Genomic DNA, 113,080 nt, shown 5'->3' on the forward strand with positions numbered 1-113,080 from the left:
ATTGCACCAAGGATGGATGTAATTTCTTGGAGTTGGATACTACTTTTAGTTGGAGAATATGCTAAATATGTCGCCATCTGGCTCAAAGAGGCTACAGCTGTAGTAAATAAGAAGTGCTTCATAAAAACAGCCTAAGGGGAGTTTGAGATATACTGCAAATGACTGACATGACCAAAGCTGACAACCACTGAAATCACTTAGATTTCCTGTCATTAACTACTCTGTAAACTTTTTACAACAGCTGAGCCATGATTGCAGAGATTTTGTTGTTCATTCAGAAAATGTCTTCTTTCCTCCAGATGCCAGTCTATAGGGGCCATTCAACTGTAATGTTGTATGCATTTCCTTACAAATGACTGCTTCATTCTTTTTCCTTTACAGACCTGTTTCTGAAATTGAAAAGCTGCATTTGATTTGAAATGATGTCTCAAGCTACAAGGCTTTGCAAGGAAGTTACAGCCTTGGGCAAATAATAATCACATCACATCCCAAGGGAATGCAAACCTGGAAGAAGTAAGCAGGTGATTGACGGGACTAAATGCACGTACTGTGCAGTGATGCTGGATTTAGATATAAGGACACACACATATAATGCCTTTAAGTGCCAATCTGCTTGTGAGGACAGATGTATTGATTAAGGAATCGCTGTATGCCTCCATTACTGTATAGTCAGCCATAGGGCTGTACAGTCTGCACACAGGACTAATGGAAATGCTTTCACCTCACACTTTTGCTCTTGCACCATCTCTCTCATAAAGAGCTGGCAGACCACAAAATATAACTACGTCAGTGATAACAAAATAAAGCCGAGTGATACATTTGGACTCAAAAGCCCTCTGCCTTGACACTGTCAGAAGTTACCAGACACATCCAAACATGTTCACACCCAGACCGTGTTGGAAAGTAACTGAATACACGTGGGCTACTGAAAATACGTATTCTGAATACTAATTTTGAGTAACTATTCTAGTATTGTTAAAAATACATAATTTCATCATGTAATTTTGGCTTTGAACTGCATGGTATTGGTGAGAAAAAACACATGCATGAATGATTTTCGCATCTCAAATTAGACGTAAATAAATGCATAACAAACAGTACAACAATATTAAAGCAGTTCATAATTATATGTCATTTTTTACACTTATCATATAATACAACTTGGTGTAGAAGTAATCCAAGTATTCAGAATATAGTACTCTGATTGGCCCATATAGCATAAAATACATTTCAATCCAGGTATTCAGTATTCTGTAACTAAATACATTTTCAAAGTATTCGTCCCATTACTGTGTGCAGCGTGGATAGTGACTGTGGGGTGAAGAATTTGTGCAGCCACATTTATTATTCTTCATGTGGACATCTTAAGTGGCTCTGGAGCTCGAGCCACTCACCTGGAAGTTGGCTGATTGACCCCCACTCCACCCGGTTAAATCTGTTGTGTTCTTGGGCAAGACACTGCAACCAGCTTGCCCCCAGTATTGGAGGACTGGGTGCTTGCAGGCTGCTGCAGGGCACTCTCTGTACCTGTGTGGAATAATGGATTCATGGGCTTTGTCTGCATCTAAAAGCATGAATACATTCACATGAAGGCCACTCACGACCAAGACCCAGCATAATACAAACATATATGACTTCAGTATGCCTTAACTGACAGATCTGAATATTGTACTCCAGTATCTCTAAAAAGTATTTATTTTAAGCTTGTGTCTCTCCTTGACAGGTTTGACGCTAGATGTGATGTGGGAGTGAGAAGGAGCAAACCAGCCCAAGGCAATAACTGAACCAAAACTGCTGCTGTTTGTGGCCTTGTGCAGCCTCTGCTCCTCTAACAATAACATTCTTAGAACAATTAGCACACTACATGCACATGCCCCATTTAGCAACGTGGAGAGTAATATTTCTACTCAAGTGCACATAAAAATACTACTCAAAGTATTAGTTACTTTTTACACAATTTAGTACTAGTCATTCCTTTGTACAAAACTGGATTAAACAGTTTAAAGCTAAAAAAACCCCACACACACACACAATCTGCATATTATTTTTCAGTGCATAGACTGTATGAAGAAGTATTTGTAACATCCCAGCTCGTGTGGGGAAGGGAAGTAACAAAAAAGACAACCAAGATGGAAAAATGGTAAAATAAGAGGTAATTGAATTTACAGGAATGTAAAGGTGAACTAAACAAAAGGGAACTAAACATATATATGCTTATATGGAATTACAATAGCCTACAAGTGTCCATGTTTTAAAATCTACTCACAAAAGAACAAAATTTGCCTTGAGTGACATGAGTATTTGTAGTTACCAGTAGTAGAAGAAGTACTCAATTGTGTTACTTAACCTCCTGAGACCCCACTCTTGCATGACGTGGCATTATTAATTTCTCTTTGTTATTTGGGCTGATTGGGACCAGATGAGTGCAAAAGAATTATCTTTTTACATTATGTAGTTTTTGAGAAAAAAATATGTAAATCAAATGTCCTCATATCTGGACATTTTAATCATTTTGATAAAACATTTAAATAATGATTTGCAAAAACTATTTATTAAGACCCTGAAAACAGCAACATTTGTCCTGAATGTAAAAACAAAATGAAAAAAAAAACAACTATTGTGCCTCTTGGAACAATTTGTCTTGTGTGAAGAGACAGGAGCAGGAAGAAAAAAAAAATTCTAAGCATTCTAAACTGTTAAACAATGAATATATATAATATATTTGCATTGTTGCTGTTCTTGTTGCTGTTATTCTTCTTCTAAAAATTTGCATTGTGGCCTTGATAACCCAAAATGTGTTGTCCACATATGAGGACGCCAGGTCTCAGGAGGTTAAGTAAAAGTACACATACTAGGACAAAAAAATACTCAAGTCAAAGTAGAAGGATCCCATAAAAAAATGTACTTACGGTAAGTAAAAGTACCCATTTAAAGATGTACTTAAAGAGTAAAAAGTAAAAGTATTTCATGCAGAGTTTGTGGCCCTGTAAAGCTTCAGATGTAGTGATTTTGATAAAGATTTGTACAGAAACAATTGAATCTATTGTTTTTTCCTAGCTGTTTTTATTTGTATGATTTTGTTTACTCAAATTATGACCAATAAAACTAATCCTTTTAACAATTATAAATAAATATGTTTACTTTTCAGTCCTGTTCAAAAAATGTAGTAGAGTAAAAAGTACAGATACAGCTCTCAAATGTTCAAATGTAGTGAAGTAAAAGTAAAAAGTACCAACTGTAAAATGTACTGAAGTAAAGTACAGATACCTAAAATGTTTACTTAAGTGCAGTACTTTACTACTTTCCTTTGTTACATTCCACCACTGGTAATTACTACCACTATTTTCCACCCGAGCCATTTAAAAAGTACATCTATTTAATTATTATAGACATAGCCTTCATTATAGCTTACATAGTTTACTTTTTCAATATAAAATGTTTCTACTTTGTTCCTGAACAATGTGCGACATGTGATCAAAAGATGCCACTACATTTTACTTCACAAATATGCTTCAGGGACTCAACACAGGTAGAAACAAACATGGTCATAAAAGGCGCCATTGTGTGAGGCTTTACTTCTTAGTGACTTCTGCAGAAAAACATGTGGGCCTATTGTCAGAACTCGTTATTTCGCAGAAAGCAAAATGTTGTGTTTTCTTTGAGTTATTCAGCTGCACATATCCTTTGTCTGTCGCCTCCGTCTCTTTACACGCTGCTCACCTTTAAACAACAAATACAAAGAAAAAGCCCATAAAGCGCCAGCTCCAGCCGCGGGGCGTGAGGACACCAGGTGTGAAGAGCACCCATGTCACTCCCTCACACCTCCCCGTGGGCTCTCCAGACCTCAGACCGCCGTTCACCTTGAAAACACGTGGCAAGATGTACACCGCCCATGGCCATGACAACAGCTTCCTCCAAGTCTAATTAGGAACATCTTTTATTTCATTTTCACAACATGACAAACACAACGGGGCATTTTGCACCTACCAGCGGAAGGAAGTGTCACGAGTGGAGCTATTTCAAGAACAATACAAGCTGGTGGTCACGGTGGCAGGTGGTTGCAACGTGTCTAATTACACATATACATACAGTAGGAGCAGTATTTTGTGAGGGCATAATATCATTGTGGTAGAATATCAGAAAATGGCTTTGTCTGTGATGCGCAAAGATGGATTTCACGGTTGTTTGTGGGCAAGAGAATGAGATGAGTCAATTCATCCGCTCCAAAGTATAAATGTTATTTCCAGGTCAGCATGTGGAGTGGAAAGAAATCAAGCCCTATGACAGACTCAAAATAGGTCCAAAAGTGCATTTCTGCCTCTGCTTTGTCCAAAAGAAGCTACACTCTCTTTACAGTGTTGTGTAACAGTGGCACCTATGAGATCCTAAGTTGCATTTGATAAATCCACACATCTGCTGTTATTGATGTATTATTCCCATTTATTTGTGATGCAGCATGTTCCCCAAACAAAAGACTGAGATCAATTTACACTGAAAATCCAAGGGGAACTCAACCCTTCCCACTTTCTTCATTTTAGGTAGTACTGACACACGTAGTTTAGTTCATTTTAAAGAGCAATCTACTCTCTATTAGTTATGAAGATCTGATCCAAGAGGTTGAGGGGGATGACCACTAATCACAAAGATGATGGTTTGAATCCTACTCCAACTTGTTGATGCTGTTTTTGTGCAAGACATTTGACCCACAATACCTCCTTCATTCACTCGCAGTATGTGGCTGATGGCAGTAAGAGCAGTAAAAGTGGATACTTTGATAAAAAGATTGAATGATATATGAGATAAATGAACTGCTGTAAGAACACTTGAGAAAGAAAATGTTTTATACATTATATAATCTCTCTTTATGATAGGCTTTGCTTTTTACCTTTACAGATTACAGATGTTTTGACCTAATTTCTGGTTAATATCTTTGTAATTACCTATCCACGTGTAGACAATCTTTAACAAATAATAAGGTTTGACATTTGTGGGCACTTCTTACAAAAATACACAATCTCCAACAGTATTATACTATTGGAGAAAGGAAAAAACAGCCTCAAATTATACAAAGTGCATGCAACCTATTGTAAAGTTTTAAGGAACATCTGCAAAGCATTGATTATAACCCTGGAAACATAGATGATGTCACAGGCAGGGAATGAATATAGTTATATAGTTCTCAGTTTCTCCAGTCAACAAGTTTTATTCTGAACTGTTGCATTGTAACTTGATTTGCACAGTACTGTTAGCAAACCGTGCTCACTCTGTCTCCTTTCGATATGCAGAGTGCAGATGTGGATGATGTGCACTGGACATCTGTACAATTCACTATGTCAGCGAATAACTGTGTGAATCGTTTTATATCAAAGTAATGGCACATTGATTCATCGCAAATCCAATGTTTAATGTATAAACTGTAGACAAAAATCAATTATGATAATATGGAAATTATGGAAATATGGAAAAGACCAAGTTTTTCAGCAGTGTCTACCTGTAAAAGTGGTTTCCAATTGTTGTTCTGCTAAACTTTCAGTTTGTACATGGGATTTTTGTGTGAGCAAACTCAAATTGCTCCTTTGAATGAGTAACCCCGAGTTACTGAAGACTCTTCAGTGTCCATCAGGCTCCTCTGCTTTGGTGCTTTGTTCCACGTTTGTTCCAGGTCCATAAAGAAACCTTTGAAATGCCAAGGCTGGATTTCTGTTTAACATGTGTGCTGAAGAAACTATGAAACTGCCAACTATCCAATAGGATTTTACTTGTATCCTTTGATTTTGTGATGCACATATTTGAAAGAAACAATTTTTGAAACTAGTTTGTGCTTTTCACTGTTGTTGCAGTCTGTTTATGAGCTAAAGGTGAATGACTTTTTTCCATGCATTTTTCCCTTTTGAAACCATCATTATGAGCAGCCTGTTCTGCTGCAGTCTGGGAGGGCAGGCGCTGAACATTCCTTTGTCATGGGCCACTTTCCACTCGGAAAAGTCTGTGCTGTTGCATTTTCCCCTCTCCCGGGCTCTGCACTGTTGTTTGGTCTGAACTGCTTTGCACTTGGAGATTCAAGTTTTCTACAAGATGGCAAACCCACAGCTCTATCTGAGGTTCATGTGGTTGGCTCTGTTGTTCACAATGCTGGCTTTTCAAGGTGAGTTCAAAATGTTATACTGTTGATGTTTTATGAAAGAAATATTTGAAATCAAATGCAAAGTTTGAAGTTGAGGCATTTAATCTCTCACACTGTTACTGTGCACCTAATGTTGCTCGGAATACATTTATTATGATTTAATAAGGTGCAGAAAAATAACCTTAATGGCAAAAAATAACACAATTGAAAACAAAGAATCTTACCATTCCTGTTATTCACGCTGGCTCATTAACTCTACAGATGTGTTGTGCATCTGACCCTGCATATACCATATGGGAAAGGTTTAATATTTAACATATGGTAACATACAGGGCATCTGATTTTGTGCCTAAGCTACAGTACAGATCTACCCTGCCCCTACGGGAGGGAGTAGAAGGCAAATATTTGCACTCTGAATGTATGTGAGAAACAGCTGAGGCCTCAGATTTCAAAGAGATGAACTAAACTAACAGTGTGCTCAGGTTATAAGCCATTTAAGTAATAGGTCGCTTTAGGTTTCTGAATTGCCTTTTTCTGTGGTGAAGACACTGCTCTGACAAATTCTTTTCATCAGATGTATCCAGTGACCACTCGACATTGCACAAGATCTTAAAAAGAAGTGATGGTAAGAACGTTTTGTGCAGTGGATCCTGTTTGTTGTGTCATTTCTAATCTCTGATCTCTGATCTCTGGCAGGATCTGACAGTAGCCATCCTGCAGCCTCCCAGTCCGTCGTGATGGCTCCGTCCAGGGCTCAGGAGTTTCTGTTGAAGCTGCGGCGCCCCAAGAGGCAGGTTTGGGACCGCAGTCGAGCAGACGTGCAGCAGTGGATTCAACAGTTCATGTACATGGGCTTTGATGAGCAGGTATGAGCTGCCTAAATTTCTGAGGGAAGTGATGTTTTATAAATGCTTGAGATAATATATAAATAATTCAAAATAGAAAAGATTTCACAATAACCAATAGAAAAAATAAGTTCAAGCAGCAATTATAAAAACATCACTTCAACCAACAATCATTTCAAACATAACAAACACATGATCATGTTTTAGGAACTTATATTTGTGGTAGGCAGAAAATCCTTGACAAATGTCTACATAGTACATAATCTCTAAAAGGCACAGATTGAATGAATAAATACAAAAGGGAACATTACATGTCACTTCCCTTTAATACAAATTCTCCACTTCCTCTGGGTCAAAGGGTGTTTTCAGCAGATGAAAAACCATGAAAAGGCTGATAAGAGCAGAGGAAGCCTTGTGCTCACACAAGGATATGGTTTTGTACTTTGTACATTTCTCCATCAGCTCCACGCTCCATGCAGGCAGTATCCACATCTGTTGCTTTTCTAGTCACAGACCTAAAGCCATCTGGGTGAAGGCATATTCAGCATTTACCTGTCTCACAGCAGGTGCACCACATCCTCCATCTGATCTTATCTGCAGAATCCCACTATACACTAACTAATGCTTTTTCCTCAACAGAGGCTGGAGGCAGACCTGTCCTATTGGATGGACCACGCTCGCTCACATGACCAGGGGCGGCAGCACCATTATGATGAGAACTCCCCTGTGGGCCCTCGTGACCACACCTCCTACAGACACGGGGCCAATGTGAACTATGACTACTACTGACCCAATACTGACCTACCAAGAGCAACCCTGCACCTCCGATCATTAGCCCCGCAGCACAAACAGCTTAAACATACAACATTCTGTATTTGTATTCTTGTAGTAGTGGCACTAATTAGACATCAGAAATGTAAATAAACAAATGTGTATTTGTACCACTGAGTCTTCTTTTTTACCTACAGTTACAAGTATGTAAATTACAAGTATCACTTTTGCCCTATATTACAAAACATTAAATACTTTAATAAAATATCAAACATCTCATTCACCTGAAACTAAATCCATCCATTTAATTCTTCAACAGTCTTTTGGATCACTTTGCAGTAGTGCAATGTCTGCTTTTTAAATAGCAAAAGCACAAAAAGTTGGCTTGACTGGGTTTAGTCTCAATCCTTCACGCTTTAGTGAGGGAGCTACAGTGCAGCTAGGGTTCTGTTTTTAAAGAGTCACAGTTTTCATTGATGTAAAGAGAACCCTGCACTGCTCCTTCACAGCTGTTGGACGACTCTGAGCACAAGAATCTCCGTCAGTGTTTACAGATGTTGTAGAGTCAGTTGTGCCGTGGCCGGCCTTTCTTCATTCGTGCAGCTTTAGGTTTGGGGATGTACTGGTTGTTGGCCTGGTGCTCCAGTTCTCGGTTGAAGTACTGAATGGTTTTATTCAAGCCTTCCTCCAGTGGCACCTATCCACACAGAGAAGACGTCATTCATAGGAAACATTTATATTTGTCCTAAACTGTCAGTGTAAAGCGCCACCTACCACAGGCTCCCAGCCCAGCAGCATCTTTGCTTTGCGGATGTCAGGTCTTCGCCTCTGTGGGTCGTCCTGAGCCTCTGGAAGAAACTGAATCCGACTGCGACTCACTGCCCACACAGAGCAAAAGCAGGTTATAAAAGAAGTCTGCAGTTTTTCCAATTGGGGATTTCACTGTAGAAAGAACTGAATAAATTCACTTTACCAACAAGGCTTTTGATAAGCTGAGCAAACTCCAATATAGTGTGCTCTTCTGGGTTACCCTAAAACAACACATTTGAGACTTCACAAGAGCTAACACTGTTTAGATTAATTTTCACTTTTGGTTTATTATACAACTCACCAGGTTGACAGGGCTACTGATGTTACTGTTCATCAACAGCACCAGCCCATTCACCAGATCACTGTATCACAAAGCAGGGAGATGCATTTGAAAATGTACAAGAAATAGTCTATACGTGTGTGTATAATATGTCTTTGCTTTCATATCTCATGCAGTCTGACGACCATACAAGCACATTGGCTGTTGTCAAACTCATTTAAGAACTTCCACAAAGGGTAAAGGGTGATTACCACACAGATAATGAATCACACAGACAGCATATTCTGTGCCCTCACTCTCTCTAGATTTTCTTTGGATGGAGTTGGTTTGTATGTGAAATAATGTTATAGTTTAAATTTTTTTAAATTTTATTTTTTTATGGGCACCCAGACATTGTTCATGGCACTAAAACCTGGTACAAATCAAAAAATGGTGCTAAAGGTTGAACTGTAATGCCTTTGCAGAAGTTCCTAAATGAGTATTGACACCCTAATGGTAAACTCAAGCCTATGTGCCACTGTATCACGTGTTTCCACGATGGACTCTGCATAGACAGACAGATGACCGACAAAGACAGGCTTGTGTCTTGTGCGCGGTCAGAAGAAGACCTTGGCTTTTAACAGCAGTGCATGCGAGTGAAAGGGGCAGAAGGTGAATGCTTTGAAGAGACAGGAGACCTTTAAATTATGCATCGCTGCTCTCTTTTCTTCTTACTGCCGAAATTAATGTCGTTATCACTGGCACCAAACCTGATACACATTCTTTTATCCTGCCACATTTACATATTTCTGCTCGTCTAGATAAATATACATGCATTTGCTGGTATTTAATAACAACCTTTTAAAAGACCAGTGGAATGCCTTTTTGTGGTCTATTTATCTCATTGTACAGAGTGCTAAAGGTTGGACATCAGACTTGCTGAGTGAGAAGCATTTTATATTATTGTATTACATGATTTAGCCAAATTAAGAGAAATTCAATACAAAATTAAACAGGAGGATTCATTTTTTTAATTGATGTCTTACCTTACATACTGGAACGCTCTCGTTTGGGAGCCAGTACCATACACCTAGAAAGGAAGATATATTATTTATTTATTAGTATTTGCATTAGTATTAATAGTAGTAGTAAGTTTCATGTAGTAGTAGTTTCATGCCCCAGTGGAATGTTATATGCATAAAATTAAGTATTAAGTAAGATGTACATGTTTAATGGAGAGGCGGGTCGACAAGGTACTCATTGAATAGAATAGAATACATTTATTGTCACTATACACATGTACAACACCATACACATGCACAGCGAGATTAAAAACAACCCTCCAATACAGACATAGGACACTTACAACAAAGTACAACTAAAATAAATGAGTAAGTGCTAGTGCCAGACATTAAAACATTAAAACACCCCAGAATACTACTCATCTCAGTATTATCACCACCTCCTCATTAGGTCTATTCCCATTATTCTCATGGATTTAGTTTTCAATGCAGACCAGTTGAAAAATGAATAATCTTACTTGACACTAATGGTTGCCCAGAAGCAGCAAATGAATGAAAAGGAACTTGAAATATTTACAGTGAGTGGTTCTCCCTGCAGAGCCTGCAGGATGAAGTTGCTGACCACGCGGCCGTCGTTCATGTGCATTCGAGAGCCAAAAGTGTTGAAAATCCTGGCCACCCTCACCTCCACTCCCTCCTGTGGACACAACGATTTAAGGCATAGGTAGAAAATTCATATCTAAAAAGTGAGAAAACTGACAAATCCACTTTTCTTTCCAGAACATCCACATAAACTAATAAAAGATAACAAGTGCATTATTGTTATGTCTTTCTTCTGCGCTGGAGCTTAGATACAACAATATGAAGGACACATCCAGTAAAGCTTGGATTCTGTGTGTAGGACTATTTGCGCCACAATTGTTTGTTATATATAAAACAAAAACTTAGATATTGAACACAAAGCCAGGCCTGAAAGGTCAGTGACATAACGAAAAGTGTATTGAGACAAATCTGTTTACTACAGCTCTAATCAACTGTGTGTTCTGAAAATCAAGTCTTTAGGGCCAGTGGTTCAGAGAAAATGAAGGTACATTTTTTGGCAACTATTGCTTAACATAAAAACATGTACCGCATTCAACAGCAATCGTTAAAATAATTTTCAAATGTTCAATAGTAGTTTGTTTTTTGTGGTACCAGGCTGCCTCTGAAGTTTCAGTAGATAAATCTATGAATGGTTTTGTCCCTTTTGGGTTAACCATTATTTAGAAGTACTTTGCCAATGATTTTACACATTTTAGACACCTCATAACCCTCATAACGAACCTGGAGCTCTGACTTGTGAAATTCCTGCTTGGCCCTCTGGCACTGTTTTCTATGCCATGACCAGATCATTACTCCTTCACAGCACTTTCTGCTTATCTTTACACATTGTAACCATTTCACTGGTGCACTGTTCAAAATACAGAAAAAATACAAATGATAAATGGTCACTTTTTATATAGAGCTTTTCCACCTTCAAGGCACTCAAAGCGCTTTAAATTAAGGAACCATTCAACTATTCACACACACATTCATACACCAGTGGACACAGACACTAGGGGCAAAGTGGGTTAAGTGTCTTGCCCAAGGACACAACGACAACAGTCATTGGTGGGAGCTGGGTTCGCACTGCCAACCTAAGGGTCAGTGGATCTAACACTCTACCAACTGAGCTACTGTCTCAAACAAAATAAGCATATTAGACTATTTAAAATATTAAAAATAGGTGAAGTAGCATAAGTATCAACTTTTGTTTGTCCTTGAAATATATTCCATTCCAAGAGTCAAAAGCCCTTTATCTCATCTCAGTTCTGGCGCGACTAGTCCCTAGTTTTATACAACCATGTGACCTTGTATTAAATGTTCCTATATCAATGATTAACAAGCCAAGTGAGATTCAAATGAGAATTTAGGTCTGATAAGTCGGTACATCTGGTGCTACTCTGAAAGCCGTGGTGGTGCTTGGTGTGAAAAATTCTATAGCCATCTTTGGTCATCTAGAAAAGCCCAATTTAAGTCTCAGAGGCAGTTTCTACATTAATTTTACAAGCCCTAGTTTAGCATAATGGCTCTAAAAAGGAAGATTGCAATGGGTGAACTCAGAATGGACCGATATTGCCACCTCCTGAGTACAGCTACCGAACTCCTGACTGACAGTGCCACTGATTCTAACCAGTGCCCGTTTAAAATCAATGGCCTCTGCTTGACACGTATGCAAGGCCCAATTCAAAGTCCGATAACATGAATAAAAACATGAATATTATGGAGATCCTACTCATGGAAATGCACAACATGAAATTCAATGGACAAAGCTTGGGCATATTCAGTGGGTTTGGTGGAACAAGGACAAACTGGGGACAGTATGATGAAGAACTCCTGTGGGCAGAGTGTGTGCTAAGCTATTGTCAATAGAGCAGGTTAGAGAGGATCAAAGTATGACCACTAATACTAATTTGATCATAACACAGCTTACTTTAGTCTTATTGCTCATTCCACCAGTCCCATGTTCGTAGTTTATATGTTAACTGTAATTTGCTTTAGTGATTTTTGCCTTGGGAAAATACATTAGAACATGAGTCAGGAAGCTATGGCAAAAGAAAATGTGCTGGAGGTTTGCACCTGCTACAGGATTCTTAGAGATACAAGCTTTAACATATATAGATCATTTCCCATGTTGTTCATAGTGAGCTGCAATATTGTCCTAAAACTGTTTCATAATAGAAATAGGTCAAAGCTGTACATGTATGAGCTGGAGTCTACACGTTTTGTATAATTAAAACTACAGAGCTGTGCAGGATGAAAGGATGACAGGTGAAAATCTGTGAGCATTCAAGCCTCAAATGCAGGCTTACTCAAACATGCATGAATCAAACAAAACAACTCCAAGTTATTGCTGAGGGAACACCATTATAACATAGTTAAAATCTCACAAAGTAAATATTACATGTCTCATTGAGCATTTGTAGCAGGAGTAGTGTCATTGAAAAAGGAGGTGAGGATTATATGAAGCCCCACATCAGTATGTGTTAACACGTGTGTGAGAAGTGTCAGATTGAAGACCAGCTACACCAGACTAAGATGTTGTTCTGGTGTTCACAGACAGAAGCGAAAACAGTTCAGTGTGGCTGAAGTTATAACAGGTATACAAGAGAGGTCAGAAACAAATAGAGTTATTCTATATAGTTAGTCTGTGCAGACAACACGAGCAAAACAAGGAAGTCTGGATGGTTTCTAGTATTAGTAGCAGAAAGCAATCAGATCAGAAGCATCACCACTGAGTCAGTAGAACAAGTCAGTAGTAACACCACCAACTCCACCTTCCCTAGCGAAAGATTCATCAACAGTGTCAGCAGAGATTTCAGACCCAGCAGCACCTCCATCACCTCCCTTGGGTCCTGGGTCCCCTTTGCTACATCTACTCCATCTAGGGACTCTTCACTTTCCTTTTCCTCTCCACCTTCAAACATGGCCCTTCCCAGCCATCTAGAAAGCCTCATCAAAAAATTAAAATGGCTCCCCTTACACCTAATGTAGCACGATCATGAGTTCTGGCATAAACTAAGGAGGACTCTCCCCCGTCCAAAGCTGTGCCCATTTCACCTTCAAAGACCCCTCTAGCAATCCCCTCTCCAACTCCACCTGCTCCGCCTCCTCAGCCCTCAACTGATCCCTCATACAAACCTCCCCTGCTCATCCTACCCTGCCTTCCCCCAGACCTGTTATCACCAAGAGCTAGGACACGCAGCCTCTGCTGTCCCAGGACATAGAGTCATGATAAAGGCAATATCTGGCTGGGGCCCTGTGATGAAGCTCTATCTGCAGTTACGCCATATAGACTGAAATGCGCTGTGCACAATGTCAGAGCTTTATATAATAAATAATTTTAAATTAATAATTGTATTTCTTTTTTTCATCTTGACTTTATGGTTTTAACTGAAATATGGTTGGAGTTGGATCTGCATTACCTGTTTTTGTCAAACTAACTTCAAATTTTAATCTCAAACATGAGCGAACAAAAAGGCTGGAGATGTGTAAGGAGTTTTTAAAGATAATTTAGTTATTCACGGGTTGTCATTGTGGTGTTTTCATCATTTGAGTAGGTTTCCTTTAAAATGGAGGCACAACAATCACCCTCCACACTCTACTCCACACTCCTCAGTGCGGTCAAAGTTTTATTGATGATTTTACTGAGATGCTTTTTAGTCATACACAGCATAATGTGTGTGACAGAAACACTAAAGAGCTCAGTATGGTCCTTGAAATTTTTGGTCTCAGCATTCTGGTCTGACTCAGCAGGGGCCACACTCTGGACCTGCTCATCACAAGAAGAGTAAATATTTCAAATGTCAATGTAGTGGATGTTGCTCTGTCTGATCATTTCTGTGTTTTCTTTGACCTGTCTGTTATTCCCATACCAGCAACTGGTCCTACAGTTGTTTGAAGACACAAGTTATAACACAGGTGCACTGTTCATGGAAAAGATACACTTTGAAAATGCCTCATGTTCTAATGTTGATGATTTGTTGAACTCTGACCTCTAGTGTTTAGAATGTTCTGCACACAAGATTAAAGATAATCGGAGACTGTGGCTGAAAAGTCTGTGCTCAACAGTTTACTACCACCACCCTGTGGTTATCAAGCCTCTCCTAAAGAAGAGCAGACTTGGTGCCACAATACTGAACAATTACTGACCCATCTCAAATCTGCCACTTTTTAGGCAAAGGCCTAAAAAGAAAAGGTTGTTTGAAAAGGTTGTTTACCAACAGCTTACTAACTTCCTCCAAATGAGCACCTCCTTTGACGTTTTCAGTTAGGTTTTAGACCCACCACAGCACTGAGACTGCTCTTACCAATGTGAGAAATGACATCCGCATGAACACAGACCTAACAGAAACGAGACAGAGACTTTTCCTGCAACAGAGTACTGCCTTTGACAGTGTCGATCATGGGATCCTCTTACAGAGACTAAAGGACTGGGTGGGCATCTGATACTGCCCAAAATTGGTTCAAGTCCTATCTAGAAGACAGGAAGTGCTTTCCTGATCTGTCTCAGATCACATGGTCTTGACATGTGGGGTGCCCCACGGGTCAATCCTGTGAAACCTTTTGTATATTCTTTACATGACCTATGTCTCACTGGCAGTAGGTGAATATGGATCAGTGGATTCTCTCTGCAACTGCATTCAATCAGATAGATGTGTGGATACAAAACAACTTTCTCCAGCTAAACTCAGACAAGACTGAAGTCATAGTCTTTGCTGACATTTTCTCTTTGTTTCTTTGGGCCAGTCACCTCCAGTCACAAGAAATCTGGGGTAATAATGGACTCAGTCTTGAACTTTAAAAGCCAATTCAAATCAATAACATCTGCAGCTTTTTACTACTAAAATACATCTAAAATACGTAGCTCTAAACTCTGTGGCATATTGTCTAAACCGGACTTGGAGAATCCTTGCATTTGTCTCCAGTAGGTTAGACTATTGTAACAGCCTCCTCACTGGACTCTCCAAACAAGTGTTAAGACAACTGCAATACATCCAGAACGCTGCTGCTCGGGTCCTGACTAGAACCAGAAAGTACAAGCTCAGGTCTCTGCACTGACCTCAGGGGCTGGCCTCCTGCCGGTACCTGGAGTCAGGACTAAACATGGAGAGTCAGTGTTTCATTTTAATGCAGCTAAAATCTGGAACTGTCTTCATGAAGATGTGAGACAGGTCTCTTCTTTGACAATGTTTAAATCCAGGCTCTTTATCTGTGCATATGACTGAAAGTTTTTTATTCTGCACTCTTCTTTGATTTGTTTGTATTGTGATTTTAATGCCTTTCTTATTCTGTAAAGCACTTTTAATTACTTGTGTACAAATTGTGCTATACAAATAAACTTGCCTTGCCTCTCCCTGTCCAGTAATAAATGTGTCATTATATACTAAGTAAAGGGTGCAGTGACATCAGATGGCTTGTACAACATCTTAAAATTTATATTCCTGGCTGTTGTCTAGTCGGAAAGGTTTTAAATTTAAGTGTAATCAAGAATCATTCTTCAGAGAAGTATGAAACATTTTTGGCCCAGTGTATAAAACCTACACTCATCACTTTTAAATGTTAATGAAGTATAATTACATGACTGAGCAGTTGATATAACACAAGAGATTTCAGTCTTTTTGCATCACTGCCTGACAGTCAAACACTGAGAGACGTCCATTTCAGAAGATTATAAGATAAATAATGACCGGCGATGAAGCGGATGAAGCGGATAAATAAATATCACCTGTCCTACAAGAAAATCAGAGCTATCTGTTCATCAAAGGCTGGCATCAATCACACCACAACATAAAATGATTTGTAAAGGATTACATAAAGGGTCTCACAATACTGCATGCCCAGTTTCACTGCAGTTTTACCAAGTATACAAGAGAGTGACCATTTTAATGTCTAATAAAGCAGCTTGCATTCCCTACATATGTATTAACCAAGACGAATATTTCTCGGTGCTCATTAGTGTAATATATAATAATGTAATGTTTAATGTATATTACCTGCTTCATGTATGCGTAGCACATGGTCTCTGCAACACGCTTTCCCTCGTCATAGCAAGCCCGAGGGCCAATCGGGTTCACATGACCCCAGTATTCTTCATTCTGTGGATGCACCTCTGGGTCTGAAACACAAACCAGGATTTTTCATCCAAAAACAGCAGAGCATATTCAAGCGTCTTTAGCAGAAACCTTTGCAACATGAGAGCAGTTTGATTGGTTAAATGGCCTGCAGGCAGGAATAGCACAGGAGATATGCTGTTCACAGGTTATTAAATAGATCTGTATGTTTCCAGCTTATAACATTAAAACTGCATACAGGATGAAGCAGTAAGATTCAGTTTAAGAAATCATGTCATTCACGTATTTTATACATTTATTTATACAACATTAGTCTTTAAGTTTGCTGATCACATAAGAAAAGGGTCTTTCTTTTGTTTCTTTTCCTTGCAAGATCCGTTAAGCTGGTGCATAATAATTCTCATGGCGCCAAGTGTGTGACATAATATTTGAAAAACGAAAAGGACAGGTGCACTTACCACCATACACCTCAGAGGTTGAAGCGAGGAGGAGTCTTGCACCAACACGTTTCGCTAAACCTATCATCAGCGAACAAGAAGAACTATAGTGTTATACCAAATACACAACACATGTTTCTACTACTAAAGTTATTATTGCTTTTTTTTATGGAATAGGAACACCATGTGCTTAGGGCTCAGGTGTCTTGTTGCCTTAAAAGGAGTACTATGTAACTTTACTGATGGGCGTCCACCACCTGCTGTCATCATGGAGGTGTTATTGCTTCGTCTCAGATGTTCCACCTTGTACCATTAAACTTATCTACCCCATTTTCATTGCCGAAAAAAAACTTCTGTAAAACACACATTCCTTCTGTGAGTGGAACACCCTCTCCACAAACCTGGAGTCTCATTTATAATAGGCTGCGTGAAAACCTACTTGAATGAGTTTGTATGGACAAAATGCAAATTTCACATACGTGAAAAAATATTGAGATTTATAAAAGCATCCAATGAGTCGGTAAAGAGTCTATAATGAGTGGGTTTCATTGATGCATGTGGCAAAAATGGAGGGGCTCAGGGGCAAAGCTGTAGTGGACACAGGTGTGTTGAACTTAAGTGAAAAGTGAACTCTGCTTCCTTGACCCAACATTTTGCTACACTGACTTAGCCTGTCCTTTAAACATTTAGAAATAAATGCTTTATTGAAACACTGAATATTTTGAAGCGCCTATAAAAAGTGGGAAACACAAGCGGAAAAGGTCATTTAATTCTCATATCACTTTGTGCACCCTCATGCATGCATAAGTTTTAGTGCACAACGACGTTTCAGCGCTGCAGTTTGCAAGTGTGTGTGGAGGGGGCATGGAGAATACATGGATATGTTTAGTTTTGGCCACTCTGTAGCCACACACACGGAGGTCCACAGGTTTTTAGAGAGCTTCCTCCATAGATTAGCAGTAGAAGAGGGTCAGACGGGTGTCCAGTGATCATATCATAAAAGGACACAGTGATGCTGTGATAAATTATGATACTAAAATAAATTGTGTATGTTTCAATCATGGTTGTGACTAAATGCTCAGAGTTCAAATAGATTCTGTGTCTTTCTGGGAAAATAGATTCCAAATGAAGTTTCAAACTTCCACCAAACACCCAACATTCCCCTCATGGCTCCCTCTCTGCTCTCCACACCTACACTCACCTAAAGGGTTATTAGGAACACCTGTTCAATTTCTCCTTAATGCAATTATCTAATCAACCAATCACATGACAGTTGCTTCAATGCATTTAGGGGTGTGGTCCTGGTCAAGACAATCTCCTGAACTCCAAACTGAATGTCAGAATGGGAAAGAAAGGTGATTTAAGCAATTTTGAGCGTGGCATGGTTGTTGGTGCCAGACAGGCTGGTCTGAGTATTTCACAATCTGCTCAGTTACTGGGATTTTCACGCACAACCATTTCTAGGGCTTATAAAGAATGGTGTGAAAAGGGAAAAACATCCAGTATGCGGCAGTCCTGTGGGCGAAAATGCCTTGTTGATGCTAGAGGTCAGAGGAGAATGGGCCGAGTGATTCAAGCTGATAGAAGAGCAACGTTGACTGAAATAACCACTCGTTACAACCGAGGAATGCAGCAAAGCATTTGTGAAGCCACAACACGCACAACCTTGAGGCGGATGGGCTACAACAGCAGAAGACCCCACCGGTTACCACTCATCTCCACTACAAATAGGAAAAAGAGGCTACAATTTGCACGAGCTCACCAAAATTGGACAGTTGAAGACTGTAAAAATGTTGCCTGGTCTGATGAGTCTCAATTTCTGTTGAGACATTCAAATGGCAGAGTCAGAATTTGGCGTAAACAGAATGAGAACATGGATCCATCATGCCTTGTTACCATTGTACAGGCTGGTGGTGGTGGTGTAATGGTGTGGGGAATGTTTTCTTGGCACACTTTAGGTCCCTTAGTGCCAATTGGGCATCGTTTAAATGCCACGGGCTACCTGAACATTGTTTCTGACCATGTCCATCCCTTCATGACCACCATGTACCATCCTCTGATGGCTACTTCCAGCAGGATAATGCACCATGTCATAAAGCTCGAATCATTTCAAATTGGTTTCTTGAACATGACAATGTGTTCACTGTACTACAATGGCCCTCACAGTCACCAGATCTCAACCCCATAGAGCATCTTTGGGATGTGGTGGAACGGGAGCTTCGTGCCCTGGATGTACATCCCACAAATCTCCATCTGCAAGATGCTCCTATGAATATGGGCCAACATTTCTAAAGAATTCTTTCAGCACCTTGTTGAATCAATGCCCCGTAGAATTAAGGCAGTTCTGAAGGCGAAAGGGGGTCAAACACCGTACTAGTATGGTGTTCCTAATAATCCTTCAGGTGAGTGTATATCTCTAGAAAGTGAGCAACACGTACGCCAGCTCCAAACTTTGTGTGGAGTTGCTTCACGTTAACGGTGGGGGGTTTTTTTTGTTTTTTTTTATAAATACCAACTTTGATGTGACGAGCTGTGTGCTCATATTTCTTAAGTCATTTTGTGCATGCGAAAGCTTTATAAACGTCCCTGATCTGTAACTGGGGCCTGATGGGGTCATCTGATGGGTTTCAAAGTTTTAATATCTCCAAGGAGACAAGCAGGTGGTAAGCCCTCCACAGTGCAAGTCTGAGAAATTGTTTAAAAATCTTCAAGATGAATGTACAGTGGCTTGCAAAAGTATTCATTCCCCTGAAACTTTTTCACATATTGTCACGTCACAACCACAAATTTAAATACATTTTCTTAGCATTTTATGTGAATGAGCAGTATAAAATGGCACACAAGCCTGAAGTGGAAGGAAATATTTTAGAAGATTTCCAAATAAAAAATAAAAAAAAAACTTAAAAGTGCAGCATGCAAAAGTATTCAGCCCCCTTTTTCTTGAATGCAACCAATTGCTTTTGGAAGTTGGCTGATGATTTGCCTCAGTATAAATGCAGCTGTGCTGTGAAGGCCACAGAAGTTTGTCAAGAGAGTGTTGGGGAGTAAACCACAAAATGAAGTCAAAAGGAGCACACCAAACAGATCAGAGAAAAAGTTGAGGTGAAGTTTAAAGCGGGGCTTGGATCTAAAAATATTTCCCAAACGTTGAACATCTCAAGGAGCACTGTTCAATCCATCATCCGAAAATGGAAAGACTATGGCACAACTGCAAACCTACCCAGACATGGCTGTCCACCAAAACCTACAGAACAAACAAGAAGAGCACTCATCAGAGATGCAGCCAGGAGGCCCATGGTGACTCTGGAAGAGCAGCATAGATCCACAGCTCAGGTGGGGGAATCTGTTCACAGGACAACTATTATTCATGCACTGCACAAATCTGGCCTTTATGAAAGAGTGGCAAGAAGAAAGCAATCCATAAGAAGAACCATCCATTTACAGTTCACTAGAAGTCATTTGGAGGACACAGCAAACATGTTGCAGCTCTGGTCTGATTTTTGGCCTAAAAGCAAAACGCCACATGTAGAGGAAAACTAACACTGCACATCACTCTGAACACACCATCCCCACAGTCAAACACAGTGGTTGCAGCATCATGCTGTGGGGGTGCTTTTCTCCAGCTGGAACAGGGAAGCTGGTCAGAGTTGATGGGAAGATGGATGGAGCTAAATACAGGGCAATCTTGGAAGAAAACCTGTTGGAGTCTGCAAAAGACTTGAGACTGGGGCAGAGGTTCACCTTCCAGCAGGAGAACGATCCTATCCTAAACATAAAGCCAAAGCGACAATGGAATGGTTTAAAGCAAAACATATTGTGTTAGACTGGCCCAGTCAAAGTCAGGACTTAAATCCAATTGAGAATCTGTGGCAAGATCTGTTCACAAATGGTCTCCATCAAATCTGACAGAGCTTGAACTGTTTTGACAGGAAGAATGGACAACAATTTCAGTCTGTAGGTGTGCAAAGCTGGTGGAGACATACCCCAAAAGACTTGCAGCTGTAACTGCAGCAAAAGGCAGTTCCACAAAGTATTGACTTAGGGGGCTGAATACTTTTGCATGCTGCACTTTTCAGTTTTGTTTTGTTTTAATCTGGAAATTATCTATAATTTTCTTTCTACTTCACACTTATGTACCATTTGCTGTTACTTATTCACATAAAATAGAAATAAAAAAAAAATTTAAATTTGTGGTTGTGACTTGACTAAATTTGAAAAAGTTCCAGGGGGATGAATACTTTGCAAGCCACTGTAAATGGACCACTTACCCAGCATGTTCAGAGTGCCAATAGTGTTTGTCTTGAGTGTTTTGATGGGGTTGTACATGTAGTTAGGAGGTGATGCGGGAGAGGCCAAGTGATAAATCTGGTCCACTGTAAGAAAGGTAAAAGATAATTTCATATTTAAAATAAAGATGACTTGAAGGTTGCACCAGCAAAGAAAATTGTCCCGTGTCCTTGTAACCTCTGCCTGGGAAGGCTCATTTCATACAATCCTTCCAGTTCCTTCCAGTTTAGTATCACCTTTTGAACCAAATCGCGATGTCAAATTGACCAAGACTTCCTCTAATCCATGTCTATTCAATATAAAGCCTATTTCCTGAGTTTCTAATCTCACTGTAGCCAAGGGGGGTAGGAAAACAGCACCTTAAGATTCTTATTGTGAGTGGAGTGACCTAAATATACCTAAATAGTCTCAGCAGACTACCGTTTCAGAAAGAGTTAGTAACCAAGAAACTAAATAATCAGTAATATTTGCAATTAATTAGGAGCTCTGTATTTCATAATACTGCAATTTAAATGCAACCTAGATTGTTGCTCTACAAGACTCCAAGCCAGACACAAAAACATAATTTTACTAAGAATCTACTGATTAGGTATAAGAATAATATGAATGTTGACATTGTACGTCAGTACTTTTGTGCAATGAATCAGCATTTAAAATAAATCACACAACGAGCCAACACTGATCCGATGCATAAAAAATCCATCCAAATGACAGCTCAAGTACACAGTCAAGAGCCAGTGACACTATCCACAGAAGGGCAAAGAAGGCTCCATTTCTAAGCGTCCTTCAACAATAAAATAGAAAAAAAGATCTTATAAACAACTGTCAACAATTTTTGTAAATTTTTGAGTCAACATTTTGTGGGTTAAACTTGGCAGAGTATGCCATTTGATCCTTTTCCTTTTCATAATTTCCCATAAAATCGTCTGTGCTGCATGTTCACCCATTTTACATACAACTGGCAAAATCCTGTGTAATTATCCACTGTAGATCAAATTATAACCATTTCTGTGTGTGTAAGTAAGACTATTATAGAGCACCTTTCACACATAACATTTTTAAATCTAATTTGTTGACACTGCAAGCATTATGGTATTGTCCATTATTTTCATGACTGGTTTGTCAATGAGTGTTTTCGTCACCTGCTGGGCCATCAATTTCATATAAACATTTTGTGGATGAGCTGCTAGCGGAGCTTTTCATGTGTAAAAGTGAGAAGTGGCCTGCTGTGCTCAGACTTCCCCATCAGCACGGCTGCCTAACACCTTTCATTTTGATAGATCAACACCGCTTTTGGCTCCAACTTTTCAGAAACACAATTAACTGACAATAACAAAACTGACTGTTATCTGCAAATGATATGCATATGCTTCAACACTGTTTGGTTCTTGTAGCGGCTTCCCTCAGCAAACCTTGAGGCCGCGGTGAGAGCCAGTGTGGGTCCTGGGTTGTAGTTTCGTGACACGCTGGTAGTTTATTGCGAACAAATACGCTAAGTTCCAACATGCGTTTTGGTGGCGATTTATTTAGCAAACACACACACAGCTATCAGCAGCGCAGCAGAGAGAATGAACATGGATGGACATAACAGGCTATGGTCTGGTAAGTAAATGGAGGTAAAACTGGTGGTCAAAAAAATTACGGCTACCCAGCCCTGACCCTCAACACCCTGTGCCCCAGGCGAATGCCGCCTTTTCACACATACGTGCACGCGCACCTGCCCATGTGAGCCCTGCCTCCTTGGCTCTCAACCAATCAAATACACACACAGCAAACACACAGCACACCATGCATTTCAGTAAAAAGATATGAACTATTTTAGAATCCTTACCCTCAATATAAAGAGGCTCCACCACATCATGATTGATCAGTTCAAAGTTTTCGTGGCCGATCCAGTGCTCCACGTTGCGTTTTCTGCCAGTGAAGAAATTGTCCACCACAGTCACCTCATGTCCGTCCATCATCAGTTTGTCCGTCAGGTGTGACCCAACAAACCCTGCGCCTCCAGTGATCTAGTACAAGTATTCCAAAACATTCAGTTTGTGCCCATGTAAGGCTGACATTGACACCACTGTATAGAAAACTTATACTATAAAAGTGAACTCAACTTTTTAAACAGTTGAAGAGCTATTCAAGGCTTGCAAATTTGAGGATTAAATATTTTGATTACATACCAAAATCCGTTTTCGATCTTTTTCTGACAAGAATTTCACTGGAGGATATTTTTGAGAAAAACTGAAAAGAAAACATAAATATTACACATTGTTTGACATAAATCTTAATTGATGCACAAACAAACAGCAATGCCGCTAACCTCTGTTCGAGATCACGTATCTTGTCTCTCAGAGGAGCCACAACCTTAAGAGGAAGATGAGAGCAAAATAAAGTGAGTACTACACTGATCCTGAATGTCCCAAAGGCCGACTTATTCTCACACAGGCATGTTTTGAATGCTGAATCAGTTCAAGTTTCCACTTTTAATAAAATATGCTGACTCTGGTGTGTATAGATTTTACATATATTATGCATTTGTCATTATTTTAACATGAACTCTTAAAGATAGCTCTGTCACTTAAACACATCTAAATATTCATGAGAAGTAGAGCTAATATCACATCATGGCAAAATTATAACCAATAAGAGAGAACTGTACATCATCTATAGCATGACATGACCTCTATTTGCACTTGGTACCGTTTCTGACCTGCATGAAGAAACTCATAGTGCTAAATATTACAAGAAAGTAAGGAACATACTATGGCTTTCTGAGTAAAGAAAACAAATATGACTACCATAGGTGCAAATAATATTCTGAAATTCTAATCTGGGCATGGACAATACTTACAAAAACAAATGTTTTTTTTTTTTTATTGCCACCTTACCATCTGTTTTTTTTTTTTAAAGGACTCCTAAAAACAATTAACTCACTTCTTCAATTCGCTGCTCAATCTTGATCTCTCCATTTTCTTGTATTGATCTATGAATGAAGGAAGAAGCAGCAAAAGAACAGGAATGAAATTACACAATCATAAAACCGCCAACAACACACACCCTTCTCAGACACCATTAAAACATTATACGCTTTATGAGTAATGATGACAAGCCCAAAAACTCACTGGGCACAACATTTAATAATGCATCATTTCAACTGTTTCCTATACTTGTTTTACTACTCGATCTCCAATCAAAAAGAGAATTTATTAAAGATGACCTACCTCATGTTTGTGTATGTCCCCCAAACAGCTAAAAAAGACAAATAAAAACTTTACAAAATCTGGCATAAATCATTAAAAGAGTAAACATAAAAGAAAAGAGGAAAACGGCATGATTTGTCTTTACATTAAGATGGGACAACTAAAAATGTAAATAATTTCTGACGACCTTTTGATTCAATAGATGATAACATCCTCTTAAAGTGCCTATTGATTTGACAATACTACATGTAATTGGTTCCAAAATTATTTTTCAAACAGGACGCAGGCAGTAGTAGCCAATGTGTTTAAATCAAATGCTTTAACTTTAAACCAAGTTTTTAAACAAAGAGTGCCTCAAGACTCAATTTGAGGCCCACTATTTTACTATATTAATTAAGTCCACTGGTTGCAATTTAAAAGAAAGCCTCATACATTTATATGCAGATGATGCTGTTTTGTATGCAAGTGCTCCCTCTGCCAATCAGGCAATTTTAAAACTGCAGCAAGATTTTAATGAAACATGTAAAATTATCATTGAACAAAACAAACAAAACAAAGTATATGATTTTTTTTCTAAAACACATGGAATCTTTACACACTAAAAGAGACATAACTTATAAATATCTTGGGTTTTGGCTTGACAAAAACATATTCTTTAAAATGTGTAGCTCTGAATTATTTAACTGTTTAAAAATCAAAATGATAATTTTATTATAGAAATAAATATTGTATCTCACTGAATTAATCTAATGGATTATGGAAATATAGTATACATGCTGGCTTCAGCCTCTACTTTGAAACCTTTAGACTCACTCTTTAACTCAGCCCTTTGTTTTTATAACAAGTGATGAATTTAAATCACTGTTCACTCTATGAAAAAGCAGGTTGGCCTTTGCCATCTGTCAGAAGAAAACAACACTGTGTAAAATGTATTCATAAAGGGACTACTTGAGACTGCCTGAATGTCTCACTTGTCTGTTTAACGTTTAATACAAGATCTGATTGTCTAAATCTAAAAACTGGCAGCACTTATTTGTTTTGTCATGAAAACGAGTCTGTTGCTCTCCTTAGGCTCTAAACATGGGCTCATAACTGAATTAAAACATATCCGAAGAGAAACAACAAACATCATGTTGCGTAGAAGTGTGTAAAAACATTTGCCACAGAACTTACAGGCAATGTAGGCGATCAGGGCGAGAGCAAAAAGGAGCTTCATAATTCTTCTGTTTATTCCTGTTATGAGCCAGAAGACCCGCTTCATTCTCTGCTCATACAACTGGACCAGCTCGCCAACACGCTTCACGTCCAACTAGTACATTTTGTCGTCGGCCCGGTGTCCCAACTACAAACGTAAAACCAGCACAATGTTCAATGACACGTTAATCTAGTTGCGATTTGACATATGCAGCATGTTGCTACGTCAACACAGGCGCAGATTAGTTTACGTGGCTAGCAACGTGCGCACAGGTAACCCGCTAATGTTAGCCGCATCCTGTGATAACCTGACTGTTTACACCACTGTCTTTTATTTGCAGTCCCACAGTGTTGTCAGCACATTCATAGATCCTCTAACTTTATCTTCTGTAGATTGCTAAGCGTTAGTTCTATTCTTATAATAGCCGGTACGGATGTAAATGTAAATAGTTAGCTTCTTTTAGCATTCAGAATAGCATTTAGCAATATATCGAGCTATGCTACATGACAGGGATGTTCCTGTCGTCTAAAGCGTCTAAATGGACAAAGACTGGTCTGATTCACGTGTTAAGTATATCATCGCTACAAACCAGAAAATGGAATTGAAGCTCATTTTAGCAGCATTCAACAGGATGTGGCACAGCTCCTCTGAGCAGGATGAACAGCAGAGGAGCGACTGCTCTGGGTTTGATTGATGCGCCTGGAAACTAACTACAAACATGTAAATAACTTTACAGCGTGAGTTTTTATCAACTGTATACTGTTGTTTATATTCGGTGTTCCTCTTCTTACAATTGTATGTGTATCTCTTGTATAATGCCAATTAATAGAATGTAATACAAGGGCTCTTTCATCCATTCATAAAGATTGTCACCGTGCTCACTGTGCAGAAAGAGAAGAGACACGAGGGATATTTCTCAGTTCCCAGGATCCTTCCTCCAAAGACCACAGTGTAGCTCTTCTCCAGAGTCCTCCGAAACAGAGCTGAGTGTCCTGCTCACAGCCCCTGCAGCACGTGGAACCAGGTCACGTTATTTAATAAACATCTATGCTTGTATAAATCAAAAGTATTCAGAAAGGTCTTTTTGTGTTAACGTGCATTAAAACATGTGAATAATGAACGCTAAGTGAATTATCTGTTATCAAGTCATTCAGGCTGATCATTAGGCTAAATAAATAAATAAATGCAGAGCCTAAAACTTATCATTTTATCCCCAGTTCCTTTCTTTAAATGATTTTGCTCAGTTTGCTGCAATTGTCCTGATTTGAATTTATTAGATCATATAATAGTGTTATCTGCACCAATGTGGCAAAAATAGCTAAATACTTATTATTCTTTATTATATATTTTATTAAAATGCATGTTACTACTTAAATAAAGTTCTTAAAAAAATGAAAGCTGCAGTGCACTATGGGCAATTCCAGGCTCTCCGATGTGGCCAAAGATCCACAGGTGCATTATTGATAAATGAGCCACGCGGAGGAGCACGCGTGGAGGACGTGGGGGGTTTGCGTGCGTTGAAACACCACTTGGCGGGGCTCTGATGACGTGGATCTCACCAAAGTGGTAAAGAAGCAGAGGATCCTGATAATTGGGAAACACACGAGGAGAGGCTGCATCATCTAGCTGCTGATCTCCAAACGCTCTTGAACAGTGTTGCTCAGGCTGTATATAGTATAGCTAAAATAGACTATAATATTGTTACTTCATCAAAAACATATCTGGAGCTGTGTTTTGTTTCATTCACACATGTCTGAATAATCCTGGTTTATTAGTCTACATCTCCACTATGCTCTGTTCCACCTTGTGATGTCATGAAGTGATAGTTTTCAAATTAACAACTCCTTTTACATTTTGTTCAGTAGAGATTGACAATTCCAGGAATGAAATCATCCAAATTATTATAATGAAGCAGGATTTGTGTGTTAAACATGTGTGAATGAAACAAAACACAACTCCAGGTATGTTTGTTATGAGGAAACAACATTGTAACACAGATCAGCAAATAGCCTAACGTGAGCCCATTAAGTGCCGCTTAATCCAACATGTTTAAGAAGCACGTCTGCTCTTGTGTGTCTCCATCTCGTTTAAATGCACATGTAATAATCAGCCTAATTTTTGGCAACAATAGCAAACAACTCAGCCTCTGAATTTGTTTTTGATACATTTGAACATGTTTCTGCATTTAAACAAGTGGTTTTATGAGTATGTTTTGTTCAAGTGCCATTTAAACATGTCAAAACATACTTTATTTTGACAAATATAGGCCTACATATTAATATTATTTCACACGAGACAGCCTACAGTATGCTCAGAAAAAAGCAAACAGTAACTCTTGTATCAAAATCAATTCCCATGTTTTGTCATAAAAGTTGCAATAGAAGAGGCATTTATTTATTACAATTCCCATAGCACATGAAGGCAGCATAAGCTACATATGTCAAACTCAAGGCCCTTGGGCCAAATGTGGCCCACAAAAAGGTAAATTAAAAGGTGTGACTGTCATTTCAAAATAAGTCCATGCATTGACCATTAACTGAATGAGATTTTCCCTAACAGGTGGAATTGAGAAATAATGATCCCAAAATGTTCAGAAAGAGGTAAATTGATGCAGATGGAAGGCAGTTGCAAGAAAGATGGGAAGGTCAATACATGTTTTCAAGGAGGAAAACCTGTATGTCTTTTGTGTTATGAGGCAGTATCGTTTGTCAAAGAGCATAACCTACATGGGCATTTTGACACCAAACGCAGAGCTAAATATGCAAAAGTTAGCCTTCATGAAACATAACAAATTGTCCAGGAATTAAAAGGAAAACTGCGATCAAGGCAGAATATTTTCACAAAAGCCACGACCAAAAACCATGCGGCAGTGAAACTACCTTCATTATGGCTGAGTCTGTTTCAGAGGGTGAGTTTTTGAAGTAGTGCTGAAGGTCTGTGAGCAGGTGTGCCCCGACCAGATACACACTTTTAAAAATGTCAGTTTATCAGGAGCAGTTACACAGACATATTTTTTACATCTATGCAAATACATATGTCATATTTGTAATTTGAATAAGTCATACAGAAACAGTTATTTACAGCCCTTTGAGTACAACCATTTTGCTGATGTGGCCTTCAGTGAAAATTACTTTGTTACAGCAGATATGGACAGGACAGGGCCTGGTAGCCCAAAGTCATGCAACTCAAGTCTCCATTCTAGTATTTATACCAGAATGATAAAACATCATACATTATAAGGCAGAGTGGCTTTTGTTTCATAGTCATGTGTTAATCAACTTTTACAACTGAGGACAGATAAAAAGGGTTTCCTGAAGGACAAGCCTCGAGTAGAAATGACTTTCATTTACACACAGAGACGATGACAGAAACCTTTTCTTCACAACATAAACACTCATAAATTTCCATCACAGTTGTGTTGACATGATGTCAAATTATTCTAGAAAGAGTTTAACAGTTGGAGTTGGAGGGCAGAATTCTATGGTGAAATTTGCTGTATATGTGAGATACAGGTATGTTGACTTGGTTTATGGTTAAAATATCTGTAATTATGGACCCATCTACATAAGACAAAAGCATTCACAAAGTTTACTGTCTTCTCTGTCATCTTAAATGAACATTTTTACAATAGATTCTGAAAGTGGTGCCATTATTCAACATCAAAGACGTGATTGTTGTCAGCTGAAAGGATTTAAAGCCATAAAATTAATATAGCAAGTCTGTGGAGCCAATGTACAAATATAATGCCCTGTATTTATATAGGCCCCTGCCCTCCACCTGAAATAATCACATAATCAAAAGAACATGAATGTAACCTACACAGACTAGCCTGCCAAAGTCCACACTTCTCAAAGAACTGAACATACACATTACATATATTAATAGTCTTGTCAAAGGCTACTAGGCAATTACAAGACTATTATGTATGTAGAGGAATTAGCAGGCCCATCAATAAAAAATAATTAGTTCACTTAAAAAACATCACATAGGTTATGATCTTTGTCATTTGCTCTGTTCACACCTATACGATCATCCTTGTCAACAGTACAACCGTTTTCTTGGCTGTTATTGTCCCACACAAAGAAATTTATATTTTCAAAAAACTATATTCTTAAAATTAAAAACAATATTCTTAAATTTTAAATATTCAACTGAATACTTCTGTGGAGCGATGCAACAATGTTTTGGTCCTGAGGTAGAGCTTGTTTTTCAATTCAGTTTTCAAGTGTCTTTATATGGCACATTTAAAACAACTTCAGCTTCCCAAAGTGCTTCACATAAAAGTTAACAAAAAACTAATATACAGAACACAATCCATGGGAAAAGAACAATGAAACACCAAGATATCCTGTATTAGTATTAATTTGTATTATTAGAATGATAGTATTAAATGCCAGAGCGAAGAGGTGAGTTTTCAGTTTAGTCTTAAACTGTTTGAGACTGAGAGGTTCTGACAGGCAGAAGGAGGCTGGTCCATAGTCTGGGCTCTGCCACAGAAAAGGCTCTGTCACCTCTGGTCTTGAGTCTGGCTTTGGCCACAGCCGGCAGGAGCTGGTCAGCTGACCTCAGGGCTCTTGCACCCAATATGAAATAGGAGCCAGTGCAAGCTGCACAGCACAGGCTCTCATCTCTTAGTTTGTGTCAGCAGATAAGCTGCAACATTCTGGACATTCTGTAAGCGCTGCAGGGAGCCCTGGTCCAGCCCCACATACAAGGAATTACAATAACCCAGACACGACATTACAAATGCCTGGATTGCTTTTTGAAAGCCCGCCTGTGGAAGGCGGGGCTTTACTTTAGCAAGGAGCCTCAACTGAATGAAGCTGGACTTTATGACAGAGCTAATGTGCTTGTCCAGTTTGAACATAGAGTCCACAATTTTCAAGATTCCTCACTGCAGAGCAGGACCAATCACAGCACCAATCACACTGTCATGTCTGAGCAGTGGGTTAGTTACACCAAACACCACAATCTCAGTTTTATTTTTATTTAAATTCACAAAGTTTGTGCCCAGCCAAGTCTGCACATCCCTGAGACAGAGCTTTGATTGTGGTCTAGCTGTCTTTGGCGTTATTGGCAGATATATTTGACTTCAAACCAATGAAATGCCACATTGTGCTTTCTAAAAACATCACCTAGGGAAAGCATGTACAGAGCAAAAAGGGCCTCCGCTAATGTCTAACCCTGGGACAGACTGTATTCTAAGGAAGACACAGAGGAGGAGTACTGTCCTAGGCTTACAGAAAAACTCCTGTCTGACAGATAGAATCGAAACCAACAGAGTGCTGTACCCTTAATGCCCATAATGTCTCTAGGCAGGGCAGGAGGATCCACTGATAAGTCTGAAAGCAAAAGAACTGTGGATTTCAAGCAGGTCATTAACAACATATAGAAGAGCTGCTGGAATTTAAAGCCAGACTGGAATTCTTAAGACAAGACTAGAGTCATAGACATAGAAACAAAGTGAAAATGTCAGCAGTCGCCTTCTCTCTCTCTCGCTAAAACCTTCAAACCAGGCTAGAAATCCAGGGTTAATAATAGACTCAGACTTGAACTTTAACAGCCACATCAAGTCAATAACATCTGCAGCTTTTTACAATCTAAAAACATTGCAAAAATCAGTGGTATAGTGTCTAAACCAGACTTGTAGAGAGTTATTCATGCATTTGTCTACAGTAGACTGCTGTTATGGCCTGCTCACTGGCCTCTCCAAACGAGCGTTAAAACAGCTGCAGTACATCCAGAACGCTGCTGCTCGGGTCCTGACTAGAACCAGGAAGTATTTCACACATAAGTCCTGTGCTCAGGTCTCTGCACTGGCTCCCGTGGATCAGAGAATAGACTTTGAAGCAGTTCTGCTTTTGTCTCTCCATGGCCCAGCACCAAAGTACATCTTCCACATGTCAGAGCCATATGAACCATGTCACGTTGTGAGGACTTCAGGGACCGGCCTCCTGCTGGTGTCCAGAGTCAGGACTAAACATGGGGAATCAGTGTTTCAGTTTTATGCAGCTAAAACCTGGAACAGTCTTCATGAAGATATGAGACAAGGTTTAAATCCAGGCTCATGTTTTGAACTTAGAATTACGGATTGTGCAATACAAATACACTTCTGACTCCGCGCATCACAGAGAACTCATGGAACTTACACCAATTATTGCATTACATTACTATGACTAATATTGATGCAGTAGTAAACAGGTTTACATAAATTATACACTAAAATTAAAAGGAGTTTATACTTTTTGTAGTATGTACATGTTAGATTTAACAACACAAATATAGTATGCTCCACAAGTGAATTATTGACTCTAGTGACAAATGATTCTGCTGGGACGTTTGACTCATATGTTTATTGACTTTTGCATAGTATGTGCTCTTATTGGCACATGATTAACAGATCTGTATCTCCTAATTACATTATGTAGGAGGGGACAAATCATCTCAACTGTTCCCTCACCAAAACTAAAGAAATACATCTGGGAAAATGTAATGTGCAAGAAAAACATAATTGAATTGAATATTGCTTTCTATTTTATGCACAGCAGGGGGCGTATTTAAATAATAGAGAATTAGGCCTGGTGGAGTTCATGCTGTGGCCCAGGGCAAAAATGCCAATAATGAAAGAACGTTACAGAGCCCATTTCTGGGCTAGGGTTAGGGTTGTTGTTTCTCTCTCCTGTCTTGTACTTCAACAAGCATTCAACTAGCAAGAATTAGTTGGAGTAAAATACCATAACATGCATAAAACCCAAAATCCCCACTTAGAGTCTGCATAAGATCAAAACTCTGCCACTGTGCCAGCCACCAGTTGTATTTATGTATTTTGTTTAAGATAATCTGTCTCATAACGACATCTCCAAATGCTGGCCACACCAAATATACCTTAGAGGTTTAAACCATCATTTACATTTTTGTCCAATAGCCTGGAACTCTGATGAAAGAGGCTGATTATTCTTTCATCCTGTGGAGCATTGCTTGCAGCCTCAATTTTGACTTTCAAATTGAACGAAACGGTTAGGTACAGTTGCAGGATATGGGAGACTTAGGGAGAAAAGCAATATGGCATCAGTGCGCTGCTTACCCATCAATAATTCCCTTAATCAAGACCAGTTTCTTGCAGGCTAATTCATAATTCTGCTTAGTGCTGGGTTGATACTTTGAGCCCACTCTACCAGTTGACACACAATTTAGGCTATTCGTCTTTTTTTTTTTTTTTTTTTTTTTTTTTTTTGTAATTACCGTATGTCGAATAAGAGCTGTCCAATGTATAGCGCAGGACTGGAGCACACAAACCCATGTGCGCACACGCTCGTGACGTAGACTGTCGCCTTTAAAAGCCTCTGAGTGAATCCGCGCGCGTCTGACTCCAGTGTGGACGGAGCGCACGGACTATACGCTTCTCCTAAATCTGCTGCGAAGATGACTACACCTTTAACAGTTAATGGGCTACAGTAAACAAAGAGACAAAAAATGGTTACGTTTTGAAAAAAGCTCATTTGCACTTGAATACGGCGATGGAGACGCACGACGCCTTTAGGTAACAGGAGCTATCTAAGGGTGACAAAGTGAGTTATAGAGAGCTTGTCAGTCAATACAACTGAATACGTGATGCGAATGTATTTCAGAACAATGTGTTTAATTACAGTAAAATTACGCACGGGAGATGCGCGTCCCCCAGAAACGATCAGATCCACTCAAGTGCGGACACGAATCTAAACTTTCTCAAGCTGTGATCGACGCTACACAAGGGTCAGATGAATGGCCCGCAGGATGTTTTTTGGTCAGGCTGCCATGAACTATAGCCTCAACCTCAGCGAGGAGCAGGGTCACACGGACTTCACCCCGGGCGCAGAAAGGCTCACTCCCACCGGCTTCATCGTGCTGTCCGTGTTTCTGGGCTTCATCATGACTTTCGGCTTCCTCAACAACTTCATTGTGCTCATTTTGTTTTGTAAGTTTAAGAAGCTGAGGACTCCGGTGAACATGCTCCTGTTGAACATCAGTGTGAGCGACATGCTCGTGTGTCTCTTTGGCACCACGCTCAGCTTCGCCTCCAGCATCAGAGGTCACTGGCTGCTCGGGACCAGCGGCTGCAGCTGGTACGGCTTCATCAACTCCTGTTTCGGTAAGTTTAGTGAAGACTAGAATCTGCATGGATGGAGAGTCAGAGCTCTATGTTTCTCCCCAGGTTTATTTTAGCGCAACCAAAAATGACACTAAAAAAGATAACAAAGAGATGAAATTAATTTAAATTTTTGCAAACTGTTCACAACATTTGATCCCATGATCAGGTGCTTGTATCCTAATTGTTTTCATATAAGACCTTAATCTTAAGTTAGGCCTTTAACTACACATTATTAGAATCATTCTGTAGGTTATTGGTTCACATTTTCACAATATTTGGACAAACCTATTTTACCATGACAAACAACTGACTTTTATAATGAGAATTTATGCAATACTTTCCCTGTACATTATCATCATTCATGTGTCAGTAGTTCACTGTGACATAAAAAGTGTTGCACCTGAGACACTTTGTGTTATGGCCTTGAGAAAAACCCATTTACTGAGACAAAAGCCTGTTTACACTTGCACCATTAGAATCCATTTGTAAAGATGGTCTTGTCTGTTGACTTCCACTTGGTGTGAGTTTCCATCGGATCTAACCATGCCATGACATTCAAATGTTTCCCCATTACACACACAGACCCCTGTTATAACAGAAAACACCTGTATTAAATCTCTCCCTGTTTGTTTTATTTTCTCCATAAATCCCATGCTGTCAAGTCTTTCCTGCCATGTATCCCATCGGAAACCAAGCTTTCATAACATACTTGACGCACATTTACAAACAGCATACCGAGATGACACTGTTTACTGTCCTGATAAGTTGTTTATCATATATATTTGTTTATGACATGTGTGATGCCTCTAAGTAGTTCACTGACACAAATCTATCACAAGTTGAATGATCTGTTTTCACAGAAACTGTATGATTTGTCATTCTTTTTAAAGAGCTTTGTACATCTGTAGGTTGAGCCATTCATATATATTATGACCTCATTCACTTCATTAAATATTGTGATTAATTTAAACTGATGGAAGCTACAAACAAGTCACTTATCACAGCAGCTGATAACAAAACAGTAAGTTAACTACATCACAAGTCATGCAGTCCCATGCAGAGGAGAATGAAAGCATGTTTGAAATGTAATGAGTCGAAGTGCTGCCAACCCATTTATTTTCAATGACAACTTTGTGAGTGGAATAAAGGGGTCCCCAAAGATGATTTCTCTTCTTATCATGCTTCTCTTAGCAAATATGCTGTCAAAAACGTGCATGAGATCATGGTTTTATATAATAACTAGCAATATTTATCCCACTGAAGTACATTAAAGAATGTATGATTCCACATTTTGTGGAAATCAAGAGCTAAACTATAGATGGCTCTACAAAGCTTAAGTATCTACACAGTTTTGGTGAAGATATGAACCACTCCATAAATCTGGCTTTACAAATATGGTACTGCCTGGGCTTAATCCTGCCTTAATAGATCATGTTTATTGTGCTGCCCTGTTTCCATTCATAGGTATTGTGTCTCTGATCTCCCTGGTCATCCTCTCCTATGATCGCTACAGCACTCTCACAGTGTACAACAAACGGGGACCCAGCTACAGGAGGCCTATAGTAGCTGTGGGGGGCTCCTGGCTCTACTCCTTATTTTGGACAGTGCCCCCTCTTCTGGGCTGGAGTAGCTATGACATAGAGGGAGCAGGGACCAGCTGCTCTGTGTCCTGGACCATGAACTCAAGACAGTCTCACGCCTACATCATCTGCCTCTTCATTTTCTGCCTGGGCCTGCCCATCCTGGTTATGGCCTACTGCTATGGCCGCCTGCTGTTTGCTGTTAAACAGGTACGCTAACATATTCAGAAATATAAAGGAAATTGTTCAAATTGAATGAAAAACATAATTGTAAAACCGCTTCCATATGTATGTATAAAATAGATCGTTTATAGCCTGAGAGTTATAATGCATCTAAGCCTTGAAATCATGTTGTGATAAATGTAAAGCAAAAGGTGGTTGTGTGTGGGCGGATGTGAAGGAATGATTCAAATTGCCTTTCTAAAGCACTGTGGGCTACATCTAATATATGAAAAGTACTTTGTAAATAAAGTATAATTTGAATAATATTAAGTGATACATCTAAAGTAAAACATCCATTACTGTGGGTTTTTACAAGGTCATAATTAGAAGCTCCTCAGCCTATAAAAACAGATTTTGGAATGGAAAGAGAAAAGAGAAGTAACTTTTATACAGTGAGGTTTTATACATCAACAAATGTTGCAGATCAGTACTGTTTTATAGGCCTCTGGTAAACAGTACATCCTTTGAATACTAATATACAGAAGCCAATGAGTAATGCATTTATAAACATCTGTCAAAGGAGCACAAGTTAAGTGTTCTCTGGAGTATCCACATTGACATGGGACTGAGAGGTTTCCTCACCTTTGACTGTACAATCTACATCTTCATTAGAATTTATCGGCTAATGCTTGACTAGTGTGCACCATATACGCTTTATGTTGTATAGATTAAAGTGACTGATGTACTAATATATATATATATATATATATATATATATATATATATATATATATATATATATATATATATATATATATATATATATATATATATATATATATATATGTAATGTTATTTTGACTTGAAAAGCTGTTGCTTTGTCTGATTCAGACAGTTGAGACGTTTGAGTTCGCAGGGCAGGATTACAACAGGATTATGTCATTAAATCTGCTGCTATTGCAATGCTTTGGTCCCTTTAAGGTTAAAAGAATTTAACATGATTTAACACAATTTCTGCCACATGACCTCATTTCTAGAAAAGTTCACTAGGAAATCCACCAATATCCTTTTTATTTACTATTATATTTAGCCTGTGTTTTAGAAGATGCTTTACAAGTGCATGCAGTGTGATTGTCTTTATGCAAGACAACTTTCTTTGTATATAATCCCAGCTTTAGTGGCTTAAATGGCTTAACTGTGGTGGTACGAACTATGGTGTAAAAAGCAATGTGAAAGAAATATCAAGATTACTGTACTAGTGTTGTCACAGTGTACACTCAAAATATTTGACTTGATACAGATCTTTGCAATAAAATATGATAAGATAAGTATTTGTAATTGTAGAAATAGGTATTCAGTTCCGATAATATTTTTAGTATCAATCTGTATCTGATATTTTGACAATCCAATTTTATACGTATAAACCATGATGAACTGAGTAAAAAAAGTGGCATGCTATCAAAGCAATTAGGGGGCAGAGGGCAGAGGGCAGAGGGCAAAGGGCAAAGGGCAAAGGGTAGAGGGCAGAGGGCTTCCAGTCAAGATTCAATGAAAAGTGGTACAAACTGAACAATTCCTCCTGTGCGAGTGTTGTTGATTATTTTGCATGGTTAAAGTGATACTAATCAGAACACAAAGCACTTCCTTATAAGCGGGCACCAGGATAAATAAATATATAAATAAAGATATATATATACTAAATATATACTTTTTATATTTGTTACATCTTCTCATAGGTGGGAAAATTTCGTAAAACCGCAGCCCGTAAGAGAGAGTACCACATTTTGTTCATGGTACTGACCACGGCAGCATGCTATTTGCTGTGCTGGATGCCTTATGGTGTGGTAGCAATGATGGCAACATTCGGACCACCTAATATCATCTCCCCAGTGGCCAGTGTGGTGCCCTCTCTGTTGGCCAAGAGCAGCACTGTGATCAACCCAGTCATCTATATCCTCATGAACAAACAGGTAAGGCAAGACAAGACAACATCTTTATTTACACAGTAGAAAAGACACTTACAGTTTACAAATATTTAAATAACAGTTCAAGTGTTATAAGAAGAGTTAAGTCATAAACTCAGGCATGGCAGAGATAATCACTCTCTGTTCAATACATTTTAAAACCGCAACAGCAGAAGTGTCAAATAAACAAGAGTCTTCAGTTCTTACGGGCAACTGCAACAATTCTGAATAAAATCAAGTCCGGAAAATGATTTGATTAAAAAAACAACCCCCCCCCCCCCCCTAACTTTTTTGTCACTTTTCCTTTTCCCATACAATAAGTTTAATAAATTCTACTCTTTGTCAGAGCACCATGAGTCTCGCGATGAGACTGTATCCCTCATTAAGCTCTCCAAAATGACACAATTAAAAAGGAGTTTGGCACAAGTATATTGAGATGCACAGATAAGACTTCCCTCAGGCGTTGCACTTTATTAAGAGCTCCCAGGGAACAAGGAGCCCCACACTAGATGCTCAGGACTTCAGCTGTAACCACTGTAGCACAGCAGCAGACAGTTTAGACTCTAAGCCCTAATGTAGTCTGACATGCTGTGTGCACTGGAAAGTCAGCATCTAAATGTACATAAAATATACAGTGTTACAATCACAACCAAGAAAACAATGATTTCATTTCTCAATAGTCTAAAACACACTGTTCAAACAAAACAAAATCAACAAAAAGTCAACGCTGAATTTCATCGTTGATCTTCGTAATACCCATTTTACTGCAGTTATCATTTATTTTAAACTCATTGAACCAAACATAAACAAATCACATAAAACTAGAATGGAAATTGTTTAGTAGCTTATGCATCTACAACTAAATGCATCTATAACGAATGGCATCATAAACAGCTATGATTCAAGTCTTCAATAAGGATTAAAGACAGCACGGTTAGGTTCAAATCAGTGAGCAGTCATGTTAAAATAGGATTTAGCTCAGCTTGCATCAATGTGATGAAGTACCAGGATTAGTTCATGTTTAATTCACTGAATTACACAACAGAATCAATTCCATTTAATGTCTCACTTTAATTAAGAGCTATAGACAATTGGAGTAATGCTATTATTGTGTTGGTTCTTATAGTTGTCTAATATTAAACAAAAAGCATTTTAGTTCAACTAACACATACTTTATGTTTTATTAAAACTACGTCCCTCCTTTTCCCGCACATTATAATAGATAAGACATGTCCATTACGTTATTTACGCTCTTTACCAGCACAGCCATGAAAATATCTTAAAAAAAGACTCAACAAGTATGATACAAGATGATTTTCTGCAAAACTGAAAAAAACTTATTCTGTCTTCCATGCACAACCATTACCTTTCAAGCGGGAGATGTGGCACTGCTTGTAAACAGAAATAAAATAAGAAATAAGACAATAAGTTCAACCGTAGACTGTATAAAGAAGAATTATACATACAGTCTATGCCAGAGACTGAACAAGTGGCTCGTCTCTGAGCTGAAGACACTACAGACCAATATTAAAAGGTTATCGCTGTAGGAAATGAGCTTCGTGCTGTTACATAGCTAAAGAATGACCCTGCAGTGGTACACACATGCTCGGGACTGTGCGCTAAGAACCAGGCAGGAATTACATTCAATGAAGTCATCTGGCCATCAATTAAAATCACTGAGGTCCATACAGCAGGTCTCCCATAGCAAGTCATCCCAAGTGCCGTACTCCTGGCCCCACTGTTTTGGGGTTCAAGTGTGGTCCACTGGTCTGAGCACTTGTTGATCTTTGAAACTATTTGGCCCCATTTTGCAAACTACATAATGAAAACCAGTGCCCTAAAACAACGGCAAATGATTCAACTAACGCTATAAATGTGTTTGACTGACATGCCCCAGGCTAGTTTTAAATATCACAGGAATAACAATCCAGCAAAAAAAGTGAAGTCACCTCCTTATAAAAGTGTGTATGTACTTAAGACATTCAGCAGAGATGACGTAATGATTGTACTGTATGTAAAAAAACAAAAAACAAACCAATACATCCACTGTAACAATCAGAAAACATGGCATTTATTAAAATCACACTCTTATCATAGTCTAAAAACTTGTCCTACCCTAAGCTCCAAATCTAAGTTGGCTCAGCTAAAGCATCACAGAAACATCTTTACATCCCATTGCTTTGTCCTATTGGTGCAGGAAACAGCTTGATGATGACAGCATGGTCCAGTTAATGTCTCATCGTGGGACAACCTATGGCTTACTTTGTTTATGTAAGCCGCATATTCCAGGCCTTTTTGCACCATGCCCTTCTTCAGCCCCCCCACAGGCCAGAGTGCGCGACGTCTGGGAGTGTGGAATGCAGTATTCAGACGCCACAGTCTATGGTGCTGAGCCCAGGCAGAGTGACCCTGCCCTTCCTACGCAGGTCGCTCTCTGGGCCAGTGTTGAGCCTCTGTATCAGGCTCTTCTCGTACAGCAGAGGGTGGTAGGCCCCCAGAGTGCAAGCTGCATCGAAGTAGCGCTCATGGTAGTGGCAAAGGTCTGATTGCCGCATGGACGGAATGTACTCATAGACATGCACCTTTTCACACAGCGCCATCATCAGGAGGATACCTGGAACAACACAAAATTTCAATTAAGTATTGCAGAGTGAAATGAGCATGATTACAGTGGGTACATGTACATAGTAAAATGAGATAACTAGAATGACCAGATAACCCAATAATTAGATCTGATCTTTGGTGATTACGTGCAGAATAGAAATCCAATCAAAAACATCTGGACATGTGCCATTAATCAATGGCAATTTCGAAACAGACAGTTTTATTTGTGCCAGAAAAAAGTAAACGTAGAAAAATAATTTGAACCTCACTCAAGAAAGAACCACTTGTTCCTTCTGGGAAAACCTTTTGTTTGTTTTTTTTCCATCCTTGGACCATTCAAGTTAGATTGGTGTAAATAAATTCTCCTTTGACACAGAACAGCCTTATCTGTAGTGCTCTTGATCATTGAGAGGTCAATTTTATCTGTTTGTAACCGCCAAATGTGTTTGTGTTTAGAGCTTTGTTGATCTAAACCTGACCAGAATGCATAATGCAAGAGCATGTGGAGTGCTCCTGCTGCAGCCACCACAGCTCTGTGTAAAAAGACCTCATGTTGGTCCAAAGATACAAAGCACAGTCAGCTCCCATAGATTATGTTGCCTTGGTGCTTTTCATTCTCTCATTTTTTCTTGGCTTCGGCAGCTGTTGGTCTGTTGATCATTTACTCAATGAGAAAGTGCAGGGCTGTTTTCCACCTGGCTTACAGTGAGACAAGATAACAACCTATAGTTCCCAGTTTATCTCTGCTTTGTGAGTAACTTCATAAAAATCTAACCTCCACAGGCTTGAGTTGGAAATGTGCTACAGTCAGGTAGGTATGTAAAGACAACAATACTGCAGTGTAAAGACAACAATACTGCAGTGTAAAGACAACAATACTGCAGTGTAAAGACAACAATACTGCAGTCTTAAGGATGAACATTCATCATAAGAAAGACCATTTGATTCTTTTGCAATCCACACAAAAACTGCAATAAACACATTTTTCTACAGCATTTAATATCATCATACTCTCTGAAACTGCCAATCAGAGTTAGTACAGTGCCAATGCCACAGGCCATTAGGACCCACTCTCTATCCCCAGGTGAGTTTAACAGCTGCAGCTTTTCCAACTCTGTAGGCTTGTAGGCACTATTCTCACAGAAAGTACAAACCCAAGGTCAATCCACTTCACATAACTCTGACAGCTTTTGATATACTTCCCCCTCCCCCTCTCTCTTCCCTTCTCTTATCCCAGTTCTACAGGTGTTTCTTGGCTCTGTTCCACTGTGATCACTTGTCTGTGGAGAATGGAAATACCTCGATGCCCTCCAAAACCACCATGATCCAGCTGAACCGCAGAGTCTACAGCAACACAGTGGCGTGCACAGCCCAGCTCTCCACCGAGACCCTGAACCAGTGCAGCACCACCCCCCACATGAAGCACACCAACCCCCCTGTGGCCACCACCTAGAGACACCCCCCACCACACTGCAGGGTCTTACCACAAAGTATCCAACTGAGCAAGATCCATTTTTATGTTACGATGACGTGTTATGTCATATAGATGATTCTGAAGATAACGTGATCTATTTTCTCACTGTTAGTGTACTATTCAAATATGGCTGCCTGTACGAAGTTTCACACACTCATGCACATACATTGCACAGTGAGCAGACTTCCTGTCCTTAGATTGTGCTGGTGAATCATTCATCTATAAACATAGGTGCCCAGTGATCATCACAATAATAACTGCAGGTGGCAATTGGGGTCATCTCTGTATAGTCATTTGCTGCTACATCAATCCTCACCCTTCTTCAACGTGTCCCTACAGAGTCATGCGGCACAGAAAATCAAAACTGTTACATTTTCGGCAAGGACCAAGAAATACTGTTATGTGTTGTTTGAAAAATATGGTTTAAAAATTGAACAGAAATAGGACAACTTTTGGACATCACACTTGGCTGTGTAACTGTGTTGTCAACACATGTGACCATCCTATTTCCTGAATTGTTGTTGGACCATTTGCATTGTATTGCTCACACTGTCGGGTGAATGCTGTGCTGAAAATCAGGATACAATTAAAATGTTTCAGGTTTACACTTCAAAGCTAATGTCATTCATGAGCAGGACATTTACTTTACTGTATGACTTTTAGCCAGTCTCACATTCCCATTTGTCATTTTGTTAATGTACATCTGTGAATTGTGCTTGTGGATAGTAAGAATCAACTACCAGCCAGTCTATTCTGCTGTCACTTCCTAAACAAACAAAATCTGCCAAACGTAAAATCTGTCAACTGGACAAAGAGTTGTAGGAGTGAAGACGTTTCGCTGCTCATCCAAGCCTTGGCAGTTGACAGATTTTACTTTTGGCTTTTACTATGGATCGGACCTAGACGGCAGGGATTACACAGATGTCTTTCTTTAAAAAAAAAAAATCAGCATGTAAGTTTTTTTTAACTACTTGTGAGTCAAAGTGATATTTTGTCTTTGCATGTTTTTACAGTAAATGTTGACACTGACTGAAGTCCCAATTGTCTGTGCCGAGTGGTTGCTGATGGGGTGAACAAAAGAAGATAAAAAGACGCACATTATCTTTTGACAGAACCTCCAACTGATCAATAATTGTTTGTTTTAATAATGTCTAAGGTTAAGTTTGACTGCCGGGGACGTAAAGCACAATGACAGTAGACCTTTTAAATTGGCTGTAACCTTTCCAGACCAATCATGTAAAAAGTGATAATAAGGTGACAGATAATAGACCACCCAAAGCAACTTAACAATGCAAGTAAAACAGTACGCAGCTGGTCTATCACTAATTAAGTACTTACAGATGGCTTTACACACATTTCCAGATTGCAAAGTGGCATTTTGCTACAGGCTGCAGAAAACCTATTGTGAGTGCTATATGACGATATATGGAGAAGCCACGTCTGATCATTACAGCTGTCTATCACACAAGAGCCCCTATATATCTCCCCCGTCAATGGCAAAGGTTCTACCAAAGCTAAAAATAAAACTTTTTTGATATCAAGGACGGTCGAATTGCTGAAACGTTACATTAAATTCAATATAAACCATGCATGTAACTAATATACCAAGGCTAACAGAAAAATGAGACAACAAAACTGCATTAACAAAAACCTTCTGCCAAATAGCCATTTCTTTAAGATTAAGCATTTAAATCCTGAAGCATTGCTGGTTTCTATCAAATTATTACAAAGCAGCAATGTAATTAAAATACCAGCATGTTGTGTTCAGTAATTGTATGAACTAGTGCAAGAAAATATACCAAAAGTAATAAACTAGCGAATTGGTGAGATGGAGTCTGTATTTGTAAATTTCTTATCAGCGGTAGGTATGAGCAAGTGTTAGACAATTAGAAATAATTAGGACCAAAACCTGTTCTGCCACAGAGTAAACAGTTCCACAAGCCAACTATACAAAAGCATTACACACACTGAATACTGATTTCTAAAGAGGTGTACTCAAAATAAATACTGCAAACATTGAACCGTTTTCCAAGAACAGTTTAAAGCAGCTACAACTTATGGGAAATGCAATACACGTGTAGTTCATTTTTCCATGACCTTTACTGCAACCTTGAAGGTGTATTTTACAATTCTTTTTGTACACGTGGAGCTCATGATTTTCACATCAGCTGTGTTTCACATCAGCTGTGTTGTACTATAGTATCAGTACTCACTGTTCAGGAACATCTCAACTAGTTGTAGACTGTAGTGATGGGACTGTAGTAGGGAGGGGACAGAGACAGAGATGGGACTGCGCTAGGGTAGGGACAGGACTGCAATAGGCATGAGACTGCAGTAGACATGGGTCCACGATAGGCATGGGACCGCAGTAGGGAGCGTACAGTCCTAGGGATGGGAAGCGGTACTACTGTCCCTACTGGGACAGTAGGTATGGGACTGTGGTAGTTATGGGGTAGGGACGGGACTGTGGTATGGATGGGACCGCGGTAGGGAGTGTACAGTGCTAGGGATGGGACCGCAGTAGGCATGGGACATCAAACAAGAATATTACAATAATCATTTGTGGGACATTTTGTAATTGTAAAAATTACCAACTACCAACCACCAAAGAAAAGATTTGGCTTTCCAAGTGCCACCAGATCAAGTATCAAGTATAACAAAACTATTCTAGGTCTAATCTAGGGCCAAACATGGACTATATCATTTCTATTGTAATTCTAAACAAAAAAAATATTCAAAGAAGAACAAAAAAGCAGATAAAATTAACTCTACATGAAGCAAACCCACAAACTGAAGACTTGTCCAAGTACCACCTGAAGGAGCTGCGCCTCTGCTTTAAATCATTACTGAACCTAGGCCTATCACGATAACATATTTTCAAGAGCGAAATATTGCTCTATGAGCTGCAATAAATAAATAAATAACAGAATGCAACACTTAAGTAGTTTTTGTATCAATAATAAAGACAGAAGCTACAGCTCAGATCTCATTGTAGTACAGTAACCAACAACCACGGTAAATATTGAGCCCCAAAAATTATTGTGTCGTCATCATGTACTGAACAATGAGAATGCTTCAATAAGACAGGCTTAACTGATACATTTTTATGTAGCGCTTTTCCACCTTCAAGACACTCGAACTGCTTTACATCAAGGAACCACTCGCGGTCAGTGGATCTGACACTTAACCAGTGAGTTTTGGTTTTTTTTTATGCGAGAGCAGGAATACTGAGCTTAAACAGCCTCACAGCCTTCACCACAAAGGTGACAGCATGGTTATTAGCAAACCAAACATGTGCGCACATTTAGCTAAAAGAATGAATCGTTGATGTAAATGAATGAAAGTATGCATATGAATGTGTTACTAGCTGTGCTCTTCTCACTACCGGACACAGAAGGGTGAGTGTGAATAGGATTATATCGGTATGGATGTTAATTGGATTAAGTTCCTACATGGACAGGTTTGCATTTTAAATCATATTGTGGATATGTAAATTTTAATGTTGTACAGGTGTGCATTTTAAATTGTATTGGGTATGTGTGTGTCCCCCCCGAGGACTACAGAAACAGAGGACTACTGGAAATTAGCTATTAAGCTAGAATCTGGTACAAGCATCTCGCCCTTGCGCTTATTGTAATTTTACATTGTTCTATTAAATATTAAAAAATAAATGAAATGAAATTAAATTATTTTGGCAATGATAATTGCTATACAAAATTTCAATAATTTCCCATCTAGACTGTAGAGAGCAAATTTCCATCTACTTTGCCATGATTTCTCGCTACCACTGAATTGACAAAGCTGCATTGAAAGCCACAGCACAGACAGTTTAAAATCTGTTGTTTATACTAATTACTGTTGCTATAGAACCTTAATTACATTTACACCGTAGCTTACATTGTGTCCATTTCAGAAGAAGCTGAAGAAGAAGTGACCCCCCCCCCTTTCACTTATTAGACTTCCCCATAATTAATGTTGTCTAGTGTTTGGTGTCAAGGAAACGAATAAACTCTTGACAAGTATATTTACCGGGGAATTGTGGGGCACACATAAATTTGTCTGCTTCTTGGTGATAAACAAAAACTTAAGTCGTTATTGTGCAGCTGTGCGATTGACCAGGGCCATATTGAAACGTCCAAGTGCCGGAGTGCTATATATTGACATGCCAGGGGGTGTTATTTCTACACAGGGGAGTGTCCAATATTTCCCATGATTCCCCGTGCCTCCTGCATAGATGTGTGCTGCTTCACAGAGCGCCGCTGCATACTGATAATGTTATTGTGTATTGCTGAGATAAGAATTCCATCATGCCTTTTGTGTGGCAGGTTGTGTGTGGTGGGTAGATTTCCTCCCCCTCTCCAGCACCAAGAGGAGGGAAAGATAACAGGACAGAAAGGGTAGAACAGAAAAGGGAATGCCAGATGTAGACAGCACGAGTCAGGGCTTAGTCTATGTACACATATGCCTTACCTATAAAACCCGACGAGGGGGGATTGGGCTGGATGTTCTCTTTAGTGTTGCTCTGGATCACATCCCAGAGACGCCACACAAAGCTGGGGTGTAAGATGTAGAAGGGCTGGTCTGGGTGGAGCTTGCGGTGCTCCGTGTAGGGGCCGAACAGGTTGTAGTCCGGGTTGACGTACCACTGGAGAAGACAAAAGATGATTTATATTTGAGGTTATGCAGGTGACATCATAACCTTTGGAAGTTTATTAGAGAGTGGCAACATTATATGAGTGTCAACGGCAGTCACGATAAATACTATGGGCATGGGACTGCAGTAGGCATGTTAGATTTGTCTTTGCACTACTGGAGAATGTTTTGTAAATTCTTGTGACTTTTCTGAAGATTTGAGATGTAGAAGGTCGAATTTATTTCATTTATTTCTTGGAGCTCATGGTTTTTAAGAATACTGTACATAGAGAATAGTTTTATGAGAGAAATGCTGCTTTAGGGTCGTTGTGCCAGGGGTATAATGGCATTCAATATTATCGTTTATGGTCTATATTTTGTTTATATTGTACTTCAAAATGTGTTATCGTGACAAGCCTATTGGCAGTAAAGATCAGTGGTGGATGAAGTACTCAGTTTTGTTACTTAAGTAAAACTACAGACACAGAGGTAAAAAGTTACTCAAGTTAAAGCATCACATGAAAAAATCTACTTGATTAAAAGTATTTAAGTACCTGTTTAAACATGTAAAATGTAAAAGTATTTCACACAAGCATCGTTAATTTGTTAAAGTGTAAATCTAGTGATATTGATTCAAAATTATACATATTTTGGTTAACAGCAGCAATACGAATCAATTTCTTAATTTTTCTTACGAATTTTGTGTATTTATTTTTGTTTGGTCAAAATCGAAGCTTGAACTCAAAAACTTTAGTCAGGATGTTAACACAAACATGGTAAAAATAACTCCTCAAATCATGTAAAAAGTTCTTTTTACTTTTCAGTCCAGTTCAAAAATGTAGGGGAGTAGAAAGTACAGATACTGCTCTCAAATGTAGTCAAATCAAGTAAAAAGCATCCACTGTAAAATGTACTAGTAAAATACAGATACATAAAAATTCTACTTAAGTACAGTACTTTACTATTTTTACTTCCCCCACTGGTAATGACATTTTCTCCTGTAAAAGCTCAAAACACATCTAAAATGTGAAAGAGCTGCTACAGTTTAATAACGCACATAAAAGTCTATAACTGCCTGAAAATCAAGTTAACAGTAGAAAACTAGTTAAGACAACAGGACACTGCAGACAAACTCACATCACACACAGCTCAACTGAACCTTTGAACCTTTCTCTCCTTAAATAAGATGTTTCTGAGGTGTGGGGCAACAACAGTGAGACAAAATGACAAAATGAAGCAATAAAAAAGACCAAATTGAGGTCAGAATTCTATGTTGTAATTGGATTGTCCGCGCTCACTTCTTACTCATGGCGTAAACAAAAGAAGAGAAAAATACGCAGATTATCTTTTGACAAATACCAATAACTGTTTATAATAAGTGTTATGGCTTTCTTTTCCCTAAATCTTGACTTGTATTGTTATGGATTTCTTTGACCTAACCTTCGTAATACTATCTGTTGTTATGTACACGTGTATCTCTTGTTTGTGCGTCCAGCGTCCTCCAGCCACTTGGACGATATGATTGTTTTAGGGTATAAAGACACTGTATGTATTTTCATTTGTCAGCAGAGGGCGAGACGACACTATTAGGGACAACAGCTCTTTGACAATTGTGCGCTCAGTTGATTCAATAAACCAGACTTTTTGATTCAAGACAACTTCTCTGTTGATTTTATATTTTTAAGGGTTTTACTGTTAGAAATTCCACAACATAAGGAACCTGTAAGGAGACATTTGACATTTGTGTAAATAAAGCACAATCTAGAATTTAATATCTATAAGTACTGGGTCTAGCACAAAAGTTCAATGTCTTCTCTATAAGCACAAATTAAGAAAAACTGGAATCAAAAGTGGCCATTATTCAAACGTAAAGGAGCGATTGTTGTCAGTTAAGAGTTTTTCCCTGTAAGATTTGTTTGGCAAGTTTAATGAGCCAATCCCCTACAGATGATTAAATTCAACATATGTGGATATTTTTTTTGTACTGTAAACTGTAAATTTCCCATGATGTTACAGATGTTACATAGGCCCGACACCCCATCTGAAATTATTACATCAAAGTCCTGCTGTTGGCAGCATGTGCTCTCAAACTGTGTGCATTTTACCTGGGTAAATTAGGGTCAAATGTGTCAGTTCTGGACATTATATGAGATGGCAGCGTTTAATCAAGTCTTTCCATCTGTTAATGTAGATCGATAAGCAGTTAGTTGCAGAGAAAGAAACCAACAATCGCAGGACTGTCCAAAAGGCTAAGGTTGTCAAATTAAAAGGCTGATGTGTGCTTCTTGACACAAACATTCAAAACATGTTCAAGACTTTTTCCTTCTCATGCAGTTAAAGGAAAGCCTTTAATTTAATAAGTGAATGTCATCTTTGCTTTAAAGTAAAAGGTCCACATAGTACGCATACCTGAATGAATCAAACAGTGCACTCACTCCTTTTACTGATGCTATACACTACGACACAGACTGTTCTGTTGAGGCCATGTCAGTTGTACATCTGTGTTGCCTTTATGTTGTTTTGAACAATGGTTGGCTCATGCATGATATAAATGTATGCATGAAGCCACAGAACGACTTGTCAACATCAGTAACCTTTATTGTTAAATAAATGAAAAGGCTAGAGACAATTTATTCTGCAAACATAGTATGTGAAATACATTTCATGTTGGATGTGAAAACAATTTCTGTGATGCAAACAACAAAGGACCTGCACATCATGTTTTTTAGATCCTATGTCAGGATTTAAACCTTATAACTAATAAATCATACAATTTTAAGATTTAAGATATAACTTAACCTGTCCACACTTGTCATTAGTGAACTCAAAGACAGAGTGTGACCACTGGGAGGTGTGGTTATGAATTACATCTAAAGGCGGCGGAACTGAATCACGATAGAAGGATCTCTACAGATTGCAAATGGTTTTATTTGTCAAACTGCCCTGTCTACATTTGTGTAAAGAGGTGGGAGATGCTCACAAAAATGAACAGTATGAGTATCCTGAAATGAACTCAATTCAACAAAGGTAACAGGTTTCAAAAAATAATTTTCAAAACTGAATGACAGAACAACATGTAACATTATAACTGTAATTACACTGTATGTTAAATATTATACCTCTAATCATGACAATACTCAGTCATATTTGAGCTTGCATTTGTTCATATTGACTTTTTCATATCGACCTTAAACTTTCATTACATTTTGGATTACATGATGTGCTTACGTTCAAGCTATTAAAATTGGCATTATGACTCTACAAATGACCTTTCAGTCTGTCAATAAGTTCAATTAATGTATACGATTAGAGCAGCCGAGCACGTCTGCAGATCCTACCTCTACACAAGACATCACCACTAATAACCGTCTTTGAGTTCATCTGTAAAGCAAACTGCAGCTTTTTATATCCTCCTCCTTCTGTCTGTTGAAAGTGTTGTCAAAAAAGGTGGAGGTATCTGGGATCAATAGTCGCACGTAAGTAGAGGGGCAGGGGTTAAGCTGAGACTCCCTCCCGCTGTCTTCAGTGTCTTACCGCGTGATGACAAACTACAAGTCTAAAAGTGTCAATAGCTATTTATAAAACGCTGCTACTAAAGTACGCCAGACAAACGTCATAACGAACTTGCATAACGATGAATAAAACGCTCATCATGGAGAAATTCAACTATTGCAACTGCCAGGATTTATTTTCCGACATACTGTAGCAGAATGTAATGAAGTAAAAGTAGTAAAGTATTCTACTTAAGTACAATTTTTTTAGGTGTCTGTACTTTACTTAAATACATTTTAAAGTGGATACGTTTTACTTTTACTTCACTACATTTTTGAACAGGACTGAGTACTTTTGATTTTTGTCTGAGATCTGCTAAAAAGGCTGAGGCTTTATTTTTAACATGTTCATAGTTTGAGCAAAACAAAAATATATAAAGAAAAATAGCTAAGAAAAAAAACAATCAATAGAATTGTTTCTGTTGAACAAAATTCAGCACAAATCTTTATCAAAATTAATAGCTTTACAAGACCTCAAAATCTGCATAAAATGCTTTTACTTTTTACTCTTTAAGAACCTTTTCAAACAGGTACTTTAATACTTTTACTTTAGTAGATTTTTTTTTTTTTTTTACTTGAGTAATTTTTGCTCAGGTATCTGTACTTTTATTTAAGTAAGAAAACTGAGTACTTCTTCCACCACTGCTGCATGTATTAAACTTTAAATGATCTTAAATAGAAAATACTGTGGAAAGGCTTCTTTATAGGCACTAGTCTCACAGAGGTGATGCCCTTTATAACCCTAACCCTGCGTTTATACAGAATTTTATATAGAGCAAACATGAACATATATATGTATGTGTATATACATATACCCATAATGGTTCAGTCTTCTTTACTGTATAACCCACACACTTGGCAACTATTACCGCTTATTTTAATTAACTCTAAAAGCCACAACTGAGGATTCCCAGAGTTCCCATAAGTGGATTTTAGCTCTCTAAAAGAGAGCGGTAGATCTATACCCATTTCCAATATGTTCACAGAAAAGGTTGAGTCAATCTTGGCTGCTGTAGGTCAAATCATTAAATTCTTGGCACTTGTCTTCTATGACAAAGGGAGAAGGTGGAGTTGCTTCAAGGGTACATGAAAGACAGCTGTTGAGGAAGCGGAGATCAATATGAACAGAAGGAGGATATGAAGGAGGAGGTGGGAAGGAGGGAGGGGACTAACTAATGTTGTTTGAATAGCAAAACTGACTATGGGAAATAACATGGAAGGCAGGTTTTCCATGTATGTATTGCATTATTTGTGTAAGATAATTAGCCGTAATACCCACCTTATGCAGGTCGACGGTGTAGGGCGCTGGATCCCACGCCACCAATGTGACATTTTTGTAGATAGAGCTGGTGTTGAATCGATGTTGAGGATTGGCCAAGATCTGAAAGGGAGACAAGTTTTTTTCTGTTGTGGCACAATGACAAAGAGGCTACATTTGAAATCTACGCAATTTTACAGCTATACATGGAGAAAATGGCTCTCTGGCTTTGATTATTGTCAACAAAATCTGCAAAGAGGTGATGGAAAATGCACTCAAAGAAAATCATGAAAGAACCATTAAGAACACTGAGCACTTTAAGAGCATATATTGGTCTCACTGTTATTTACTAGAAACCCAACATTTTCTTGTAACATACGAGGTTACGTATTATTTGGTGATTGAGATAAGTAGTACTGGACATTGCAACTGCTGCATTTTTAAATTCTGGGAACATGAAGTACGTTTTTATTTAAAGAGCTCTTTTCAAATGCTCCGAGCACACACGAACAATGAGGCTATGTTTCAGCTTTTACTTGGTTTTCAATTTCGAGTAATTGTCCACATCTTCAGGGAAAAAGCATTATATGCATTTATAGGCCACATGAAAGCACTGGAAAAAAATAATAAAGCCAAACAACTTTATTCTACAAAGTAATCAATACATTACAATATGGCAACTGATATAGCTCTAGTCTCCTGTGTTCTTTGTTCTTTGGTCTCGATCTATGAAAGCTTAAGTGTTTCATCACATTTTAGATTTCTTATTCTGACTTAGATTTTTTTAAACTCCAAAAACCCTATATTTTGAGTCTTGAAAACATAAACTTTGACTGAATTTGGACACATAGGATTTCAGTGTGTTTTTCTTAAAAGATTCACCATAGTCAGAGTCAGAAATTCAGAATAAAAACAGTACAAACATGTTTTTTTAAGAGTGAAAATTCAAAATCTGATAGAACAAATCATCTTCCATACAGCTTGTTTTAACTTAAAAAAGAAACTAATCTAGTGGAGATACACTTAAAGCAAGTCAACAAAGTCCAGTGTCTCAGAAAAATCACTAAAGTGCGAGCACATTATGGTTTGGCACAGAGCTGCGATGTAGCTTTGCCGGCTAGTGACGCACTCTTGTTCATTACGAGCCACTCTCTCACTCACCTGTGAGTTGATGATGCGTATAGTGGTCCTGTTGCCTACGTCTCGCTCATATCCATCTGTCGGTGCCGCATTGAACCGTAACACTGCATCGTGCGTATCTAAAAAGGCAAACCACATATCATCACTCAGATCAGCAGCCTGGTCTTCATTGGATCTGCCTGTGCTCAATAGACTTTTGCACAGAGAAGTGTTGCTCAGATTGGTTTCAGATTGATGAAAATATAGAAAATCAAAAATATTATATGTTCTGAATGGTGAAAAGGCCTTAAAATATCACACAACAGAAAGCTGAAATCTACTATTAGGTGCCATTATGAGCACTTCTGACCATTCACTTCAGAAATCCAGAGGTAGTATTTCAGACAACAATTTGAACAACATTTACATCAGAATGGCTGTCTGATGAATGCATTGAACTTATTGATAGGTTTGTGCATTTACCATGACAACAGCATTTAGAGTCATAAAGAGACAGTCGTAAGAGAGTCGTAATATAAAGACACAATGCGGGAGTAAAACTAAATATTCCATACAGCTGAAACGGTGAAAACAGACTGGAGGTTAAAAGATCCATATGCAACAAAATAGGCCCATGTGTTTATTGTATAATGAGTTTCTATTGACCTTTGTATACATGTGTGTTTGTACCATTGACTGTATGAAAAAGTGGACTAATGTAGTACTGTAGTCAAATGAAGCTCGTTGAGAGTGAATTTGGAGCTGAGTATCATACTGTATTTGGAAATCCGGCCACGAGTATCATAGCAACCAAAGAGCTGATCTGGAGCGAAGCTGTTGAAGGTTTGGCAAAGGGCGGGCGCTTAGCAACGGTGTCAATCAAACCTGAGCGACCTTGGTGAAAGAAGGCAGCTGATTTGTCTTTTATTAATGTTCTTCGTTTACGGACACAATTGTTAAAATAAAAACACTAGGATCGTGTAAATACGAATATTTTAAGACCAAAATGACTCACTGCAGCAGTTACAGAGAGGGCCGACATTCAATGGAGGTCAGTTATATCCATTTATATATACAGTCTATGGTTTGCACACGCGTTTGCGCAAAGAAAAGATGGGCCTAATGATAAACAAAACAAAATAATATCAGTTCTAGTTAAGTGCGTCCATTTTTATTCGCTTTAGACTGGCACCAAACAAAAGAGTCTGGCAGCAGCTTCAAACGAGTCCATGAGGAGAAGGCAGACGCAGCGCCACATAAACAATACAACAAGGGATTTCACATTAGTCTTTATATATAGAAGGTCAACTACATTTAAGGGGACTGGGAGTACGCACTTGGCATTTCATGTGAACACCTATGGTATACCTTAGCATCCTCTTAGCCGATGCTACAAAAAAAATGTGTGAAGCAGCCCCTGGGAATAGGGAGAAGACAAAATGTATCCTTTAAAGTGTTATAACTTTATCTCAGTTGTGATTAAGCTATTAGAACATCAACGTATTTCAGACAAAGAGGTTTCTTGTTTTGATGTGTTGAAGATGTGTTTGTGTGAACTGTTGCCGTGACAAAAGCCAGAAGGTAAATTATCACTGTCCGAACATCTCCCTGAGAATGACCTAAGTGCCCTCTAGTGGTCCGTCAAGGCATTACCAGACAATCATTTCTGACACTTGATGAATTGTGATGTTAGTAATTAAATCCTGTTATATCCCCAACCTGTCGAGAATCAATCCATCTTTGCGTCGGACCAATAAAACACCACAAAAGATGATTGCTTTTTTTTTTTTAGCCCTCAAACACAATCTCCGGTTAAGTACTACCCTGATTGATATTCATAGCAGCACACAGAGGAACATATATGACACTTGTCCACAACACTTCACATGCCCCCCACATGCTCCCTTCAGTCTGATGAACACGGCTTCTGTAAAGTGAGAGTAAACATAAAGGTGGAAGTCAGGTGCTACTGAACTAATTTATGTCCATACACAGCACTATTCCTCATGCTGGCATATTTCTTGCTTTATTTTAAGTACTGCAAGAAAAAAAAAAACGGCTTGAAGGAGTACTGGTGCTCATGGACAGAAGTGTAGAAAGAATATTACACACTGGATATTTTTCACTTGTAGCGGAGCAGAACACCATGAGATAGTTGACCCAGAAAAAAAAGTATGCCATATGTAAATCAACACGTATAGAACTGTTCTGCAGAATCTATATGAAAACGACTTTTTGTATTCTTAAATAAATGTTGTGCTCGACTTTTTCCACCGTGAGCGTGTGTGGAGGAGCTAGTGTCATTACACACTCCACACTCTTCCAGCGCCCCCCACTGTGACAGGAATTGGCTTTAAGAGTTTCACTTGGAAGCACTGAAAAGGGACATTATAACTACAGAGCGCACTACTGTAACGGAGCGTACAGTTGTAAAATTGACTCCAGTCTGTAATATTTAAACTTGCACCTCAAACATGGACTGTTCCGTTGTGTGCGGTAGATTTTATAAGTGGTTTTGTCCCTCTGACACTCTGGTAAATGGCCACAGCGCGTTTCTATCTTCAAGGCCCTCAAGGCGTTTTACATCAAAGAAACACTCACTCATTCACACACACGCTCCCAGTGTCTGCGTACACTGGTGTATGAGTGATCAACCTGTGGGTCAGTGCATGTTTTTTTTAAGTTAAAAGTGGAATTTGAAGGGGCAATTGAACATTCTAACAACCGAGCGACTATCACCCCAGTATTCACATCTATACAGTATTGTTACAGATATTATTAATGTTTGGAATGTGTTTTACAATGTTTGTTTTTTTTACTAAATTTTACACATTTCTTAATTTTTGTCAGATCAATTCTTGTGGTTGTTGTTTTCTTTTTTGTGTTTCCTTCAAGGCCACCATAGCCAATTATGTGTCTTCAGTGCATCATCTGTATTCTCACACCAAAAACAGTCCCGTCCTTCTTCACTACAACCATAAATCATTTCGTTTACACTTCCAGCGTGGCAGCCTTCCTCAGCATTATAAATATATTAATTCAACATTCACCACTGTGCGAAATTAAACCAAGTGGTACCTGACAAGAGGCAAGTCATTCACCAGCCATAAGCAACAATGGAACAACACTGCAATACCAGAGTTGACCACATGAGGGCAGCCACGCACTGTAGCCCTGCATCCTCATCTCTGCAAAGTGATCCCTCAATAACCCAAACACACCAACAAATTGTATCATTTTCAACTTCATTCTTCAGTGTTGTGTGTGTTTTGTGTATTGAGCTTACGGACAAGCAGAAGGACAATGAGGACACACACAGAGGCGATCAATAGACTTTGATTTTCCCGTTGAGGCTAAATCTGGAGGAATAATGTAACCAAGAAACGGTGGGAAAGTGATTGATAATTAATCAGCTTAATTACAATGATCTCACCCTTATCGGCTCAATGGGAAGCTAAATCTATTCTGTGAGTGCTTTAGTGACCCTGCCACTAAAGACACGTGTTAAGGGGGATAAACATGAACGGCATTTTCTTTTAACTAGAAGGCTTATAACCAGGCTGAGGGGGATAATAGTATGGTAATATTGCTAGTCTTAAAATCCTCTGAAAATGTATACAGCGGCTAAGTAGTGAACATCTGCATTAAAATGTGTTTTATAACTGATTCAGAATACAATAGTGGACCATGTCAGAGTAGGTTTACGTTGAGTTGCAAACTGTTTTATGTTTTGTGGCACTATTTGTTATGCATTTTTAATCCCTAATTAAAGAAAAAAATGCACCACAAGAGCTGAGTTTTTTCTTTTACTCACTGATACTGTGCAGTTTGGAGCCTAAATAGTATTCCTTCCTCCATTTTAGGAAAGTAACGTCTGAATAAACCGTACTGTTATTAAAAATCGGTTTCACATATTTTCATTACATTTATTTAATTACTTCCCAACACTGAATATGGTAGTGTAGTCTTTCGCTTGCTAGTGTAATGGGTTTATTTTACGCTTGGACTGAAATCAAAATGCAAACTTTGATATGGAGTATGACGCACGGGCAGCACCTGTCAACTGTACCTTTGCATGTAAAAGATTAACGTACAGTTGAGTTGTATATGTCACGATCTCGCACTTCCACATAGCCTGTACTTTCACAAGCAAAGCTCATAATATTGTGGTAAAATCAGTTGATATGAACAAGTCAGTGGTGTGGCAGTCTGTCTCGTTGGATTACAGGCACTTTTGCAAAATATAATTGTTAATTTCTCTTCTACTGCACATTAAAGATCAGTAATATTGACAAAAAATACTATATAGATTGTCATTATTCTGAGGATATATCAGACAATGTATTGGCGATCTACCAACAAACTACCCAATCCACTCAGTCCTGTGTGAACCCAAAGTGGACAGTTTCAAAAATGTCCTCGGCCTTTGCTCAGTCGGCCTTTTCTTTTCAAACCATCAGACAGTAGAATCAGCTCCAGACAGTCAGAAATTGCCGGTTAATCTGAATAATTTTACTAGAAATTTGAAAAAGCACATTTTAGATAGCGAAGAGTGTCCACATCAGTCTAGCTCATTTGTACTGTTCTGTTTCACTGCAAAAACTTGAACATAACATTTTTTAATATTTGTATGGCCTGGAGGAAACATCATGTGTTGGACATGGGGACATTTTATTATATTTCACTGCAAATGTTAATCATGAACTGTCTTATAATGTAATTGTAATGAACTGTGTATGTTTAATGTGTGTTCACCTGCCCATAGGCTGCAGAGGGAGAAGTAGCAGTCGCTAAATCTGGTGCAAATCATCTTTTCTTTTGTAAGATTAATGAACTGTACACGCTCCCTGATAAGTAAAGAATAAAAAAAAAGAAAGCTCTATCTAAAATGTGCTAGACATGTCAGTAAATGCCTTGGTTGAGGTTCAAATACTGCATAAAAGGCGATATTCTAATTGTGCACATCTCCGAAACAAGCATTTGCCATATTATATTTTTTTTCCAAATATCCCTTACCTCTATTACACATGTGTTAGTAAACTGATAAAGCTCACCTCTTTATATAGTGAAAGTCAGTTCTATTAGACCAGGCCTGTAACTAATTAGCTTTTGTGCCAAGTATCTCACATAATTTTCAGTGGAAACATTTAGGTAAGATAAAATGAAATCTCATTATTTCACGAAAGCTACACAAAACGTGCCATTAATTAAGCCAAATGAAGACAGCGCCAAGCCTGTTTTGAAACCACGCTTACCCCATAGTAATACCAATGTTTAAATGTCAAGAGGATTGTAGTATATTGCCAATTAACAGCTTGTAACTGTTGGTGTACAGCATTACAGCCACAGCCACATCTTTATAAATACAGCTGACCTTATAAAGCTCACATATCGCTCTCAACAGGAACTTTCCAGCAGAGATTTTGAACCTCCGAGCTTTGAACATTTTCCCTGACATTGCATCGTGTCTAACCCACTCGGATCATACCCACATCGAGGAATATACAAGGCCAAAATATAACACATGGAGCTGTTCTTTCTAAAACATCTCGCACTTGCTCTGAGCGGTGCAATTCTCGTGACAATGCAAGAAAGCTATATGCAACGTGAAGGCGCCTGATTGGTTACCAGAGGGGGTTCTGCTTTTCACTACCCAGCCATCTGTCACTGAGTTCACACACTCCCCACTCACCAAAGAACTGCCAAGTGCACACCCAAAGCAGCGACACAATGTACAAAATGTAAGGACCAGGCTACACGCAGGGTAAATGTCTTACACTGATGAGTTTTTTTTATATTTAAAATCAGCTCAATGATGTAAAAATATGTCTATACCAAGGCCTGTTCCGATAAATACTATATGGACTTAATACTTGACAGATGGAACAGTCATTTTTGGGGGTTATTTAGTATTTATCATGGGGACCGTTCTGTACCACAATGAGATTTGAGGTGTAGACGGTCGAATTATGGATTTCTAGGGCTCATTATAGACAAAAACTAACTACTTAAGTGTTTTATTTTGTTATTTATTTATTGCAGTTCATTTTTTTTTTTGCAATTTTGTACATTTGGTATAATCCTGCCTTATGGTTTGGTTTCAATATTATCATTTATCATCTATATTTACTTCAGCAATGTATCGCACTTCAAAATTTTAAGTAAAACAGCTCACCCTGACCAGAACATACACACATTCAGTCTTAATTTAACTCTAAATAGATCCAACTCCAATAAGTAAAAGTGTCCCATACGATCCTTAAACATGTTTAGATTTGTGTTCTCATACACACTTTTATTACTCATGTGTACAAGTGCATTTTATACAATGTGAATGTTTTATTTTTGAAGGTTATGCACCTCCTGTTCTGACACTTCCTGTGCCTGTTAAAAAACAAAAATAAGACCACACTCATATACTGTGTGATGGTGTGCTGCGCATTTTTCAATAAAAAGTGACACAAAGTCAAAACATGTCGTTTGTTAAGAAAACCTGTCAGAAGAAGAACAAAATTCTTCGAGTTCAACAGAAACTGAAACGGTCTAGACATTTTCATCAGCATTAGCAAACACAGGTTTCCATCATCAGGGTTGAAAAAGTAGCAACTGAAGAGGAGAAATATAAACTGGGCAAAACTTTTACTGAGGTGTGAGAAAAGTTGATAAATAAGACTACTTCCAATTTGTGTATTTTTGTTGTGAACATTTCAAAAGTGTGAGTACTATAGCCAAGGACACAAATAATCTAGTGTGAATCTATAAACGCACACATGCCTTTCATGTTTAGGTTATTCTTTGGCATAATGTTTGGCTACCATGACTCCCATATTATTCCCGCCTTCATTTTAATTGACCATCGCATTGTGTGATTAAATTATTATTATTATTATTTGAATTTGTAACTGCGTTTAGTGTAATTGGCTCAATAATAACAGGTCTCGGTGAATGAGTAATTTGTTCCATAATTATTTCCACATTTCCTTAGATCACCACTGTTGTTTTAGTCACACGTTCTGTTATGTTTGTTGTCATATAAATAAATCGTCCATCTGTATCCAGGTTCAGGAGCATTTCACGGGGTTAGACTTGTGGCCTCTGACCTGTAGGACATGTCCCAAACAGTACTCGTAGCACTATATTTTTGCTGTTCCCTCATTTGCTTGTGATGTTGTCATCAATCCAGTAATTACAATAAAAGAGAAAATCATAAACATCACATTAGATTTGTGTGGTAGGGTTTTAAATGGCCCAAACCTGAATAGGTGTGAGGATTGTGTTTTGGAGAACATCTCGTGACCTAATGCAATGTCAATCATACTTGGCTATGGCCATTCCAAATATGGCCTCCTAAATGGGTCTTGGAAGGCTTTCTCATGAGCTGCCTGTGAGGGAGATTTTGGTGTTAGCTGTTTTATAATTCTGCACACAGCAGTTGCCTAATAACTGGGTATAATATATTCCCCAGAGAAAACAAACACACTTTCACAGAAGAGCTCTTTTAACACTTTTGACTGTCAGAGCACTGCATTTGTTTATGAGGAAGAATCAGAACCATGAAAAATGCTGCTAACCTACTGAATGTGGAAACGTATCTGTGTATATTCCTAAATAACACATGGAGATACAGTCAGAAATTGACCTAGTTACACTGTATATTAAATCTTGAATAATTTTAGTACATTCTACTCACCAATCTCCCTGCCAAGCCCTGAGCGCAGGATGGCACCAGCGGAGGTGACTACAGCACAGGTTTTAAAGGAGTCTGGACTTCCACGTCTGTACAATTGCTCCAGAGGGCGTGAAGGCACCAGACGCTTCCATCCCAAAGAACTGAAGGGCTCCTCGGACCCATCCACAGTGGTGAGTTTGGCCTGGGTCTTGATTTGACACAGCAGCTCTTTGGGGCTCTGGGCTGGTCTACGCTGTCCCTTATACACGACATGGTGCTTGTTGGCATTCACATAGTCCTTCATGGCACGCTGCAGCCGAGGGCTCAACATCCCAGAGGACACTTTGCCCCTCCACAAACGCTGCACCACTGAGAAGGACTTGGAGAAGTAGTACTCCTCCAAATCTCTAGAGTCTCCACCAGCCCTTTGGCGAGCTGTAGTCCTCAGTCTATTGTCAAGATCTTCGTCCTCCTCCTCTTCCTCGTGAGCATTACTAACATTGTTCTGATAGTCCATGTTCTGTTGGGTGGTCCTGTCTCGACTGTGCGCTCCAGGACCATCGACATTCTCTGTACCAAAAGAGGACCATGCAGCGAGACTTTGGGGGTCAAGATAATCCTGTTGACTGACCTCTTGGCTTCCATAGGGGGCGCTGTTTGGGCTGTGTGTTCCCTCCACACTGGACTCAGGGGTGGGGGAGCTGTTGCCTGTTCCTAGTCGGGACTCTTCTCCCTGGTACGGGGCTGTCACAGTGACAGGCTCAGGTCTGAAGCCTGTGAAGGCGGCCTGTATGGAGGCCAAGCGGCGGACATCGGGGTGCTGTGACAGTAAAGAGCCAGCAGAGGTCAGCGGCTCCCCCACCCAAGCGTCCAGGAAGTACGAGAGCAGGCCCAGGAAGAGGAGCACCCACGCCAACATGGCCGCCAGCACCATCCGCCGCCACTGCCTCATGCTGGACTTCATCACAGTCTCACATGCACAGGCCCAAACACCAGTGTCCCGGGCCGTAGCCCTCAGGTCAGTCCTGAGCCTGGAACAGAGTTCAGAGTGAGGCCCCGAAAATAAACAATGCTCCAAATGACAGCTAAACAAACAACTCACCAAACCAAGATTATTCCTCCATGTCCGTCTGGCCTGGGATTTAACAGCACCCTGAGGACACAAGAACGCAGCAAATTAGTAAAGTGAGGAGATGTGCGGCTGGAGCACCTCCTGTAGAGAACAGCCCGTCTGTTTTCAATTTTACAGAGAATTTTTACACAGCGGAGCTATTAACTGTGAAAAAACAAATTTACAACTTTTCCCATATTCTAAAATTACAGTGCAACAACAGAACCAGCTTTAACTTCGAAAAGATAAATCACCAAGGCGTATAACCAGTCCTAAATTATTAAACAAACACATTTATTTCGAACTTCAAAAAAGACAGGCTCTTACTGATGCTCTTCTGCGTGTGCGTGTGTGTGTGTATGTGTGTGCAGGGGTGTGTGCGTACGTGTGTGTGTGCGTGCATGTGTGTGTGCGAGCATGTGTGTGTGCGTGCGTGCGGGCACAGCTGTAATAATGCTATGATAATCTAAACTCAAAATCCATCTGCACAAACAACTTTATTTATTCAACTCAAAGTCCAAATCTGGTACAACACTGTAGAATCAACACATTTTGGACACATTTGTACAGTGACTTGCACATTTTATAACTGATGGCATGTACAATTAAGGTGAATAAATGGGGACTGGGGGGCTAGAGTTACGACCACAGGTAATTATAAGTTCTAGCTCTTAATCTTGGAGCGTTTCTCCAGAGAACAGGGCGAAGGGGGGAGGTCTCGACTCTTGTCCTAATTACAGTTTCCTGTCTGTGGGTGCCCGCAGCAGCAGAGGTGGGTCCTGCAGTGAGAGCCCTTATTTGAAATTTCCCAGGCCACACTAAAGGCCACTGACTGGGTCAACACCACTGGGAATCAGAGGGGGGCAGGGCTAGAGGGAGCAGCCACCAGTGGTTATCCTCACCTGGGCAGGCACTACGGAACATGGAAATAAAACTCAAAACACAGGCGCAGTACAAGAGGCTGCATCACAATGGAACTAAAACAGCAATTTGAGCTGGCATAATTATCTCCATGGCTGCAGTTGTTTTGATAATAAATGTCTTTTTGATAGAAAATCCTGTACTAAATATTTTAGGCCTCTACAAACATCTTCTAAAATGCATGAGATTCTTGTACCAGTTCATATTTCACTGTTCTCTCAAATGTTAATTTTTTTACCATGTGGACTCTTAACAAAATGATACTTTGGAAATGTATGAAGAGTTTAATAAGAAAAGCAGATCTGTCTGTTTGGAAAAATTGGCAAAAAGTGTTTTCTTCTTTTTGTTGCCATCTTCTACAGATGATGACAATCATGTATAGTGGATTTTAACAAGACGGGATGGAATTATATTTTGAAAGCAGTAAAATACATTTGGCTTTTGGAAATTGTACTATACTAAGAGTAAACTGCAAGCCCCCAATGACTTTTTCAAATAGCACTTTTCTGTTTTTGCAAATGAACTCTTCATATATTGCAAATCTAAGCTCAATTACCGGTAGTCATGAAAATTACTGTATCGACTTATCATTCACTATATGGAAGACAGAACAATATTTTTTTGGGGCACATTTTCTTTGCAGTAGTGGGATATTTTTTTTTTATTTTTTTTTTTGCAATATGACAAGATTTGAGCTGGAGAGGGCTGAATTAATAACTTCTATGATTCATTATAGATACAAGCAAACATTTTTTAGGCATTTCATTCTGCTATTTATTTATTGCAGCTCATTTTTTTATATTGTACATTTAGAATACTCTTTGGGGATAATTCTCCTATCGTTTGGTTTCAATATTATCGTTTATCGGCCATATTTACTTCAGCAATATGAAAGCAAAAGGTCTAATCTCAATTGCAATCTTTCCAAAAACAGAAAAATAGCCATTTGATTTTTCTTTTCCATAATCTTACAGCTTTACTGTACAACACCATGCAAAATTCCATACAAAAATATGTTCCTCACTGCAGCTACCCAAGGCTTTGAAACAGAATCTACCATCAGGTTTATGCTCACACCTCAGAGACCCTTTGTGATGTGCAAAAAGAACAGTTTATCCTTCACATTCAGAGCGAGCCCTACAGGAAAGAAGGAGGACGTATCAGAAGCAGAGCAGAACACTTTTACAGAAATACCACTGTGGGTTTTCTGACAAGCAATTGAGATTACATTTGAGATTTTGAAATCAAGGTGCATTTTCAAGGCTCACGATATTAGCATCTGAAAGAAGACTGGAAAATGAACAGCTAAACTAAGACTAAGACCCCATGGAGGTTTTCTGTTTGCAAATGACCTCGTATTCCCAAAAATTACTGCGCAGTTTGTAATTTTGATGCTTCTAAAAGGTCCAAATGAAGAAGTATGGTACTGGAAATCAATCTCTATGAAGCAAATAACACACAAGACCAAACAAATCAGGGTTGTACACATTAGTATGTAGCTCAGGCAGATTAAATACTGTATAATTACAACAAATAAACATTCTTGAAAAGGAAATACAACCAGGGGAGGAATGAGACACATCTGGTATGCTATCTACACAAGTGTCAAATGGGGTAGAATGTGATAAATATGCGTTTTTACACCTGGGAAATAGTAGCTAGCTTCCCCAACTCCCCCCTGGCGAAGTCTAACACAAACCAATGAGTCTACAGCCACTGCAGCTCAACAGAGAGCTCGTGTGCGTCCACTTCACTTTCACCTGGCACTCATCAGGATGTGTGCTTGAGTGCATGCAACAACAAACGTGTGGCACAGATGGAGAGGGGGTGGAGGCCAGTCTGGAGAGATGCATGGAAATGGGAAATTGTGCCGCCAGACATCAGTGACTTCATTAGAGGGAAAAGAAGAAGACGAATATAAACAAAACACTGTTCATTTAAACGCAATTTGTATGGAGGGAAAAATAACTGGGAGGTTTTGCTCATAAGATTGTTGTTATGTTGGGGCTAGTGAAAGGGGAATTCAGAACGTGCATAGGTCTAAAATACATGGAGACGGGACATTTGGTTTGCAGTGGACAATAGCGTCTTCTGAAAAACTGCAGCGTTTGCAATTTCCATACAGATGTAATTGGATTTGTTTGCGATTAACCCTGAAGCCCTCCATCCTCTCCGCATGGGACCAAATACGCTCAAAGGACCAGAAAATGTATCTTGATTGTAAAGCTCTGGTACAGTGCAGCGATTTCACATCTGGATATTGATCTGGGGGACTTAAGTGAATCTAATCAAGAGTCTGCGTTTTCTACACACCAACCACCCAAGTTTCATATTATATCCACTGCTAGAGGCCATGAAGAAGCAGAAACCTTGACTTAAGTGTCATGTGGGCAGTAGATGTTTTTAAATTAAAGATATTACATTAATAACTTAAATAACCCAACACATTGCATGAATAAATAACTTTACCCTCCAAACTCTCAAAGTCGCTTTAAAGTTCCATGCATTATTTATTCACTCCAACCTTGGTGATGGTAAGATACTTCTGTTCAGTAGAAGCGAGGCTGCCAATCTGTGCCCTCTGCCCCTCGCCAATGCTCACTCAAGTGTCTTGCCCAAGGACACAATGACAACATGAACCGGTCAGAGCTAAGATCAAACTGCCGTCTCTAAGTAACTGTCTTCACTGTACTGTACGACAGACAACAGACAAACTAATCGTGTAAATGATTCATGTCGTTATAAACAGAAGAACTGCATCTTAGTGATTTGAAGATGTCCCTCCTATAAAACATGGATGAGCAGTTTTTCCCTTCAGTAATAAGATCCGTTTGGCTAAATCCTTCTCGCTTTATGATGACTCTAGCATTGCATTCCCTGACACACTGTTATTGATCACATAATGTGTTTAGGACCATGATAGCTCTAACCAACAGGAGCCACAACACACTGCAGCTCTTTCTCATGTTGTACATTTCTGCGGTTGTGGACACATTTTCAGAGATGAGAAACCTGATCTTCAGAGAGTCGGAGATATCAGGAGTCATTTTGTGTTAACAGAGAGCTGGGGGAGGCGTAGTCACAGTAAATGGTCTCTATGCGAGTTAACAAGGCCACAGGTTTGAGCCCCAGAGGGACGGCTGTTATTACCACATCGGACATTACATCTCAGCACCGGTAATTAGAAGAGTGAACTCTCCGAGGAGTCCACTGCCCTTTACCACCATTCTACAGCCCTCAAAAAGCAGCTGTTAAGAGAAGACAGAGCATAAAGTGTACAGACATGAGGACATAAGAAAATCTGTAGCAAAAGACAAAGATTATGCCTCAAATGTATGAATACATTTACTGCTATGAACACATTACATTATATTGTAACAACAGACTAATGATACAGAAGGTTTTAATCACGGCCGCTGGGTCAGGCTGAGAGATGAACACTTTGGGAAAAAGATTTAATCCACAAAGCACTGCGGCTGTGATTAGATTTGTGATTAATGTTTTAATAATATGATGATATGGATGTGAGCTTCCACAGTTTCAGAACAAAAAACAAAACAAAAAATAGAACAAAATATGAACTGAAAAACAAATAAAACAAATACAAGAATCACATTTCAGAACATGTTTGCACAGACCCAAGGACGTCACTAGACCTGCAGCTACACTGGGCACCACCCCTTTCATTTATTTTTTATTACCTTCATTTTCTGAACAAAACAGATGTAATTTCCTGTAATCTGGCAGATTTTAGATGAATCAATGCATGTAGCAGCCTAACAGAGAGTTATCTCCTAAGAGGCTTTTACCAGTTTTATTATTAGTACAACTATAGGACATTTATTAAACCTAAGGTGTGTTTGCCACAAGCTACTGATCATTTGTGTCCAACTCTTGTGCCAGTGATAGTGAATCTCCAGCCCTCTGCTGCCTCCCTGTGCTCCGCCCCTGATCTCCAGCACACTCAGTGTATTGAGCGCCCCCTGTGTGTGAGTCGCAGCCTCACATTGGGCTGTGGACAGACCCTCCAGAGTCTTGACAAAACTAAAAACTCAAACATCTGTTAGGACCTGGCCTCACATTTTATGTTGCGTTTAATCCAACTGAAATACAGTGAGAAACTTTGCCGCAGTACTTTGTGCTATTGAGTCCACACAGCTATTCTTAATCAAACTATGCCAATATGAGGTGGACTTTCAGAAAATAAAAGTGACTAAAAGCTTGAGCTTTGTAGAACATCTTCAAGTGTCCTGCACACAGTGCCTGGAGCACATCTGGCTCAGGCTTCACAGGGAGCGTTTGAATAAAAAACAATGCTTTTACAAAAGGAAAGTGTCTTTATGTGTGTCAACAGTCAAATACCTGACTAACGAAGATCAAGTGAATCATTAGCTTTTTAGGCTGATCATTAAGGGATGATTCACACCTGAATCTACTAACATCCAGACTTAGTATTCTATTATTTTCATTTGTTTGCACTACCTCCCTCAAATCCAAACTGTCAGACTTTCCCTGGTATTGTCTTTACAGTCGTCTTGACAATGGCAGCACGCCCCATGATCGATCTGTTAATAGTGTTATCTGCAGCAGTGATGTTTAAAACAGCAAAAAAAAAAAATGTATTGTGAAGTTACTTTAATTTTATAAACTTTACACTTTGCTGCTTAAGGTTTGTTTAAGTTTGCTCCAAAGCTTCAGGAGATGCTTGTGTGCTGATCAAAGTTCCCTCTAATTTTTCACGAGTCTGAGCAAACACACAAACTCCCTGAGCGTCCCATGGACCAATGTGAGCAACATCAGACGTGTGCACTGTGGTCATGCTGCATCACATCCATCCAAGTTAAATGGTTTATTAAAAGAATCAAATTACTGCATTTACATTTCTTTTATAAGACTTTTAATTAAGTGCTTTAGTCCACTTACACAATGAAAATGACAAAAATCTTGCTCATGACCTGTGTAGTATGTTAATGCTTTTGTAAGTATAAATATTTCATTTTAACTATGGCAAAACATGAGCTTCCAACCAAACCAAGACAACTGTAAACTCCAATGTTGAAAACACACTTAAGATTTTTATGATAAAGCTCTGACTTGTATTATGAGTATAAGCCATTGTGTGAAGCTTTTGCTGTGACTGAGTGAGATTGTCCTACTGTGTCTGGGAGACAGTCCGTTAACTCTTTTTCAGTATATGACACGATCATTTGATTTTTACAACTCATAAACTAGTGACAGTTTTCAACGACCAATACACACTGAGAGGAATCTGTATCTGCACACCCAGCTGCTCTATTACTGTACATTTACATAACATATCAAAACACAATATATAATGTGTATTTGTATATAAAATATATTCAAAACAAGTGGTATGGGTCAAAATAAATATATATTTACAAACCACACACTGCAAACAGTGAACAAACACACACTTCAAAATGTAAACAAACACACACTGGAAACTCAGAACACACTGTACATGTGACAGTGTGACACTCATTCTGTGACAGAGGTTGGAGGATCGAGTCCCGCTCGGACCAACTTCGGGGGGGGGGGGGCGCAGATTGGCATTAGCTAATGCTAATAATTACGCATGATATATTTGACCCACAATTAAGGCAATAGCAGAATAAACCACGCTTACCGATCAGGAACAGCATCCAGTCCATCAGCACAAAAGGTCCTCTGCTCCTGAGTCCATCGTGAGATCTTCACTCGGTTCCACGAACCGCTCCAGGTCTGAGATGCCTCTAGTTTAACTTGTACAAACATCCTGTGTCCTCGGTCGCGTCCTTCCTTTGTTTTGTCCGTTTCGTCATGTTTAAAACGCAAAAGTGTTGCAAAACAGTGCGTAACAGTGCGCCCGAGGGCGGGCCGTGGGAACATTAAGGGGTTAAACACTTAGCATCATTAGTTTTCACTCCACATCGGCTAAAACTCTGGTAGTGGCGCATGAGGAGCCTGTCAATGACGTGGATAAGCTGCGCAAATACGTATGTGAATCACATAATTGTCTGGAGCAGCTCGTCACCGGTCACACTCACTGACTCACGTTGAAAAATAGCGCAGAATGACTTGTTGTGTGTTTATTTTATTTTCAATTCCGGCTCGATTTTTTTGTGCGCAGCACAGATTTTCTGTGCGCGGAGTACGTGTCAGCAGTGCGCAATTGCGCATGCGCGCAGTTTAGAGGGAACAGTGGTGCTGACCCGCCCACACCTGCTGTATCTGACACATCACAGAACTGTAACGTTATAATCTGTCCCCAAAGACAGTATAGCTTTTATTGTGATCTGCAGACAGGGGCAGGGCTCTCCTCATGTCATTATGTGCTCTTGGCACTTGCCTCCTGCTCAAACTGGGTCTTTCCATACTGGGGCACAGCTTATTTATACTGAGGAATGTGCCCCGGTAAAAAGGGTCTAGAGATGTCCCTGCACAGACCTAAACTACAGGGTTAGCAGTTTTAGGCAAAATAACAAACACTTTTATTAATGTTCATATCTTGATTTACACAATAGCGAAATAAAAATATGATGATCATGTACAGAGGGTTAATACAAACATTTTAAGACCAAAATGATGAGCCTGACAGCAGCATTTATGGAGAAATTGGCAACAGTTTCTCAATAGAAAGTGAATTGGAGCTGAAGTGCAGTTAGCAGGTTAGCTATGTCCATTTATATATAAAGTCTAAGATACAAACACATCATAAACTGGCTTAATCAATTTAGACTCAACACATAACCTTAGATAACTCTAAGTTCTATCTGATCTTTAATCTTTAGAAGTTTGTCTAAACCTGCATTTGCATAGTTTATTTTCATATGCCGTCTGTTTAGCTTGGTCAATAAATATCCATAAACCACAATTTGCATTGGTGAAAGGTCATTTCCAGTTTCTAGACATGGGTCAATGATTTGGTACAAGAATTTATGAACCTTCAGAGTTGAGTGATGCCCCCAAAACACTCACAAAGGCCACGTGAGTCTTGCTTTAACTTACAACTAAACTTAATCCAATTCTTTATATCAGTCACTTTTAAATCTCACTCTCATAGCTGTAATACTAGAGGGCTCCATAGCAAATTGTCACTACTTACTTCCAATCTCTGCCAATCATGCTCACTATATGAAGAACGGTATGTCCTCTGGTGCTTCTGCAAAACAATTAGACGCCTCTCTGACGTCGTTTCGTGATGCAGCGCTCCCCGGTGAGATGTAACGGTAAGACGAGGGAAATATGGAAGAAACTATATAGCACACAGGCTTTATTGAAAATCTATCTTGCTGCCAGGAGTGCAGAGTTTCTAAGTATAGCGTGTATTATTGTCTGTAAATGAGTCTCACACATCAGCGGTTACACAAGGCTTCGACACGATGACATAATGAGAGCCTTCCTCCTCACTACCATTCTCACCTTCCTCTACCAGTCTCACCTTCCTCTTCCTCCCCCACATCTGCCTCACAGTGACCTACATTCAAGTCTCCATGCAGATGTTAGGCCACGTTATGCTTCAATGGGCTGTGGTGATGATGGAGGAGGCCAATGGGAGCCTGTTCTTTGTGTTTAAGTACCAGCAGTGCATCAGCAACAAAGGCTTTCACCATCTATTATGCTTATTAAATGCACGTAACTGGCCTTGATTGTGTTCTCATCATGGAAGGCTTCTGTTAAATACATTAGAATAACTCAGAGCCATATTAAGTTTTGTGTTTGAGTGTGAAGATAAAATAGAAAATGTAAAAAAAAAATCACTGTCTACCATAAATACACAAAAACGAGTTGGGAGTTTTGGAGACCTGGTCCACACAAATGGTTTAATTCAGTATGAAGCCTTAACTTTAGCATAATAATAAAGTTTGAAATTTGAGCAGTAGTGCTAGAACCTATTTCATATCTGGTGCAATTCAAAATGTTATTGTGTTTAAATGTGTTCACTCTATGGGTTGAGGGATTTACTGCAGCCCTATACTTCCAGACTATGGAACAGCGCCCTCTGCCTGTCAGACTGAAAACACACCTCTTCTCCCTGGCATTTAATACTAGCTAAATAGAATATCTTGATGCTTTATTGTTCTTTTCCTATGTGTCGTGTTATCTGTATGTTAATTTGTTTTTTTGCTGACTTATATGAGGCACTTCCGGGAGTTGAAGCTGTTTTTAAATGTGCTATATAAAAAAAATTGAACTGAATATAATGTGACTGAATATAAGTGACTCAGAGAAGAGAATGACAGAGGCTGACCAATAGGATGAGGAAGAGAAGAAGTAAACAGCTGCCTGAGCATACAGCAGCATAATTTAACAACATCGAACCATATTTGTAGATCGCCACAGGCCAGGATCAGATCTTGATTTCAATCTAAATAATCTTACCGCCAACCATCCAATATTTTAACTAAAAATGCTCGACAAAAAGCAGCTGACACTATGTTAATGTGGCCCTAGCAACAGTACCAGCCTGGCACTACTGGTATGTGGAGCAGAAGACTGACTGCACACAGGGCTTGTTCTAGCCATGCTCTGTCCTGCCAATCAAGTTCTCGCTTCATCACATGACTGCACACAACTGTGGGCACAACAAAACTGTAAAACTGCAGGCACGGTCGCTTGGGTTTCATTTACCTAATCTGAGTTTCGCAGGGAGAACAGGGCACTCAGAGGGCAACGGAGCCAGGCATGCCTCCTTGTCTCTGGAGTGAGCCTGGAGGAGCTGCCAGGAATGAATGTCAGTGGATTTGTGTTACTATGTAACTACCACTGAGATTAGCAAATAAAATGGTGGGGTAATTTATAATACATGTTTTCTAAGGATTATGGGCGTCCTATTGATCTCTATTGACTCTCTTTAAACCTGATAAAAGCAGCTATCACATAAGAACTGATTTTAAGTTGCCATTCATGATCGGTATAAATCACAATTTAATAATGTGGTGGAGGAGGTTTTATACACACACCTACACCAGCTTTTAATGTTTTATATGGTCTTGGATACTTTGTTTTTTCTGCTTGTATTGTATTTTAAACAGGGTGCCTAAGAAAAGAGAGCCCAAGTGCTCTCATTGGGTTCCCCTGTATAAATAAAGATAAAGAAAAAGAAAGAAATGCAAGAAAATAAAAAACAAACTGCACAATCACTCTCAAAGTCAAATGTCCCATAAAGCGTCATGTGATGAGATCCTTCACACCATAGACTATATAAAGAAGTGGACTATGTGAGTGTGACGTCGGCCATAGCGTTTGGCTCCAGTCAAATGAAGCTCATCGAGGCTAGAGCGGTTATAGGGCAAATTTACAAGAGTTACAAATTAGGAATTGCAGCCACGAGTATCATAACGACCAAAGAACCAATCCGGAGCGAGGCGTTTGAAGGTGACGCCTCTTCCCGCCCACATCGCTGGTTTAGAAGGGAGGGGGTGTTTAGCAACGCTGTCAATCAAACCTGTTGCTAACGCTAATGGGAGCGACCTCGGGGAAAGAAGTCACCTGATTTGTCTGTTATTAACGTTCAGATCTTTAGTTACGGACACAATTGTGAAATAAAAAACACCAGGATCATGTAGAGGGGGTTAATACGAACATTTTAAGACCAAAATGATGAGCGTGACAGCAGCAGTTATAGAAAGATGGAGCCAAAAGTGCACCCCTTCCTATTTGGAGTACGGCGACTAGCACATTAGCGATGTCCATTTATATATACAGTCTATGCTTCACACACGCACTCGATGTGTTTAACGATACAGAGGCTTTTATATTTGAGGTTTCCTTACAGCTCTAATACCTGCACTGCCAAGGTCAGACTGGAACATCCTAACTTCATTAAAGACAGATCCTGCTGAGAATTTGATTAGGCCTGTCCTGTAGCCTCCCCCTGCAGCCACAGCACAGATCATATCAACCAGGCAAAATGTAGCGTTTTCTGTAAAGATCTGCTCAGAAAGTCATTCATCTTACTGAGGGAAGTGACTACATGGAATCATTACAGAGAGCTACAGTGAGGTAGATGTCTTTCACACTTGGCACAGCCTCAGTACTGGAAAATTCACTCCTGAACTACAGTTACAGAGTGAGCCGGAGCTTAGGAAGAATAATGATGTCTATAAAAACACATCCACAAACTCTAACTATTGTTTGCTATAATTAAATGTTTAACAAGAGGGCGTAAATTAAACACTGGAATTAAATACAGAATGTAAACCCATATGTCTGTGTTATAACATCAAATTCAACTCAGAATGTTTTTGCTTTTCTTCATGTTGATTTTAAGAAAGGGAGTTTGAGCGAGATCGACTCTGAGATATGGTCTTTTTAACCAAGAAATTCTCAACCAATGTCAGTAAAAGCGTGAGGTTTGAAGTAGTGTGCATACTTTGGAGGAACCAATTTGGTGCGTGTGTATGTGTGGGTGAGGGGGGGTGTTTGTGTGTGTGTGCATGTGTTTGTGAGTGTATGCGTGTGTGGGATATTGTTTAAAGTCTGTCATTGTTGGTTGGAAAGTCAGTTTCATGTTCCTGAAATTAATATTAATATAAAATTTTCTTTGTTTTAAAAAGGTCAGATTTAAACTGAATCAAAAATAGTGATCAATCAATACGAGGACAAACACTGTGATTATTTTGTTATATATAACCAATACAAAACTAATAGCATAATGGTTGTTAAATGTCTCATTGAGAAACTTCACAGAAATGTTGATGTGTTGCAATAATCTCATGATCTGAAAAAGGCTTATTCAAGCATAATATCTTTTGCAGCATAAACATAAGTAATAATAAGTATAACTACTAAAGAGTGACCTTACCTTACAACAGAAAACAGAAAAGTGAAAATTACAATTAGACCAAAAAATTAGACCAAAACTACAGAGAGAAACGGAACAAAGGTGGCAGGCTCTTCACAGAATCCAGACAGAATACAGCAGCAAAGAGTGGTCCTTTTAAAGGTACGGCAGCTGGCAGCAGGTGACGGCTCAGGAGTGGCCAGACTATAGGGTGTTGTACCAATCAACAGATACATCCACGACCCAATATCCAGTGCTAGCTCAAACTCCACGCACCAATCACAAGAGAGGTCTGCCAGATCAAGGCTTGCATACAGAAACAAGAGGTATCAGCAGCAGAAACTTGGCACATACAGCTGTAGGAGGAGCAGTTACAAACCACATAATACAAACATGAAAGTCATTGCACTTGTGACTGCCAACGCTATACAAACTTTGGCAAATAGCATCAGCTTTTCTGCAGAAATACACAAAAAGCGGAAATGCACAGAACAACACTTCTCTAAAAATGTTATCAAACCTAACACACAGACTGGACAAGACACTGGAGTGGGAGTGACACATTTAAAGATACATTAACCAGGTGCTACAAGTCTACAAACCTTATGAAATTTGGAGTCATGTATAGAACAGAGGTTGAAGCCGGAGAAAGTTCCTCTGAGCTCTGGTTATGAGGCATGGACATGATCAAATAACAATCTCTTTCAGTCTTAACGTTTGGATGTTGTTGTTTGACTCCCATGTACAGTCCATCTCTGCAGTATGAAAATGAGGTTCTGCCATTCTCTGGGCTCTCAGGAGGTTAGTGTCTGTGTCTAGGGTGGTTGAATCAGACTGAATCGAACTGACACCTGTTGGTTTGGCTGCAGAGTTCTGCTTTTCGCTTCAGGGCTGGGCAGTTGGCAATGAAGTGTCCAGATTTATGGCAGTAGAAACATTTTCTCGGAGCTCTTTGTCTTTTCACCTTCAGTGATACAGAAGAAACAGGAAAATGTGAGGAACATTTAGGTGGAGTCACAGAGAAGTTACTTTTGCAAATCAATACAAATTAATTTGCCAGCATGGCAGCTTCAGAAAGGCTTTGGACCTTTTTCCCCATTTAAATACAAAACAACACATTCAGGCAAACACGGCTTAAAGTCCTCTAACAAAATGAGCTCTCGGAATGCACTGAAATCAGAAACTTTAGCAGAATTGCAGCATTTATCAAAGAGATTCCCCTTCTCTCTAGCAAACTAAGAATAGGAATGACTTGAACTTTGGAATACTGCCTGAATTACCCTCAGGTACCAATTGGTAACCATTTAAAAAAATGGCAGCTTTAACAATGTCATAACACAAACTTTCTTCATGTGGTAAAGTAGCCCCAACTTCTTGAGCTTTACCAGTGAGTGTAGATTGCAACAAAACGGGCCTGTCATGATCCGCACTGTCCGCTCCTGGTTTTCCTCCCTGTGTGCTCTTCCCCCTCCCTCACCTGCCTGTACCTGGAGCTGGGCGGAGCTCTCGGCTCCTCCCGCGCACACCTGCTCTCTATCTGGCTAATCACCACATCTGCCATGGATAAGAGGAGATGGGGGAAGACACTCGGTGCGAGATCGTCTGTGCTGTGTTTGTCGTCCTCACTTGTTCCTGTCGTGTTCCGGCCCTGGATGTCTCCTGCCCGCTCTGCCCTACGCCCGTCGGGTCTGCCTGTCGTCCTGTGGTCCCTTCATGTCCCCGGTCCCTGTGTTTCCTGTGTTCCTGCTCACCTGCTCACCTCCGGATCACCTGCTGTTCGTACTTTGTTCCATTTTTATAATAAATACTGTAAATCTGCCCCGAGTCTGCATCCCTTGGTCCGCTACACACACCCGTTACGACAGGGCCAAATATCACTGGGCCATCTTAAGGCTGTTGCAATGCGTTCAAAGACTGTTAAATAGGAATCAACTTCACATTCTTCAAATGTGGGAACAAGTGAGATGAATAACAGGTTTAACAGATAAAATGGTCTCAAAAAACTAGTCATGTAGGTCTATTAAAAACAAGGGACATAAAAGACAATATCTAACTACGAGTGTCCCAAAATAAACAAATCACATAAACCTACAAACAGAATCGAGTGATAAAACAAGAGACGCATAAACAGAACTAAACACACAAATACACATGGCAACTGGCCACAAAGGCTAGAGGCCTCGAGCAGGTGTGTCGATTCTCCTTAAAACATGGGAGGTGGCTGCAGGTGAGACACAGTCCTCCAACTAGAAGTGAGGGCTCACACTGCCTGGACTACATGGGGAAAGGAGACATTCAATCAAAAATATAGGACAGATATTAAAAGGGAACGAACATAGGACCTGGGGCTCTAACACTAACATTTTTGGCTACTGTTAATCAGTCATGTTACTTTGATGTTACGGGCTGTTGGCTATGCACCTTTTTAAACAAATACTTGGCTTATCTTTCTTTACACAGCACCAATTCGAACCTTTCACCTTCAAATACACAATTCTCTCAAACAATCCCCACAGGAAGTGATAGATTTACGTCCCGATTATAGCCGTAATGCTTGAGCACACCTGGAGAAGGTTCAGACTCCTCCAATTACTGGCTCTCCCTCCCTCTCCGTGTGAAGTGTGAGCCCCTTGTAATTACAGGGGCAGAGGACGTGTTTCATTTAGAGCCACAGCAGCACAACTGTGACTCATTCAGAACAAGAGGAGCCGACAGGAGAAAGTCATGTGCGGAAAAGCATAACACAAGCACTAGTATTGGCACGACGGCATTTGAATCAACAAACATATTTTCATAGTATCACATTTATTATACTAAATGTGTGAACATTACAGATACAGGAGGAAAAGAGCTCCATGAAGGCTGAGCTCTTTGAACAGAGAAGAAAGTGTAATTTCATTAAATGTCATGTATATTAATAACTAGCATAAAAATAATAGAGGAAACTAGGGCTGCAATAATTCATTGATTAATTGCGACTAGTTGGTCATGAAAAACAGTTGTAGTCGTATTTTAATAATCATAATAATTATATGGACTACAAAGACCCTAAAACATATGAAAAGACATTTTATATCAAAGACAGTGGTATTATTAAAATATACCGACCGATATAATACGCCAATATTTGCACTTTTTAGCAAATCAGCTATTGGCCTTAAATTTCCACCACAGGCCGATATTTTCTTTTGTCCCACCTGCTGCTTAAAGAATATAAAGCTTTATTTAAACACTTTAGTGCAAAGAGATAAGCGTACAAAACGTGACCGCACAGCTCTCTTTAAGGTTTAAAAGAGCTATGGATGAGCTTAGAGTAAATTTTAATGACAAAATTTGGGGAAAATTACATATCGGCAAAAAATATTGGCATCGCCCATTAGTGCTTTTGGATTCAACAAAAAAAACGTATCGGTCGATCTCTAATTATTAAATCAAAATGACAATGTTTTTAGCAATTACAGTTTATTTGTAACTATTCTTCAGCCACCATATTGCAACCTTTAGTCCATTAATGATGTACAAAACAACAACAAATGTACAGTATAAAGAATTGTTCAATTATTTTCTCAGTTAATCAAAAAATGGATCTCTGACTAGTCCACTACTACAGTAATTGTTAGTTGGCAGCCCTCAGGGGAAGCGTTTTTTTGTTCTTCTGAGGCGTAAAACTCATGACCCATGTAAAGAGATCTGGCTCAAATTGTGAGAATCGGCTCGTCGCTTATAGATCTGTAGCAAAAAGGGCAGTAGGTGACTTTGTAGTAAATCTGAATTACAGGATTTGAGTAAAATATTCAAAATTGCATCTACATAACCCAAAAACATCATAAGAGCTTATCAGCCATCGGTTTCTCTGGATTCTACACAATCAGTATCTGCAGGGGAAAATGAAAAAACCCATATCAGTCGAGCTCTAATAATGAGTCACGGAAGTTATTTATTCATAACAATACAGCTCAAATCTTATCACGGAACAGAAAAATGACACACACTAGTTCAAACAAAAAGTCCACATGATAAATATTGACGCCAAATATGATTGTTCAGTCGAATAAAGTCGATATAGTAATTACCATGACAGGCCTATATGAGAAAACTGTACACATCCCTATGGGTACAGCAGCAGTAAGCACAGGTCACATTCAGATGAGGCGGTGTAGCCGTAAATACAGAGGCTAATGCATATGTCTGCGTGTGTCCAGGAAGCATTTGAGTCATCCTGGCCTTTGCGCGTCCATTTCTGATAAATCACAGAGTGCAGTACGTTTTGATGATAGGCTTTCAGAAAGCAGAGAGCCCTCTCAAAGACAGCCTGCCAACAGCAAGGACCTGGGAGGAAATACAGCCACACACCTCACACGGTGGATCAGAAAATACAGCTATAGGTTCAGATGTAGACAGGAGAGAAAGCGTGATACCCACAGTACAGCACACTGTCAACAAGCACGCATACGCAGTTTAAATTAATAGATTATTAATTAGGGAAGCACCGATCCAGCTTTTTCAGTTTCGATACTGATACTTTCACTTTCACGTGTTATGTAACTGTTAGTGTATTTATCGTTCAAATAACTACATAACCTTCAATAACAGCTTCATATGAATAAAAGGTCAACATTATTCTAGGCCAAAATCAGCGGGTAAATAGTTTTATTACATCCAATTAAAGGCCTAATCACAATATTGGCTTAACTTATTATTTATAGTTATGGAACCAATGCCTGATTCGGCTAATTTTTCAGTATCGATACCAATATTCAATACCAGTAATAATTTTAGTATTCTGTATAAGAATAGTTTTCAGATTGCATTTGTGAGCTTCTAGTCTTTTTGTTAAACTTTTTTAAATACTTTTTTTCTGCCCTTTAAGGTTTTATGAATGAATAGCTGCATTTAAAATCATTTGAAACCTAATGCAGCCATGACTTTGAATGTAATTTTTCTATACTATAATATCTGAACTATTAAATTGAATCCTAACAACTTAACTCCAACTTAGGCACCAAAACTATTAGAGCCGTTTCAGATATTAGACACACTACTTTTTACTCTTTGGATGGATGAAGCAGAAGCATGAAACAGTAATACAGAAAGTGCATGGTGTGGGCACGTCTCCTATTTGATAATTATTAACATTATTAAAAGCACACTGTTACTGTCTGACCTGTGACAAGGAGCCATATTGATGCACAATTGAGTGTCCTGAGGAAAACCTTTACCTGAGAGCAAAGAGCCATTTCCAGTGGACTTACCATGGTAATCTTGAGTGACCCCTGGACACTTACTGCTAAACACGGCTGTCATTAGCAGCTTATTGGAGCACCACTATGAAAGCTACACCTCCTTAAGTAGCTCAAACTCTCCAACTCGTGGAGACACAACAAGGAAGACACGTGCCGTCCCATCACAAGACACCCGAGAAAGTTTAAAGGAGACATATAATGCTATTTTCTGATCTATGTTATAATATTTCCTCATTACAAACCATTCACACATGTTTAACACACAACCTGCATATTTAGGCTAAGTTCTTCTCTCAAACGGAACGGAAAACACTCAGTTCCACCTTGTGATGTCATGTGATAATACAGGAAGTGCTCCACTGTGTTTTTAAACTCTGTACACTTTCACTAGAATCGTTTGCACATTTCAGCCATAGAATTCCCAATCTACTGAACTAAAGGTAAAAGGTAGCTGTAAACTAAAAAAAACAAAACAAAAAAAAAACACTACATGACATCACAAGGTGGAATAGAGCATTTTGAGCTTTGGAAATGTAGACACACTAATAATAAAGGATTACTCAAACATGTGTTGATGAAGCAAAACACAAGTCTAAGTGTGTTTTTGATGAGGATCCAACATTATAACATGAATTAAAGCTCACAAGAGTCAATTTTGCGAATATAGGACCTTTAAAGATACACTATGCAACTTTTCTAATGGATTGTCTGAAAGTAGTATGGCATTAAACTCATCTATCGCCATTGAGATTGTCAAAACTATTGAAAATCTGCTAATCAACACTAAAAGTAGTAATGAAACTGGATACTCAGATATCGACACTAAAAAAGTCACATTCACAGGACAGAACCTTTCCTGCATAGCTTTAGATAGCTTTATCTTGAGCATACTGGTCTATGTGATACTTCGAGCTTGAAATTTTTGTATCGTGACAACACTTATCTCCATAGGAACAAGCAGGTGACACCACAAGGCCAAGTTTAAGGTCAGATCTGTGGAGATGTGATCCTATTCACAAAAAGAATGTGTGTTTCTTAAGGCATAGAAGCAGCCATAATAGAATAAATGCAACGTAGATACAAACTGAATGCCGAAGTGCAGAACATTCTAGTCAAAGCTATAACATCGCCGTGGAGACGACCCCCCCCCCCTCCCTAGAAAACTTACACAGTGCACCTTTAAAATCTTGAGATGGCTATAATTATTGGGGCAGGACATGAATGCGTGCTGAGTGCCCTTGCTCCAGGAGTGAGAGGCACAGCTGGGTCTGATGATTTGGCGTTTGGAAGGCCGAGCTCAGATAACTGCTGCTCTGGTGGGTTAGCGGCCAGCTGAAATTACACCTCCACCTCCTCCGTGCCCAGCCTCGTACTGTAATCATGTACAGTATGGAGCGGGTACAGAAATCAGCCTGGATGGGAACTTGGAGGGCAGTGACCACCAAAGAGTCGGGGAAACTTTTAAGGTTAGTATTGGCTTGTACTGAGGCAGGACTGGGATTACTTCATTGGCCAAATATTGAAGATTTTAGGGACTATTTTCTATAAGCTGCCCATGTCTCTGTGCACCATGGTGTCACACCCAGTTTGTCCTCAGAGCATCAGATTTGTCTTTTGAACAGACTAATCACTACAAATGGAAACAGAAGAGTAACTGGCTGGAAAGGTGGCTGTATGTTTGCACAATCATGTGACAAATGATTTTATATTCCAGAAAAATACAGTTTGTCATTTTGACAAAAGTGAATAATTAAAGAGTCTCTGCCTGATTTGAATGTTTTCTAGTAAAGATAAATGCTCCAAGATGAAAAATGAGAGTCTATGCATTTTACATAGCATTTCTCCAGGTAATAGACAGGATCACACCTTTTCATCAATCACATTGTTCACAGGTAACAACTGCCTGACGCTGTTCCAGACACCCGTCTCCTTCAGGGACTGCAGATGGAAAGAAGCAGGAGCTAAATCTGGTACAAATCATCTTCACTTTTGTAAGATTAATGAATTTGTACATTTGGTCCCTGACAAATAAAGAAGAAACTAAACTAAACTCTTTTTGTTGTTTAATGGTGGCTGGCAACCCTCTAAGGAGCATTACCTCCACTGAGAGCTGGATTCACAGTCATGGTGCATTATCAGAAGAAACAAAAGACATTAAAGTGCCGGTAGGCCAGAGACTGGAGAGTTATATGAAGGGTTCAATCGTAAAAACAGATATCTCTATTTTGAAAAAAAAATGGCAAAATGTATTTTTCTTTTTGTTACCATGCCCTTGTTATGGATTTTAAAATCATAATATCAGTATTGTCAAATACTGCCAAGCAACCATAGAGACAAGACAAATATCCGACATCTGTCTCCACCCAATACGTCCCTATTGGACGACCTCTAGCTCTACTGGGGAAATTATAGAGGCCATGACGTGAGAAGCAGTGTTGGGCAAGATACTTCAAAAAGTGAATTAGTTATAGTTACCTGTTACTTTTGCTTAAAGTATCTGCGTTAGTAACTGCATTACTGTGTGATGGAAGTAACTAATTACCAGATAAACTAACTATTAAATTACTAACAAAAAAAAATCCTCAAAAACACACTCCAGCTGTTTTCAAAGTAAAAATGAACCATATTCAGACTTATATGTCCTGCAAATCATCAAATGCACCCAGAGCCAGAAATATAAGCCAATATCCTCCACAGAGATCAAAATCACCAGCAGACTCATAACTGTACGGTCACAACAACACAACTGTCCTCTTTACACAGCAGACTGTGGCCAAACAGCATTTACCAAACACACAGATATCAGAACATTACAAACAGATATTGGATCAGTTGCTCTTACGATAAGTAGCGTGAGCAGAAGGCTGTGTCCACTATCACATCGCTGACGTCTTTTTAGTGCTCTATAAACTCGAGATGAACTTGTTACTCCCTCCCTGTAATTGTCTGATTGTGCTCCCATCACAAAGAGTCACCAAATAACAATGTTTATTCACACAACCCACAAGAATATGCACATTTCCTCATGTGTGTTGAAAACAGCGAGTATTCACCCACATCAGCGCTAAACCAATGGAAGGTCAAGAAAGACTATAAGGCCACCCAGCGCTGACTCTGATTGGTCACTTTTACCATCAATCTCTGTTTAATCGAGTCACTGTCCCAGACGAGAGAGGGTGTCTGATCTGTCACCTGCTGAAACTTACAGTAAAATAACAAGCCTCGTTACATTGACAGTAACTACAACAGTGTTACAGCAGAGGAAAGAGTCATTCATTAAATTACTCATTACTGGCAAAAATAACACCCTTACTAAGGCTGTTATACTTAAACAGCATTATTCCTAACACTGGTGACATGATTTGAAAAGATATTGAAAGAAGTATCAGTAACAAAGAGTACCCATAAATCCTTGTACCTATATCTGCCCCCGAGTAGTGGCACTGCGGGTTGTACATATTTGTTGGCATGTTGTGAGTGAAAAAGAGCATTTTTAATTCTTTAACAAGATTCTTGCGCCAGTTAGAAATGACCATCTGACTACACTGCACCATGCCAAAAACATCAACCAGCTAAGTGAATGTTTTAGCAGCTCAAAAGTCCCTAAGTGCTGCTCCTCCTCACAGGAAAGGAAAACTGCGACTTACATTGATTGTGTGTCCCTAGAAACAGCCCGAGCTTCAAGTTGCTGTCGTACGCCTTAAGATTCAATTAGAAACTTTTAATATGGCTCGACATCTAACCCTGTTCTCACGAGTTTCATCTTGTGCCTAAATCAAAGTGACGTTTCCGAGCAGTCCTGAAATATTGAAAAGGTGCTACAGTCAGTGTGCAGCTATTAAACAGATCGAGCGTAGCCCATCTATCTGAATGATTCCTGCAAAACTGTCCTTGGACACTTCTGTCACGGCTGTCCCAGATCCTAGTTTATTTCTTGCGGTTAATTGGGCACAAACAAAACAGCAGCATAAACAAAAGGCTGCATCATTTATAAACAGCTTGGCTATTGATTAGGCTTCTCATAATTCAGTTTGGTTGTATCCAGACTTGTTTCCGCCACACTCACACACAAGTGCCTCAATGGGGCCAGGCGAATAAATCTGGGACAGTCCTTTTTACATTAATCATTCAATAAGTAGATTCCAATACAATATCGAGCACGGTTTTGTAGCAGAGGCGAATTCAGTCCCTATGTTCTAATGCATTTAGTGGAGTATAGTGTGGTATCAGTAATGCAAAACAATGCAAAATGAATTCCCTCTGACACCCTCCACCAATCATAGAGCAGGGATGGGATCTCGAAGCACAGTCTATCCCGTATCAGAATTTCTTAAACTAAAACATCCAAAATCAAACATCAGATCTGCTACTGCACTTATGTTCTTCTGTCAGCTGAATGATACCTAGTGCATAGCTGTTCTGAGTTGGTGGAGCGATTTGTCTGGATCTAAAAACTCTAAAAGCATTTAGAATAATGATTTTTTCGGTGGAGAAATGAACTGGCGCACACATAACATTTCTATGATTGGTGTACTCTGAGTCTATTCTTTCCACCTTGAAATTACATTCAATCAAGGCAGAATACATGGCGCAAGTCTGATGACGAGCAGGGCAATTCTTCTCCCACTGAAAGAATAACAAAGATGTATCTGACACTAGGCTTGAGGGTCTAGTAACGCCATAGATACGAGATTTGTCTTTACTATCGTGCATTTGCCCTTTAGCTTAACAACTAAGTCCAAGTCTGGTTACTTAAACTGTCAACAACGGCACAATATGCTCCATGTCCAAAAATGAGTCATCCTGCTGAAGTGTGAGTAGTCATTTTCTGGGTAAGCTGATTCATTTGTTGCTACCAAATACAACTTGTAACTTACAACAAATGCGTTTCATAGGATATAAAGGGAAAATCCTCACCTTTGTTGTCCAGTCCTGTGTCACACTCAAACTGGTGCAATTAGTGTGTAATATGGCCTCAATACTATTATAACTCCATTCAAAACCTGTGTGGTGAGTGTTGATTGCAGGTGATATAAGTTCGGATTTGAAAAGGGGGAGTATTGTTTGGCAGTGTTGCCTCATCACACCTGTATCCAGTCTGCATACAGAGGCCGCACAAGACTGCACTTTAGAGACAATGAACAGCTGTGGAGACCAAGAGGTGGCAGCAGACATATACAATGGTGATTAAGGGGGTGTGGGAAACCCTAGGACACAGATGTTTAGGAACAAATACAAGAATCTATCAAGTAGCGTATAACATAAGTGTAAATATGCACGCATCTATGCATCTTGCTTAGAAACAAAAGAAATGCCCAAGCAGCTGGTGTGAAGAATTTCCCTTTGCTAGAACTGAAAGAATAGAGGTAGCTTTGATTTCAGTGACTATAATACATACAGGTGTGAATGCATTTTCACACAAAAATGTATTTTTTTGCATCCTCCTGAAGGTGATGTGTGACATTGAGGGAAAATGGCAACCCTGGCGCCCCGTAATCTCTGCCTTTGGTCATTTCAGATAACTGGTTCCAGCAGTACTTGAAAAGGCCAACGCATGGCAACCCCCCTAACATCCAAACAACACATTAACACTTTTGACACTGGTGTGTTAAAAGGCTTTACAAGGCGAACACTATAGATCAAACCATGATATGCAAAGTGCCAGTGTTCTGACCAGAGGGGAACCATCAGGGACTTCTAGGCCTTCACAAAAGGCCCAAATATTTGTATGGTCAATATAATATTTTTAAATTGCACAAAATATATAAATAAAGTCATAACTCTAAGGCTATATTTCTAGCAAACATTTCATAAATAAGAAGGAGTAATGTCCTGGGTACAGACAACTATAGTGTCCAATCAGATTTGATGGGTTACACATTTAGAACCACTCGCTCCTTCACAATGTGCCTCGGACAGCAAGCAGAGGGCCCTGATGTTAGCACTGACCAATCAGATTCTCTCTTTGCAGATGATAGACAGAAAGCAGCCCTAGTGCATTAGTCCATAGTATTTAGTCCCACCCAGGGCAGTCAACAGAAATTTCGGGGCTTGGAGCAAGAAGCCTCACTTGTGACCCCTCTCTAATATAAATTAACAGGAAGAGGATCCAATACTGGGCCCCTAAGACCCTGGGGCCCGGGACAAAAGACACCTTTGTCCTCAATGTCAAATTCCATGGTCCAGCCCACACCATCTCACAGGCCTGCGCCGCTCCTGTGTAATGACCCTCAACAGGCGCCTCACTATTTTGCGTGCATTTAAGTTACTGGACGACTAGCTTGATCTGCGTTTCACTTTTGGTGGAGTTTAAGAACAAAAAATAATGAGAAGATGTTTTTGTTTGGATTTTACATTTGGGCTAATAATGGGAATTATTTTCAAAGAGGAGCTGTCTGTCTTCATGCTATAAGATGTCGTGAAACGCTCACAAGAGAAGTGCAACTAAAAACACCCGGGCTACTAGCAAAGGATTTACCGACACTTGGATCAATTCTCAGACCTCACGGCGCACAGCATGAATGAACTGTTGGATTACACGTCAGATGCCCTGACGTACAACAAGAGCAGCGGAGAAGACAGCAGCAGTGACTGAAGTGTAGTAACAGTGTAGTGCGTTAGTATGATGTGCTCTATGTGCAATCAGCAGGATTATAGCTAATGAGACATACATAAAGGAAAAACATGTGTCTTTACAGTTGTGTTCAGTCGTTGATGTGAATTTGCAAATATGATTAGCTGGAGGTCAAGGTTCAGAGGGCATGATCCGCCACTGGCATTGACAATGCAAATGTTCTAAGTATTTAAAGTATTTGCAGCTTACAGCATGTTACAGCTTGTGGGGGTGTGTGTGTGTGTGTGTGTGTGGGGTGTGTGTGGGGGGGGGGGGGGGGGTGTGTGTGTACCTTTTAAGATAATTTTTCATCCAATCCAATGACCAATGTTTTTGGAGTTAAAGGTTAGTGTTTTAATGTTTCGTGGCATACAAATGACAGATTTTAGCATGGTGCTCTTCACATGTAGTTAGGACTATCTAAACATGCATTTTGATATTTTACTATAAACGTGGCTTTCAGTTGTTAACATTGGCCTGCATTGTAATCTAAATAACAGACATAACATCATGCATGGTCCATGGACCTGTAGACTAGACTTTAGGAAAAGTGGCCATAAAATGATTCTAGTGGAGAAGTTGGTGAAGGCCTGACTTTTGAATGAAGTGAATGAACTCTAGAAGAAGAGTGTGTCCATAGGCGCATGTGGTGAGGAGAGCATCGCACATAAAGACTCTTACACGGACACACTGTGCTGCAAAGGGCAATCACTCCGCTTATGTTTATTAATCCATTTTACCACCACAGAACTGGAGCCAAATGGCAAAAACACAGATATTTGGACCTCCTCACTGTGATAAACCAAGGAATAAAACCTCAAATCTCACCAAACCACCCGCGTGTTTAGGCTACATTAACCACTAAATATGTTCCCGTTAATCGACAATATTTTTGTCTCCACGTTCGCGCCCCGAGTCCTGCACAAAGCGCGCATAATAAAAGGAGCACATGCAAAGACTGAATGGAAATCCTGCGCAAAGGCGAACAAAGCCCTTACCTAAAAACTGTGCTGCTCCTCGCGGGATGCTGCTCGTGCCACTGCCGCTGGAGCTCGTGCGGCTGATCGGTGCATTTCGCTCGTTTGCACGCGGAGAAGGCGGACCACTTTGGATCGCCTCAGCACGCACTTCATTGAGGAGATATCCACTACTACGGCGAGCAGAGCAGTGGAAGGGGCTGTGTTGTCTGTCACATTGTTGCTGGCCCTTTTTCTCGCATCCACATCTGAGTGGAAGGGGCGGAGTCACGGAGGGGCTGGGTCACGCGGCGGGGAACCGAGCCTGCTCCTCGTTGGTCAATGTAGAAGCGAAGAAAGCCAGGACGCAGGAACGAGAGGCCAAACTATACTTTTAATAGGATCACTCCAGCCTTTAACAAGTGGCCATGTGAAACTGCAACTGTTTCCTCTTTTTTTTTTGTGCTGGGGGTGGAATCTCTCAACATGTCACAGAAATTACATATTCCAGTCATGTATTTGAGCAAAACATAACATAAACAAACAACCATAAAGACCAAAGCTACATGAAGGTACGAGCATGTAAATGACCATCCCTTATAGCCTACATGCCATTGATTTTTCCAGGCAGGACTGTAGGCCTTCACATTTAAATGCGTCACATCCCCCCATTGTAGGTAAGTGATTTGTCTTCCATTTACTACAGTGAGAAAGCTCCTCATTAAATGTGTTGGGCAGCAGTTCTTGAAGAGTAATTTGCTCACATCAAATTAAAGTGGTCAGTTTTAATTAGGTGGACATTAAGGAATGACCAAAGCAAAAGGAGTATTTATACTAATCTGCTCGGTTGTGCATGTGGTGTATTGTGTTTACAGTTTCTCTTTGACTGTGGGGATGGGAAAGAATCCATTCTTGTTCATTGCGTCTGATCTCTATATGTCTTTATGTAACAATACATTGTGATTCCTAACCTATTATACAGCTCTCATTTGGATTGGTTGTAGACCTGAAGCAGATGGTTTGCTAAAACACATCCACACTCTGGTGCGTCCACTGTGATGTACAGTGTGTTTTCACTGCATGTAAAGGATATATGTCATTGTATGTATGACACACATTGTTTGAATAAGAAATACGTCAGCATGAGCTGTACAGTGCAGCATGGGGCCACAGTAATACAGGTTGTGTTTATGTGCTGCTCTCTTAATTGCCTCATCAGTAAATGTCAAGCGTTCAAATGGCCCCACCATCTAGATTTATTTATTCATTTGTGCGGCATCAGACTCCGTACCACGGCTGCACACTGCAATTACTGCTGCACGCTCCAATGTGCCGATGAATAATAAATCACAACACAAAGAGATCTAACCAGCTGTCTGCAAAACCCTAAGAGTCAACTCACCCCATTTACAGTCCAAATGTTTTATTTAGCCCGGACTAAGGGACAGTACCACGACACAGCCTCTCCAGGGGCACTCATGGCTGGACCAACTATATTCATAAAACTGCAGCATAGGAATGAAAAGAAACAAGCGCACACAGCACACTATAGTATTAGACCCATGACTCTCAGTTTGACCTGATTAAGATATCGTGGATGATTTCAGAGATAGACCCTAAAAGACTCGAGGAGACAAGATACCATTATTATTTCAGACAGTAGATGCTCTATACATTCCACCACCGCAGCTGAATGTCTCATTCATATTTTATTCCAGTAAAAATGCTTGCAACACATATTAGTAACAAGCTATAATCCACACATGCAAAGAACTCAGCCCAAAGAGAAGTAACCTACATAAATTATAAGTGCATTACTGTGAAATAACACAGGAAATTGCAGTGGACACATTTACTGAAAACACGTAATGCACTTAGTAGAAAAAGGTGCTTGGTTAAATACTTCGGGACCAGTGGTGGAACGTAACAAAGTAGAAGTAATAAAACATTATACTTAAGTAGAATTTTTAGGAATCTGTACTTTGCTTAAGTACATTTTTACGGTGGGTACTTTTTACATTACTTCTCTACATTTGAGAGGGGTATCTGTACTTTTTACTCAACTACATTTTTTAACAGAACTGAAAAGTAAAAAGTACTTTTCAAATGATTTAAGGGGTTATTTTTACCATGTCCTTGGTAACATCCTGACTAAAGCTTTCAGGTTACAATTTTGGCAAAAATAAATGCACAAAATTCATAATAAAAATTTATAGATTGACTATTCCTACTGTTGACGGAAATCTGTATCACTACATATAACAAGTCAGTATCACTACATGTAACAAATGAACAACACTTGTGTGAAATACTTTTACTTTTTACTCTTAAAGTGCATTTTTAAACAGGTACTTAAATAGTTACTTACAGCTGCTTAAGCACTTAATTAAGCAGATTTTTTTCATGTGATACTTTTACTTAAGTAACTTTTTACCTCTGTATCTGTACTTTTATTTAAGCAACAAAATTGAGTACTTCATCCACCACTGTTCAGGACCCAGTATTGATCTGGGCCATAAAAAATGCATATTCCACTCATTGTACAGTTCTCCTGATTGCACATTACACTCATTGCACAGTTCCCATTATTGCGCCATCCAAAATATTGCACATTCCATTCATTGGACAATCCCCATGACTTCAGTCAGTTTGGCCCATTCAAGACACTTCCACTTTATACCCACCCCCTTCATATTTTGCTCATACATGCAAATATGTCTAATAGAAAACTTAAAATCATATTGCCACTATAGATGAGTACATGTTTGGTTTGACGAAAAACAGTTTTTCATGTCAATAGCATCTTCATAAAGTTTTTAACAAGAAAAATCATGTGCCGTCCTAAACCATTTTCATCACTGCTGTTGCTGCAGTGCTAACTTTGCATATGAAAATCAACCAGAGATTTGCATCCTGCGGCTTGACTTAATAATATTCATAAAATGCCATAATATTAAACGCACCATTAGAAGGAGCTGATGAAAAGATGAATATAAATCCTTACCATGTACCTCCATTGTAGACTCCACAGTGTGACCGCTCTCCTGTCTGCAGTCTGCTCTTGCGGTCGCTCTGCTCCAGGTGTGTGTCAGTCAGCTGCAGTTCATCAGGTCTCTGCCTTTGAACTCCGACTCCAAATATAGGCATCTCTCAGTAACCAGGGTATTTACATGGGCCAGGTGCACCAGTGAAAAAAGCATATGCAAAAAAAGAATTCTTCAAAACCACTAGGTCGAAGCCTGAGGTTAGTGCCATTAAAATAATAAGACTCAATAACTTGAAATACAAGTTCCTCAGTTCAAGGAAATGTAATTGTGAGAGTAACATCTGATTCACAGTTTGAGGTTAATGTAAATAGACACAACAGTAAAGGGTGCAAACATAAGGTATTTTCAAAAGACAGATACAAATAAGGAAAACTAAATCATATCTTAAGGAGTGGTGCAAGACACAAAAATGTTCAAATCGTTTATTATTGACAACGTGAAGGTTTTGTTACTTATAGACTCACAGTGAGGAGTAAAGGTATGGTGTCTGAAAACGACTGAGAGCAGTAGCCTGAAGTAGTTGCATTTAAAAAGGAAATGTGCTAATGTAACCCACCTCTGCCACTGAGGACAAATATGATAACAGTCTTTGTAAACACTGTGAGGCAAGATGGTAACGACGGTCAAGTTCAATGCACTCAAAGCACTTTACATCAAGGAACCCCTCACCCATTCACGCGCACACTCGTACACCAGTGTATGGAGACACTGGGGGTGAGGTGGGTTAAGTGTCTTGCCCAAGAATAGAACGATAGCATTCATCTGTGGGAGCTGGAATCGCATCGCCAACCTGTGGATCAGTGGATCTGCCCGGGCAACCAATGATGTCCAACACTCTCTACTCACTACTGTCGATCTGATTTTTTTGGTAGTGTGTTTTTTATCCGGTGACTTGGAAAGATATACAATTATTCAAAGCATTAATAGTTTTATAATCATAATATGCCTTCAGATTAGCACTATAGCATTACTTTTCCTCATGATGCCTTTTAGTTACTCAAGACAAGCACTTAAGAATAGGTCAAAAGCAAAGTACACACTTCCCTATGAACATACTGTGCTTTCTTGTTTTAATTGTCGGTCTGTGGCATTTCTCAGCAGTTTGGGTCCAACATTTACAAGTTACAGTGCGTGTTTGAAATCCTACCCCTCCCCGTCTCCACTCCCATTATCGGTACCTGCGTAACCGCCAGCACAGTCATAATAACACTGTGATGGGCATGAATCAACATAGCAACATCTGTCCCTCCTCTTCGCTCCCAAACACTTTGTTGTTCCTCGCCGTCTAATTGTGGCCATTACGAAGATGCCGGAGCGTAACGGTTTCCATGGCGACACACCGATGGGCCCGGGCGCCAAATAACTCGGTCATTTCATGCCATCTGCTTCTCCTGATCACAATATCTGGAGCGGTGATGGCGAATTATGTGAGGTAACATGTTGTTCAAAGGAAGGTTGGTGAATAGGGACACAGGAGTAAACAGGTATGTGCTCAGAGATAACACACACTACAGAGCTGATCATGTGACCAGAGACTGGCTCTATATGAATAAATATAAAACACCTTCATCTTACACTCAGTATCTCCAGTACAGACATAGCCAAACAAATGTGGTGTGGTCATTATTGGGAATGGATGAGGTACTGTGTTCCTCCTGTGTGTGTTTGCTGTTGACCTCTATACTATGGGTTTATGAGTGAGGGTACTCTACATCCAACCTGATGCCCTCAGTTTTATATATTTTGTGAGTTTCGTGATGGGTAATGAGGAAAAAACTGAGTGATAAGGATAATTATGTTCCTCCTGGAGATTTGCTGCTCATAGTTTCAGTTTTTGATTCCTCAATGTTTTCAAATTCAAAGTGATCATTGTTTTAAGTCATACCATCTGTAAACAATAGCAACATTTTTCAGTATGTAAACTTCTTATATTTACTGAAAAAACAAAACAAAAACATATTTACTGGTGAAAAACAATAAGGTCGTGGTACACAAACACCAGCTTCCAACGTTATAGAAAAAAATGGCAAATGAGTTATCAAAGCCAAAATGATTGTGTTGTAAAATAGAATATAGAGTTATATGCAGCCACATCAGCTTCTAAAATTATGTTCATTTGCATTAAACAAACAAACCAACATATATATGAAAACATATAGAGCGCTTGTAGCCTATAGACACACACAAACACAAAGTGCATGCTGTGGGCTACATTCTTGGCATGTTCTTCTTTTAAAATGTGTCGTCTCCATTGTTTCTCCACAGACAATAGCAGCCTCTGCAGCAGCAGAGGGGAAGAAGATTCACACTTTAGTGACAGGCACAGACACGAGCTCCCATCATTTCCTGAGTCAGAGGTGTTTCCACGGTGACCCCCACTTCCTGCTCTTTGTTTCCAAGAATCCAAATATCAGCCAGTAAAATCAAGAAATGAAAAAAATGTTTATGGTTTGGTATAACACATATTTCAGATCACAAGACTTACTTTAAAATCACCCAGTTGTTAAATGTGTATTGGCATTTTGTTCCTGCACCAGTGTAAAAAAATAAAATAAAATTGTGTGGACTAGTTGGGAGAACATAATGTCAATGAGTGCGTTTGATGGAGTGTTTGCACAGCAGTTTGTATTATGTGGAACATGAAACCATTTCATAACCTTGACCAAGTTGTGTACGTAACTTTATTTGCACAGATCTACACACAAAGGCATTGATGTTATGATGATAAGAAGATAATAACCTTTTATTTATTCACCAGATCTCCTGACGTACATGACTAGCCCAGTCCGGTGGGATCATATAACCAAAAGATGAGTAAATATGAAACCTCTTTATAATACACGCAATATCTCCAGTACAGACATGGGCAAACAAATGAATACATGTGGTAATCATCAGGGATGAATGAGGTACTGCGTTCCTCCTGCATGTGGCTGTTGTCTGATCTAACTCAGAACGGTTGGATTAGGTAACCTACATTAGACATCACTTTATACACCCATTAAAGAATAAACTGACATGACATCAAAAAATGCCCACACAGGTATACAGGTGGAGCGCAGCTCGATAATATGTGTCAGAGAGCATGCATTATGTGCCTATTTATCAAAAAGAAACACTTGATGTGTGTTTTGTTTTCAGCAAAATATTCTAATCTGAGAAGTTTGTGTTTTATTTAGATAGATAGATAGATAGATAGATAGATAGATAGATAGAGAGAGAGAGAGAGAGAGAGAGAGAGAGAGAGAGAGAGAGAGAGAGAGATCGACATAGATATCCTCTACCAGAAGCCTGGGAGCTTGAGGGTTCTGCGCAGTATCTTTGCTGTTCCTAATTTTGCACTTTTCTGGCCTGAGATGTCTGTTTTTCCTAGGATCTGCTGTAGCACCTCCTCCAGTCCCCAGGGCCCTGATGACCACTGCAGCACTGAGGCCTTCACCTTCCAGGCCTTCTCCAGCTCTTCTTTGAGCCCCTGGTATTTCTCTAGTTTCTTGTGTTATTTTTCCTGACATTTTGTAGTCTGCAGTGTCCACCACAATGGCTTGCTTTGTTTATCCATCACCACAGTGGATTTAATGATTAAATGTGTGGTGTATTTTAAATTAACATTATAAATAAATGTATGATTGGATGTCCTTCCCAACATGGGACACACACAGTAGGTTTGAATATTGAGCAATCAGTCATATATATATTTACATATATATACAAATGAGTACAGCCTCAAGTGACAGTGGATGGTGCGGTCATGGAATGCATATGTTCAGAATAACTCTCCTTTTCTTTTGCATGCATGAGTGAAGGTTTCAGCAGCAGTCTACAGGGAGACCATGACCGCACCATCCGCTGTCACTTGCAGCTGTACTCATTTGTGCCTCTTTGTCTGAGCACTATAAGACCCCAGGAGGTTTCTTTGCGATTTCCTACCTCTAAATGTGTCACTGCTTGGGTTATGGCAGCGCAATGCGCTTCCCACCATCCACCATCGCCACCTTTCGTTTGTTGGGATTGTTTTTCTTACTATTTCCTGCTCAGTCTTTGCACTGTTCAGAACTAGTAATTAGTACACTCTCAGGCCCATTTTCACTAAAGCCGTACATGTAAAAGCCAGCTGTTGTTGCTCCCTATTTCAGTCCCGTGTATTAAAAACAGACCTAAGAAAACATGTAATAGTCTCAGGTGGCTGCCATCCAGGTTCATTTGATTTATACCGTACACAACTTACTTTTTCCTTACATGTATTTTTATTATTCTCATTAGTTGTACCTGTACTTTCTGTTCTACTTTATTAGTGACTTGTTTTTCCAAGGAAGTATTGAGAAAGTTCAAACTGATAAATCATTTACTTTACACCCTTATCTACAGGAGTGAGTGTCTTGGAGGTAGAGTGGTCACTTCTGTACTGTATGGGCATTGGTAAAAAAACAAAAACAAAAACAAATAAATTATTTAAAAAAATAAAACAAAAATCTATAATTGTTTTCTTTTTTACTAAAACTGATCATACAGATAGATTTTTTTCCTTTTACTATGTACTATACCTGGATGACTGAAGGATTACACAGACAACCAAACGTTTTTGTAAACTTTTGTCACTATTGGGGCCCATTTTTTGAACACTAGCTGAATGTAGTCCACTTTTTGTCACGCTCCATTCTAACATTGTGAGTTCAGTACGCTGCCAGATAGGGTCTCTGCCTTGACAGATGCCTCTCAGTACCGAGTAATCTTTTTTTTATCAAGGTCATCCAGACGTTTTGAAATGACACTGCTCATCACCAGCTTTTCTTATCCAAAAATCTCTTGAACCTACTGACGCCTTGGTTTCGTAGTGATCTGAGCACGCCTGGAGATGTCTAAGGTTTTAGTCAGGCCTCTATAGTGTTAACAATACCGCCTATGACAAAACAGATCGTATCAATCATGACTTTACCCTTTTTTTCCACCTTTTCATTTGAAGCTCTAAGAAAGTATCCTCCGTCTGCCTTTTGATCCCACTTTTTAACTTTCGGCTCAGTCCTCTCTTTGTAATCTCCCAGTATCTGCCTGATGTAAGCTGGATGTAATGCCTTTAATGATTACGTTCACGTCGATAAGATAAGCCCTCTTATCTTATCCAGCAGCACCGGAGAATCATTGTTCTAAGTATTGTTGTGCGACTGTGGGAATAAATATTTGCTTCGACTAACTCTCGAAGCACACGCACTGTTTGCTCAGTATTCTTTCTAACTGGAGATGAGCGGTTCATTTGAGACAGTTAACGTGGCCGGAAAAGACATGCGTATATAGGCTAATCTAAATGCATCCCTGAGCAGGCATCCTCTGTGTCTGCTTGTCCATTATATCACAGTGCATCTGCCTTTGAAACTGGGTTGTTTCCATGGCGACTGTGTATTTGATGGACAGGTCTGTGTGTGATGACCGGAGTCTCTGCCGCCTGCTGTCACGCTCAAAAACAAGCAGCTAATCACCACGCAGCGTGCCTATGTACATCTACGCTCTTTTGTCCGTGTACAGACAGAAACGCAAGCAGGGTTTCGGGTCCTGTTCTAGCCGCACAAAACACCCAGTCTTCTTGGAGAGGACTACTTTTAGATGCACACCTACATCACAGTGTTACAGCCAAATTCTACCCACCCACAGCACACACAGGCACAACACTGGAACTGGAACTCGCATGAGCAACCTGGCATGCCTCAGGAGACAGAAAACAAACAAACAAAATCAAATAAATGGAGAAAGAAACGGTCCAAATGCAGTACAAGCAAGATTTGTGTTTATTTCCACATTATGGCGACAAGACAGCGACAGGACAGCGACACTGACCTGGGACTTACTCAGTGTCAGGAGTGCATTATGCTAGAAGACCATTGCCTGGATCAGTAAGAATACCAACATCTTCATCATCAATATTTGAATACAGCCATACCAAGGACATAGCGTTTATATTTCAATTTTGTTTTCTATTCTAATGTAAAAGAGATGCATTAACATATAAAGTGTTCTCTGAATAACACAATGTGAAAAAGAGATAAGCACTAACTGTTTTTCGTTAAACTGCAGCTAATGTAAAAGTGTTGTTTGTTCACCTATAGCTCAAATACATGGGTATGGGTTAATAATGTGGATTTGTATGAAAAACAAATATGGACATTGTGGTCAGGAAAACAGATTTAAGGATTATGCTCTGGGTGATTTTTGAAAAGGGAAATGAAACGATGAGATGTTTTGTAGAGAAATGTAAAATGACCTATATCCTACACTGTAATTGATAGAGCGAAAATAAGGGAGAAACACAAGTGTCAGTAAACAAGAACCGCTTCACCATAGGGCCACTGTTGGTTGGCAGGATTGTGGGTTCAAGCCGTGCTGTGTAATTTTGCTTGGGCTTGCTTGGGCTTTGAACGCCTCTTTCCCAAACTGGCCTGACTCCACATCAGATATAATGAGGGAACATGGAAGCCAAACTAAAGGTTTGAAATGGTAATGAGAAAGGCTCCCTGCGACTCACAGACAGAAGGACTGATTTAGCACAGAGCAATTAAACATTGGACGACAGTCCACGTTTGGAGATGTCTTATATTTAGCTCTGGTGCCCAGCAGAAAGAATGAGGCACATGCGATACCATTTGAGTCATTATTTCCACATAATGTAGAACTGCTGTGTTGAAAATGCTGTTCACTTGAAAATGACTACTGCTCTGCATTACTGTGTGAAACTTATTATGTAGAACAATGGAGGTTCATTATGCTTCTGATCACAAGTTCAACTCAGAAATGGTGAAAATGGAGCCTTCCACAAGGCTCCTACATGATGTAAAATATGTGTTTTTTCTTCTCACTGATCAAAATGTTTATTGTGTTGTCATTTTGTCCCACATTTTTCTTACTTTCCGGAGCACACTATGTTTCTATCCCTAACCAAACTGTTGAGCTGTGAAGTCTCTGAGCAAAGTCTTGTGGATCAATAGCCATCATGGCCCGGCCTCCCGTTAACACCAGTCCAAGAATCTTTCACTAAGGGACATTCACCGCCATTCACACACAACTGTGACCCATTCATTTCAAAGCTTTTCTAATTCAGATTCTCAGAACTAATGGAGCACATTAAAGTGGAAATCCTGCACAGATGATTAGCACACATCTATTATTGCTCATAAGTATTGATGCATTGTCTTCAGCCAAGTGACTCAGTGTCTGTGAGACTGGGAGAAAATGAGTTCACCAAGTTCACTTTTCTGTGTTTTTCTTAAATTTTTTTTGCAATGTCTTTGGAGTTAGAATAGTTTTGGAGATAGAGTTTATATAATTTAGGGTGCATGGGGTTTTTGTTTTTTTTTTGTCTGGAATATTTCACGGAATAGCATTAAACTTATTAATCCTCATAGAGACGAGCCAGTGGTGCCACCTGGCCAAGTTACAGGCCAGATCTTTACAGAGGCAATCTCACACAGTTTGGTTTTCAATATTGTTTAGTTATATAAACACCTGTATTAAATATATCTAAGACAAATTTAAATCCAAACTCTGGAATGTTGCATTACCTTTAAAGCAACCGCGTTAAGTCGACGCTAAACATGGCCAATCAAGATGGCCGTTTGTTAGAAGGGAACAAGAGAGGCAATAGAATGGTAACGCAGTTCGTTTTAGTACTGAACAACATTACAATGAACTAATCCTACATTCCCCTCCTCGTCCTAATTAATCCTATGTATGTCTTCTGGATGTTGCCTTAAGAGGTTTAAAAAAAATACAAGCATAAAACAATTTGTACCATATGGTTTTGCATTATTCAACCCCCTTTGGCTGCAGTCTAGAGCCTTAAAATATTTATTCTTTTGCATTTCTGACTAAAGAAGTGGCTCCTGCTGTATCACACTTTTTCAACTTCGCACCCTCGGGCAAACTGACTTCATCCTGTGATTTCATTTCAATCTTTGGTATAAAAAAAGTTCAGACATTTGAAGATACTCCTCCAAAAAATTCCAAAAACCTGTGAATCGGCTTGACAGAACTGTTTATTCCCAGCATCCCGTGGGCTTCCCGTGGCTGCCCCGGAGGGTACCATTAGAGACTGTAAATAAGGAAGTCTTTCTGCGTACTCATCCGACTGTGACAACTGGTTAGAGTAAAGGGGGGGGGCAGGGGTCATCGTAGCCCATTCACTGCTTTGTGCTTGTGCTGTAGTCTTGGCCCAGTGCCTCTTAAAGGTCACCAAAATGCGAGATAACATTTATACAGCTATCTCATGCTTGGCTGGACTTCTTTAGCCTCACCAAGACGATCACAGTCATAAATTAGATCTGGTCTGAAAAGAGCCAACAGGGAAAGACAAGAGAAGTGTAAAAGCAAAGAACACAAGGAAGCTTTGAACTGCCGGATGTTGTTTTGAGGAACATTTGTGGCTCATTTAGGAGATGACTTTTACTGCTGAGGCTCATAAGATGTTTGGTTTAGATTAGAGCCAATTAAGCACTGACCTTTTCACACAGATTTTTGTATGATTTTTTGTAGTTCCGCTTCACTGGCAAAATAATACGTATTTTCTATTTACTTTCTCACAACATCTGCAAAGCATCTCATTAGCTGTTTTAAATAAGCTGCTTTCTAGCTGGCTAACTCTGAGCAAACAACCCAAACAAACACTATAGCCACCCAAACAACTAAATAACCTTACTCCCTCCATGAAGCACGGCGACAATTAAAGCAGCATCACATAACATTTTGAGTGGTTGCCATGGAGTCACGCAGATGAGTTATAGCCGTACTTCAAGTATTCTCAGAGGAGATAGACACGCTTTATGCCAAACAGCGGAACATGGAGAGGTCAAGTTATGAGTCAGGTCTGTGGAGAGGTAAGGACACTCACATAAAGATGCATGGTTGGAATTTTTCTTTAGTGCAATAAAAACACCAAAAAAAACCCCTTTTGCTTATATTTACTGGGTGAAATGTTACACAGTGGGGCTTTAATGGTATATGATAAATGGTCAGATATTTATATGTAGCACTTTTCCACCTTTAAGACAAGGATCAAGTATTCTTTCGTGGGAGCTGGACTGGTTCAGTGGATCTGAATGCTCTATCAATGATGTTTTGCTTTGTTTTTTATGTCAAAAGTGGGATTTGAACCGCCAACCTTCGGATCAGTGGGCGAACACTCAACAACAACTGAGCTACTGTCGCTCCACGTTGACATTAAAAGGGACATGAGATGGTCACTACCTCCCTAGTACCTGACATTGTTGTATTCTTAGCCGTGTAAATGATTCATGCCCTGTGTTTTTGGAGAGGACACGAGGACGGGGGTTAGACTTAAATGGGCAGCAGAGTGGTTTGTGTATGAGCTGAAAAAAGAGCAGTGAGTTGGCTCTAACATGGCCACCATTTAAAGGTAACACAAACAGATGCTGAGATATGAGCCACTCTAAAGCCGTAACGGACGTAAAAGCGGGAGCTACAATGGTCTAAAAAAAAAACATTGTCGTGCAAAAGCCATCTGTGACATAACTACACTGTCAAATTTTAAAAGTTGTTGTTTTGATGCATGTTTTTCCTCTTCATGAAAATACAAAAATATGAACACCCCAATTTACTAATTCTTTATTTATCTATTTATATGTTATATTAATACAAGCAGTGGGAAATAGACAGAGCCAGCAAGAGAAAGCAAGCCAGTACCGCATAAATGAGTTGACTATTTTGTGAAGTTAATTAAGCGTCAAAATTATCACAAAGGGCTCTGTGAATTGTAAGGGCTTTCAAAATGTTGCACATGGTGGAATAGAAAATTTAGAAACTCTTGGGAAGGAGACGGCCTCTGCGTGCATAATCCTATATCAAACATGAATGAAAAACAAGACGCTTTCATTTTGTTAATTGCATAACATTGGACCTTTAAGATGCCAGTGTAACCCCGCAGTTGTCCAGGAAGCGTCCATAGCACAAATCTAGTTGACAGAACCTTTTGCTCTGGGACCCGTAAATAATTGCATGCTGGAGCTTTGTAAATGAGGAGCTTCAGTTCTGGGCTAAACGCTGTTCAGAGACGCCCCTTAACGTGTGTGTGTATAGCTCCTCCAGTTTAGCACGCTAGCATCGATCAGACGTGCTGCTGAAAGAATCCCCAGGGCTTCCTCGGAGGTTGATGTACGCTGGGTAGACAGACACATGAGACCAGAATGCCGCACTGTGCTAGCTTCCTTTGCTTTAACCTAATAAAAACAGCGAGAGTCGTGGGATTCGGCAGAGTTCAGACACTTGAAAGAGAAAGTGGATGAAATGAGCGTTCCCCCAAGGCCCTGCTCCTGCTTCTCATGCTCCTGCAGTCAGTGGCAGCACAGAAAACCTCTGGGTAAGCATTATACAGGATTGGAAAACAAGACCTTAAGGCCCTTGTATCGGCTTCAGTGACCCCAGTGAGACATACGAGTCAATCCGGGACTGATTTGTATGCATGTAAAGGACTCATTTGGGTTGGAAAAGAATATTACATGACACATTACGCTGGCCTCCCAAAGCTGCAATCGGCAGAGTAGGTTTCATCAGAAGAGATAAGACCCTTCCTGTACAAAGGATGTAAATCAGCAGAAAGTTTGCTTACTTTTCAAATAGAGAGAGAGGCATTACGAGCAGCAGTAATGAAAGTATGACAAGCTTAACAATGCAAACATAAAAATACACAGTTAAAATGATGTCTGCTTTATGCAATTTAATACTCTACAGTGTATTTGTCCATACTGCTGGGTAAGATTGGCAGTGGAGGTGTCTTACCCATGCATGGACACAATTCAAGTTTATTTATATAGCACATTTAAAATAACTTCAGCTGAGCCAAAGAGGTTCACATAAAAGTAAACAATACATAGGGAAAGAACGAGAAGATATCCTGTTTAGCTAGTATTAAATGCCAGGGAGAATATGTGTTTTGGAGAATATGTGAAACCGCTTTTGTCTTTGGTCAAACAAAAGCTATTCATTTCTGCATTCAACAAGCAGTATAAACTCAACAAGTAATCTCACACTAATGTTATTTTTGCATATTTTTTTCTATTTTGTTTTGTTTAGTCAAATGTTTTTACATCTTTGGATTATTTTTATGCAGGTTTGGGACTGGCTAAAATCACTGTTGCTGTACTTTCGCTGCTGATGTGGTATAAAAGTGACAAAAATATGTTGCATTTGCGTACACGTCTCAGGCTTATGTGACACGTCTCCAGTTTCCTATACGAAGCAACTGCACAGTCTCTTCCTCTGTGGCTTCCTGTCTAAAGAGGAACACTGCTATGGTACTTTTTTTCCAAGCCCCTGAGGTGGTTCAGGGGGCAGATATGGGAAGCAGAATGTGGCAAATGTCCAGTGGAGAGAGAGCTGTGATGTATGGGATGATGGGACCAGAGGAAGAGCACAGGGACAAAACAACAGTCATATGAGCAGAGGGCAGGGGGTGACAGACACAGAGACAGAAGAAGGATGGTGCCATGTGGGGCCCATCTGAAAATGAGAAGCCTGAGTGTGAAAAACAGTAGCTTCTTTTATTACGTTTACATTTAGTAATAAAGATAGAGAGAAGTGGCATTCGGTGCATTGGTGGCTCATACTGTGAAGGTGGAGAGACTACTAATTGAACCTGGAGTAATTACAGTTCAGGTTCTACCAACTGAGCCACAATCTAAAATGTACCACACTCATGAGATATTGATTCTTTTAATTACTTCCTGTATCAGCAAGAAGAATCTTTGTCTAGAATGGAGTCAAACAACAGCTGCTGCCAGAGCAAACAGCAATTCAAAACGAAATATTATCTCTTTTGAATGGTGAAATGTCCTCAAAATGTCACATATAAAAGGAGGAAATTGAAACTCATGTATATCACAAACACCATCTCTGTACTAACCAAAGAGCAAATGAGTGTGTTGAGATAGTGCTCTAAAAATCACATGACCTTTTAACTGCTGACAATACTTTTCAGTCTCTGTTTCCTTCTTTCTACATGTACCAATAAGGTTTTTATATCGAGGCCTATCAAATTAATTACAAATAGAGTTGTTTCATAAATGATCGATAGATTTGAGGATCAATATTTATCACAGCTGTTTTTTCCCTGCATTAATAGGGAACTTTTTATTATATTTTGTGTTTTATTCTGCTATTTTGCTGTAGCTCAATGCTGTACATTTAGATTATGTTTTGGGATAACTCTGCTTTGGCATAAATTTGTCTCAGTATTATCGATTTCAAAATTTGTTATCATGACAGGTCTATTTATACACTGCCAGACAAAAGTTTGGACACACCGTCTCATTCAGTATTTTGTTTTTTTCTTTTCTTTATTTTCACTTTTTACTACATTTAGATACATACGGAAGGCATCAAATATGTAACGCAAGATACATGTAACGGAGCCACCTTTTGCTTTGTTTTATTTAACTTTTTTTTCTTTACTGCATAATTCCATGTATCTTGCTTCATATATTTGCTAGAGGGCGTGATCTCCGGGAAAGACGGCATCTGATTTGTCTGTTATTAATGTTCGTATCTTTATTTCCGGACAAAATAGTGAAAAAAAAATATACCAGGAGAGGGTTAATATGAATATTTAAGACTAAAATGACTAGCCTGGCAGCAGCAGCAACAGTTACGGAGAGAGAGGCGACAGTTTTCCAATGTAAAGTGAATTTGAGCCAGAGTCGATGAAACTGGAAGCGCACCCATACTCACCCCCTATTTGGAACGTGGCGGCTAGCAGATTAGCTATGTCCATTTATATATACAGTCTAGACGTTTGACTGGTAGTGTATATTTATCTTAATTTGACCTATGTGATAACCCAACAGCAATGCCCTTGTTAAAAATATACAAAGAACCTAAGAGCAGACTTGGGAACCCGCTGAGGTTGTAATATGGAGGTGTAAAAATGTCTGGGTGGGGCACGGCGGGGTAGCAGCAGCAGTTACATGGGGTGCGTGACAGTGAGTGATGGAGCCAGTCGTGTGGATATGACAGATGAAGAAAGGAGAAGAACGATTGAGAACTTATGGCCATCTGCAACCGAAGAGTGATGAATGTCATTTGCAGCGGGGGAGAGAGACTTCCTTCACAAGGGCCTCCCCATGGGCCTGAAACATGGGCGCCATCTTTTTTGTCCTTCCCTCACCTCTGTCTGTCACTGTATCAATCTTAAACCTGCCACTTTTCTCTTTAAGGGCACTTTCCCAACGTTATTGTCCAAGCTCAAATACTGCATACGCTCCCAAACTGACACTTTTATAGAGTTTGGAGGAAGCACATTCGTCAAGTTTTTCTGTAACTCATTCAACCCTTTGCCAGTGTTGTTGGTATTTACAGTATTGTGGAAAAGTTTCAGTGGATGTAGCAAAATGCAGCTAATCATGAGTTTTATTGGTAACGCTTAATAATAACAACGCTTTAATTAGCCTTAAAGAGGGGGTACTATATTATTATTTCATCAAGGTGACAAATGACATCAGCCTGAACACTGATGCAGGAATAGTATCAGTCTTGGTCCTGTTAGATTTGAGTGCTGCTTTTGACACTGTGGATCATGGGATCCTCTTATAGAGTGTAGAGGACTGGGTTGGCATCTCTGGTACTGCACTAAACTGGTTCAAGTCTTATTTAGAAAACAGGGAGTACTTTGTTGGAACTGTGTCTCAGATCACATGGCACTGACATGTGGGGTGCCTCAGGGGTCAATGTTGGTACCCTTTTTGGTCAATCTCTACATACTGCCTTTAGACCAATTAATACGCAGCAATAATGTGTCCTACCACAACTATGTAGATAGACATAGACACTCAGATCTATGTCTCACTGCAGCAGGTGAATATGGACCAGTGGATTCACTCTGCCACTGCATCCAACAGATCCGTGTGGATGCAAAACAACTTTCTCCAGCTAAATCATGCTAGAAATCTAGGGGTAAGCTATTTATTTTACCACGTAAAATACATAGCAAAATCAGTTGTATACAGTCTGAACTAAACTTGGAGAAACATTTGTCTCCAGTAAATTAAACTACTGTAACGGCCTGTTCACTGGCCTCTCCAAACATCCAGAATGTTGCTGCTCGGGTCCTGACTAGAACGAAAAAATATGAGCACATACGTCCTGTGCTCAGGTCTCTGTACTGGCTTTCTGTGGCTTAGAGAAGGAACTTTAAAGCAGCTCTGCTTGTGTAAAAGTCTTTTCATGGACTAGCACCAAAGTACATCTCTGACATATATGTGCCATATGAACCATCTCACACTCTGAGGACTTCAGGGACCGGCCTCCTGCTGGTGCCCAGAGTCAGAACTAAACATGGGAAATCAGAGTTTCAGTTTTATGGAGCTAAAACCTGAAACAGTCATCCTGAAGATGTGAGACAGGCCTCTACTTTTACAATATTTAAATCCAGACTCAAAACAGTTCTGTTTATCTGTGCATATAACTGAAAGGGTTTTATTCTGCACTCTTCTGTTTTAATATTTATTTTATGATGATTATTTTTCTTCAAATTGCCTTGCCTTGCCTATGCAAAATAATTTGTTTGAGCTTTCGACCATGTAATAATGTTGTTCCCTCATCAACAAGACCTTTTCAGGCATGTGTCTGAAGAGGTCTTAGACGTCATCCACGCATGTTTCAGCAACAGGTCAAGAACACCATTATTATAAATGCTTAGTGTGAATCATAAAGCATTTATAATAATGGTGTTCTTGACCTGTTGCTGAAACACCATTATTATAAATGCTTAGTGTGAATCATAAAGAAATATTTCCTCTGAACTAATCACAATCAAAATTGAAGGAAAGGTATTCTTCACCATCTCTAAATATTACTGCATATGTCAATCATGACATAATAATATTCAACTAATGGCGTTTCTTAATCACAGGTGACAGATATAAAAAGCACTGATCAAGTAAATAAAAGCACTAATAGAGTTTAATGCAGCTGAGAAATGAGCATAAAGTGATAAAGAGCACTGGTGTATTTCTTTTTAACTACTGTCTTGAGAGCGTGCTGACGATAATCAAATAAGTCTTTATAAAGCAGCGTAAGTAGCAAACATTAGCAACAGATCTTACAATATGGACCTGACCTTAATGGGATGTTTTAGTTCAGTTCACACAGTCATACTTGCTTATCAATGTCTGGTCTCCTGGTTAGTACTTGGATGGGAGACTGCCAGGTGCCATAGTAGGACAGCAATTGCTAGTGGAAAGTGTTGTTTGGATCAAAGTAGAACCACAACCCTCACAACTCGTAATGGTAAATTGTAGTTAATATAATGAGTATGTATATTTTTAGGTTCTGTTAATATACAACAAAATAATGACAAACTGATGTGATTAGCCTAATGCAGTTGTTTCTTACCTATCGCCATGTACCCTGACCTGTGTAGCAGTTCTGCACATTAGTCTGGAACGGCTCTCACTGAAAAAAAAAAAAAAAAAAAAATCAAATTCTTCAAACTTTGCATGTACACTTTATCGCACCATGGAAACACTGAACTAGCCTAGAGGCACACCCTCCATAGACTTTGCATGTAAACTCTGCGCCCACTTTGCATGTACTGTAAACCGTGTGAACGCTGCAGAGATAGAATGATGAACTCCCTAAAAGCCAAAGTGCCTTCGAATGAGCTTGGAGTAGAGCCACTACAGAGGATGGATGGAGCAAAGTATTCAACTGCGTGAAATACAAAAGAGCTTCTTAAAGTTGGATTTTTCAAAGAGCAGTTTTGCGAACTGCACACAAAAATCAATACATAGAGAAAAAGTAGCATCTTTGTTTGCGCATCTAATCCAAATAGCTTTTCTCCACGCACACTGACACTTCATTGTCTTCTGTTGTGCTAGTATAATATATTTCCTTGTACATTATTAGTGACTGCTGTTTGAATAAAATACAACATCTGATAACGTCAAACGCGCAGTGACTCATTCCGTTGGTTTTCTCTGGATGAACGGGCAGCGAGATTTGACAATATATTCCACTGGGCGCACATTAATTTTCTCCTCACACGGGCGCCCGCTGTAACACGGGCTTGTTGATGTAATACACAGGCCTGATATTGTCCTTGCTGCGATGGATTTGTGCCGAGAATCGTAAGTCTGAGTGCAATCAGCGAGAGAGGCAGTAGTGGTCCCAAATCTACTGGATACGCTCCGTGACACTTCGAAACGCTTTGTTCAAGGACTACCCATACATTCTCCTCACACATGTATAGTATTATCAGGCTGTTCACGATGTAGTAATGTGAAGTTGAAAATGTCAAAGATAATGAATACAGACAAAAAATGTTTAGCTTTCAAGTACTTTTGAAGTTGAAGGTCAGACAGTCAAATTAACTCGAATGGTAGCCTATTTGTGTAAAGCTTTGTTTATACAAACCGTACTCAAATCATTGAAGTGTTTTTATGGCCACTCTACAAGGTTGTCTCATTAAGAAAAGTTTTGCTTGTTTTTCATTGGGGAATAAAATGGAACTATAGAACATTTAACTTCATATTTCTATTGCAAGAGCTTACATCATATTTAATCAAGCTAACAAAGACTTACCACATATTTTGCATAATTTTCATTTGTAGTTACAGCTATCATTCAATTTCCTGGAGACTGCCACACTATTATTCACAGCAAATACAGTCCCCTATACTTTGATGGTGCAGCTTTAAATACAGATTTTTTCCCATCCTGAGGACATTTGTGTTTTTCTCACACACTGATAAGACTTTGTTGGATTTGTCCCTCTCCTCTGCTCCCTCTCTCTGCCAAGGTCACAGCAGCTGATGGGGAGGGAGACAACAGCACTCACTGAGACAAGAGGCTATAATCAGGGAGACACTGAAGCTATAATCAAACGCACTTCCGGCGGGAAATCCAGCAAGCCTGACCAAAAGGAGCACACAAACTAGACACATGGAACAAATAAAAGGCTTTATCAGAGCCTTTTTAACAAGCATTTTTTTCTCATTTAGAGGTGGAGGATGTGACGTAAAAGATAGCAAGTTACCCAGAATGAACTAACTAAGCACACCACCTAAAACTTTGGACACATTTTTTTCATTTAAGGTTTTTTTTTCACAACTATTTACATATAGAATGTAGTAAACAAAATAGCTGGTCACAGCTTTGCACACTATTCGCATTCCACTAAGGAACCCTGACGAGGCACACCCAGTGAAGACCATTTCAGGAGACTTTATCATGAAGCTCACTGAGAGAAAGCCAGTGTTTGCAGCACTGTCGACAAAGTAAAAAAACACAAAATGAGAAATATACACTAATGTATAGCTAATTTGGATCAGATTTAACAAGGCAAAGGCAGACCTGTTTTTGCTGTCTTAATAATAATGGCTTACACTTGTAATGCGCTTTTTCAAAGCCTCTCAAAGCACTTACACTATAGTCATTATTCATTCATTTCCACACTTGGTGATGGTAAGCTACTATTGTAGCCACAGCTGCCCTGGGGCAGACTGATGGAAGCAAGGCTGCCAATCTGCGCCATCAGCCCCTCCAACCATCACCTATCATTTGCGCACACACCACTTTCATACTAGGCAATGTGGGTGAAGTGTCTTGCCTAAGGACACAGAACTTGGTCCGAGCAGGACTCAATCCTCCGACCTTCGGGTTGGGGGACCAACACTCTAACCACTGAGCCACTGCAGCACTGTCGACAAAGTAAAAAAACACAAAATGAGAAATATACACTAATGTGTAACTAATTTGGATCAGATTTAACAAGGCAAAGGCAGACCTGTTTTTGCTGTCTTAAGACCACAAAGACCACAAAAAACTAGTTGCAACAGTTTGCAGTGTTACAAAGTTATTCCTCACTTACCTTATGCATTCTGAGTATAATTATTCACCATGATGAGTTTAAAAGCACTCTTCACAACTTTCAGAGACCAGAGGAGAGTTTAACCATGACGGTAAAGCAACAGCGGGCATGCTAATGTGAACTTTAGATTATAGGACAATAAAATGACTTCTTATTAGATACAGATAGAAATTTTACTCAAATAAATGGGAAAAAGCTACAGGAACTTTAATAAGCTGCCCTGTAGGTTTTTACTGCTGTGGCTGCTGCTGCAGTCTTTTCCATATTAAGCACTGCTTTAATAAGGGTCGTGCTTCCTTCAATAGCATTCTGTTTCCTGTCACATTTCTGGGAACATTTGCACTGTCACACCTGCATCTCGCTCCTTCCTCACCTCATAATCTGTGTGGACGTGACTTTGTAAACCACTTTAATTAGTCTCTGCAGATTATTGAAGACAATTATTATAATCCACTCAGTCAGCCATTTTAATTCTGCACTCGTCTGAAAATCCAAAGTGCTGCATAGTCTGCAGTCCTTTTCACGGTGGTATAAATGACAGAGCTATTTCCCAAAGCGGGACAAATTGTGCGTTTGTGACGGGGACTCAATTGTTTTCCATGTTCCTGATAAATATTCATTATTGTGCAGCGTGAGCAGGCTGCGCTCAAGGAGATGGAGGAGAGAGGACGAGGATGCTCAAACCTCAGTGCAATCACAACCTCATCAGGGCCCCTATACACTCAGGGACGACCAACACAAGTGCAAATGTCCTTGAATGTTTGATGCAGTGTACCTTAAACAAAACAAAGCTGAGGTTTGGAGACAAAAGTATGAATGCGTTAAACTCGAAAATCAAAAAAAGTTATTTCTCTTTTTAACATTCTCAACTTTGGTTCTTTTTAAAGACAATAAGTTAGGAGATAAATGTGCTGTTTGCAATGGTGAAATGCTGTTGTGAAGAGGTGGAACCAACAGCAGAGAATCAGGTCTGTAGTTTTGAAGGAATTCACTGGACCTGTGTCTTTTATTAAGTCATTTTAGATCAATATTGCAGTTTGCAATGAATAAAATGTTAAATTTAATCTGTGTGATATTGTCATAGAAAAGAAATGAAGAGTAATATTCTTTAAAAGGGTGTAAACGAGCACTGTTAATCAGCTTATTCTTTATTGATGAACTAAAATTCATTGTAAAAACATTAGGTTTTCAATACTAACCATGTGTTTTATTCATAGACTGTATATGTGAATGAACATAGCTAACCTGCTAGCCATTCCAAATATAACGTGAACATGGGAGTGCTTCCGGCTCCATCGACTCTGGCTCCAATTCACTTTACATTAGAAAACTGTGGCCCGTCTCTCTGTAACTGCTGCTGTCAGGCTCATCATTTTAGTCTTTAAATGTTCGCATTGACCTACATCCAAGATATAAATATTAATAATGATTACAAATCAGGTGCCTTCTTTTCCTGAAGTTCCTCCCGCTAGTGTTAGCAACAGGTTGGATTGACAGCATTGCTATGTGCCCACCCCCTGTTAAACCAGTGGTGTAGGCATTACCTTCAACAGCTTCGCTCCAGATTGGCTCTTTGGTTGCTATGATTCTGGTGGTCGAAATTGCAGATATGGAAATCGGCTCCAAATTCTCCCAAATGCTAGCCTCGATGAGCTTCATTTGACTGAAGCCAAACGCTATGGGTGACATCACAATCCCTTAGTCCATTTCTTTATACAGTCTATGGTTTTATCCTAATACTACTCAACTTGCAATTAGTTACACTGAAAGAAAGACAGTCTTAAGTTTTAATAGATTTGGGCAACTCTGAGGTTTAGTAGCGCCATTTTTTTGGGCTGTAAATGATGTCAACTGAAAAGCTCATTTGAAGAGGTGCCTTAAGCCAACTGCATGGTGATGTGTAATACAGTAAGTGCCCACTTCCTCTGAAGCGGTGACTGCACCAACTGAACTCAGAGGGGAGCAGCACTGTGAACCGTCAAATATGTCCTGGGGGCTGCGCGGTGGAGGTTATTATCCTCATAATCATGACAGGAATTCAATAAGGCGCTTTAGTCCTGTGAAATCTCTCTCTCTCCAGAAGGATGCTTGTGTTACGGCTTCCCTTTTCCGCGTCCTGCCTCCTTCTCTGGCTCCTCTGGGGAAACCAGTTAAAAGCATAATACTGGGAGTACTCGAGAGCCAGGCAGCCCTCCTGAATGTTAAACAGTCTTATCAAACAGCACGCTGCAGCAGAGATGGGCACTGAGAGGACGAGGACACAGTGCCTGCTTCAAAACTTTCAGTATAAGTGTTTTCGGCATAGAATGAAATCTATACAAAACAATTATGTTGGTTACTTTATTGTTGGCCTTTACTGTATTTGGATTGTAGAAATAAAGGCCAAACATTAACATAAATGTACATCCAAATGCAGGAAAGTACCATCATACCCTCAAATGTTGACTCATTTTCAGTTATTTCATGATGGTCAATGCTCATGGTCACATTATTATATAGCACTTTTCCACCTTTAAGTCACTCAAAGAGCTTTACATCAAGGAACCACTCACCCATTCACTACAGTTGTTGACTACAATTTTTTATGTGGGCGTGGTCTCCAGTTTACATGCCTATTCTTGATTTGCTTAGGGCCAATGATTCTGTTTTCCTAGTTAGTTTGCAGCTGTAAAGAGGTGGTACTTTCAGTTTCAAAGCATCCTGAACTTTCTCCATCACTTCTGAGTGTTTGTGCAGGACAGTGTATTCAGCTGCATGTTTCATATTAACATCGACATACTGACTACGGTGAAGTCATTGCCTGATGTAAATGTATCTTGACTTAACTACTGGAGTATTTGTTTCTTGCTCTCAATCACTTGTTTGTTTCTGTGCAGCCGGGGTCCAGGCCAGTTCCAAGACTTGTGGGGTGCTCTGCTGAGAGGGCATGGGGTGCACTGGGGTCACAGCACCAGACCAGCGAAGACACCAAACAGACAACAGCAGAGCCAGCCTCGCCGACTTGAGCCTGGACCCCTGGCACGAAGGCTCCATTTAAGCTCAAAACCTTAAGTGACTTTGCCCACATCTGCTCAACAGTCCCCTCTTAAGCAAAGGACAATCATTGTAAAATAAAGATCATTGAAACTCTATCATGTGTAATACTGTGTTCTTACTTTAAAACATCTCAAACTCAGAAAATAGTCCATCATTGAGAAAACTTTTGATTGTGTTTGAAAACTGCAGGTGTGGGGATCTCTAACTTTCACCAGCTATTTTTATATTTATATAATTCTTGATAAAGGAAACTGTTCAAGGTTCTATGTCTATGAAAACAATGATACAAAAGAAATCAAAAGAGTCTTTCAGTCTGTTGAAATTACACAGGTTCGTTTTATACCTGCAAACAGCTACAAATCAGAGAACCACATTATCTAATCAGGCGATTCGATAATGAGTGAGAAACTGTTGTGTTTGAACAGCAAAATACTTCTACTTTTTTACAGTTTCTCTTTCATTTTTTGTCTTTATCACATTCGCCATTTTGCATATCAGATTAGATGTATGTGTTTATGTGACATTTCAATAACTGTATAACTCCAGAAATCAGACAATGATCAGATTTCTGCTCTGCATGTAAACATAGACTGTGTTTGTTTAACTTTTACAACAGCAGCAAGTGAACTGGATTTCTCTATGTGCTAAAATCATACATATTGAATAAACGCCTGCACTTAAATGAACTCAGTCTTGACCTTATGCAACTGCGGCCCAGTGTTATAGGATGTTTACAGTGGATTTTACATTTGGCAGCTGGCAACACCAGGCCCGTCCACAGAAAGTTGTGGGGCCCGGGGCAAGAAACCTCACACGGGCCCCTCTCTAATATAAATTACCAGGAAGAAGGTCCAATTCTGGGGCTCTAAAACTATGGGGGCCGGGACAGCAGACCTCTTTGCCCCCCCTGTCGACTCCCCTGAACATCACATTACACCAACATTTAATCTGTGTAACACTCGGTCTGCTGTGTCCCTGTTTGTGCTCTGGTAGATCGCACATTGGCGTGGGTGTCTTCAGAGGAGCATGGCATTTCTACTACACTAGTATTTTCTATGCTGTAGTAATTACAAACATCAGTCTTGGCTACTACACAGTATTTTGGATTTCCCCGCACTACTCAACCTGGACTGTCGGCATTGTACATGAACTTTGGTATAAAGATTTAACGAGCCTGTAGGGGACATCATCTGCCAGGGCTGTAAATGATTTAAATGTTGCTATTTCTGCGCATCAGGAAAAGAGAGTTTCCGATGGTAATTCCTGTCAGTGGTTTCCCATGTGCTCCCACCGCCACAACCACCTCCCCAAAGGCATATAGGAACATCAATGTGTGCATGATGTAAGCCGTGCCTAACCCTAGAGCTGACAGCGTGCAGGATTATAAGGGCTGGAGTAGTGCTGTTGGTGGAGCGGCTGAAAGGAAACCAAGCTAACATACAAAATGGACAAATAATGACAGAAAATTGTGATGATGGATGGTGCGATTTTCTTCAGAACAGTAATCACAGTCATACTGACGCTCACTGGTGACAGTATATTTTATCATGGGCAGGACTTTGGTAATAATCCAGTATTGGGCTGTGTTAGTGACACATAGGAGGGCATTATGCTTCATTTAGTGTGTCAGTCCTCAAAACAGTTTACATTTGGATTTTATTTTAATCATGAAACTGTTTATCGCTTGGATGCAGTCAGTGAAGTATATGCTTTGTGTGTATTAAATTTGTTAATTTGAACAGGCCAGAACTTAAAGGGCAGTAACATTTAGATTTTAATTCATGTCCCTTGATACAAATCTAGCTTTTACTGATAACAATTTATTTCTGATTTAAGCATCATTACAAAAACACTGTTGTGTTATAATTTGGTGTTTTAGTTCTCAAGGTGATTAAACAATCCAAAACCAGAATGAGCCTCACCTCATTCTCTCAGTTTCACGTTGCCAGTTTCAATGCTGAAACTAAGTTGTTTTAAACCTAAAATGACTCTCTCTGATGTGGATCCTCATTACCTAAATTCCAGCACCTGCAGTCAATCATTAATGAGCAAAAGAGTGAGTGTCTGTGCCCTCTACATGCAGGTTACTGTCCATACTTTCAACAGTAAGACACAGGCTGCATACTCTTTTAGGGAGCTGAAATATCCACGATTTAATTTGAGGTCTGACTGTATCTTCCCATTGCAAGAGATGAGATCAGTCCCTTGGTTCTGTTTAAACATGAATTAAACTTTTTTTTGACTCCCATTAAACCTTTATTGCTCTATTTTGACATCGTGCATCATGGGTAAAGCTCCAGAAACAGGAACTAGATGTCTTGAAGTACACCCTGGCTGGAGGATTCATTTTGTACTGAACAGAAACACTGTATACTGACACAGATTTGGTTTGACAGCCATCGCCCACTCCCCCAGCCCCTCCTCCTACCTCTCACTGTTGTATTTTCACACTTTGTGCTCTGTCACTATCTGACACACTTTTAACAAAACGTGATGAAACATTCCCACGAGTTGCAGGGTGAGCATCTATTAAGGAAGACTCTTAAGAAAAGACAGAGAAATAACGCTTTAGATCCGGCGATTGAGTTGTCACTTATCCATTTGCAGTGACAGACTGAGGAGCCATGTCTGTGGAGATGTTCATTTGATGGTTGAGTCTAAATGCTTGGCCCAAACTACCCCACAGTGGAGTCTATAGAAGTGGACACTGCTCTATACATTATTCATGTCTTCACACAGTAATAACTTCCTATTTGCAGTGCAGGCAAAGGCATCCATCCAAGATAAAAGCTCATAAATCAGTGAGCAGGGACGTCTGATCATTTCACATCAGATTTGGACTCTTAGATTTTAGAGGCAGATCCAGAAATACGTGGCAGCAAGGCAAACAAGAACAAAGCTGTCAAAAGCCGATGCAGAATAGCATCTTTTTTCTCATACACGTCATGTCTTTTGGATCATTTGAGTGGATGTTTTTAAGTGTTTGGACGATTAAAACAGTGATCTATTATAGGGCTCTTTGTATTTATCTTACAGTGGAATACAAAAAAAAACAAAAACAAAAACAACAAAAAACAGTCAAACTAAAACTATATGTCCAGCAACCCACAGCAATGACTTCTGGTAATCTTCACTCCTACAATGTTTTGTCCAGTCGACAGATTTTAATGTTTGTTTTATTATGGCAGTTTGGTTATATCTTGCAACAATGCAGAATTGTGAAACACTTCCAGTTAAGTCCTTCACTCATAAATGTATGATGCAATTTTATGACAGTGAAGTTGCAATATAATGTCAGCATTACACTGCTGACAGAGGGACACACGCGCAGAAATTATGATTGTGTGTGTGACAATTATATCTATATAGTCAGCTTATGTTATTGGCCTATCCCCCACAAAGAGCTCAGAAAAAACAAAAGAACATTTCTTTAAAGGGAAAGAACAGGAAATAAACCTGTTAAAAGAATAACTTATGAACAGGCAGAATGGGGACAAACACACACTAACAATAGTGTCACTGTTCAGACAAATAATAGAGAAATCTGGCAGCGTTTGGCTGTTTTATACAGAAAGAAATAACCTGTGGTTTCAACGCCATCTAGTGGTAGACACGAGGTGTTCCAGAAACAAAAATGTATTTTAAAATATGTGTGGGTGTGTGTGTGTGTGTGTGTGTGTGTGTAGGGGTGAGTTTGTGTGTGTGTGTCATGCCGCAATTGAGTATTTTATTTTATTACCAAACTGTACTCATTAGGATTAATAATCTGCCT

General features: G+C 39.5%; 4 protein-coding genes across 5 annotated transcripts; 2 read left to right on the forward strand and 2 right to left on the reverse strand.

Moving 5' to 3' along the window:
* Positions 1-6,019: 6,019 nt before the first annotated feature.
* On the forward strand, positions 6,020-7,758 carry ecrg4a (ECRG4 augurin precursor a). Its single transcript, XM_033986573.2, has 4 exons — positions 6,020-6,145; positions 6,699-6,749; positions 6,821-6,990; positions 7,609-7,758. The coding sequence occupies exons 1-4, from the start codon at positions 6,076-6,078 to the stop codon at positions 7,756-7,758; spliced, it is 441 nt and encodes a 146-aa protein (XP_033842464.1). The 5' UTR covers positions 6,020-6,075.
* Positions 7,166-26,289, reverse strand: uxs1 (UDP-glucuronate decarboxylase 1). Its single transcript, XM_033986570.2, has 16 exons — positions 26,187-26,289; positions 25,576-25,744; positions 24,424-24,451; positions 24,137-24,185; positions 23,523-23,566; positions 23,383-23,443; positions 23,040-23,220; positions 21,190-21,294; positions 16,943-17,002; positions 16,407-16,528; positions 10,409-10,528; positions 9,856-9,899; positions 8,852-8,912; positions 8,714-8,771; positions 8,515-8,618; positions 7,166-8,437 (listed from the first exon to the last, which is right to left on the reverse strand). The coding sequence occupies exons 2-16, from the start codon at positions 25,661-25,663 to the stop codon at positions 8,306-8,308; spliced, it is 1,257 nt and encodes a 418-aa protein (XP_033842461.1). The 5' UTR covers positions 25,664-25,744; positions 26,187-26,289; the 3' UTR covers positions 7,166-8,305.
* A 7,065-nt stretch (positions 26,290-33,354) lies between these two features.
* Positions 33,355-41,524, forward strand: tmtops2b (teleost multiple tissue opsin 2b). Its single transcript, XM_033986839.2, has 4 exons — positions 33,355-33,725; positions 35,190-35,515; positions 37,204-37,437; positions 41,273-41,524. The coding sequence occupies exons 1-4, from the start codon at positions 33,359-33,361 to the stop codon at positions 41,486-41,488; spliced, it is 1,143 nt and encodes a 380-aa protein (XP_033842730.1). The 5' UTR covers positions 33,355-33,358; the 3' UTR covers positions 41,489-41,524.
* st6gal2a (ST6 beta-galactosamide alpha-2,6-sialyltranferase 2a) lies at positions 37,448-88,396 on the reverse strand. 2 transcript variants are annotated; one of them, XM_055230432.1, is made up of 7 exons: positions 88,373-88,396; positions 60,841-60,891; positions 59,760-60,769; positions 52,112-52,209; positions 50,972-51,073; positions 45,980-46,154; positions 37,448-40,045 (listed from the first exon to the last, which is right to left on the reverse strand). In XM_055230432.1, exons 3-7 carry the CDS (start codon positions 60,700-60,702, stop codon positions 39,798-39,800), a joined length of 1,566 nt encoding a protein of 521 aa, XP_055086407.1. In that variant the 5' UTR covers positions 60,703-60,769; positions 60,841-60,891; positions 88,373-88,396; the 3' UTR covers positions 37,448-39,797. The 2 variants fall into 2 exon arrangements, with proteins under 2 accessions (XP_055086407.1, XP_033842729.1); XM_033986838.2 differs by lacking the exon at positions 88,373-88,396 and adding an exon at positions 85,411-85,626.
* Between the last annotated feature and the right edge of the window lie 24,684 nt (positions 88,397-113,080).

The sequence above is a fragment of the Periophthalmus magnuspinnatus genome, chromosome 21, assembly GCF_009829125.3.
Source record: "Periophthalmus magnuspinnatus isolate fPerMag1 chromosome 21, fPerMag1.2.pri, whole genome shotgun sequence".
Taxonomy (NCBI): Eukaryota; Metazoa; Chordata; class Actinopteri; order Gobiiformes; family Gobiidae; genus Periophthalmus; species Periophthalmus magnuspinnatus.

Excerpts from the sequence above, each read along its gene's own strand:
- ecrg4a (XM_033986573.2), top strand. The coding sequence starts at position 6,076 with ATGGCAAACCCACAGCTCTATCTGAGGTTCATGTGGTTGGCTCTGTTG. Across the intron at positions 6,146-6,698 it reads CACAATGCTGGCTTTTCAAG|ATGTATCCAGTGACCACTCG; the intron begins GTGAGTTCAAAA and ends TCTTTTCATCAG. Across the intron at positions 6,750-6,820 it reads GATCTTAAAAAGAAGTGATG|GATCTGACAGTAGCCATCCT; the intron begins GTAAGAACGTTT and ends GATCTCTGGCAG.
- uxs1 (XM_033986570.2), bottom strand. The coding sequence starts at position 25,663 with ATGAAGCGGGTCTTCTGGCTCATAACAGGAATAAACAGAAGAATTATG. Across the intron at positions 10,529-16,406 it reads GCTACGCATACATGAAGCAG|GAGGGAGTGGAGGTGAGGGT; the intron begins GTAATATACATT and ends TTGTGTCCACAG. Across the intron at positions 8,913-9,855 it reads AGAGCGTTCCAGTATGTAAG|TGATCTGGTGAATGGGCTGG; the intron begins GTAAGACATCAA and ends TTTGTGATACAG.
- tmtops2b (XM_033986839.2), top strand. The coding sequence starts at position 33,359 with ATGGCCCGCAGGATGTTTTTTGGTCAGGCTGCCATGAACTATAGCCTC. Across the intron at positions 33,726-35,189 it reads CTTCATCAACTCCTGTTTCG|GTATTGTGTCTCTGATCTCC; the intron begins GTAAGTTTAGTG and ends TTCCATTCATAG. Across the intron at positions 35,516-37,203 it reads TGCTGTTTGCTGTTAAACAG|GTGGGAAAATTTCGTAAAAC; the intron begins GTACGCTAACAT and ends ATCTTCTCATAG.
- st6gal2a (XM_055230432.1), bottom strand. The coding sequence starts at position 60,702 with ATGAAGTCCAGCATGAGGCAGTGGCGGCGGATGGTGCTGGCGGCCATG. Across the intron at positions 51,074-52,111 it reads TACGCATCATCAACTCACAG|ATCTTGGCCAATCCTCAACA; the intron begins GTGAGTGAGAGA and ends TCTCCCTTTCAG. Across the intron at positions 40,046-45,979 it reads CCCCTCGTCGGGTTTTATAG|GTATCCTCCTGATGATGGCG; the intron begins GTAAGGCATATG and ends GTGTTGTTCCAG.